This window comes from Eublepharis macularius, chromosome 16 (genome assembly GCF_028583425.1).
Source record: "Eublepharis macularius isolate TG4126 chromosome 16, MPM_Emac_v1.0, whole genome shotgun sequence".
NCBI classification, from domain to species: Eukaryota; Metazoa; Chordata; class Lepidosauria; order Squamata; family Eublepharidae; genus Eublepharis; species Eublepharis macularius.
In genome coordinates this window covers 23,128,345-23,272,523 of record NC_072805.1, presented here as the reverse complement: position 1 = coordinate 23,272,523, position 144,179 = coordinate 23,128,345, and the positions used below count along the sequence as shown (strand labels likewise).

Here is a 144,179-nt window from a genome sequence, read left to right as displayed (position 1 = left end):
TGTTCTGTGAGAAGAATTTCTTTATTTTGTCTGTCTTGAAGGTCCAGGAGAAATGCTTCCTCCCCGAAAACAAATCTGCCTACTCACTTAGTTCAGGGTGCCCCAACTTTAAGGAGCCTGTGGGTACTTTTGCAATATTGAGAGTGAGTAGTGGGCATCATCAGAAAATGGCTGCCACAGTCATGGGGCCAATCACAAAATGGCCACCAACCATAAAATGTTAAATCTTTATCAGATACAACAGTCTGTGTGACCCAGAATTACTTCAGTACACCATCTCTGAGACTCATTCCAAAGACAAATATCTGCTTGGTGCCTGTGCCTCTTTTATTTAGGTGATGTGTGAGGACAGTTTTATTTCTTTGCCTTTTGCTAAATCTTTATTTTGCTCGCTTAAATCACTGCTGGCTTTGCTGCTGCTGTTTTCAGCTTCTGTTGCTGGATTGCCACATCTTGATTGTTATGTGATTTTTTAAAAAATGATCTGTTATAAAAGTTGTCTTATAATTCTCCCTGAGCAGAAATTGTGAAATGTGAAGTGGAGGTAAAATGAATTAATCAAACCCATAAAATACATTCCTTATTCAAAAGAACACTATCACAAATAGAAAGAGTGAAAATTCAGAAAAGTAATCACAAACTAACACAAGAGTCCTTCTCACTCATTCTTTGCTTCACTGACAGCTGAAAAAAAGCCCTGCATTTAGCTATCACTGCCAGAATATAAAATCCCAGAGTTTTAAAGAGCTGTGGGCCAACCTGATGGCCACTGAGCAGGATTCCATTTTAATCAGTCTCTGTAGTAGAGATGGTCACGAACAGCAATACGAACTAAAAACAGCCACAAACAGCCCAATCTACTGTCCGTGAACAAGCTGTTCGTGAGGCCCCATTCTAAACAAACAGGTGGTCGTTGCATGCCTTGTTCGTTGCTGTTCATTGCTGTTTGACAAGCCAGACAGCCTGGCACCTGCAATCAATTCCCTTGGCAACTTAGGCTGGGATTGTCTGAACTCTGTCTGAACTCCTGCTGTTGCCCTGGAAACCCCAACCTAAGCCCAATTTAGCTTAATAGGCAGGTCTTTCTTTCAAGTATGGAGCTCCAAATTTGTTACAACATGGGAGCAAAGAGCAGGGGGGAGGGGGGCTCCCAGCTCTGGCTTAGTTTGCAGACAGTGGAGAGGGAGAGAGTTGCTGTTGGCATTTTGATAGAGAGAGTGCATTGGAGCTTGAATTTTCTTTGTGTGTGGTGGGATAGGGATCTACCCCTTCAAGTTCCACGGCTGCTGCCAGGCTCTGGGCCAAGCTATTATTTATTATTGGTACCTTTCCTGGTGCCTGCTCAGGTCGGGTTTCTGAGAGTGGTGCAATAGGGATCTTGACTTGGATGATGGCTGGAGGAGAGTCTGCTGGCCCCCACGAACAGCCAACCATGAACATGTTTGTGAACAGGACCATATTCATGGTTGTTTGTGAGTCCCTGTTCGTGGATGACAATGAACAATGAACATCTTGTTCGGGTTTTTTTTTGTTTGTGCCCATCTCTACTCTGTAGGTCAACTAAAAACATACCAATCTCTACCAGCAGGGTGGGCATGCCCATTGAGAACAGGTAGGTGGTTGCAGCGAGCACTGGGGCGCCAAAGGGGATGCGGGAAGAGGTGCTGGGGCAGAGGTGTGCGCCACAGAGCTGTTGGCAGCAGTGCTGATGGCTGAGCAGGAGGGATGGGAAGCCGCAACTGCTGCAGCCTCCCAGCCCTCCCACCCCACGCTGCCACCACCACCACCAGCACACGCCCCCAGCTGGGCACAGCAGTCATGGGCCAGGCATGGCAGGAGTCTGGGGTGATGCAGGGCAACTGAGCAGGAGAGCTGGGAGGCCACCCACACACCATCCCAGCTGCCCGCTGCAGCAATGGGGCCGGCTCACAGCGCACGTTTGCGTGATGATGTCACACGTGACATCATCATGCAGTGTGGTGTGCGCATGCCCGGCCGCAGGCTCCGGAAACCCTGGTGCCGCCCCTCTCTACCAGTATAGTAATTCCTGATCCCGACACATTCCTCCTGTAACACTGGAGGTCAGGGGCACCCAATTAAGTTGATGGGGGAAAGGAAGAACTTGTTCAGTCAGAGAGTAAATTGCCAGTGGATATAATAATGGCCACAAATATAGATGGCTTTAAGAGAAAATTATACAGATTCATGGAGGAGAGAGCCATCAATGGGCACTAGCTTGATGGCTAAAGGGAACTTCCACATTTAGACACAGTGAACCTCTGAATACTAGCTCAAGGAGGCAACGTCAGAGGAAGGCTTTGGCCTCTATGCTTCATTTGATGGCCCTCCATGGATGCTGTATGAAACAAGATACTGGACTAGAGGGTCCACTGGTCTGATCCAGCAGGGCTCTTATCTTCTAAAGAGACTGAATTTTAGTTCTTCCAGGGCCTCAAGAAGAGGAAAGTCATTCGCAGCACCTGAGATGCTTTTAATTGATGGCTCTCATAGTGCCATCTCTCTTAATTAGCAAACTCCATCTGCTTTGGGACTCAAGCAGAATGACATAATGGGTATGGATGGAACTCAAAATATACAAGTCTTGCAGCTTCCGCTACTCATATCATAGAGGGGTCGTAGCTTAATGGAAAAGCATCTGTTTGGCATGCAAAAATTCCCAGGTTCATATCCAGTAAGAAGGATCAGGTAATATGAGAGACCTCTGGCTCAAACCCGGAAGAGCTGCTGCCAGTCTGAGTAGACAATACTGACTTAGAGAGGCCAACGCTCTGATTCAATGTAAGGCACCTTCATGTGTTCACTCCAAGAAGATCAAGACAAATATACCACTTCCTGAGTCCACCTAAATGGTTAACTTATCATGACTTATTTGAATTTTCTCAAAGTCAAGTTAGAATTAAATCAAGAGAGGATTTAGCAGTAGAAGGGTATGCTTGCCAGTGGTTTCCCTATATGCAAATTTTGGAGAGATTTAAACTAGACAAGAGTCAATATGACTTTGTGCAATCTAAACCTGAATTTGAAATTGCCCTTTGTACAAATGATGAACATGTTATTTCTAAAATGTATAATTTTTTGTTGAGGTTTTAAATGGAAGAAGAGCAGGTAAAAGAATGTGTGATAAAATGGGCAAAAAAATGGACGTGACATATTAGTGGAGCAATGGGAAAATATGTGGTCAAGGGGGTTGAAATTTACACTATGTTCTAGCATCAAAGAAAATTTTTACAAGATGATGTATCGTTGGTATATGACTTCTGAAAAATTGGCTAGAATGTATGTTGGAAATGTGCTAAACAAGAAGGGACATTTTATCATATGTAGTGGACAAGTAAGAAAGCAAAGAGTTTCTGGTTGCAGATACAATCATTGATTCAGAAGATTTTGAAGACTAGAATCCAGTTGAAACCAGAGATTTTTTTGTTGGGAATAATGGACAGCCAGTTGGAAAAAAGCTTTGGAACTTTGTTTTTATATTTTATCCCAGCAGCAAGAGTACTTTATGCACAAAAGTGGAAAACTCCAATATTGCCTACAGTGGAAGAATGGTGGACAAAAGTTTTGGAGTTTGTGTCAATGGCAAAACTTACTTCATTGATTAGAGAAAGGACATTAGTTAATTTTTTGACTGAATGGAAACTGTTTATAAACTTTTTACATGAAATGGATAATAAGGATGATATCTGGATTTATGGATTAAGAATTAAGAACAATGGGAAAAGAGGGCTGTTATGTTTAACTTATAATAAGTGAGACGTTAGTAATGATACATATTTGTTGCGGAGAAATCGGAACTCAACCTGTAGTTTTGTTTTTAGGGTCTTTTTGTTACAGTTTATGTATTGTTAACGTGTCTTCCTTTTAGAATGTTGTGTTTTTCTTATCTTCTATGTTTATTGTTTATAACTTTTATTGTTTATAGTGTATAGTTTAAATAAAGAATATGAAACCATAAAAAGATAAATATACCACTTCCCTTTCTTCTTTGATTTTTTCTTGTCTAGTAAACAGATGGGGGAGGGAAAGGAACAGCAATGGTGCAGTATTTGCAGTCCAGGCCTAATGAACACTGAGGTAGCCAACATGCATTTGCAACCCAGACTTAATAAACGTTGAACCTTCCTGTATAAATGTCAAGATTACAATACAGATAAGCCACATAGCTCCCACCCTGCCACACATATAATAAAGGTGGACAGAGATAGGGAAAGCAGTGTAAAAATGCATGTACAGAATATTTTCCATCCAATCAAACTATTTTTGTTGTCTAGGCTCAAGAATCTTAGCAACCATTTGCAAGCCATGATCCAAACAGAGTGGTGATCAAGCAACCTGGCATTAAACTACAATTCCCAGGATTCTTTGGGGGAGGAAAACATGATGCTTAAACTGGTGCAAAACTGATAAAGGTTTAGATCAAAGGTGTGTGCTCAAAGCTTATGACTCATTGATCTTTTTACAATCAGCTAAAAGGGCCACCAGCCATGCAACTATTGCAAGCTCATTTCATAAAGATAGAAAAAGGTATTACCCAAGATAATCTAACAGGTTGGAAACTGCTGGTTCCCAGAGCACCTTCAAATAATGAAGTAATTGTTTTTGTTTGAGCTGGGGTTTAATGGGAATGCTTAATATATTTTTATTAGGGCTACAAGCTTTAATTAATATAATCAGTACAATCAATTCACATGTTACTTGTTTAATCGGCAAAGAGCAATTTTAATAAATGAGGTCATAATATAATTGGTGGGTTGGTGAGTTAAGGGCACATGGCTACTTCTGAAGCTATTTTGGTATTCGTGTGTTATTGTGCTATGAAACAAAAATGACTAAGAGTGGCCTTTTCTTGTAACCATGAATAGCAGAGCTAAATAATACTCCACAGGGGGTTTTCTGTTTTCACTTGACATATTTATTGATTTCTAAAGGGATCTGTAATTGTATTTCAAAATATGGGCTTCATATGCAGCTCCCATTAGAAAGTTGGCAATTATTTGCGGGATAAAGGAGGTCCACTACAACCTGTATATGCTCATTTTCAGTGGCAGCATCCACGTGTTGGAACAGCCTGCTGCATATGGTCCAAAAAACTCCTACACTGTCTCTCTCTTCCATAAAAAGTGCAAAACTGAATTATTTTGATGCACCTTTGGCAAAAGTGAGGTTGCCAATCCCCTTATGGGGGGAGGGGATGTCTTGCCTCTTGCTTAAAATAATGTTTTAAGTGGCCATGGGACCAATGCTGTAATGTTACTTCTGGGGGAAATCTGGAAGAGATGTCACGCCTCTGTAAAAATTACCAGAGATGCTTTAGTAAAACCATAGAGTTTTCAATTATTCCATGTGAGGACTGATATCACTGCTGGGGAAAATTCAAAAGTAGCATCAGTCATCTCAAGGAATCTGAATCTCTATGGTTTTACAATTGAGTTTCTGGAGATTCCTAGAGATTCCTAGATTATATGTTAGTAAATAATGAATATCATTAGTTAGTAACTTATGAATGGCAGCTGGTAGTGATTCTTGTTGCAGAAGTTTAACTCGATGCACAATAGCTTATGTGTTTCAAGTTCAACTATGTTTTTAACTATGTATGTTTACATTTCGTAAGCCACCTTAGGCATTATGGAAAGGCTGGATAGGATATAAATATTTTAAATTAATATGGGCTCTTCAGAGCTCTGAGTGGAGAGACAGATTTTTTTAAAAAAAATATTATTTTTAACTTTTTCAATAACAACAAAAGGGAAGATATTCAATAGCAAAATAAGATATTGTACAAAGATTTTTAGCATTACATTATCACAAGGATTTTACATCTAAAAGCGATTACAGTTAGAGGTATGAAAAATAATAATTTGGAAAATTTTACCAACATGCCTTAACATTTACGTAAACAGTTGTCTACCCTCCCTCCTGCAGAAATTGCCTACCCCTCCCTCCATCCTTAACAAACCTTACTTCCCTGACCTCCCCCAACCCCTACCCCTACAAAGAGAGATACAAATTGCAAGATTCACTAATCAAGTGTTATGCACTAACCAAAAAAAAAGAAGAATTACAGTTAAACTTAAATCACTTGATCATGTTATTTAAACAGCTCTCTATACCTTGTGGGTATATACCCCACTCAGGTACTTGGTATCACTTACCAAGGTAGAAGAAATAACATAATGCTTAACTTTTCCCACCCCTGAACCTTAATTAGTAAACTAGAACACTGTATGTGTTAGATTACATACAGCTGCTTCTATGGAGAGACGGATTGTGATAGAAACTTTTTAAAAAAAATCCTTCACAGTGCACAATGCATATTATCATTTGCAATAGTCAACACTCCTGGCTGGTATGCATGCCAGAGACATCACATCACCAACCAGGAACGTGGTAAGTATATCATTTAGTCTAGCGTGCAGGTTTCTGTTGATCAGTGTTAAATCATCTCATACTTCTTGTTTTAAAACTAGGCACCCTTGTTGGCAGTTTAGTAATTAATTAATAATAAACTTTTTTTTTCCTCAGAAAAGGAATTTTCAGCTCTGAATACGAGTGTCTGCTTAGCCAAGCTTTTATTTGGCTTTTTAGGGTGGATTTGGGGTCAGTTTAGGAAAGAATGTTTGGGTGAGGTAAATGAGCATCCTGTTTAGGGCCCGACATTCCAGTCTTACGTGAAGTGGCGAGTGGAGAGTTAGTTTTACTTTGTGTACTTAAGTATTCCACACAAAACCTTTACTCTGTTAAACACCTTATTTTCTGTTAAATAAAAAATCGTTGCTTATATCCATCTGTGTCTTATCTGTCCCCGGAAGAGGGGATTTATTTATAAGTAGAAGCTTCCACGTACATTTCATAAAGATAGAAAGATAGACAAGCTTCCATGGCAGAGTAGGGGTTCAAACCTGGGTCTCCCAAATCCTAGTCTGAGGGCCAAGCTACAAGTGATGAATGACACAGGTTGGACACTTGTCAGCTTCCCTCAAGTTTTGATGGGAAATGTAGGCATCCTGGTCTTGCAGCTTCGCTCTCCGACTGCTGTCCAACAGACTTTTCAACTGTCACTTGTCCAACATTCCGCCAAGCTGCCTACATTTCCCATCAAAACTTGAGGGAAGCTGACAAGTGTCCAACTAGTGTCAGGCGTCACTTGTAGTTTGGCCCTGACATTCTAACCACTGTAGCACTAAGTTCTTCTTAGGCTTGCCAGGATTCCTACCAGCTAGACCCATTGACTGCCTCTGCTCTAAGCAGTGGTAGGAGAAAAATAAAATAAAATAACAGCAAATTTATCAACATCACTGTTGTCACTCTGGGTACAATCTAGAAATGACAAGAGGTAACCAGGAATTGACAGAAACCAGTGCCAGGAGGCAGTGGATGTGGGCTAATAAACTGAAGAATAAGTCCAACAAGATGGAAGTGCTCCTGGTGAGCAGGTCTAAGCCAGGTGTAATGCATCTAATGTATTTAATTTGGATTTTATTTCTGCGTGCTCATGTGGGGTTTAAGTGCAGTCCCCTGAGGAAAGAAGGAGGGGGACTCTATGGGTAAATGGAGTGTCCTCCATTTGGATGGCAGCTGTACCTTAGGAGGCGGAGTGAACTGCAGTTTTTAGTCAGTGTGCTGAGAGAAAGTGTTCATTCTGGTTGAGTCAGTCAATCTGTGTGGAGCCTGAGAGAGTCTGTGTGAAGTCATGAGAAATTTTGTCTGTCAGGCAAAATGTGTGAGCGCCTGGGTCAGTTAGTATATATCTGAGAGAGAAATTAATCTTTCTAAGTTAGGCAAACTATATGGAAAGGCCAAAATGAATCTATGTCTGTGTGAATGAGAAGATAGTTTATTCTGTTAGTGTAGAACATTGCTCTGTGTGACTGAGAGCCAAGCTACACATGACGAATGACACTTGAACGGCAAGTGTATTTCTCCCTGTTCACTTGCCCTCCACTCAATCCACTTGCCGTTCAAGTGTCATTCGTCATGTGTAGCTTGGCCCTGAGTCTGTGAATATACCTTTAAGAAGATATAATTATTTTTGAAAGCACTAAGCTGAAGAACTATTCTGAAACTAATATGTTTATCAAAACTCTGCAACCATCATGCTTAAGTTCTTATAAATAAATTCTACTTTTGTTTAAGCAAGAAAAACCTCTTTTTTTCCCTCACAACTACCCTCACGAATTGACTGTTCTGTTGAACTACCATCTATAACAAGCCTATGTAACCAGTTAAACTGAGGAGGTCTAAGGCAAAAGTCTTGGGTGGCAGGGAAAAAACTGTCAAAGACAGCTGTATCCACCAGCTGCCCTGAGTGGGAGGTGCAAAGAAAAACACTCAAAACTGGGAGTGAGTTGTTACTTCCAGGGTAACAGTTTATTACCACTATCCCCTCTGAGAGGCAAGTTTCCAGCCCTACCAGGTTTTAACCAAGAAGTCAGCCAAGCAGAATTGGACACCTGCAGACTGAGAGCGGGACCACAAGTGACGCCTGACACACGTTGGACACTTGTCAGCTTCCCTCAAGTTTTGGCGGGAAATGTAGGCAGCTTGGCGGAATGTTGGACAAGTGACAGTTGAAAAGTCTGTTGGACAGCAGTCGGAGAGCCAAGCTGCAAGACTAGGATGCCTACATTTCCCATCAAAACTTGAGGGAAGCTGACAAGTGTCCAACCTGTGTCAGGCATCACTTGTGGTCCCGCTCTGAGTTCCAAAATGATTATTTAGGTAGTTATAGCCAAAATGGCCAAAGTACTGGATTAAGATTGAAGTTTTCAAATCCCACCCCCACAAACACACAAAGATTTACGCAAAGGAGATTATTAACAGAAGTGCAAAAGAGTACAGACATAGAAATGTGCAAGCAAAGAGGAAAACAGCAGCAGCACCTAGTCTACCCTAGCACAATTAAACATAATTTCAGTCTCCCAGCCTAAAGTTACCTTTCAGGCTAAAACAAAAGATTCCAAAGTCTCAACATCCAGAGACAGAAAACCTGGGCTGGCATCCGTCCTGGTGGTCAGATGCAGAGCACAAAAGCAAATAAAAGAACATCCTTCAGCATCTACACAATATCAAGAGGAGATCAGGGTGCAACCTAACCAACTCTGCGTAGCTTCAAAGACCTGACAAGATCGGGCTAGCCATTTATGATACAGTGAAATAAATCTTCAGAACATCTTAGCTGCTAACCGAAAGTAGTGCTATGAACAATGGGCACATGGGCACTAGTGCATCTGCACCCGGAGTAGGCAACACTGTTCTTGATACGCCATTTGTCAGACTAAAGTAGCCATTTTACTCAGTGGCGAGAAAAATGTTCATTCATTTAGAGAAGGGCTCAGTGGAAATGTATCTTCTTTGTATGCATAGGATACCAGGTTCGAGCTCTAAAAGAATCAGGTAATAAGTGAGGTGATGTGGAAGACCTCTCTGTGTGTGAGACCCCAGAGAGCCACTTCCAGTCAGAGCAGATGATACTCACCACCCAGAGCCCCTGAGGATGGGCGGTTTATAAATCAAAATAATAAATAAATAATAAATACTGAACATGATAACTTAATGCTCTGACTCAGAGCGGAACTACAAGTGACAAAAGGCACAGGTTGGACACTTGTCAGCTTCCCTCAAGTTTTGATGGGAAATGTAGGCATCCTGGTCTTGCAGCTTGGCTCTCTGTCTGCTGTCCAATGGACTTTTCAACTGTCACTTGTCCAACATTCCGCCAAGCTGCCTACATTTCCCATCCAAACTTGAGGGAAGCTGGCAAGTGTCCAACCTGTGCCTTTTGTCACTTGTGGTTCCACTCTCAGTGCAGCTATACCTTGGATTGAAACAAAGTCCTTGAATTGAATCAAGGTCCTTTGTCATACCAAGCATGTATTTTACCACTGAGCTATCGCCCCTTAAGGCCATATTGAAAGTGCATTATCCTTGACGGACGGCAAGTTTCAATTTGCACAATTCAGTGTCTCATGAGGGAAGGGACCATGGCTCAGTGACATCTGCTTGGCATGCAGGTGGTCCACGGTTCAGTCTCCAGCATCTCCAGTTAAAAGGACCAGGCAGTAGGTGATGCAAAAGATCCCTCCCTGAGACCATGGAGAACAGCTGCTGGTCTGAGTAGACGATACTGAATGGACAGATGGACGGACAGAGATCTACAGGAATTACGACTGATCTCCAGCCCACGGTGTTCAGTTCACTTGGAGAAAATGGCTGCTTTGGAGGTGGACTGTATGGAATTATTCCCTACTGAAGTCCTTTCCCTCCCCACACCTCACCTTCTCCAAGATCCATCTCTCAAATCTCCAGGAATTGCCTGACTTGGAGCTGGCAACCTACTGCACCTGAACATAATCGCTCCATTTAGCCAGGACTTTTTTTCTGGGAAAAGAGGTGGTGGAACTCAGTGGGTTGCCCTCGGAGAAAATGGTCACATGGCTGGTGACCCCGCCCCCGATCTCCAGACAGGGGGGAGTTTAGATTGCCCTTTGCAATCTAAACTCCCCTCTGTCTGGAGATCAGGGGGCGGGGCCACCAGCCATGTGACCATTTTCAAGAGGTTTTGGAACTCCGTTCCACCACATTCCAGCTGAAAAAAAGCCCTGCATTTAGCTATCATAATTAATAGCTGAACCTATCCTCCATGAAGTTGCTAGTCTCCTTTTAAAGCCAACTGAGCTAGTGGTCATTCTCTAATTTAGGTGGCTTTAAGGGGGGATTAGATACGGGTACAAACACGACAAGGTGAAGATGGAAAGACACGGGTAGGGTGGTTGGCGGTGATTGCAGCTGTTTGGATTTCCTGCAGTGGCACAAATGTGGCTCAGAATCTATTGGGCGTGGATTAAGTTGAGAGCAGTTTTTCCCACTGCCAATGCAAACAAAAAAACCCTCTTGGCAACAGTCAGCAGATCATTGCTCCCAGCTTCTAGATAAAGAGTACACTTATCCATTTCCAGTCTACAAATAATAAATATTTTCAGTCCCCCATTACAATACTTGGCAGTGCTTCTTTTTCCATTAATTTGAAGAATGCAACATGCACATTTTCCCTGTTGTAAAGCCAGCTGAAGGGAAATGCACACCAAGCTTGCTTTCTCAAATGGCAAGCTGATTGCAAGTAGTAGTAGTAGATTTGAAAATTACCTTGAAATACAGGCAACCCAAACTGATTGCTACATCATGGGACTATTGTTTTGGAAAAGGCTGTTTTCCATTTGGGACAAAAACACGGGCCTCGAAACACTGCGAGAAATTGCAGCTATCTCTGCAATAATGCTGTGAGGCATTATTATCACTGGAGCAAGTGTTTAATTAAGATTCAGCGGAGTTTATGATACCAATGACCTCGGGTATGATAATTTCATGGAAGTGTTTTCCTTTGGCTCAAAGGAACCTAAGGATCACTCCTAAGAAGGTCTGCTCAGAGGTAAGTCCCATGTTAGCCTATGGGGCTTACTCCCAGAAAAATGTCCTTTGGATTGCAGCACCAGGGACTGAAAGATCAGGTAGACGTGATGAATATCATCTGCATCCATCTGTAGGATGCAAAATGTATGCTTGTGTAGCCTTAATTTGCCTCAGGGTCATGCAAGGAAGGGAGAGGGGATTTAACACTCCAATTTATTTATTTATTTGAGACTTTTGACTAGAGATGGGCACGATCCAAAAAAAATTAACGATCCAGCTGATTGTGGATCGGCGCCGGTGACGATCCTGAATTAACAATCCGCACCGATCATCTCCCGTTCCCGAGCCGTGGATCGTGGAGGCCAAAGTGGGGCGCGCTGCTATTCCCAGCTATGTGGGAAGGTGGGTGTTGGCGGCGGCCGCCAGGCCCGGCGGGCACGGGGAGACGGCGACGATCCCATTCAGCAACACAGGAGGTCTGTGTTTGGCCATCAGAGCTGCCTATCAGGGTTTGCAGGGATGAGATTGGAGTGCCCATGGCTACAGAACACCCCCTTCCCCCTCCCTCCCCTGGCTGTCTTCTCCCAACTTGTGACTGCTTTGCTGCTCCGTGGTTGGAAGGAAGCCCTGCTGATCAAGGAAAGCTGGGCTTCCATTCGGGTTTCCAGGGCGACAGAAGGAGGGCAAACAGAGCTCAGGCATTCCCCTGGCTCCATTGCCAGGGGAATAGATTGCTGGCGCCTGAGTGTCTGGATCCCCGAACCGAGCCCAATCGCCCCGATGCAGGCCTCTCCTGATCGCTGGATCGTTGGCCGTGGACGATCACAATCCACCGGGTCATGATCATGCGATCGCCATTATCGTGGGTTTTTTTCGATTGTAATGCAGATCGTGCCCATCTCTACTTTTGACCCACACCTCTTCTCCTCTCAGACACTAGCCAGGGTATCGTGTTATTTAAAGTACATATCAATTAAACAATACAAACACACACACATTAAAAAGTAATTTAGGCAATTGAAAATCATACAACTTGCCTACAAAAAAAATCTGCCAAGTCTCTCCTAAATACTTCTTTCAGTCCCTTCTCTCATTTTCACCATTTGAAACCTTTTCAGCGATTCTGATGCAATGCTTTCTCCCCAAAGGTCCATTTTTGTACCATTACTTTCAGCTGAAGGTGCTCTGGATACAAACATAGGGTCAAACCACATTCAATGCTGGAAAAGCCATGAATGGACTTTATTATTATTATTAAGTAACATTTTGGGAAGATCAATTATGATCAGCATAGAGGGAGGAGTTAAGTCTTTTCTTTTGGCCGCTTTTTTTCTTCTAGAGCTGCTCCTTGCTTCATTGGGGGAAACATGCAGGCAACCTTGAGTCTCCCCCAGAGTCACTTTTGCAGCTCAAGGAGAGGGGCATATGAGGCCAGAAAAACAGCAGGTGGAAAAAGCAATGAATTATCCTCCCCCTCCCCCCCCCCCGCACTGCAGCCATGATCTGTCACCCCTTCTCCCTGTGATTGTTATTTAGCAACTAAAATGTGCGGTTCATTTGATTCGCTGCAATTCTTCAGCTCCTTTGAACTGGAGATATCAGGGATCGAACCCGGGATTTTAAGATGACAAGCACATTCTCTGTCCTTGAGTTCCGGAGGTCAGTGAAGCCTCTCAGTTTGGATCTCGATGTGAAACAAACTGCTTTTGAATATCTTGCATTTGTTCATTTTGCTTCTTGAAATTTTAAATCAGTGCAGGGGGGAAATCAAGATTACTTTAGGTCTTGCATGAAAATGTTGATATAAATCATCAAAGCCATGTCATTTTACAATCACTGTTCTTCAGGAAGTAAAGAAGAAGCACTTTTCTTCCGGGTGCCTCTACTCCTCTTCCCCAAGCCATAATCAGGTGGCAAGAATGAGTCAGCATAGTTATTTCCAGTGATTCAGAACTGATAGCAAGACAATATTGGCAAGACAGTCTGCCCTCTAAACTACTTTTCCCTTGCACATTCAGGTTAGTGGAATGAAAAGTCTATTCTGGGAATTCTGAAAGGAAATTCCAGAGCCATGTTGCTATAACTTGTCCCCAAGGCAGGCTGAGTATATGTGGTCATAGTATCAACCTTCCTGTATAGTCATGGGATTCTATTCTGATGATCTTGCTATAGAAACCTCTATGACAGTTTTTTTAAAAAAATGGGTTCTGGGTATTAGGTTTACCATGTGCCACTTACAGCGAGGTCAGTGAGTCTGTCTGTTGCCCACCAGCAGTGGGGTAAAAATAAAAGGGGAGGGGAGCTCTGGCCTCTGTGCTGGCATATCACTTCCAGGTACAATCCAGAAGTGACAATGGGCAACTCTAGGAATCTCCAGAAACTCTGTGGCTGTACCAGGATATGATGTCAGCATCACTACATCACACACACACACCCCACATCCTGCCTCCCAACCCTCCTGCAAGGCTTGTGTGGGCTACCCTATGGACTAGCTCTTGCCCCAAAGTAATAATTTGTGATGTAGGTACCATGGTTTTTAAATTCCTGATATGCGGGCAGGTTGTGATTACTTGGTAATGAGGAAACTACTCTTTGAACATATTGAGAGTAAAACAGAAATTAACAGAGAAATCCTACAAACATTTTCTTGGGAGTAAGCCCCAATGAGTAGACTTGAATAGGTTTCAGAGTAAACCTACTTAGGCAGCACAACACATCCAATCAGGACACATATACAAGAGCACCAGTCAAGAATCAGGAGCCATAATTTTGAGGCACCACTAGCTCTTCACTTTTTTGAAAAACATAAGAACAAAAGGGAATTCCATTTCTCCATCTTGCATGTGGCCAAGACTGCACATAAGAAAAACATCCAGAAAGACTTATTGCAACATGAAGCCCACTGGATTTTCAGATTGGGCACTTTAATACCTAAAGATCTGAACAATGACATGGATGTATCCTGTTACTTTTAAGGCTCAACGGACCATTCCTGACCCTATAGTTCTCTGTGCTTTTAAGATTCTCTAGACCGGCGTTCAGTCAGTATATTTATTGTTAATTGGTATCATTAATAAGCATTACAGATGGCCATGAACAGGTACTACATTTGACTGGTTTAGGAAAACTTTTGAAAGGCAGGATTTTTATTTAGATTTAATTCAATACTACATAAAATGTTTGTTGGAGAAGGTATTGGTATACTTTTATGGTACTTTAACAGGTAACTTGTACTGATTTTTTTTGCTCTTGAGAAAATGGACCTAAACGAGCAAATTCTCTGCTGCAGCTCATTGGGCTGGAGGGGAGGTTGGACCAAGTTCCGTCTCCCAGGACTGTAGGTCTGTTGTCACCTGTGAAGAAAGACAAGATGTACATTCAGTAGTATACAGGCTGTACTTACCTTTGTAACTGGAATGGGACTTTCAGTTTCGTCATATATGTTCACTCACCTGCAACATCAGACAGGAAGGATTCAGCAGACAGCCTCCACACACATTAGCTGCATTATCCTTCATCTACTTCATTTGCAGCTTGTGACATTATAACATAAATATCACAATGTTATAACGTTGGTATTGTGAATCTTACTTTAAAAGGTAGGTTTTTATTCATAGATTGTATTTATTGTACCCTTATATTTATTACATCCTCATATTTATTGTGTTACATAGGAACTATATGATTTGGCATTTTGAAATAGATAGTTAGTATCCCGACAGGGGAATATTTAGACATTCTATGACTATATATGGTTATTACCCTGTAAATAAACACTAGAACACTTTACAATATTGCTCATGCTTTACATTTCATATTATAATGGTTGATATCTTTCAAGAGATCATGTTGATTGTTCATTCATGAGTATTTTCCCGGTGATGTGGTCTCGCTCTAATTTTTGCCAAGTCTGACCAGGATTGCCTCTTTTTTGTTGGTCAGTTTCTAACTTATGGCTATCCTGTGTATTAATGACCTCCAAAACATCCTATCATTGACATCTTTGCTCAGGTCTTGCAAACTGAAGGCTGTGGCTTCCTTCAGTGAGTCGAGGCAGAGCTATAGTCTTCTAAGTCCACTGATATCAACAGTCTCAGAGGCATTTAATGTTGCTTAGGATTGTACTACAGATGTTATGCAAATCAGGAGGGACTGGCCCAGTGGCAAAGCATCTACTTGGCATGCAGAAAGTCTCAGGTTCAATCCCTAGGAACTCAAGTTAAAAGGATAAAGTAAGAGGTGATATGAAAGACCTTGACCTGAAACCCTGGAAAGCCTCTGCCAGTCTGAGCAGACAATACTGACTTTGATGGACCAAGGGTCTGATTCAATATAAAGCAGCTTCAAATTTCAAATCTGTCAAAATTTGGGTCTGTTATTGGATTATCACAAGGCTCTCTAATTTTGTGTGTGTGAGAGAGAGACAGCGACAGAGAACTTAAATTCAGCAATGACTAACCACCGTTACTCCTTGATTATCTTTGATGTTCTACAGTTTAACCTGGTATTTTGAAATACATGATAGAAGATATCTTTATGTCTGTGTTGAATTTCATTCCCTTACTACTGCCCCCAGTCTAAGATTAGCAGAGAGTTCTCAACACAGAAGTTACCAATTCCAACAAGTCCCAGCATTTTCATTTTAGAAACTAAGCTCTGCTTATCATTCTTGGGCCTGTGACATTTCCCCCAAAGCACTGCCAAGTTTTCCCTGTTCCCATGCTACTATTTACTAACACCTTTTTAAAGATATCCTTTTAATGTTTGTTTTTTTTAAATTGTTTTGTACTGTTTTTACATGGTTACCTATCTTAGGTTCTGGAATGCCTAGGAGAAAGATTAAGTATATAAATCTTTTAAATAAATAAATAAATAAATAAAACGGTTTCCACCAATTAAAGAGTCACAAACACATGAACCTGCTTTATACTGAGGTAGACCATTGGCTTATCAGAATCAGCATTATCTACTCTGACTGGTAGTGGAACTTCAGGGTCTCCAGAAGAGGTCTTTCACAATGGCTACTGTTAGGACAGAATATGGAGAACAGAATGGTTTCCAATTAGCAAAAGTGTCAGACAAGAATGCATATTATCTCCCTACCTGTTCAACCACTATGCAGCACATATAATAAGGAAAGATGGATTAGATTCAGAAGAAGGTGGAGTGAAAATTGATGGAAGGAACATTAACAATTTAAGATATGCAGATGACACCATGTTACTGGCAAAAATAGTGAAAACTTGAAACAACTACTGATAAAGGTTAAAGGAGAAAATGCCAAAGCAGGATTACAGCTGAACATCAAGAAGACAAAAGTAATGACTACTGAGGAATTACACAATTTTAAAGTTGAAATTGTTCAAGATTTCTATTCCTTGACTCAATCATCATCCAAAAGGGAGATTGCAATGAAGAAATCAGAAGATTGAGACTTGGAAAAGCAGCTGTGAGGGAGCTAGAAAAGATCCTTAAAGATGTCTCTCTGGGAACCAAGATCAAGATAATCCAAACTGTGGTAATCCCCATTACTATGTATGGATCTGAAAACTGGACAATGAAGAAAGCTAACAGGAAGAAAATTGATTCATTTCAAATATGATGGTGGAGGAGAATTTTGCAGATGGATCGCCAAAAAGAGAAATAAGTGGGTTCTCAATCAAACCAAGCCTAAACTCTCCCTAGAAGCTAAAATGACAAAACTGAGGCTATCGCACTTTGGTCACATCATGAGAAGACAAAATTCTCTGGAAAAGTCAATAAAGCTTTAAAAAGTGGAAGGCAGTAGGAAAAGAGAAAGACCTAAAACGAGATGCCTTAACTCAATAAAAGAAGCCACATCCTCCAGTTTGCAAGATCTGAGCAAAGTCTGTTAATGATAGGATGTTTGGGAGGTCGCCGCCATAGGTAAGAAGCAACTCGATGGCATGTAACGCACACTCTATCATCTTACACATTACCTACTACTTTAATGGGAGATGCCAGGGATTGAACCAGAGACCTTCTGCATACAAAGCATATGCTGTACCACTGTGCCATGGTCCCTCCATCTGCCAAGATGCAGGTAAAGTTTCTGTGTTTTTTGCATATGGATGAAGAATATATGTGGAAATAATAATCTATCTAAAGATAAGTTCAAATCCAAATATAGCTAAGATTCCCATTCAACTCTATCAATAGCCATTTTTTCATCAATGTAATAAAGATGTTGATTATTCTCCAATAGAGATGGGCATGAACCGGAAAAAAAATAAACTATGTGGTTTGTGGTTCATCGCATTTCACGAACCGTGAACTTTCACGAACCTGCCTTGGTTCACGAACTGGTTCATTTGGTTCGTGAGAATATCACATCCAGGTCAGCAAATCACCACTTCTTGGTCAGGAGAAGATCACTTCCAGCCAACAGAAGGCCACTTCTGGGCCAGCAGAAGGTCTTCTGGAAGTCCATCCCCTGCTGCCTAGGAAACTGATTGATCGGCACCAGGCTGTCTGCAGTGACGAACCAAAAAACAAACCAAACAAACCAGCCTAAAGTTCATGGCGGTTTGCCAAAAATGGGCTCTAACAGACCATGAACCAGCCTGGTTCGTCATGAACTTTGGTTTGTATTCCAGTTCATGCCTATCTCTGTTCTCCAGGTATTGTGATCTAGTTTCCTATTACAAATGTAACATCGTCAATGAGACTAGCTTCTTTGAAAATACTCTTGCCTTGATTTTTAAAAAAGCTGTTTTAATGTAGTCAACTACTATCAGTGAACTAATGTTCACTAATTTTTTTCATAGTTGTTTCTGCTTTTGTCAGTTGTTTGGAATTTTTTTTGCTATTGAATTTGCAGATTTGCTTGTGCACATTGTATGGGTTTTTAATAACACTGTATACAATATATATATTTCCACTTTACATCCTTATTAAATATAAGCCTGGATCCACAAGAGCAGTTCCATGGGGCTGCAACAGGAGTAGGTGAGAAAATTATACTCCAGAATTGGAAATCCTTCCATCCATGGAAAAACTCCAGTGGGTCCAAGCTATAATATAATAAAAACACAATGCTGATTTATTAACAAACAATGTTCAAAGTGTAAGATATTTACATGAAAATAAACAGTGATGTGAAAATAAAGACTCATGAACTTGATTCATATAAGGGAAAAGCAAAACTGAAAATAGAATTTCAGCAAAGATGAGAAATCTTAAGTAATTCCTTTCTTCATCATTATTTCAAATACCTTATTCTTTTGATGCTCTGAGGGATTTTTACCCTGAATAATTTTTTAAAATCATGTTTGATTTCCTTGAATTATCAGTAGTTGACAAATCTGTTTCTAAGACACAACCATGGAAACAGAGAAGGCATTTATCCACTTAGCCAAACCCTCTAGTATATGCATAAGCTGCTCCAGTATGCTTGGGGTTAGTCAAAGTTGCATCACATGTGAACAAAATCCTTTTTTCCAAGATTAAATCTATGAGAGCCTGCCAACCAGGCACATCGGGAGAGCATGCTACCCAAGATCCTTCCAATATGCATGATCATCATGTCTGAACAGGGGCAAAACATGAATTTTGAATGTGCACACGGCTTTGGTATGAGACAACCAGATTCCAGAAAAATCCAGCAGTCAGTTCACTTGAACAGAAGCTACACACACATGCAATATATGTACATTGCCCCTGTTCAGGCAATATGGTGACGGTGTGTATCAGGACACAGCCATGAGGATTCTGGTATGCATGAAAAGGATTAAAAATTCAAATGCTCCACTATTGTACTTTCTGTTTTTTTTAATAAATTTTATTTAAAAGAAGAGAAAAATACATTTGAAAGTGCATAGATAATTTTGAACAGAGTAAAAAATAAAAAATTTAAGCTACAACAGAAAATATAAACAAGATATATAACAGCTAAATTTCATATTACTCCTCTGCCTCAATTGGTCTGTTATACAGGGGGGAAAATTAATTTAGCCATAGATGCATATTCATACTAGTAGCAACAGAGCTTGTTGTGAAAGAATACAATGGGCTGTAGCAGCGGTTCATCAGACAGGACTGCAGATCAGCTAGGCAGGGAGAAAGCCTTCTCCCTGCCCAGCTGAGCGGTGGGCAGGCAGGATCTGCCACTGCCCCCCTTGCCCACGGATCACCTGGGTAAGGAGAAAGTGGGATCACCCTGCCCAGCTGAGTGGCGGGCAGGCAGGCATGCTCCACCGCCACCCTCCTTACCTGCCGATCAGCTGGGCAGGGAGAAAGCGGTAGTTTGCCTGCCTTCTCCCTGCCCAACTGAGAAGCCTCGGGGCAGTGGGAAGGCCCTGCCATGTTGAGCCTTTCCAGGGCTCTGGATACCCCATTTGCCCCCACTCACTTCTTACACCCGTGTTCTGCACATGTGCAACGATAAGAAGAGAGTCATCGGCAACACCGTTTGTCTTTTATGTCTTAGGATAATACTTCTTCTAAGTAGAATATCTAATAACATATTTTTAGGGATCAACACAAGTCTCGCCTTGTACTTTATATGTTTTAAATATGGGTTTGGAAGCTGCCTTGAACCAGAAAGAAAAAGTGGGGTATGTTTTAATTAAGTGCACTCTGGCTTTCAGTTGTCCTTCAGACAGTCATGCTGGGTAGTTCTTCGTGTGACTAATACTATTTTCTCAAACTCCCCCAGCATAAATCAATAGATAGTGAAATATAATAGTGAAATCTAATTGTTATTCATAGTGCAAACAGCAGTGGGGGCGTGTTTAAGGCCAAGAAAATTACATGGACAGAAAATTTTAATTTCAAACCCTCACACTTACTAGCCCCAATCTGAATTGGGGGCCTCTTACTTAGTAATTTCAAAGTGCTGTTTAGCAACTTTAAAAACACGGTGGAGAACTATTAGCAGATATCCTGTCTAGTTTGTTCTTCATTATAAAATGGGTGAGGCCTACAATAGTTGAAGGCAATAGGAAAAGAGGAAGACCATACATAAGTTTGCTTGACTTAATAAAAGAAGCCATGGCAAGGTAGTCAATGATAGGATAGTTTGGAGGTTGTTCATTCATAGGGTTGCCGTAAGTCGGAAGTGAATTGACAGCACATAACACACATATCTACAATAGGCCTTCAATCAGGCCTGCATAATTTGTGACCACTAAAACCAACTGCAAACCATCAACACAATAATATTACTGACAACCTCCCTGTTTTGCAGTTACAGACTGCCAGCAAAATTGAGGACTTCTTCAAGCATCAGTTAGGATCACTGTTCACAGCTGATAAGCTCTGTTCTGCTCCCTGCATCAAAAGTGGTGTATTAAACTTAGGTAGGGGAAATGTAAATGTTTAGATCATCAAACCTTCCAATGTTTCATAGATGAAAGTGCGGGCATTCTTGAAATGTCCTTGAGCTAAATTACACGAGACGAATTACACAAGGACGCTCAACTGAAGGGAGACACAATGTTAGCCAGGAAGTGTAGTTTGAATTTCACCTCTCTCTACAGAGCCAGCAAAGATCGCTCCTCAGAGAGTTAGTTAATTTACTCTTTGCCTCCCCGAAGGCTCTGTCAATTATTAACAAACCCTCTGAGAACCAATCTTTGCTGGCTCTGTAGAGAGGTGAAATTTAAAAACTCTCTGATGAATGATCTTTGCTGGCTCTGTAGAGAGGTGAAATTAACAAACCCTCTGAGGAGCGATCTTTGCTAGCTCTATAGAGAGAGGTGAAATTCAAACTATGCTTCCTGGCAAACATTGCGTCTCTCTTCCTTGTGTAATTCGTCTCATGTAGTTTAGCTCCTTGTCCCAATACCCAATCCAACCCCAGCCTGCCTTTCCTCTATGAGAACATGAAATAAAGAGCCCTGCCAGATTAGACTAGTTCCATCTAGTCCTCCAAACCCAACCTAATGTTTGCATAAAGCCTACAGAGGCTAGATCTTTTTGTTGATGTTGCCCCGTTCAAAAAATCGAGTATTCCGAGGGACATTGTCTTGCAACATGGAGTTTCCATTTAGCCATTGCAGTTGCCACTGATATACCTTATCCTCCATGAATCTGTCAGATACCTTTATGAGATTCTTCTCTCCTTCATCCTGTATTCATTTATCCTGGTCTGTAATATCCTATTTTCCATTGACTTGAAAGTCAAAATGGTCTTTGTTTGGTGAAACATATACGAAAAGAATATGATATTATGCTATCAAGGTTCAAAAGATAGCTGAACACCTGAAGAGTGCAGTAGGTGAACTGTAAGGCTGTTGAACTGTGTGTCATTTTATGCATATGCATTTATACACATGCATCCTAGAGCTAAGGTGCATCCAGCACCCCCCCCCACACACACACACATACACTCAGTTAGAGAGCCTGAAGAGGGAGGGAAACCCTAAAGAATAACAACCATATTGATTCACAGTAATACAAATTGTAATGAGTCTTCCCCAATGGGAAGTGGTGGTTGTATTGTTCATATGCAGCATCTTTGCCCGAAGATACAGATGTTTCATAGTAAGGTCCCGTTGTTTGGTTTTGCTGATTCTTTGCATATTAACATACTTTACCTCATTGTCATCATGTGGGATGATAAAAATGAACCACTCTATAGCCACCATCCAACAAAGTGCTATGTGCACACTGGAAGAAAATTGCACACGGCAGTGGTCTTCTTTGGCGTTGCCCTGCAACAGCTGAAGAAGTTGTGCAGCGGAAGAGGAAAGATACATTATGAAACATGGTTTGTCTCTTTATCATGTGGTGGGAGCACCAAAAGAACTTCCTGTTCTTCTAAATTTTTCTGCTGTTATGTATTCATTGTGGCTTGTCTCCAATATGTGGTAGAAGCACAAAAGGAGCATCCAGTTCTTCTAGATTTGTGGCTTTAGGATTACCCAAGTGTGCATCTAGGATCACAGTTTAAGAACTATTCAAATATTTCTTTCAAATCTATTCTCACCAAACACTGGAAAAATCAAGATATCCCTAGTTAAAGTTTTAGCCAAAATATTGCTCATCGCTGTAATGATGGCCGATCTTTTTATGTTCAGGTTACAGCAGCGAGACAATCTGCAGATGGGTTTTATGAGAAATGTGCTCCATTCATTTTCCACCGCGAGGCTTAGAATGAAGAGTATGTTACCAGCAATGTTCTATAGCATAATTTATCTTTTGGTTTTAGTTTGCTTCTCCTTTCTTATGTGTAATCGAAACCTGAAAAATAAAGGAAAACTATATTGAACCGAGCTAACTGCCACTGATTCCCAGCAGTGATGCATATTCTTAAACACATTCTAACACATTTCCAAATTTGATTTCTCAGATATGTCCTGGATTAATTTAGTGGCCTGTGGTTCCAGCAACAGCAAGGATAAAATAGCTATCGAACCATAGTTTTATGATTAAATAAATAAAAGGCATACTGTAATGGAACACAGCAATAAGAATTAAAGGTGTTTGCTCAGCTTTTTGCAGTAAAATAAACTCTGTATTTTTTTTAAGCGGCACATACAAGACGCCTGGTAAATTCTGTTCCTCTGGCCCAATAATTTGAAAGATGTTAGGCTTTGGGGGCAGCCTGAGCTTAGGCCAAGGGAGAATACTCTGCTGATGGGGATATACAGTGTTTATATATTTTTTAAAAATGTTTTCATATGTTTTGTTTTAATGTTTATCAAATTGTTCTTACGTTGCCGTTATGTGCCGTAGATACTGAGATGCTCAGGAAAGAGGATGACATATAAATATTTTAAATAAACAGACACACTTTAAAAGAAAAATGTAGAACTGTTTACATTACTGCACTGTTATAAAATAAAGGGATTCTTTTTTTAAAGTCTGCAGCATTAGTGTGGAATGGGGGGAGAAAGTCTTATAGACATGAAGTAATTGCTAGACAGTTTCTCCCTTCCTGGAGGGGAGAAACCAAGCCTGGAAGATTCCTAAGAATGGTGGCTGAGCGCGCAATTCTGCAGTCTTGCAAATTCACACTCTTACATCTCGGAATAGAGTGGAGAAAGACAGCTGAGCGTGTGCTTATAATTCTGTTTGTTTGTTGCTGGCTGGGGTCCCAAAGGCTTCTTGCATGAATGAAAGACAAGTTTACTTGTACAAGGCGGTGATCCCTGATTGTTTACAGATCCCACCCCTGCAGCCACAGTTCTTTATGCTACATCTCACTTCATTCTGGAGGATCCCAAAAGCCTTCAGGCATGGCTGTTTTGCAGGGCTGTCATGGACTCTGTCCATGCTACTTCCGAAGTAGAAAGTTTCAGGGTAGACATTTTAGTCTGCAGTCGTAGATCTAAATACAACTGGACTTGAATTTGGGGAGGAGGAGGAGGAGGAGGAGGAGGAGGAATCCTTTAGTCATCCTGACATAAGCACACATTCTTCACCATTTTCTCCCCTCCCTCTGTTATTTGCCTGATGTCATATTTTGAACTATTGACTCATCAAGGCAGGACTACCATCTTGTGCTCCTTGATGTGCCATCCACATTCATGGTACTATATAAAATCATACATTAATAATACACTAGGGCAGTGTCTGTAGCGGTTAGGGTGTCCCATTAGGATTGGGGAGACATGAGCTAAAATCCATGCTCTGTTGTAAAATCCACTGAGGGATCTGGGGCTAGTCTCCCTCTCCTTATCTGTCTCTCTCAGCCTAATCTAATTCGCGAAGTTGACATATCAGTGGGCGCCATGGTCTCACACTCCCAAACATCCTGTTGGAGATGGCTGATCTAATCTAAGCAGTCTTGAGAATGTCGAGCTTTCTGAAGAACTGTACAGCTAATATGAGTCAGCAGATCTGTCAGCGTTAGCAGCCCATGTTGCTGACCCACAGGGCATGGCTACAAAAGTAGTACTATTTCTTGGGAATTAAGAAGTGTTTGTTGTAATTACTCACTGTGTCCTAGGCATGGATGGTTGATTCATCCAGGCCCCCATTTTTGCTCCATAAATACCACGTGGAATCAAGTGTTGTTGGTGAGAGAACAGTTCAAAGACAGCTGGCTTCCAGTTACCATTCTAGCCAAACAATGATGTTTTATACAAGCCGGCAAGCTTTGTTCCTCGACATTTTAAACTGCACCTTCCTATTAACAAACAGGCCACAGGAATTTTCGCTGCCATGAAAAAACAAACCAGCCCTCAGCGCAAGTTTTTTACTGTTCACACAACTAATGCTAAATTGGTTAGCTGGTAACTTTATAGCTGATTTGGTAGGGCTGTAATATATAACAGGTGGGGGCTTGTGAAAAATCTCTTGGAGGAAGAGTAAATGATATGGAAATTTACTCCTGATCCAAATCTCATCTAGGATAATGTGAGTTCTTAGGGGCTCAAATAGGGCAATTTCTTCTATCCATTGCACTGTCCTTTTTCTTCCACTGGGATTACCCATTAATGGCTTACTGGAGTAACTCTGTATAGGATTGCCTCAATAATAAGGATGGTACAGAAAAGAGGCCACACTGCTGTTCTTCATGTATTTTTTTCTAGACTTGGGCTATCCCAGCATGACTCCAAAACCTCAAGCTTTTGGGGTGATGAGTTAATTCCAGATTTTCCATTCTATGATTCTAATTCCCACCTGGAAATGTGGAGGCCACTTCATTCATTCATTCATTCATTCATTCATTCATTCATTCATTCATTCATTCATTCATTCTGCTTTTTATAGTCCACCTTTCTCACTGAGACTTAAGGCGGATTACAGAGTGTGAAATTAGTACCATCAGTTTCAAGGACATTTTCATATAGTGTCAAGGACATGGGATGCCCTCCTTCCTTTTTCCCCAGCCAAAAACATGGTTGGATTCAGCCCCATAGCTTACACTAAGGACATAAAGGCGAACTCTGATTTGGGGTAAACCATAGATTCTTCCTTTTCTGAGCCATGTGTGAGGACAGAAGGGAGGAGGAAGAGGTAAGAGTCCATGGACTTCCAAGATTCATTCTCATGGTGTGTACTTCTGAATGCAGCTTATAACAATGGTGGTGTCTGATTCACAGACTCATAAATGTCAGTATAGTGTCTCTCTTATCCCTTGGAGACCCTCCAGATAAGTATGTGAACTGCCTTCCATTGGCTAGTATGGCATCAGATATGGTATCAGATAGAGTACAAGGTTACCCTCTTTGAGATACACAGGGAGAGCAAATTGATAGGAACATTGCTGCCAACTCTAACTCCTAAACTCTGCTTTCATTTGCTCTTCCTGACTCCAGGAGTAAAGTTTGGGTGTGACCAAAGGCACAGGGCCTTGGGCGCAAACCCATAGCTTGTGCCCTGTGACCTTGGGTGAGATGGCTAAGATGGATTCCACCAAATTCCAGTGACACCTTAAAGACTAGCAACATTTATTTTAACATGAACTTTTGTGAGTCACAGCTTACTTCTTCAGATATGTGAAGGGGAGATCATACCAGGAATTCTTTTTAGGGGGAAGATTATAATGATAGATTACATTGGATTCTTGACTGGCCTAAGACATATCTTGTTTGTTTGTTTTATTTAAATTGTTCTACCATTTTATCATTTTTAATTGTTGCATACCTTGCACATTCATTGTTGAATAAATTGCTCGTTCACACAGGCAACTAATCACTATGCAGCATTGCAACCACCCTGCCTATGGATCAGAGAAGTCACCATAATCTCTATCACATTTCGGTGCAATATTTCTAAGGATGAGAAATACCCCCTTCTCGTTGCTGATGTTAAGAGAGCTGCTAAGGAAAGCCACCCATCAGATTATCAGAGAAATGTTGAACTCATTGACTACTAATAGAATCCAAACGCAAACATGGAATTGCCTCCTCTGATTCCTTGGACATCAAGTGCCTTTCAAGCATCCGCAAGAGCTTGTGCGTGCCCCACAGATGGTTTGAAGGCAGCCCTTGGGGTTGCAAAACACTTTTTAACCCTTAGCTGTGTTTCAAAAGTGGCAGTCTGGGAGGCCGTTATATATGGTCTGTACACACTTTTTGTGTAGTTGTTTAGGTATCTGGACTCCAGCTTTTGCTTCCAAAGCCCAGTTTCCATTGACATATAACTGTTGCTCTTTCTTAAGATAAACTCACAGGGTTGGATCCCACCAAGTTTTTCTGTTCAGTTTCACCCAATTCCACCTCCTCATTGCAATCCCTGCCACAAGTGGCTGCCTGCAGGTGTTCCACAGTTCATAGTACAGTTGGTGTTATGTATTTGGACAGTTGGAGCCAGCGTAGTTTTTGTGGGGAGGAGCCACTAGTTCTCCTCAGAACTGAGGGCCAAGCTACAAGTGATGAATGACACTTGAATGGCAAGTGAACAGACTCATGTGTTTTCCTCCTTGTTCACTTGCGCTCCACTTGATCACAGTGCAAGTGGAGCTCAAGTGAACAGAGAGGAATACACGTGAGTCTGTTCACTTGCTGTTCAAGTGTCGTTCGTCACTTGTAGCTTGGCTCTGAGAGAGCTTGTGAAGAGTCAGTTACAGCCAGTTAGAGATGGCTGCAGTCCTTGTTCCCAGTTACTTGTATTGTTCAATAAATGTTGCTTGAAGTGCTGCAGTTGCCTTCCAGTCTCAATACATATTAGTTGGTGTTTACCTTTAAGGCCCTTAATGGACTGGAACCTGTGTATCTTCGAGACAGTCTCTCCTGGTATGTCCCCTGGAAGGTGTTATGCTCTGTAGCCCAACATCTGCTGATGGTCCCTGGTCCCAAGGATGTTCACCTGGCCTCAACCAGGGCTAGAACCTTTTCGGCTCTGGCTCCGGCCTGGTGGAACACTCTCCCAGTTGAGACCCAGGCCCTGCGGGACTTATTACAGTACTTACCAGCAGCCATCTGGCTATTTCAGGCCAAAACATTGCCCCAACTAATGTATGGGTCAATACTTGGGGCCCCTTCCTCTTGTTTCACTTCTTTAGAGCAAGTTCAATCAAAATTCTTGAGAGTGCTGCAACTGTTCCAAGTACCTAGCTGCATCTCCAATGCTAGTTTACACCTTGACACTGGTTTGCTTAAGGTGGAGGCCAGGGTAAGCCTAGCCTCTATCAATTTTGGCTAAAGCTAGCTAGGGGTCTGACACCCCTAGTTCTCCAACACAATTATCAATCTTCTTGGGTGAAGTCTATCCATTGCAAAATAGAGAGTTTGGAATTCTCTTTAGAAAATGCTCTAGAAATGAGATATGACCAAGTAAAAGCAATGATCAAAGGCTGTTTGATACTGAGCGACAAAAAGACAACAACATCCCACATTTTCTGGCCCCTGAGAATCTAAAATAAGTTGTTGCTCCGGCTTCCAATCTCTGCCTTTTGGAGGTATCTAGTCAAAGGAGAGTTTTTACATCGGCAAGATGGCAAGCTCTCCCCAATGCAGTTTTGGAGGGGAGATATAAAAAGGTCCCCATGAAGGAGAGAATCTGTCCTTGTGGCATTGACGAGGTAGAATCAGTGGAGCATGTCCTGTTTTATTGCCATTTTTACCATGGTATTTGTTCAAATACAATTGCCCCATTGCTTTAAAGCTTTTCGGGCTTATCCAATATTGATGTTTCAAAGAAACTTCTAATGGGTATTATAGGGTTGCCGGGCCCCCTCAATCTCCCAGCGGGGGGCTGGGGCCTGGCTCTTACCTCCTTGTTGAGGGGTGTGTGTGCGCGTCCCAAAACGGGCTCGATCCATGCCAAAATGGGCCCAATCCGCGGCTGTTTTGGCATGGATCAGGCCCGTTTTGGTGTGCTGCGGCACGCAGGAGCGCTCCTGTGCTCCGCAGCGCCTCAAAACGGGCCCGATCCATGGAGGGTGCTCGCCCCCCGCTGGCCAGGTAAGTGGGGACAGGGTGTGGGGCCGAGGGCAGGGGATCTCCTGCCCCCACCGGGGGTCTGGCACCCCTAGGGTATTAATCAGCAGATTACTATTCGCTGTGCAAAAAAAAATTCTGCAGCTTGCAAAACCCATTGGGATTTTAAATTTTAGTAAATTTTGACCGCTGCGTAGCAGGATTGACCTTCTGTATTTTTAACTTGCTCTAATGTCAATTTTTCTGATCTTTCAATTTGTACTGGTCATAGACCGAATAAATCTGAATCTACTTGTAAAGAGGAACAAAGCTCCAAAGAATCATGGAAAAGTTTTGTCGGGCCTATAAAACAGAGAAGTTCCGCCATGTCTATGAAAATGGCCGAGAGACTGGTTGAGGTGCTGGCGAACTATCCTGCTGGTCCCTTGCCTGTTTTGTTCCACTCCACTGTCTAATGAGATCTGCCCACCCAGAATATGTATTGATATTTTATTGTTTTATACGATTTTAAACTAATTTATTGTACTTATTGTATATATATCTTCTTGAAATTGTGGTTTTATGATGTTGTGACCTGCCCTGAGCCTGCTTGTGGGACGGGCGGGATATAAATCCAACAAATAAATCAATAAAGCCTTTTTTGGTGATCAAAAGTGATTTCTCTCACCCCTCTTTTGCCAGCTGGTAAAGAGCCAATCCAGTCTTTATTCATAATAGCAATAATGAATAAGGAAGGCCTCTCTAGTTCTTTTAAGTTGACTGACATCAGGAAAGGGTGAGAAATGAGTTGTCCTGGAAATATTTCTTGATCAAACATTTGATAACACTGGCCTGTGTTTCTTCAGGCTTGAATATGCACCAGTCATTTCTCAATCAAAATTTGCTGTTTTCTCCTGCAACTTGAACAAGGACAAGTCATTTCTGGTTTTGATGTGACTATTTCCCAAGGCCTGAATATGGACCAGTCATTTTTCACCCACTACTGGTATGAAATCAGTGTAACAAATCCATTGTGCTTATCTTGAATTCATCTGTGTTTTACTTTTACTTACTATTTTACTGTGGACATTTCTTTTTTCTCTATAACTGCCTATGTATACATATTATATGCAGATGTCAACTCAGCTCCAATGTATGCAACTGATGAAGTGGGCTCATATCCAGAAAAGCATACACTACCACAAGACTCTTCGTAAATTCGTGTTGCAATGGACTAACACGGCTGATTCTTTAAAAATTTGTCTTAGAATTCTTTGCTGAATTTGATTTCCTTGTTTTCTTTGATTTCCTTGTCTTAGGTATAATTCTTTGCTGAATTTGATTTCCTTGTTTTCTTTGATTCATTGATACTCTGCACATTTTAGCCTGGCCTCTAAAGGTGTTACACTTCCTCCTATTTTTTGGTGTCAACCATTTGTTTCGTAAAGATATTGCCACTTCTTCCATCAATGATGCTAAATAACACTGGACTCACCCTTGGATTATCACACAAGATACTATTCTCCAGTTTAATGCTAATTTCTTAATTAGCATCTTCCTGAGTGCATTCTTCCAATTATTTATTTAATGTCTTCCGGTCCACATTCCCCATCTGCCTTTCAATATTATGTTTTTTGGAAAAAGAACAAAATGTAATCAATAAACTCAAGGATTCTCAGACTACCAGTCTTTTATCTGATTATTATGGCCTACGCAAACTTGTTTTCCACTTGATGGTTACAACGCGCAATAAATAATTGCATGTTGTCTAACTATGAATTATATTCTAATATATGTTAACAGCACCTCACCAGAAAGCAAAGCTGCTTTTGAATGAAGAAGACAAAGATGGTGTTGAACCCTGTCATGCTTGTTTTTTTCCAGTCCTCTCTTCCATGGCTTCTTCTCCATGCAGTTTCAAAATTCAAGGTTGCTTTTATGTGTTTTGACCCTTAAAGAGGTTGGGACTACTTGAGATCCATTAAAAATGGAGAAGCCAAGGCGGGAAAAGGATTGTGTATCCCTTTTTCTCCCTGCTCTGTTTCTCTGTTCTCAATTCACCCCTCTCAATGCGAGCACGGTGTCACCCATTACACAAACACAGGGCTTTTTTTCAGCAGGAACACGGTGGAACGGAGTTCCGGCACCTCTTGAAAATGGTCCCATGGCCGGTGGCCCTGCCTCCTGATCTCCAGACAGGGGGGAGTTTAGATTGCCCTCCATGCAGCGGCACAGAGGGCAATCTAAACTCCCCTCTGTCTGGAGATCAGGGGGCGGGGCCACCAGCCATGGGACCATTTTCACCAAGGGCAATTTAAACTTTTAAAAATTCCCTCCTTGTTCCAGCTGACCCAAAGTGATGTCATTGTGCCGTCCTGAGTTCCATCACTGAGTTCCACCACCTCTTTTCCCAGAAAAAAAGCCCTGCACAAACATAATGTGTAGCTTGCCCCTGCTGTGCGTGAATGAGCTATTGCAGATCTTCTATCGAGATAGGACTTGTATATCTCTTCACATCATCACAACACTTTTCACTGGAGCTAGATCATAATTTTAGCTGCCAGATGTTACTGAATGTACTATAAACCCATGTAATCGTTTAGCAGGCATGGACGAATCAGGCCCAAGGCCACAGAGAATCTGACGAAGGTAGAGAGGGAAAAAAATGGGATGAACCTGCCATACAAGTTTTTAAAATATTAGTGAGTAGAACACACAAGTGTGTAATTGTTGAAGGAAGATACTTCTGTTTAGATCAGGAGTCCCCAATCTTGTTGGTTCTATTGGACACGTTGGGAATTTTGAGAATAAGGAGCGGTCACTACCACTAAATGGCTGCCATGTGGAGAGGGGGAGAAAGCCAATCAAAAAATGGTTGCCATGGGGAGAGGGGGAGAAAGCCAATAAAAATGGCTGCCATGGGGAGAAGGGGAGAAAGCCAATCAAAAAATGGCTGCCACGGAGCAGTGGGGCCAATCACAGAATATTTGGCGATTGCAAGCCATACTTCCTCCACTGACTGTGGTAGCCGATTCTGCAGACATAAAGATCTTTGGGGGTCTTCTGAAGCACCACCTGTTTCATTGATGCAGAAGCGTCAGGACTGGCCATACTTTAGAGAAGCAGCTTGGGGACACCAGGAAATACATTGATGTATTTCCCACCATACATTGATGTGACACCCACCATATTGGGTATTATTGATTTATACAACAAATCACACACACACACACACACAAAAGCTGCTGAAATGAGCCATTACTTGAAATAGAAAACACAAATCAATGACCTGACATCCAAAGTCCATGTCAATTTTTAATCAATGGGTGGGAACGTATTAAGACTCTGGTGGTCATAGTATTGTTCCATTGATTAAGATTTCCCTTTGGTGTACCACGTTTCAAAGATTTTCTTACAGAAAATATGGAAGTGAATGTTAACATCTTTCAGGATGATTAAAAGGGTGTCCAGAAAGGAACAATTATTCATATACGCTGTATCCAAGTGAAGTAGCTGCTGGATACATCACTCAACTCTTGTGTTTCTCACATGCATGTTTCAACAGGTTCAATGCCTAGCATTTCCAGTGAAGGAGAGGATCATGTAGGAGGTGATGTGAAAGACCTCTGCCCGAGACCCTGGAAAGCTGCTGCCAGTCAGAGAAGGCAATACTGACAGGCCAGTAGCTTGACTCAGTATAAAGCAGTTCAATGTGCTCCTGCATGTTTCGAATGAACTTCGAATGAAGATAATCCAAATGAGAGATGAACATATATGTGCAAACTGGCTCTTGTTTATTCCACATTTAACAGCTTGCAGATAAATGTATGAATGGGCTCCGCTAAAGTGCAGAAGGCTTTGGCCGTTTCCACATGGCTTACCTTGTTCCGGAAAACAGCGAAATCTCATGTGAAATCTCGCGAGAAGATGCTGGGTCCCTACACAGCTGCCATTTTGTTGCTGTCTTTCGGAAGGACCTAATGCACAAGGGCGCCATGTTTCCTGCCTCTTTTTACAGGCATACTGAGAAAAGCAGCCAGGGCGCTGCAATGAGCTAACTAATTGGTGGCAAGGGGTCTCCCATGGCTCTTGGCTTGATCCTCACAGCACCGCACCACACCTCCCGGTGCTTAGTTTGCACTTGCTGGTTCCCACTTCTCTCAGTCTACTGCCCACAGTCCCAGCCTTAACCTGGCAAGGTTCTATCTCCGGCTCCTCCTCTTCCTGTCACATGACTCTGATGTCATATGCCTACAGTACAGAGTCCCAGGTCTGGACAGCTAGACAACCAGAAGCCTGGAGAACAGATGTGGCTTCTGAGATGGGAGGGTGTGTGTGGATTTTGACAGAAAATGTTTATACCTTGCAGCCAAAGGCCATCACAATTGAGCAATTAAAACCCACAAGAAAAACATGCCGAGGCAAGCAATAACAAACGATACTGCTAAAAGCACATACAAGTATAGTAAAATGCATGGCACCTTAGGGTTGAATTCTGGAGACCAGGCTGACATCTGCCCCCAAAGAGGACATCCCTGGTCCTCTGCTAGACCCCCCCCCCCACTCCAAGAGAGCGTTGCCTCTTAAAGCTTCTCCCCTGGAAATCCTGTTGGTCCCTAAAGTGCCACTGGACCCAAGTCCTGCTGTTCTACCGCAGACCCACCTGAACCTGCCCCCAACTCAAGATTCCAGAACACCGCCCTCCTCCTCGGGCGCATTTGGACGGCAGGACCCGAGCCCAACAGGCAGCCCTGACTTGCCCCTTGCGAGGGGAGGCTCAGCGGAGGGGGGGCCCTGCCCGGCCTCCTTTTGGACCCCCCCCCCCACTTGGGACGGGGGGAGGCGCCCGCAGGCAGAGGCGCCACACGCGCGCAGAGGCACACACGCAGAGGCGCGCACGCAGGCGGGCAGGCGGGCGGGCAGCAGGCTCTCCGCGGCTGGCACGCATCCCCGAGCAGCGCTGCTCTCTGCTCCAGAGCCGCCGCCGCCGCCGCTGGTTACGCCAGCCCCGCCGCCCGCCCGCCGTCTCCCTTCGCCTCGGATTCTGCGCACACGGGCAGCCCCGGAGCCTGTCATTCCGCACAGGCACTCTTGGCTGGCTGTTTTTTTTTCCTCCTCTTTCCTCCCCGCGCTCGAGCCGGAGAGCGAGCGGGGGGGAGAGGGAGGGGAGGGGGGAGCCGCGGCCGCCGCCAGCCGGGAGAGGCGAGAAGGCGCACCGGAGCCAAGTCCCGCAGCCCCAGCATGGCTTCGGGGGACCTTTACGAGGTACGCCCCAGCCCGGACGCCCGGACACGGGGCAGCCGGCCAGGGGAGAGGGGCCGGGGAGGGGGATGCCCCTTGGCTTGCGGGGAGCCCTTTCCCCCCGCGTTCGGGCTCCGCTCCCCGCGCTCCGCTTTCTTGTTTAGTTCCTGAAGATCGGGGAGGAAATGGCCAAGGCGAGGGCTGGGGGGAGGCGGAGGCGAGAGGGGAAGGCGAGGAGGCAGAACCGCGGCTGCCGAGGGCTTGGGCTGGCCGGGGATGGAGCGCGCCCCCTCCTCGCTCGCCTTTCTCTCCCGACTTTCTGTGGGGGGGGGGCGGTTGGAGATCAGCAGGCCTCGGGAGGGGAGAGGAGGGGAGAGCCGGGCGAGGCGCCCCCGGCGCGGAAAGTCCCGGGGAAGAAGTCCTCAGGCGCGTGGGACGCCCCCTCCTGGCCCCCCGCCGAGGATTGCGCCCGGGCGCACGGCAGCGCGAGGTCCGCGCGAAGGGGAGGAGCCTCGGGAGCCCCCCCTGCAGAGAGGGGCTGGTGCAACGAGGGGCTGAGCGGAGGGAGGAGCCTAACCCGTCACAGATGCATGCTGGGGATTGGGGGCGGTCCTTCGAGGAGGAGGAGCTGTCAAAGTTTGGCAGGGTCTTTCTGGGAGGTCTTGGGCAGAGGGAGAGAGGAGGTGGAGCTGCCTGGGTTGGATCCTGTGGGAGTGCCTGCAAACCTGCTTGCTTTGAGATGTCTTTAGTGGTGGAGGGCAGGGCTGCAGAGGAGATTCTACTGACCACCCATGTGATGCTTGAGTGGTGGACTGCAAAGGGAGGAAATACTCTGGGCAAGGGTACCCAGTGGCACAAGTGGATGATACTCTGCTCCTGCATTGAGACTCCCATGCCCGTGTTGACCCCCATTATTCCTCTGGTCTGTGTGGATATCTGGGATTCGGGGCAGGAGTTCGCACAGTTGCAATGTGGCTTGTAGGAGATGTAATGTGCTACATCAGTGCATCCACAATTCAACAAAAGCCATCAGTGGCCATGTCTAGATGCTTCCATATTGCTGACTTCAGCATTTTACTGGATTGGCTGTGTTTGGTACCAAGCTTACCTCCAAACTCCACCCAACTCTTCTCACCCAACTCTTCTTCCTCCTTTCTCCAAGTGGACTCCATCAAGTATATCTAAATTCTGTCTGGGTCCAGTGCCCATTACAAATTTCTAAAATGTGGATCTGACAGTGAGATGTCAACAGAACCTTGGTGATGTATCTTTAATCCCATAATCCAAATTCAATGTTGTCTATTTGTGAAAGCATAACTATAGAGCAAGTCTTGACAATACTAAATCCCATGTTTTACAGGATAATGCAGAAAAAATTATTACCATTCAGATTGTTTCAGATGTTGGATTGACATGCGGAAAGTCTAAACCCCATGTTCTGACGTTGCAATAGATCCTCTGTCGTTCAGTGGCTTTCTGATTGCTTAGTGGTGTAGGATCACCTAGAAGACTTCCTTGTTTTAAGAATGTGTAAAGATTTTTCACTTAAAAGCCTCATTTGTAGGCAATTGATTGATTGATTGATGGGTTCAAGTCAGGGTCAAAGTCTTAATGGCGATTAATCTCATATTTTACCGGTTGGAATGTTGGGCTGTGTTTGGTTATATGGTTTTGTTTGTAAAATATATGATACATCAATAGACTTGATCTTTTGAAGGTATTTTGGCAATGATTACATTTTCATGGTTTGTAAGACAAATGAATGATCTTTACCTCGAAGTACGATCTGTGACAAAGACGACTGTAATCATAATAGTAACCATGGTGGCGGTAAGATCTTTGTACTGGCCAAGAAGGGCAAAGAACAATCAGGACAGATGATTGCCTAGTTGACATACTGGGCTATTCAATGGATCCCAATTACTTGGTGAATCAAAAGAAAAACGAGCAGATATTCTACGACACTGCCATCAACTTCATCATCATTTCATGAAGAACAATGTTGATTAAAATCCAGTTTGACCCCAAATTTTAAGTAACAATGATCCAATTAATACATTATTGGCATCAATAAGCCAACTTATGCTTTCGAGACCTCATTCTAATGTGCTCATAGGGTCAAATTTTAGTTGGATCTTTGCATTAGTCAACAGATTTATGCTTATCCAAGCTCTGTGTCCTCCTTAGCTTCCATGGGTTCTTATCAGGAGTACTTTGAGCTCCTTGAAGGAAAGATGGGCTAGAAAATATACATAATGAATTTGCAGCATGGGTTTTGCGCTTTGTTTTCTCCGCTGAGCAGAGCAATTTCTTTTTTCAATAGTGTAGAAGGAGCTAGGAGGATTGTGTTGATGATCTGCGGTGAATTAAAAAGCAAAGAAGTCAAGATGTGGAAGAACACTCAAGATCCACCTTGTGTGGTTTATTGTTACACCCCAGTAGAGCAATTAATGTTGGTGGTGCGATTCTAGTTTTCTTCTGGAGCAAACAGAACATCTTGCAGTGACATAAAATGTCCAGAAGTTTGTTCTGATCAAGATCAGCTTCAGCTTCACTTGAGACTTGCTGCTTAACTGGCATGTGTAAATTTGAGTTTGTAATTAGTCATGGAGTTATCTTTGTCTCTTCTCCAACTCCACTGGACTCATTTTCTTCATTGATAATTCAGTGGCTGCTATGGTGATGTGTTTGGTTGGGTATGTCTTTTGCAGCGTATCAGATAATTTTCTTTCTGTTTAAATGTGGAAATTTACATTGTTTCATGGTGTAGAAGAAAATTCAGCATGTATGCCTGGATGGGTTCTAAACTAATATATGCCTCCTTCTGCATGGAGTTATTATGTTCGTATGAGATGCCACCAAGAAATACATTCTCAAATGTGGGTTTTTCAGGATTGTGGCTGAGGAGGTAGAAGAATTACAATTTGATCTTAGGTTGTGTTGAATTTCTGGTGAGTATCAAGTGGAATTTCTATGAGTAAACACCATGTCAAAGGCAAGAATAATCTTTAAAACCATCTTCCTCTACACAGGCCACCTCTAGAAGAATTATAGAGGAATTTTAGACAAACATTATAGGGTTAGATCAAAATTGTGGTGTTGGATCCAAAGAGACGCATACAGTTACAGAAAGAGTTCTTCCACTCATTGAAAACATTCTTCCACACTTCTTCCCAGATAAGGACTTCTTCAATGGGTGGAAGGACCCCTTCAGAGTCAACCCTATGAGATTTTGGCCTTCCAAGCAGTTTTAAGTAATATGCCAAGTAGAAAACGTTTGCATCCATTAGAGTAAGGAAGATGAAAATGTGTTTCTCTTAGACTTATCAGCAAACATGACTGAAGCATACCTTCTGAACTATTACCTGGCGGTTGTCCATCACTTTGACACCCCAAACTAGGCATCGTTTTTATTTACAGGTTCTGGTTAATAACCAAAAGGAACCTCTGTGTTGTAAGGAGAGGAACCTTTGGTTATGAGGTTCAATACAGTTTTTTGATGTGATACCTTTGGTTACAAGGTTCAAAACATTGTGATGTGTCCTATTTTCTACCCAATTAATGGGATTCTAATCAGCCTGCATCATTAAAACCAACTAAGACCTCAAACAGCAAAAATACAAGCGAAAAGAAACAGGTGACAACCTCCATTCAAGAGCTGTCAAATACATGCTGAGAAAGATCCATTTTTAAAGAACCTCAAAATCATTGCAAGATTGGGGCCTTCCTCTCATCTTCAGGAAGCCTGTCCGATAGCACAAGAGTGGCCACCAAGAAACCCTGAGCAGAAACTTCTCAATTACTTGATTGTAGGAACTGTTAATATTCCCTGGTCTGATGACTGGAGGTGGCTTGTGGGCCCATATGAATAGAAACATTCCTGCAGATATAAGGATCCCAGAAAAATCTACAAAGCACCAATATGGTGCAGTGATAAGGACTGTGTGGAGACATGAGTTCATATCCTCACTCATCCATGAAGCTCACTAGGTGATACTGGATTTGTTACAGTCCCAGATTAAACAGAAATACAAGGAGGATAACATGGAAGAAGAGAAATGGCAGAGGGGAAATCATGTACACCAACCAAGGCTCCTTGGAGGAAAGTTGGATAGAAATGGAACAGCTGTTGTATCTTACTTGGACATGTCATGTTTTACTCTCTTCCCTTTTGGGACGTTGAAAACACTCTGAAGACATCAACCTTAATACCATTAAGTAGGTGAAGATTTTATTTTAATAATGATGCACGAGAGAATGTATTAATAATATCCTCACATTAGCTTGCTTAATGTTGGAGATGGTGCTCACAGAATTTGCTGAGATGATAATGGTGATTACTTTTGCCATGACAGTAATTGGTGATGGTTGCAAAGTACTGTTATGGTCATAGTGATCAATAGTTCAGCCTAAACGGGGTATTTTGGGCATTGGAATTACAAAGCTCCATCTTAACCTTTCCCCTGCTTCTATATGAGAGAGAAAAAGAACCTTAGACCAATTTGTACACCAGGATTTTATCTTGGCGTAGCTAAGACTGGTTTACGGTTAGCCCAACATAGTGTTTTTTTTCTGTTAACTGTTTTCCAGCAGTGCATATTCTTTATCTAGTTGGCAAAGATACTGCAAGATGACAGTTACGGTGGATTGATGTTGCACAGTAGTAGCCTTTCTCTTATGGAACACATTTGTGAATAGAAATGGCACGTTGGATCAACTCCATCTTAAATATGTGGATGTACCAATTTTAGTTGTGATTCTGCCAAACTCTGTTCATTTAAATGGTGGTGAAACATCACACATGTCCTTCCACTGAAATTGTAATTCTTAATGTTGGTAGATTGTGTCCTGTGTGTTCAATCTTTGTAACACAGAGGAACTGTGTTTACGTCTTTTAAATTTGGTATCATATTAATATGAAATTAAGGTAGAGCCAAAAAAAATATGCCGATATGTTCAAAGAAGTCAAGTGACAATCAAACTAGTCACCATGTTTTATGTTTTCCCGATGTGTGTTTCAGTATAAAAATGTCTCCCAGTGATGCAGGCTTGAAATATGGTCTGCCGTACTTTTTGAAAGGTGGTGAGTTATTTGTCATTTACACTACAGAAGGAGCTTAGAAGAACTCGAAGGAACCAGATATATGTCTTTACATCTTAGAAATCAGCCAGCAACCTTTTGGAAAGATGAGAAGGTGTAAATTATGAGAAGAGCAGAAAAATGTAATGTCAGTGCTTAATTAAGATCTCAATTAACAAACTGCCAAAGTTATTAACTTAAGAGTCCTTGTCACAAATGATTAAAAAAAAAAAACATGGCTAGCTTTTTCTGGATCCAAAGCGACTCACGGATAATTTTGGGAAACGTTTTTGATAGTGTTAATAAATGGCCTCCTCACTCTACTGTTTTTAATCTTTTTAACTTCATCACATAGATACATCTGATCAGATAATGCCCTTCACTGTATGAAACTTGATTGGTTAGGATCACCCGTCTGACAGATATAGAAAGTATTGCTCTCACTCTCAATTGGCTTTGTTTTCATTCACTGTGTCATCAAGATACATCCAAATTTGATTGGCTACCATCTTCAATGCTGATTATTATTGTTGTAAAAGGTATATTCATTCCAATTGTACATTCTCAGCCTTAGAATGAAGACTAGGAGGTTGAGCGAAAAACTTCATGGGAAAGTTGTATTTTCACAGGAGGAGAGAGGTGACATCATACAAGTGTAAAGGGCAAAGCGGGGGGAAGGGTAGGGCCTTATTCATAAGGCTGACTAGGCCGAAGCCTAGGGGCCCCTCAGGGTCTAGGGGCCCGTCAAATTTTTTTCCTGAGGAACACCCCCACATAAATTATAATTAATTGATCCTCTTATATAACCTCTATTAATAAGATAATTAACTACTTCCATATTGAAGTGAAACAAATTGTCTCATATTAAAACAATTATCCATAAATTATATATTTTAATAAATAATAAAAAAATATTCACTTCAAAATATTAGCGTTGAACAATTATGCCCACAAAATGTGCTTTCCTGAAAAGTTCTACTTGCGCAGTAAAAATATTTTTAAAGTTGTGAATAGAATTCTTCAGGAGACCCTCAAAATGGATCTATGTACTGCGGTCTAGTACCCACCATACCAGGGTCAGGCTGTCAGCTGTAGTGGGGTGAAAGATTGAAGTGCCAGAGGGGGCCCAAAATACCTGAAAGCCAAGGGGCCCGGCCTTGGGTTAATACGGCCCTGGGGGAGGGAGGGAATAGATGGACGGAACAGGAGACCTTTGGATGGCTGATGGTGGTGGAGTCGAAGAGTAACGGGGCAGGTTGTGAGAGCAAAGAGATGATGAGGCACAAGGTCATGGAGGGTTTTATTTATTTAAAATATTTGAATACCTGCCTTTCTAAATAGCATCTGATGACCCAAGCAGGTGGCAACAATACAAAAACACACTAAAATCATTGGATAACCAACTTCAAAACCTATACAAAATAGAATGTATTTGAACAGAGTTCTGAACAGAGTTCTGAACAGAGCTTCCATGTATGTCAATGGGGGAAGAAACAGAGGAGAGCTTGCAACAGGCAATGAGAGCAGGGCACATTTTGAGGGGGAACATGCAGGAACGCAGTTCCGATAGTTCTCCAAAGAGGTCACATGTCAGGTGGCCCCACCCATCTTTTTGGCCATTTGGGGCCCGTTTTGAACTGGATTGGTCCCAAAACGGCCAGGATCGGGTCTCTGACAGGTGGTGGATCACTCTCCCACTCAGCAGCTGTCCAATTCTGACCATGTTAGGCCCCTTTTCGGCCATTTTCAGCTCCTTTATGCCATTTTGGGCCTAATTTTGGCCCTGAAGGGCCAGGATTGGGTCCAAAACAGCCAGGATAGGTGAGGTCAGGGGGTGTGGCATATGCAAATCAGTTATGCTATGACACACTTCCAGTGATGACAATGGGTGTTGCATATGCTAATGAGTTGTGCTAATGAGTTCCTGCAGCTCAGTCCACACTGCCTCAGCAAATGCTGGGAGATTTGGGTTTGGTGTCTAGGGAGGGCAGAGTTTAGTGAAGTGGTGATGTCACTTCCAGATGATGCTCTAGGATTCTTCCCCTAGTTTCTATGATCTACAGGAAATTCCTAAAGCACTGCTGTGTGGAAGTCAGTTTTTCTTCTGCTCCTCAGTTTCTCAGGGATGGGAAATTGAGGCTGGTCATTCTCTGTCCCAGGGCACGCCTAGATACTGATTGAATGTTCCAATCTGAAATACATGCTGCTTATTCGTTTTTCATGGTGGGGATGCTTATATTGCCTAGTAGCTAGAACAATGGCTTCTATTCCTCTGTTATGAAATGGGATGAATAAAGAGTTGCCATTTTCTGAGATATGGGAGAATGAAAAGAACCATTCCAGGAAATTCACACACACAACTCTTGGGAAGACAGAGCACAGTCAAACAAAAGGAAAGGATATGAATTAAATTTTAACAATGAAAAGATCCCTACACTGTATATTTAGCAAAACTGCTTGATTTTTCCCATATATACGATAAAGTGGTGGCAACCGTTTGATCAAATATCCAACTTTATTTCAAGGATTGTTATTTTTAGTTGGAAGCAGTAAGTCTTTCAAGGAATATGAGAAAGTGATGCTACAGTTTCTCCACACGATGATCAAGCGTTAAAGAACTGTTTCAAAAATGTGTTTCTTGCCTAGTAGCAGGGCCGGTGCCTGGGTTTCTGGAGCTTGAGGCGAGATACCTACTTGCACCCTTTCCCCCCGCCCCAAACAATTTTAAAAAACAGAAGAAATATAGGAAAAATGAAGAGCACAAAACTTGAAATTTTTACATTTTTAATTTAATTTTTATTTCTTAATTTAAATTTTAATTTTTTTAATAAGTGTGAGAATAACAACAATCTTTGTTTTTCTTATTGTGAGCCAAAAATCTATTTTGTGAGCAGAAACAGCAACTTGCATTGAAGATTTGAGCACACCTCCTTTTGTGTGTGTGTGTAAAAAAGTTTCCCTCTTTCTTTCCACCTCTCTCTGAACCCAGAGACTCTTGGCAGTAGAAGGCAGGGCTTCTCTTACAGGGCCTGCTTGGAGGAGAGATATTTGGAAGGGGGAGACTGAGCTAAAGCCTTCTCTTTTTCTCTGACCCTCTCCGAGCCTTAAAATATTGATCACCTTTGTCAGAGATCCCTTTTGGGAACTACCCTCCGTGCTCATCCTTCTCCTCCCCCCCTTGGGTTTGAAGTGAACGGCAGCTGACAGCTAAGCATGTGGTGTATAAATATTGAAATAAACTATTGGGGGAGAGGGGGAAGGTGGGGTGATATATGTAAACTAGCGAATGAGAGAAGGAAGGTGATAAAGAGGGGGCACAGTGTGGGGCGCTGCTCTGCTGGAGTGAAGGGGGAGCAGCATTGAGATCAGAGAATAGCAAGAGGGAGGGAGAATGAAAGGGAGAAGGGGGTGGGGAAGTAATAGAATTTAAAACCACAACTTTAAACCCAACAACAGTGATTTGCTCCTACCTGTCGCACAGGAACGGAAAGGGAATTGTGTGTGTCTCACCTCACTTCCTCTGTGGTGGCGCACACACAACCAGCCACTCTTTCCACCAAAAGCAGCCCCCCCCCCAAAAGCCTGAGGAAAGGTGAGAAGGTAGAATTGATGCCAGCCGGGGAGGGGGAAAGGGATGTACTAAAAGGAATGACAGGATTGCCCATTGGAAATAATGGGAGAGGCTTGAAGGCTCATTGGAGAAAATGGGAGCCAGGAATGCCAATTTACTTGCATGGGCTCCATTGAAAAGCATTACAACACAAAAAAAGAGCAAGAGTCCAGTAGTGAAGAAGTGAGCTGTGGCTCATGAAAGCTTATACCCTACCACAAATTTTGTTAGTCTTATAGGTGCTACTGGACTCTCACTTTTTTCTACTGCTACAGACAAATACGGCTGACCATTTTGATCTAGCAACACAGACCCCAGAGTGGAATGACAGTCCCTGGGAGAAGAATCAGTGGCCTGGGACTGGAATGGCAGTGGGTGTGGAATGACAGGGGGTGTCATTCCAGTCCCAGAGCCCTGAACCTATTCCCAGGAGCAGTCGTTCCACTCTTCGACCTGTCATTCCAGTCCCTGAGCACAGATTCTATTCCTAGGGGCTGTCATTCCACTCCGGGGCTGTCATTCCAGTCCATTAACACTTCTGCTACTCCCAGGGACTGTCCTTCCATTATGGTGCCTGTAATTCCACTCCAAGAATGCTTCTCTATTATCAGGGGCTGTCATTCCACTGTGCAACCTGTCATTCCTTCCCAGAGCACAGATTCTGCTCTGAGGGGCTGTCATTGCACTCTGGGAGTTGTCATTCCAGTCCCAGAACACTTCTGCTCCTCTCAGGGTCTGTCATTCCAGTCTGGTGCCTGTAATTCCAGTCCCAGAATGCTGCTTCTACTCCCAGGGGCTGTCATTGCACTGCACTGTGTGGGCTATCCTTCCAGTCCCAGAGCACTGAGCCTGTTCCAAGGACTGTCATTCCACTCTGAAACCTGTCCTTCTGGTCCTGGAGCACAAACTCTATAGCTACTTGAGAGAGCTGCAAACTGCATACTGAACCTCATGTTACCTTAGAAATGTGTATTAATCGTTGCCAATCTGAACCACAGGGAAAAAATGAAAAATGAAATTAAAAAACAGGTTATATAGTAAAGAAAATAATTGTTTTATTTGAATTTATGCAGTCACAATAGTTAGTACTATCTGTATAAACTTTATAACATTGAAAGCATTGAACTCACTAATAATTTCCCATCAAACACATTATAAGCATATTAATTGTTGCCAAAATTATTCACATTTGAATAATAACCATATCCTGTTTTAATGTTTGCTGCCTTGGGGATCTTGAGTTAGATTGAAAGGCAGCATTAAAATATTTTAAATAAAATAAATCCTTAATGATATGTTGTGTATGGCAAGAGCATACATAGGAATTATCATTACCTAAACCTGTCTTACATACTTTTTCATGGTGTACATTTTGAGTGAGTAAAACCTTGTGCTAAAGAACATCTCACTCATTCCAAAACAAAAAGGGAGGGTGTTTTTTTCAATGTTTCCCAACATTTCTCATTTTTTCTATCAGAAAAGTTTTTTCCTGAATTTCTCTGCTTCCTCCTTCCCCAGGTCTTCACATCTCTAAGTGTTAGAGAGCCCATTCCCTTGGTGGGCATCCCCTACTTTCACTTTCCCCTCCCCACCACTGCTTACCTGGCCAGTGAGGGAAAGATGGGGAACAGGCCTCCCAGGCACACTTCCAGGCACGCGCAATGACGTCACCGAGCTGTCCTGAGAGCACCCCCATGCTTTGCTGTTGGCCAATTTGGGCCCCAAACGGGCTGAATTGGGCCCGTTTGGGGCCCAAATCACCCTACTGAGAAGCACATATGTGTTCCCTCACCTTGCATGATGACATCACTTCCTGGAAGTGATATTGTGCTGGTGTGGGGCTGCACACACAAAGAACATGCCACAAACAACAATAAAGTAAGCTCCAGGTCCCCCCTCCACTGGGAGGGTAGGGGTACCTGGCAACCCTAATAAATGTTAGTGTAAACTCTCTAAACTCCCGTGAGTCTAATAGGACTCAAACCTAAATAAATATGTCTAGAAGGATTGCAGCCGAAGTGAAGCATAACAGGGGTGATTGTTGTGGGGATAATAATATCATGCTTTGAAAACATTTTCCCCAGAAAGTCCACAAACATATCGGACTGTCCAGGTGAAACCCAGATACCTGGCAACGCTACCTTCTGGTGGTGTCTGGGAAGAAGAAGCTATGGTTGTTGTTGTTAAGATGGCTGCTGAAGTTGTTGCAGTTAAGACCTTTAGGCCCAGGTTATATATATGTAAATAAAATCTGTTGAATTCCTTTACAGGTGGCTGGGATTGGTTCCTGGGGATTTTCCTAAGGTCTCATTATAACAATCAGGGTGATAAATAAAGTACCATGTACATATTGAAAAAAGAGAGGAGAAATAGGTAATGAATGAATAAGTGCAACTGATATTCAAATGAATGCCAGGGGGTAGGGATTCCCCTTATCTAAAAGCTATGAACCATTGTAGCTCAAGTTTCATTTTACAGTTCTGGCAACCGTTAAGGATGTTGACACAAAGTCCTTCGTGGCTTTAATGACAAACAGAATTAGTAATATGCTCCTCAGTAGTAAATTTTTAGCACTATTTATTGACACTCATTATAGCTCTTGCTGTTGACTGGGGATCTGTTCAGTTCTAGCACATACCAATAATGAACAGCTCAGCCCTAAAAGCCCTTCTTTAACAAAAGTCCTATTAAAGTTAATAGGACCTCAGTGAATAGAGGTGCTTTAAGATCTAACTGGCATGCTTTAAACAGGAATGAAGGATTTTGAAAAAATGTATTGCTGTGATACCGGAAGTTAGAGCTCTCAGTTTTAATTTAAGGCATGATCACAGGGATGTGCCAAATCAGCTGAAGGAGACACATTTTACAAGGAGCAGCTTTCTGGGACTGCAGTCCGAGTAAATCAGTCACCTGTCGAAAGACTAAGAGCCAAACTACACGAGACACATTACATGAGGACACTCAAGTGAAGAGAGACGCAATGTTGGCTGGGAAGTGTAGTTTAAGTTTCACCTCGAGAGTTTGTTAATAATTGACAGAACATTTGGGGGGCAAAGGTGAAATTAACAAACCCTCTGAAGTGTCTCTTCACTTGAGCATCCTCATGTAATTCGTCTGGAGGGGGCCCGCTGGAGATCCGGGCCCTGTGGGACCTGTTACAGTTTTGCAGGGCCTGTAAAATGGAGATGTTCTGCCAGGCCTTTGGCTGAGTGCCAGCGGGTGTCCTTCCATCTAAGACCACCACTTCTTCTGGCACTGCCCCCAGCCATCTGCTATGCCTGTATACGGACAGGGCATGAAGGCAATGACCCTCTTCTTCTGTGACCCCCTCTAGAAAATGATATTAATGGCATACTGCAAATGGAGGTGAAATTTAGCCATTCTGGCAAATCGCCATGGATAGACTAATTTATTTATGTATCAAATTTATATTCCACCTCTCCAGAGACTTGTTTGTGGCAGCTTACAAAATCTCTCAAGACCTGCTCTCTGTGCCTCTGTCTTCAGAGATGAGATGGGTGATTACTAGATAGAGGGCATTTTCTGTGGTGGCACCTTGCCTTTGGAATGTGCTTCCCTTTGAGGCTTGCCTGGCCCCTACTTTACAGTCTTTAGGCACCAGGTCAGGACACATCTTTTTAGCTGACGAAGGGAGCTCTGACTCTTGAAAACTCACACTCTGAAAAACTATTTGTTTTTTTAAGGTACTACTGAACCCAAAACTTGATCTTTTCACCCAGGATTTTAATTAGGAATTTTATCTTCCCAGATTCTTTAAACAGTCTGCTTCTAGTCTGAGGCCTTTTTATGGATAGTTTGTGTTCTGTATTGGCTTAGCTTCAGGCTGAGCTAAGGCTCCTGAAGCCTTCGTTACTATTGGTCGTTTAATGCTAGCAGCGGCCAATCAGATCTCTATAATAAAGATCAATCACCATACTGGAAATAAGTTACTCTGTATATGGTTTATGCAAACAAAGGATTCTAACTACTTGCTTTGTATTGGTTGTTGCTAAAAAGGGGTGTGGTTTTCCTATGTATAAATTAGCTCCTGTTGAGCCTGGTTCCACCTGTCTGCTTCCAGTCTTCAAGAAAGTTGTTTTTATGAGCTGTTAATCACAATACTCAATAGTTTGTATGCTGTTTATGTCCAATGGTTTGTTTTTAATGGCTTGATGTTTTACATTACTACATGATTTAAATTATTTATTATTTTATTATTTTATTTTAATGGTAAGCCACTTCAAACAGGACTAGGATGCTAGCTCCAGGTTGGAAAATACGTGGAGATTTGGGGGAGAGGCCAGGAGAAGATGGGGCTTGGGGAAAGGAGGGACCTCAATAGAATATGCCATAGAATCCACTCTACAAAGCAGCCATTTTCTCCTGGGGAAATGAACTTTGTGGCCTGGCGATCAGTTGTAATTCCAGGAGATCTCCAGCCACCACTTGGAGTCTGGCAACCCAAAGCAGAACTCAGAAGAGGCAGGCTAGAAGTATTCTAAATAAATAAATAAAACATGAAAAAATCAAATACAGCATAAAATCATTAAAACTGACCTTCATGTATCAATTTAAGCCATTTATGCTAGCAGCCATCTTGTGGAAGAGAATTCCATGGATTGATTGTGAGTTTTGTGAAGAATGGCTTCCATTGGTCTGCCCTGCATCGATTGCCCATTAACCACAGCTCTTAACTCTTGGAAGTGTTTCTTTTTTAAAAAATGTGCCATTTGAATATAAATATATGTGATGTCACACAAAACAATCACTGAGACAATAGATAAGGGACGAATATATAATTAGCTAATGCTCAGGCATGTCCTGCTACAAACAATTGTAAAATTCAGATGTGATCAAAATCAGCTATTTTCTTTAATCAAAGGAGTGATTGTGATGACTAACCATGCTTGGGGAAAATAGTTCTTTTGTCCATTCATTAGCCTCTCAGTGCTGTGGCATATTCCTGGTTCTATATGTTGTATCAGTCTCTTACCCTCTTGCTTCATTACATTTGTGCGTGTCAGAGGGAATATTTCATGGTCTTTCACATTAACACCTTGGTAGCATCAACCGTTATGACTCGAGAATGGGTTGTCCTTCATTGTGAAAAGTACAAAAAATTATCTGAATATCTAGCCATTTGAATGCATAAAACCCTTTGTGGAACAGTAGAATTGTTCCCAACTGTGTGTATTTGACATACATTAAAATAGGAGCCTACTTCAAGTTTTCTAGAGGAAGAAAGCAGTGATTAATAACCATTTTGGGATAACATTTTGTTTTTGTATTACAGAAGCCTTATTCGATAGAGACTGGTACATTTTCCTCTTGTTTCTGACATTCCACCCAACTTGTAATGTTGCCATCATTAAAGAACGGTGCCAGATTAATTCCTCTATACTTAGCCATCATAATTGGGGAATAGCAATCTGCTAGCAATATATTTACTGTGCTTCATGTCTCCTTCTGCTCAGCAGATTCTGCTAACATTCATTATTACCAAACAGTTATCTGGCTGGCCCTTGTGTAGATGATGTAAGCAAAGTGCTGGTTCTTACATTAAAGCCTGAAACAGCTTGTGGCTTTAAGGATCACCTCCTCCCATACTTTCTGTTCCATTAGTTAAGATCCTCCTCACAAGCTTTGGTCTCCGTGGCTTGCAGGGGAGGGAGACCATGGACAGAGGGGGAACGGCATTCCGGCACCTCTTGAAAATGGTCACATGGTCAGTGCCGAGCAGCGCGGAGGGCAATCTAAACTCCCCTCTGTCTGGAGATCAGGGGGCGGAGCCACCGGCCATGTGACCATTTTCTCTGAGGGCAACCCACTGAGTTCCACCACCTCTTTTCCCAGAAAAAAACCCTGGTAGTGGCACATCACCTGTGGAATGCCCTCCTTTTTTCAATGCAATATATTTTATTTTGAAATGCAAAGTAGTAATAAAAAGTTACGAAAAGAAAATAAAGAATTATGTAACATAGTTATATAAATCCGAGATAACTATATGTAACAGAATATAAAAACTACGGAGTGTTTCTCACCTCCATCCACTTACTTACTTAAAATACATTATATTCAACATTTAAAATTACCGATTTAATACTGGTAATTGTTCTTAGTTTCTCTTAATTTTCAGCTACATAATCAAAAAAACTTTCCGTTTTTTCTGAAATTCTGGGATTGGCTTGAAGGCAGCTGGGTGACTTTGGGTCAGTCACAGCCCTCCCAGAGCTCTCTCAGCCCCACCCACCTCACAGGGTGATTGTTGTGGGGATAATAACATACTTTGTAAACCACTCTGAGTGAGCGTTAAGTTGTCCTGAAGGGTGGTGTATAAATCTGTTGTTGTTGTTGTTAATTTTGCCATTGATGCATATTCATATAGTTTTTTCATCCATTCTGTCAAATCTGGCCAGAATTCTGCCTTCCATTTTGTTTCATATACTACTCTCCCCACCGTCACCATATATTTAAATAGTTCATTATGTATTTTTGTAATAATATTTGGTAAGATATTTAATAACATTTGTAGGGTTCCATACAAAGCGAAACTTTAGTAACTTTTGCCTCTCTTCACATATTTTTATCCAATATTTCCTCACTTTCTTACATGTCCTCCACATGTGATAGAACGTTGCATCTGTGTATTGACATTTCCAGCACTTTCTGCTGTAATCCTTATTAGCTTTTGCAATGTCCTTGGGACTAATTTACCATCTAAAGAATATTTTATACCAATTCACTCATAATATTTAACAGTTTTTAAATTTGATTTCTTTAATCCATAAGTTTTTCCCATTGATTCATAGATACATTTTCTCCAAAGTTTTGCATTCATTTTATCATACAGTTTTTTAATTGTTCTGATTCTGTGGCATATTACAATAAGATTTTATATACTTTTCCTAATAGATGTTTTGAATCTCCAGTCATTAGTTGTTCCAACACTGTTTTCTTTCTTACCATTTATTCCCAAATATCTATTTCTGCATTGAAATCATATTCTTAATAGTCCGTCTCTCAAAATATGAATACCATCTTGTCTTTGAATAGTTTTTCTTGATCCATAAATAATTATGAATTCCTTCTTTAGTGTCAATTATCTCCAATTTTATATTTCTTCCATTTGGGTTTATAATCCATTCTGATATCCAAACCAGTGCTGCTGCTTGATGGTACAGTTTAACATTTGGTGATGCCAGCCCACCTCAACGTTTTTCATCGGCTGTTTCCACACACTGTTAAAGAGACGGGCCACTTACTGAACGCTGGCTTTTTTTTCACAAATTCCAGAAGCCTCCAATTTCAAAGCAGAAGCAGGCAGTTTGGTTTCCGTGTGTTCAGCATCTTTTCTGAGAATGGGATTTCCCACTATTTACTGTTCCTGCTAAAAGACGCTGAACAAATGGAAGTCAAACTGCCTGCTTCCGCTTTGAAATCGGAGGCTTCTGGAATTTGTGGGGGGGAAAGCCAGCATTCAGTAAGTGGCCCATCTCTTTAACAGCATGTGGAAATGGCCATCTTGTAATATTTTACATCTTATTCTTGGTTTCTTCCCATTCCATACCAAATCATTTATCCTTTTCAACAATTTTTTTTAAATCCATCTATATGGATTGGTAATATTTGGAACAAAAAGTTCAATTTTGGTAATATGTTCATTTTAACAGTACAGATTCTTCCTAGCCATGGCATATTCAGTTTTTCCTATCTTGCAGATCTTCAGTAATGCTTGTTCAAACTTTTTGATAGTTGTCTTTATATATATTATCATTTTGTCCCGTTACATTTATTCCCAAATATCTGACTGGTTTTCTGGTGACAGCGCAATCTGTTATTTTCTCTCTCTCTTCTTGTTCCATTCTGGTTGTTGCTAACATTATCTTAGTTTTCTTTTTCAGTTTATATGCAGAATACAATCCAAATCTAAATATTTGTTCCATTACATATTCCACAGAAATATTTTGTTTTGTCACTGATATAACAACATCATCCGTGTAACTTTTCATTTTGTATTCTTCTTTGCCTTCTTTTATTCCAATAATTCTAGTGTCTTGCTTAATTTTCATTGCTAATATTTCCAGTGCCTTAATAAACAATAGTGGTGATATTGGACACCCCTGTCAAGTTCCTTTTGCTATTTCTGTTAGGGAACCATTTACTAACATTCTAGCTTGCTAGTCAATATAAATTCTTTGCATTATTTTAAAAATTTAGTTCATTTTTGTAATGCTTTCATCAAAAAAATGCCATGACACTTTATCAAAAGCTTTCTCTGAATCCAAAAACATAAATGCCATTTTTTCTCCTTTCCTCCTAGAATACTCTACTGCAGTAAGCTAATATCTGGTATTTTCATTATCTGTCTTCTGTGCAGTCCCACATGGGACTGCACATATGCAGGCCTGCCGACCGGAATTCTTTTCCTAGTAAAACATCCACTAGGGGGCGCTCGCCCGTCGAATGCGCATGCACGGCTCTTCCCACCGATCACGACATCCGGCGGCCGCACCCCCTCATCCTCAGTTTCTTCTTTGCCGCTGACTGGTGAAGACCTAGCGTCCGCTGTTGAGGAAAGAAATAAGTGCGTCAGTGGTGAGAGATCGCTTTTCAAAATGTCGGATAAGGCCTTGTTTAAATTCTGTTCCACCAGTTTGACTAAGATGACCAAAACTGATGGTCATTCAGTCGTCCTAGAATGCCTGGATGAAACTCATAATGTGCAGAAATGTGAGCACTGTCAGCGTTTCACACCGAAGGCTAGGGTCGAGAGGGCAATCAGGCTGCAAGCCTTATTGTGGAAGAGAGCTATGCGAGCTACTGGCATTGTTAAAGCCCCTTCCAAACCACCACCTATGGGCGACAGATCAGCTCGTAGTGTGGCTTCAACTTCTAAGTCTCGCTCCCTGGATCGGATCTGACAATCTTCTACCACCACCTCAAATTTGAAGGGGACCATTAATACACCATCTGGCCTTAAAGCTCATCCTCTCGAAATCCCGGAGTCGGGACCAAGTCGCAAACTTCGATCCAAGTCACCTTCGAATTTGGAACCATCAGCTACCCCAACTCCAAAGGTTAAGAGAGCAGCGTAGGATCCGACACTACCATCTAGATCGGACCCAAAACCGTCGGATTCAAAGGTATAGGATCCGAAAATGTCGGATCCTAAGCCTGCAGGTCAACCATGAGCTGAGAGTGATGTATTGGATCTGAGGCGCTCGGAACTGATTGTGTCTGACAGGAGATCGAATCCAAAGGATCGGAAGCGTGGCAGTGATCTCCCTGAGATGGCCCAAACTGCTAAAAAAGCCAAGAAAAAGTCGAAGCTCAGGCACTCTGCGGCTGAGCAAATTTTATGGGAGAGACCCAAAACCCCATCTCCGCATACTAGATCACCTTTGTGCCATTCTTCTATCGATGAGGGTGAATTATTCGATGCCCCATCCTCTGGTTCTCGTAGACGGGCTTCCCGCGATCATGCTTATGGAGAGGGCTTGTCTCCATTTATTGCATCAAGGTTATAGCGATCATGGATCCAATTATTCCAGGTCAAATCGCTCTTATTCCCCGACTTCTGGAAGAGATGAATGGGAAGGTATCAGAAGTTAATACTCCTGGTATGATTCTCCTGATTGGGATCTTGTATATCATTCACCTGAACAGTGTCGGGATCAGACCCCTAGTCCTCCATCAGATCCTTCCCATGAGGAATTTATCATTGGAATGGGACAAATTTCACTGAATGAGGATTATCGTCTCTGCACTGAGCAGATGCTTTGGATGGCTCGCTTCCTGGAGATTGAGGTTTCGGCAGTCAACCCAAAACCTAAAGACAAAATATTGCAGTATATTTACTCTGGAAATCCTGCTACTATCACCTTTCTGATTACTGAGGGCCTCGTTGGAGTTATTACTGCTGTATGTGAGAAACCAGCCTCTACTCACCCTACTTCTCGCAAGCTGGAAGTTCTCTATAAAACAAGGGATAATGTGTGTACTTACCTGTTTTCACACCCACCACCATCCTCCTTGGTCACCAAGGAGATGCAGGCTCGCCAACGGCAGGGTTCCCATGCTGTTCCTACAGATAAAGAGAGCAGAAAGTTAAATTATTTTGGCAAGAAATTGTATTCATCTGCAGCCCTAAACCTGAAGATAGCCAATTATTCAGCTATCATGGGAGCTTACCAGATTTTTCTCTGGAACCGCATTGTGATCTTCATAGACAAGCTTCCTGATGATCAGAAGATTCTTGCTAAAGTCATCGTGGAAGAAGCTTTATGATAGTCATGGTAACAGATCAACGCTGGTCATGATTCAGTAGATACGTCTGCGAGAGCTCTGGCTTCATCTGTTGTGCTCCATAGGCATGCCTGGCTCTGCACTACAGCGCTACCCGTAACAAGGTGGAAGATCTGCCATTTGAGTAAGACAGACGAGTATTTATTGCAGACAAGTATTTATTGCAGAAGCGTAAGGATCGGCTCACAGCATTTTCTTATGGGGTTCTGCCTTCCAAACAACCCTCTGATTGACGCTACCAGTATCGATCTTTTCAGAATTATAGGAACAAGTACCAGAGATACCAGCCATATCCTCATTATGGGTCCTACATGCAATTTCAGCTTTCTTCTGGCTCTTATCAGCATAGAAGGTCTAACTCCTGACCCTGCCGCAACCAGCAGAGCCCTGGTACCAAGGAGCCTGCCACTCAATCAAAGCAGTTTTGACTATCTGAAGAACAGTCTGTTGTGTTTGGGGACAGACTAGCTAGTATTGCTCAGGCAGGGGCTGAAATTACAGTTGATAGTTGGGTTCTGAATATCATAAGAGTTGGTTATAAAATTCAGTTTGAAACTTACCCAGAGTTGTCTATTCCTGATTTCTCCCAGCAGGTGTCCTCTGACAAGTTACAAGCAGAGTTGGACAGCAAGAAGAGGCTGTACAGGAAGTGCCCTCACAGGAGTCTCCTTGGGAGGTTTACTCTAGGATGTTCTTGGTAGATAAAAAGGGTGGAGGAGTTCGTCCTATCCTAGATTTGAGGGGATTAAATAAATTCATTACGGTCAAGAAATTTAGAATGCTCACACTGAACATGGTGCTTCAATTGATGCCCGATGATATGTGGTTTGCCATCCTAGATCTTAAGGATGCGTACTTTCATATTGCCATACACTGTGATCATAGGAAGTTCCTCAGGTTTGTCTATAAGGGTTGGATGTTCCAGTACCAGATATTACCCTTTGGACTATCTACAGCCCCCCAGGTATTTCCAAAATGTATGGCTGTGGTGGTGGCTTATCTTAGAAGGCTGAGATGTTCAATCTATCCTTACTTAGACAGTTGGTTATTATCGGCCCCTTCAGCAGAGGTTCTTCAGGAACAAGTAAACATAGTAGTGTCTACTTGTGTTCGGTTGGGACTCTTGGTAAATTTTAAGAAATCAACCTTTACTCCTTCGAGGAGGATCCTTTTTATAGGTATGTTACTGGATGGGATTTTAAATAGAGGGTTCCTGCCTCATGAGCGAGCTCAGAGGATGAGCAGAATGCTAGCCCATTTTACCAGATGCAGATTCCAATTGGCATTGGCTATTCAGAGGCTTTTGGGGCTCATGGCTTCTTCTACGGCTGTTACCCCCATGGCTTACTTGCATATGCACGCCCTCCAATTGTGGTTTTTATCAGTACATGATTGTGAGGGCACATCCCAGAACAGAAAATACTCATTTCCTCGGGGTGTCATTCACTCAGTGGGATGGTGGCTTAGTGAAGCGAATCTAATTAAGGGAATAGCATTTGGTCCTATTCAGTGTGAGATCTCTGTTTCTACGGATGCTTCCACTATAAGGTGGGGTGCCCAGTGTGGATCCCTTAGAGCACATGGGACCTAGTCAGATCAGGAGAGAGAATATCATATCAACCTCCTAGAGTTATCACTTTCACAGATACCCTGCAGCAGAGGTCCGTTCAGATTCTCACAGACAACTGTATGGCAATGTTTTATTTGAACAAGCAAGGAGACACCACTTCCAGGGCTCTTTGCAATGAAGCAATTCAGATTTGGAAGTGGGCTCTGGACAGACACATCTATTTACAGGCTGTACACATTCCCAGCACCGCAAACGTAGTAGCGGACAAACTGAGCTGCATGGTTTACAACAACTACGAGTGGACCATAGCAGACACTTACCTGAACAATGTGTTTGCAGAGTGGGGGTTTCCCAAGATAGACCTTTTTGCAACAGAGAGCAACAGGAAAGCCCTGTGGTTTTGCTTCGGGGGGGGGGGGGGGTCCTTAGGTCCCAAGTCCTTAGGGGATGCATTTCAAATGATGTGGACAGGACATCTGTTTTATGCATTCCCTCCATTTCCGCTGATTTCCAGAACGATCAGCAAGATTCGGAGGGACAGAACCCACGTAATCCTAGTGACACCTTTTTGGCCCAGACAGCCGTGGCTCCACCATGTCATGCAGCTTTTGCAGGGGTCATCCAGACCTTCTTTCCGACAATGGGATTTGGTATCATGACCTACCCAGACTGAATCTAATGACTTGGCACATTCTGGGTCAGGAGAAATGTTGGAAAGAGTAACTGAGATCCTGCTTAATGCTAGAAGGGATACCACTTGTAAACTGTACTCTGCTAAATGAAGACATTCCGAGTCCTGGGCGATTCAGAGAGGGGTGGATATCTGGGACTGCCAGTTGGCATCTATTTTTGAGTTCCTATTGTCATTAAAGGACGATGGCCTTTCTAATTCATCCATTAAGGTGTACTTAGCAGCCATTTCGGCATTCCACCCCAAGATAGATGGGAAGACTGTTTTTTTACATAGTTTATCTAAAATGTTTCTTAAGGGGTTGCAGAATACGTTTCCCTGGGTCAGGGAAATTGTACCACAATGATCACTTAAGTTGGTTTTGACTGAACTCATGAAGGCACCATTGGAACCATTAGCTACTTGTGCCTTGAAGTTTTTATTCTTTAAAGTTTCGTTCCTAGTTGCTATTACCTCTGCCCGCAGAGTTAGTAAGCTAGCAGCTCTTAGATCGGACCCTCCCTTTTTGAAGGTCCATCAGAATAAGGTGGTGTTGAGACCTGATTTCAAGTTTAGATCTAAGGTTTCCACACAATTTCATACATCACAAGATACTGTACTTCCTGTTTTTTTTCCCATCTCCGTCAGATAATTCTGAGAGGGCTTTGCATTCTTTGGATGTACGTAGAGCTATATTGTATTGTCGAAGGCTTTCACGGCCGGAGAACGATGGTTGTTGTGGGTTTTCCGGGCTGTATTGCTGTGGTCTTGGCATTGTAGTTCCTGACGTCAGGAACTACAATGCCAAGACCACGGCAATACAGCCCGGAAAACCCACAACAACCATCGTAGAGCTATATTGTTTTACCTTCAACGTACCGCTCAATTTAGAAAGGATAAACAATTATTTGTTTGTTATTATGGCCCTAGGAGGGGTAAGGCTGCTACTCCTCAGTCAATATCCAGATGGATTACTTTAGCAATTAAGACTTGTTATTTGCATGCTAACCTACCTTGCCCCCTGGAGATCAAGGCTCATTCCACAAAGGCCCAAGCATCTTCCGCTGCATTCCTGAGGGGGATTCCACCACATGACATCTGCAGACCCGCTACGTGGTCTTCTTTGGAGACATTTGCCAAGCATTGTGCTCTGGATGTTTTGGAGAAAAAAGAGGCTTTGGTTGGCCAAGCCGTGCTCCAATCGCTTTTTCAATGAGGAACAGACCCACCTCCAAGGTAAGCGGCTTGTGAGTCTGCCATGTGGGACTGCACAGAAGACGGACAATGAAAACAGAGTTGCACTTACCGTAACTGCTGTTCATTGACGTCTTCTGTGCAGGCATACAAACCCTCCCTCCTGCCCTGCTGTGTTCTTACACATTGGGAGATTCGGTGGCACAGGAGAAACTGAAGGTGAGGGGGCACTGCCGGTGGATGTCATGATTGGCAGGAAGAGCTGTGCATGCGCATTCGATGGGCGAGCGCCCCCTAGTGGACTTTTTGCTAGGAAAAGAATTCCAGTCGGCAGGCCTGCGCGTGCGCAGTCCTATGTGTGCCTGCACAGAAAACGTCAATGAACAGCAGTTACGGTAAGTGCAACTCTGTTATCTCTCACATATCTCTTTGGAACAAATCGTGTTTAATCTTCATGTATTAAACCTGGAATACATTTTCTTAATCTGTCTATTATTGTAAAAATGTTATAGTCCACATTCGATAATGAAATTGGTCTATATGATTGTGATAATAGTGGATCATTCCCTTCTTTATATATTAAAGTTATATTCGCCTCTTGCCACGCTAATGGTGTATACTTTTTATCTTGTATTTCATTCATTACTCTTTATAACGGTATTGCTAATATGTCTTCAAAGAATTTATATAATATGTTGCCGTCAATCCATCAGGGCCAAGCGCTTTGCCTATTTTTAGATTTTTGATGGCAGAGTTGATCTCTTGTTATCGGTTGATTCATGATTCTTCTTTGTTTGGATGTAAATTCTTGAATTGGTACCTCAGATAAATATTTCTCCATCTCTACTTCATCTATAGATTCTTCTTTATAAAGATTTGAAGAGGTTTTTTTTTTAATTTAGCCCTTCATTTTTTTGTTCTGCATAAGCTATTTAGCTTCCTTTCCTGATTCCCAGTATACTTTTTCCTGTCTCTTTTCTTAAACAATATGCTAAATACCTTCCAAGCTTGTTTACAGCTTCAAAATGCCTTTGTTTTAAATATTGCAGTTTTTTTCTGCACTTCTTCTACTTCCAATAAACACTTCTTCTACTTCCAATAAGTCTAATTGGTTTCTCAATTGTTTCATTTCAATTTTTTCTTATCGCCAGTAATCTTGTGCTCTTGTTCCAATATCTTCCATTTTTTGTTATATTCTTTATAATCCCCTGCTTCTCTTTTTTCTGTCATGCAGCTACTGCCAATAAAGTTCCTCTGATATAGGCTTTACTAGCTTCCCACATTGTTGTTGGGTTAATATCAGTTGTGTTGTTCAGCCTGAAATATTCCATCAAATCTTTCTTACATTTTTGTACTACTTCTTGCAACAGTCGTGTGTCATTTAATCTCCATCTTCTTTCTTTGTTACTTCGCTTCTTCCAAGTGTCCTCCTTCTTACGGCTTGTTTGACATCTACCTTATTTTCTTTTAGATGCCAGGCCAAATCTTTCCTTTTTAGCAGGTTTTTAACTATGAGTTTGGTCATTTTAATTAAGAAGTTTTGTCATGTGTGTTGTTTGTGGATTTGCATTATTTTCTCCTGCTTCTTTAATATAGTCATATTGCTTTAAGCCTGCTAAAATACAGTATAATTTTAATTAATCAATTCATTAAATAAACAAAGTAAGAGTTCTGTGAGATGTCAGCATATGCTTTGTGCAGAAAATTCTGAGCATGCATTATTAAAGCTTCTCTTTGGATTGAAAATACATCCAAATGAATAATAATTCCAAAGTACAGATGCTGAAGTTGTCAAGACTAACACCAAAAAACATCAGTTAATTCATTCGTCTGCCCCCAAAAAGCTATGTATTTGAAAGATGACTACTTGGGAAGAATTCTGCATTCTGAAATGTCAAGGACACCACAGTACAGAAGAAAAAATGTTAGTAATGTGCAGTAATAATTCAGGTGGAAACAAAAAAACACAAATAGGATTGTGTTTGGAGAACTATTTTATGAACTGGAAGCTTGGAATGTTACTTAATGGACTTGCTTTTGCAAAATTAATTGGCAGTTTCTACGCTCACAGCTCTATGGCGAAAGGCAGGTGTTTCAGTTCTAAAGGTCCAAGTATGTCATAGTCAAGTGACTTCCCTACTAGTTGCTGATTGGTTCCACAATCTGTATCCATACTGCCTGTCTTACCTCTTATGTCTTGGCAACTTCTGACTAAGCTAAATGTATCTTAAACTTCCAGGTCCCTTACCCTTGCCTTGTAAACTTTTGACTGTCCTTCGTTGCTTTCTGTTACTTGCTTTACCTTCAGTCAACCCAAGGCAAAGTCAGATGGGGTCAGTTGACGATGAATTGGAAGAAGGTGCACATCATACAATTATTCTTTGTAGCAAACCGGAATATTTTAAAAAGAAATATTTTGAAAAGTAATAGAAACCCATACAGCTGAGAAGACAAAGAAAAAGTCTAGGACTCATCCAGCACTCATTAAGCAAGGCATTATATTTGTTACTGACTCACCAACATCACTTCCATATTTGCAAGTGTGGGGTATTGGAACAGGGTTGGATTTCTCACTGAACCCATTCAATGAGCAGCCTCAGTCCACTTGTTATGAAAATAGAAGAGGGAAGGATAAACATGGTAAAATATAAGCAGAGGGCTGTAAAGAATTTGATCATGAATTATAATCCACATGTTGGTGGCACCTCACTCTAGATCCCCAGACAATCTCTCCTAGTGGGGAGCCAGATAGATCATTGTGGGACCCAGTTGGTGGGGGATTGAGCAGCAACACCAGCTTTTTGGAGCTGGACAGCCAAGTAAGAGTGAATCCACCAATGTACAGTGTCATCCCCCACTTCCAAGCCAGTATCTCCATAAGGATACTGTGGCTGATGGTTTCAAAAGCCGTTAAGATGCAGTTGATTTTATTTTTCCACAGCAGAATCTGATTAGAAGAAGGTAACGGCAGCCTATTCAGAGGTTTGGTAATCTAGATTAGAGATGGGCACGAACCATAAAAAATCCGAACCATACAGTTCATGGTTCGTCAAATTTCACGAACCACGAACTTTCATGAACCTACCCTTGGTTCGCGAACCGGTTCATTTGGTTCATGAAAACGTCACATCCAGGTCAGAAAATAATCACTTCTGGGTCAGCAGAAGGTCACTTCCGGGCCAGCAGAAGGCCACTTCCGGGTCAGCAGAAGGTCTGCAGGAAGTCCATCTCCTGTTGCCTAGGAAACTGATTGATTGGCACCAGGCTGTCTGCAGTCACAAACCAAAAGAAGAACCAAATGAACCCCCTAAAGCTTGTGACGGTTCGTCAGAAATGGGATCTGACAAACCGCTGGTTCACGAACCACAAACCAGCCAGGTTCATGCTTAATTTTGGTTTGTATTTCGGTTCGTGCCCATCTCTAATCTAGATGTTCTTTTCACAGGGAGTAATTAAATGATCCAGCCACTCTTGATGAAAAGAGACAGCAGAATCACCTTTTCTCAGCAGATTCTGCTTGGAAGGAGACAAGTCTAGAGCAGGAGATCATGCAGAGATGCTGCGGGCATCTTCTTCCATTGGTGTACATGATGAGCTCAATGCATATTTTAATTATTTAACTTCTCTCCAACAGCTCGTTAATCATTCCTTCGCACCCAACACTTTGTGAATTACTTTATTAGGCAGCTTTCTAAATAAATGATTATTGTAAAGTGTGTAGTCGTCTTGACTGAAACTCTTAAATTTTCCTTATGAGTTTTTATAGAATAATTAGTCCATGAATTGCTTGACAAGTGCAGGAAGAAAATTTAGAAACTGGGTGACCTATTCATCCCTTCGAAATATCTTTTCTTTTTTCTTCTCTTCCTCTTGTTAGCTGCTGTTTTCCAAAAAGTGACCTTGCAATGTTGCAGAGAACTATGTTCTGCATAGCTTAAATAATGCCTAAAAAGCCAGTGGAAACATAACATTGATGCTGTGTGGCTTGTGCTGAGGAAGCATCCATGGGCTTCCAAGTAAATAGATATGGAAAGTTCCAAATGTAATGTCAGATGTGACTCAGTAGAGAGTCCTATCCATTTAATCTCCCAGGCATCTATAAAAATAAATAAATCAGAATAATAATGTTTCTCTCTCAAGTCCTCTTCTATTCTGTCCCTTCCTTGGGGGTGGAGGTTTGGAGAGGGCAAAGTTTTGGGATGAAAGGGACCTCAGCAGGGTATGATACCATAAAGCCCACCCTCCAAAGTAGCTATTTTCTCTAGGATAACTGATCTCTGTAGTCTGGAGAGAAGTTGTAATTTCGAGAGATCTCAAAGCCACACCTGGAGGTTGTTAGCCCTATTTCAGGAGGAATTAAATGTACATATTTTAAAGGACAAACATTCAACACTATGGCATACATAATCCATTCCACACTTTAGATGGGGTTTCAAAAAATGGTAGAACAAAGAGATAATATCTCTGCTCCTTGAATAAAAGGAACCAAACTATTCCAGCAGTTGGCGCATGAAGCAATTTTATGGAACACCAGCAGAGAACTGAAACCTAGGAAGCAGCTATTTTGTGATATGGTTCAATAAGAGTTGCCAAATGTTAAGTGAACTTTGTTCAACACTTCCGTCTTCTGTGGCAGTTTAAAACAGCAGCAGATAAAACAAGTAAGTATGACAGCTTGAGATCTTAAAATATCTTTTAAAGCAGTTGAATAACAATAAGAAAAGTCATTATAAAATCAGTAGAAAAATATATCTATACAACAACAAAAATTTAACTATGAGTAAGCCTGGGGAAACAATACGTTTTGACCTAGTGCCCAACATGTAAAAAAAAGGCCTTGAAAAGACATTCCATAGCTCCCCCCCCCCCAGTGAAAAATGCTTGTCCCTGCCTACCTCGCTTCTGACTAGAGATATCAGACTTCATGGACAAACATGTTCAACAGGCGAACATACTGTTTTCAACAGCCGCAGCCACTCATGAAACCTGCCTCGGTTCTCTCCATCTTGCTGCCATCTGACTGAAGCAGGTGTCCAACAGCTTTTCAGCTGCGCAGTAACTGGTTATGGAGGCTGATTCCATAATTGGATAATGCACTTCCAACGCACTTTATCAATCATTTAAGGTGGATTTTTTGTTCTGCACACAAAAAAATCCGTTCCAAATGATCTATAAAGAGAATTGGAAGTGCATTATCCAACGTGTGCGGAATCACTCTATGTTGCATTTCCTTCTGCCTTGTAGCTGCCTTGACATCTACGCAAAAGGTAAAATCAGCTGTCCTCCAGGAGTCTAAGATGGTGAAGTCAGTTAATTAAATGATACCAGGGAAGGGGTGCTATGGCTCTCATAAGGCGTGCCAAATAACCTTGATAGCACAGACTTAAATGAACACCCAATGGGAAACCTTTTTTAAAAAAACAGTGTTTATTTATAATCTCTTTCTGGTTGTTTGGTTTTCTCACTCTTTATTTAAGAAACTGCTTGCTGAAAAGCATGCAGCACCAACTTGTCTAAGCGGGAGACTAGGGGCCAAGCTACAAGTGACGAATGACACTTGAACGGCAAGTGAACAGACTCACATGTACAGGGAACAGGGAGGAATACATATGAGTCTGTTCACTTGCCGTTCAAGTGTCATTCATCACTTGTAGCTTGGCCCTAGGACTTCCTTTGGAATGTGTGAGAACATGCGTGCGTGAAATGCTACTGGTTTCACTTTATTGTCTAAATGTGTGGGAAGTATCCCAGTGAAAAGGATCAGGCTACCTATGAACAGCCAAAATGCTCAATGAAGAATTGTCTCCCTGCTGACAACCAACAAGCAGAACATGAGCTGAACCTGTGGGTGTTTGAGCATGGCTACTTCTGATAGTCGTTACACATCCACCAAATCCCATGAGTTGTCTCAGTCATTAGCTTGTTGTTTTTATAGGACAGAACCAATTATTTTCTCACCCAACCTTGATATCAACCTCCTTGGTAAAAGAAAATGTACTGGGGATTTTTTTTGTCCCTTGCAACAGTAGCAAAAAATTCCAAGGGAACAGAGTTTACGTACTATCATTGGGGCACAATTTATGTCACTTTCATAAGATATTGTATACTTCTTTCTATATAGTTTTCATGGCTTCTTGCTATACCTTCAGTGTGTACATTAGCGTTGCTAGTTCACTTGCTGCTTTCACCCCATTTGCAGCTCTTTGGTAGAAAAGTACACGCTGATACGAGATCATACATTCCACACATAATTGCAGAGTCATCTCGTCTGAAAGCATTCTTCTTCTCAGTGAAGGAAGTATTTATTTATCACTTGAACCTGCTGCAGTCACCTCACATTCTCGGTCCAGCGTCCTGAGAATGTCAATACTAGCTAGCTTTAAAAGGAGATATTTGCATGACATACTACATATAGCACAAAAGCTTCACAGTCTCCATCTCTGGTTTCCTCACAATATGATCTGGTTTGATTACTAATCCTAACTCTGTAAATAGGGACTTGAGATCTTAGGGTTGCCAACCTGCAGGTGAGGCCTGGTGATCTCCAGGAATTATAAGTCATCTCCAGACTACAGAGGTCAGTTCCCCTAGAAAAAATGGCTGTTTTGGAGACCTGAATTTCTACTCTATTATGAAAATGGTCAGGTGACCTTGTGCAAGTTGACACTCTCAGTTTAGCCTATGTCATGGGGTTATTGGGAGCATAAAACCGGGAAGGGATCACCATGTATGCCACTGGGAGCTCCTAAAGGGAAGGGAAGAGTGAATATGGACTAGACTAGACAGATCGATTTTGATATGAATAGGATATTGCTGAAAACGTGAGACTTGCTTTGGCATACAGAAAGCTAAATTTGTACCATATGACCACGTACCAGGGATCATTTCGTAGAAAAAGAGCTGGAGGAACTCATTAGCATAACTCATTGGCATAACTCATTAGCATATGCCACACCTCTTGCCATCACCAGCAGTGTGCTATTAGTATGGCTGATCTGCATATGCCACACCCCCTGACATCACCTATTATGGCTGTTTTGGACCCAATCCTGGCCATTCAGGGCTGAAATTGGGCCCAAAATGTCAAAAGGGGCCAAAAATGGCTGAAAGGGGGCCCAAAATGGTCAGGATCGGGCCGCTGATGAGCGGGAGAGTGATCCACCACCCATCAGAAGCCTGATCCAGACTGTTTCAGCCCCAATCCAGGCCAAAACGGGCCCAAAATGGGTGAGAGTCAGGTGGACGGGGCCACCTGATATGTGACCTCTTTGGGGAACTGCCGGAACTGCGTTCCTGTGCATTCCCCCTCGAAATGAGCCCTGCCATGTACCATATGACTGGCTCTCCCTGATCAAAAGTTGCCACCCTCAAGCTTTTCAAATGGCTATGATTGGTTGTCATGGAAGTAGGTCTTTTGGGCTCATCCAATGTACAGTCCTCCAACCAGCTTTTCTTGAAACCTTCAGATTATTTTTCCATAAGAGAAAATGAAAGAGAATAGCTGAGGCTCACAGCATGACTTGAAGGTCAGAACAATGTCCGAACAATGGAGGAATGAGAGCTGCATGCGGGAAATCTCCTGCAAGCAGCTTCCTCATCCTGGGTCATGAGAAAGAGGTCTGCGGGCCTGACAGTTCATCCTCAGAAAGCTGAAACTTCAGCCATTCCAAGCAGCCTGTGGCTCTTTTGAAAACACTTTAGCAGAGTGGCAGACAATGCATTTAGCACTGAGGTTGACATATCTGTACTTCCATTGCATGTAGTGAGTATGGCAGTCCTCAAATTACATGTGACGGATGGGTTTAGGCACTGCAGTTCTTTCCAAACGAATTACCGCTGTGCGAAAATGTTCTGGCAGCTCTGATCAGTCTTGAATTGGAAATCATAAGGAATTAACAAACTCGGAGTCCTTTTACTACTGGCTTTGATGCTTTAAATCATCTCCAGTGGCAGGGTGTGCAAGGGTGTGGAGCTGTGGGTGAGTGTGTGTGTGTACCACCTGGGCTATACCACCAAGAGGGGAGAGATTCATTGATGTGCTAGAGAGATTATTACAAAATAAATGGATTCATTTCCCCTGCTATATTTCATCAAATTGCTCATGTCACCTTGATAATACTTTGTGGTTACAACTTGAGTTTGTTATATTTGTCATTGCCTTTGTAATATATGATTCATATATTCAATTTTGTAATGCATTGAAATACATACCCAATTGGGTTTTTTTTTTAATATAGTGGATACTCTGCTCTATTTGTTTGTTTGTTTTAAAAGGTGTCTTCAGCAGTGTATAGTAGGAAGAAACTCAGCTGATCCTTCTTGGTGTAAGAGTAGATTTTTTTTTATTTATACCCACCTTATCTGTACAAAATCTACCATGGCTCAGTGGTAGAGCATCTACTTGGCATGCAGAAGGTCCCAGGTTCAATTCCTGGTAGTTAAAAGGACTGGGAGTAGGTGATGTGAAAGACCTCCACCTGAGACCCTGGAGAGCCATTGCCAAAGTGAACTTCATGGGCGAATGGTCTGATTCTGTACAAGGCAGTTTCATATGTTCAGGTGACATTCTGATTTTCTCCCATGGCACTGTGAAGGTTTGAATTCTATTGACCACATGTGTCTGCTGGAGCAATCCGTGCAGGCGCCAGAGTGTCAACAAATGGAGATATCTAGCTTTCTTTATTTCTACAATACTAGAGAGTCCAGTAGTACCTTTAAGACTAACCAACTTTATTGTAGCATAAGTTTTCGAGACCCACAGCTCTCTTTGTCAGATGCATCTGACAAAGAGATCTGTGGTTCTCAAAAGCTTATGCTACAATAAAGTTGGTTAGTCTTAAAGGTGCTACTGGACTCTCTACTATTTTGCAACTATAGACTAACACGGCAAACTCCTCTGGATTTATTTCTACAGTTGGGCTTGAAAATGCTGCCACAAAGATACCTTTGATTCTTTGGTCTCTTCACAGACCAAACAGACTTCTTTTTTTGTGCCAGACTTGTCTGTTAAATCTGATCTAAAGGTTCTGATCGTATGGGACAAGTGCCATCTTGGGTAAGGGCAAAAGAGCTGGGAACAGCTTCATCAACCTCTGTAGGAATGCTCATGGGATAGGATTCCACAGTGTCATGAGATAACGGGGGGGGGGGGGGTTAAGACTAACCATGCAATATATTCAATTAGAATATTTATTCTACTAATCTACTAATTCTTTCCAAGGCAGTGTGTGTGTTACATGGCATCAAGTCAATTTCGACTTATGGTAACACTATGAATTAATGACCTTCAAAACATAAGAGTTATTGACCACCTTGCTTAGGTCTTGCAAACTGAACGCCATAGCTCTCTTTATTGATTCAATCCATCTTTTTTCCTACTGCCTTCAACTTTTCCTAGCATTGTTGTCTTTTCCAGTGAGTCTTGCCTTCTCATAATGAGACCAAAGTACAATAGCCTCAGTTTAATCACTTTAGCTTCTAGGGAGAATTCAGGCTTAGTTTGATCTAAAACCCACTTATTTGTCTTTTTGGTGGTCCATGGTAGCAGTGTGCATCTGAAAAAATTGCTTCAATCCAGATCTGGGTATCAGGAATAACATAAATATTCGGTATCCCTGATATCCCTAATCCTGGCCAGTAAAATTAGAGAATCCAGCCATTATTCCCTATGGGGAAAACTATCCAGAGGGCTGAAGAGGCATTTTTTAAGCAAACTCCACCAAATTTGCAAAGAACCTATTTGTTTCTGTCCAGTAAAGACCCCCCAAGGAAGATTGGACTCCAGGGTCCAGTTCTATGGGCCCCTGAATAAGCTGCCCCATCCACTCTACATGTTTCCTAAGGGGGAAAACATTCCAAGGCTTTTCCAGGCAAAGGGAAACCTTAAGCAAAGGCAACCCCTGGCCCAAAGTCAGTCCCAATGCAAGTCCCACACCCCATGCCAGCTGAACCAACACAGCCCAACAGAACTAAACCAAAGCAAGGGGATCCCATCAGAATCAATGTCAGACCAGAGAATCCCACCAAAACCAAATTGTAGCAAGGGATTTCCTTTCTAACTGAAGTTAGTGTGGTGTCATTAAGCTGCCATCCATTCTACCAGACGTAAACACAGCCAAGCCAGAGGAGGTGATGAGATACTGCCTGGGGTAGAGGGTTAGTGGTGAAGTTTAAAAGGTGACCGGTGGCTTGAAGGGCTCTTTTGGAGCTCGGAGGTTGGAGGCAGGAATTCATGGGCCTCGCAGAGAAAAGCAGAAGCAGAGCATCAATGAGAGGGCGGAGCAATGTGGAGGCTCTATACACAGAGGCAAACTCCACAGCAGGAGAGTAGTGCAAGGCCAGAAGGGGACAGGAAGCAGCAGACAGAGAGGCTGGGGAGGAGTCAGCTGGGAGCATGGGGGGCCACTACATGTAAGGACAACAGGCCAAGGGAGAGAAACTTGCCTTCCCCTCATTCCTGGAAACAAAAGGAGGAGAAAAAAGCTTAGGGCCAAGCTACACATGACGAATGACACTTGAACGGCAAGTGGATTGAGTGGAGGGCAAGTGAACAGGGAGAAATACACTTGCCGTTCAAGTGTCATTCGTCATGTGTAGCTTGGCCCTTAGAGAAGCCTGCCACATAAAAAAAAGTGTTATCCAGCCAATTGGAATCCAGCATCCCAATCAGACTCTGGTTTAGCAGGATTATGCAGATTAGGTATATATCTGTTTTTTTTATTTGGTGTATGGATATCAAACCTCTAGTCCATGGTATCCCTACAACTCTCCTCCAACACCACATTTCAAATGATCAAGGCAGTGTACAATTATTAAAAATGTAAAAATATAAAACACTGCCTGGATTTTGCACTCGAATCTCCACTTATAGGAGACCTTTGCTTCCATGGAATAGGACTTCCTCAACCTCCCCTATCCTGCTGCAGCCCAAAGAGTTCCCTGAAATGGCGCTCCTGGAGGACAGGAGACCCTTGAGAACATGAGGGATGAATTAAGGAAATCTGCCGTGGGATATGGAAAAATCCTCTTCCACTTCCATTTACTCTAGGATCCAAGCCAATATAAAACTAAAACAAAAAAGCACTAATAAACCAAAACTGCAGATTGAACCCAGTCGATCGTAAAACCATGTTTAATAAGACCATAAATACATGAAATAAAACCATGTTAGCCATAAAGCAGGAAACGAAAAAGAGGGAAAGTTTCATTCAAAACTGTTTGAAACAACAAAAAATCTTCTCTTTGTTGCCAAAAGATGTCCAAAGATGACACCGGATGAAGGGAAAGAGGAGAGGACATTCCAAAGCTTTGCAAGGACTCCTAATCTCAGAACCAGGCCGCAATAATGACAATGGCCTAGATACAGCTATGGTCCACCAAGAGCAGCCCTTGCAAGTTAAAGGGACAGGCTGTCTCAAGCCACAAAACTGGGACTGTGACACCAATCATAACCGAGAATACATAATATTTGTGGCCACCATCTTCTCTGCATTTTCCCCTGCTGCCTCTAAAGGGTTTTTTAAAATCAGTAGTTGCTATAGCTCTGTTGTTATAGTGTTATAGCCATTTCCAGTTTTAAAACTGATGCCCTCTAGATGTGCAGCTAGAAGAATGGTAGTCACAAGGAACTGACAGCAGGAAAAATACCGGGATGGGCAGGACCTTTGAAAATGTGCACATTCCCATCAAGATGGCATCATAATGTACTTGAACCACACTCGTCCCTAAAAGATCAGAATTAAGCAGCTTTGAGGGAAAGTGCACTGTGCCCAAGATAGCAGTGGTAGAAGCACGACTTTCTACGGATGCTACAAAAAGCAAAAACTGCAGTCTGGGCACCATGGAAAACTTCCATTTGGAAGCAGCCATTGTCTGTTCTGCATGTGGTAACTACTGTTTCAACTTGTCATGCTGGGGAAAAAAAGAAGCAACAGCTAGCAGGGTTACCCTCCTGTCTTTCTTTTTCCTCTTCTCTCAGCTTTGGTGTGAGCCAACTACAAATACATTTGGATTCTTTTCAGTGGCTCAAGAGATGCAAATATGGAGTAGCCCAACCAGCTGAGAATTGTTTACCAATGAACTCACGATCAAACGTAGCCCTCTGGCAGCAGCAATAAAAGGGTTGGGGGGAATAAAAGTGCACCCATAATGCTGTGTTAAATAAAAATCTTAACCTTTCATGCCTTAGTAGCTTTCTTTCAACAAGGACTCTGAAAAGAGCTTTACACATTTAAGCCTCATTAATAAATGAAGTCTCTTTATTCCCATAAGGTGAGCAAAGAGTAAATAAGTGAGATTTCCAGAATATTAATTCTTCCAAAATGGCTCAGTATTAGTTTTGTCAGCTTTCTTTACTTAAATAGCTGTGTGATAAAGGCTGTATTAACAGGAACCAGTGAAGCTTATTCTTTGAAGAGAAATTTCAACTCCTTGATCACATATTTTGTAAAAGATATCTGATAGGCCACTGTAAAGGAGGAATCCCACCATGGACATAAATGGAATTCAAAAATCTTAAAGCTCTGTCTCGGAAAGAATTTATTACGGGAAAAATCACCACAAGATGATATTCCCCCCCACATAGTATTACAAGGAACTCAGTTCAAACACAGTGGACAGACTATTATGAGACTGAACCTCAGAATTCCTTGGGGTCTTGTAGTCTGTTCAATTCCCCCGTCCCTCTTTCCCCAACTCATATGGCACTCAGATACTAAGGATTTATTTTTTATATAAAAATATTTATATAGCTACCTTTCTCCCAAACAACTGGGACTAAAGGCCAGTAATAAAAAAGAAACCATTTAGACTAGAAAAATACAGTGAACATCAAAACTGGAAAAACAAGCAAGAAAACCTAATAAATAACATTATTTACTACTAGACCTCCAAGTTCCAACAAACTACAAAACCATGAAGAGGCTAAGATCTGTCTTTCAGCACATACAGAAGTGCAATAAAGATGAGGCATTTCTTAGTTCCTCTGGCTTGATGATAAAAAAAAAAGAGGGATAGAGGGAGAGAGAAAGAAAGAGTCTATCAGGCTATCTGAATTCATTGAGATGATACAATGGCTTGTTCTCTTACCTTCAAATTAGAATTCCTAACTAGATTAAACTATAGTTTGCAATCCTGGTGTGTAGGCAAGGGAATAAACCCCAGTTTATCATTTCATGCCATTTGAACATCATGACAAACTGATTTCTTGGGAAGAAAGAAGTCTTCAATATCCAAGCCATTCAAGAGAAGGAGGGGAAGGGAGAGCCTGAGAACTTTAAAGACTCATTCTTGCAGTTCTTGGTACATCGTAGTTTGTTTGCTGTGTCTTAATGAAGCCATGGTGAAATTTGCTTTGAGAAATTTCTTATGTATCCACTTATACATACTATTATGTATGTGTGAGATATGGAAGGGCTCAGCATTCAGGTTAATGTCCAGAGATATTACAAGGTGCTGTCACAAAGGAGGCCCAACTGAGGACTAGCAACCGAGTCAGCTACAGAAACAGTTCAGTAAATGGTCTTATTGGAAAAGTGTTTTGGATAACAGCTTTCCAGTGTAGTAAAGAGTAGAGATGGGCACGATCTGCATTACGATCGAAAAAAACCCATGATAATGGTGATAGCGCGATCGTGACCCGGCGGATCGTGATCGTCCACGGCCAACGATCCAGCGATTGGGAGGGGCCTGGATTGGGGTGATCGGGCTCGGATCGGGGATCCAGACACTCAGGCGCTTGCAATCTATTCCCCTGGCAACGGAGCCAGGGGGATGCCTGAGCTGTGTTTGCCCTCCTGTCGCCCTGGAAACCCGAATGGAAGCCCAGTTTTCCTTGATCAGCAGGGCTTCCTTCCAACCATGGAGCAGCAAAGCAGTCACCAGTTGGGAGAAGACACCCAGGGGAGGGAGGGGGAAGGGGGTGTTCTGTAGCCATGGGCACTCCAATCTCATCCCTGCAAACCCTGATAGGCAGCTCTGATGGCCAAACACAGATGGCCAAACACAAACACAGATGCCACCGGTATCACCCACCGTTCCTGTGTCGCTGGGAACAGCGGGGCGCCCCTCCGCTTTGGCCTCCACGATCCATGATCCATTATCCATGGATTGGGAACAGGAGATGATCGGTGTGGATCGTTTATTTGGGATCGTTGCCTCGATCCACGATCAGCTTGATCGTTAATTTTTTTTTGGATCGTGCCCATCTCTAGTAAAGAGTCTTTCCCCTCTCTCTTCCTGACACTAGATATCTCAACTGCAAAACAAACAAATTAACCAACCAAACACTTCATGTTACCAAGTTGATTACAAAGTTTTCCATTTTCCTCAAAATTAAAGCATTTGCCTTCTATTAGTTTTGGTACATTACTATCCAGAAGGTAATTAACCTAATTCAGTAATTGTTCGTTTTTACCTCATTTCTTTTGTAGGATTAATTTTTGCCTTGTGTTTTGTTTTGATCCGTTGTTTTAAAACTGTGATAAGTAAAACTGGCAAGTTGAGCAAAGAGACTATTTAATTACCTTATTTTATTAAATTTATAACCCGCTCTCCCCATGAATGGGCTCAGAGCGGGTAACAACATCGGTCATACATATAAAAGCAACAATATAAATAAAATCCATTGTCAGTGTAAATACAAATACAATAAAATCATTACTTGATGCGGTGCTCAGTATTGCACACTTCTTTCATTCAGACCCTGTAAGCATCGTGCACTTCTAAGCAGGTTTACGCCCTTCTAAGTAGAGCAGCAAGATTTGAGTCCAGTAGCATCTTAAAGACCAACAAGAGTTCTATGATGTAAGCTTTCAAGAGTCAAAGCTCCCTTTATTCAATACCTAACAAAAGGAGCTTTAACCATCAAAAGCTTACACCCCAAAAATATTGTTGGTCTTTACACAACTGCCCACATGAAACAGCCTTCTAAGTAAGCACAGTTGCACCCTTCCAAGTCCGTGTACTTCAATTTCCAGCGCATTTCCAGTTAAATTCCTTATGCTTAAAAGGACATTATTTTGTATAGGATTGCAGTGTAAATTGGAAAATGAAATAGGGAAACATGTATCTTCCACATTATTCAAATACAGTTGCATTTGTGGGTGCCATTGAAACTGGCAAGTGTTTGTTTTCTCATTGAACATACTTTATCAGCTATATTCACACGTTTAGAAATACTACCAGCTGTATGTTTTTCACATTGCTTAGAAACCACTTTCGTTCCAGTGGAATTGAAAGAGAAAGTCCATTGTATTCATTCACCAATTTAAATGAGCAAAGCTTGAGGATATAATCATGATTAGGTTTGTTATCCGTGAGTTCTAATTAAAGAGTGAATGGATGGGAGAAAGGAAATCTCAAGAATTGGCTTCTTATTGGGGGGAAATGATCCTTTTGATTAATCTCTAGCATCTGATAATTTTCCCCCATTTTAAACCGAAGCTCCATTATTTTGAGAAGATGTAGAATATAATAGTTTATTCCCTTTTGAGTAGTAAAATATTTGGAGCATTTCCAAGTTGAAATAAGCAAAGTCAAAATCATCTGTACGAAGTTAAATTATGGACTTCCCACTAGTGTGCAATGAAGAAAAGGGTGAACTTGAACTCTGGGTGGTGTCTTGTCCTCAGACTGCAGAATTTGTATATTCCCACTGAACCTTAATAATAAAATGGACTCAAATGTGCATACATACAACCTTACTGAGATAACCCGAGTTGTTAGTAAACATGTGGCAACTTTCAGCCACAGTGGGCTGAGCTGCGTGGCTCTCTCACATAACATTATACCTAAATCAGCTTTTAGCACTGTGTGCTACACCCAGTTTGGCATAATGGTTAAGAGCGTGGGACTCTAATCTGGAGAACCGGGTTTGATTCCCCACTCCTCTGCTTGAAGCCAGTTGGGTGACCTTGAGTGAGTCACAGCTTCTTGGGGCTCTCTCAGCCCCACCCAGCACACAGGGTGTCTGTTGTGGGGATAATAATAACATACTTCGTAAACCGCTCTGAGTGGGTGTTAAGTCATCCAGAAAGGTGGTATATAAATCAAATATTATTATTATTATTATTATTATTATTATTATTATTATTATTATTATTAGTTGCAAGCATTCCTAAAGCAGCAAAATTCAATGCATGCAGTGTTTTGCAGCAATCCCATGATGGTCGCAGTTTGCGGCAGCATAGAAAAATTAGCACTAGCTACAAAAAATAGCTGGCATGGTATGAGATGAGCTTGGATTATGTTGTTATATATCAGAGGTATGCAGGCAGGAACAGATGTGATGACATGGGGGCAGAACTCTGGTTCAGAGTTCTCTGGTTCCTTCATATGGAGAAGGAGTAGATGGTAATATGTGAGACAGGTGCCACTTTGACATGAACGTCTCCACCTTTTGGGGGGAAGAACTGTGCCATGTGCCCATGCTAATAGACATTCACTTTGAGCACCCATGTCACCAACTGGCATGGGTACGTGAAGCCTGAAAGCCACAGAGTAATTGAATTGTTTCATTTTAAGTGCTGTTTACTTCTTCACTTGCTGTATTTTTTCAGTAGCAGCATGACACATTTTTATTTTTGAAAAGCACACAATGTTTTCTTTGTCTCAGTTGTTTTACAGCTAAGCCCACGAAATAAATATGATGATATCAAACTACAAAATCAAACCAAGCTTCAACTCTAGTTTTAGTTCAAAGTCAACCAGGCCAAAATGGTTTTAGCAGATTGAGTATATTTGTGCTGGCAGATTGACAGTGAACAGAGCAGAGAAGTTTGCCGGTAGAAGCACTTGTAGACCGTCTCAGCGCCAAGTTGCGATGTAAACCGTTTTCTTCAAAGGGCTCAAATGCATTCATGCAGCATTAAAAATATAGTCCTGTGTACATAAAGTTTTATTTTTCACATTTGTGATCTTGATCTTATAAGAGATCTTATAAAAGAGTTTCCAAGATGGCATAGCTGGAAATCCACCTGTTATAATTGGTTAATCATTGAATCGTATCTGTAGCAGCCAGTTCTTAACTTTCTGATGTTTAGAGACAATCTCCTCCAGTCAGAAGGGATGGAACGCATTAGCATCTATACCCCTCAATGAGGCTGTCAGATGTTTTGCAATCAAACTGCTGATACAACTCTTAAGACAAAGGAGCACTTCCCTCGTCCACTCAGCATGTCTGTCCTGCTCTCTGATTTCTGGAATCCACACAGAGAAAACCTTCTAGTAAGCTTCACATACACATACAGTCCAGTGTGCATAGGCCCAGGTCATGTAGTCGATTCCAAGATTTTACCCAGGAATATATATCATGCAATGTAGCCATTATCTATTTCAAAGATAGCATCTACTTTTGTATTCAACTGGAGATATTTTGTGTTAACTGATCTACTTATTCTGTGTGGACATTCTCGTAACGGGGCTGAAGAATTTATACCTGTAATTCTGTAAGAATACAGGTAAAAGTGTAGAATGTGATTCCTACCATAGCTGTGGATTCAGATGTACTGATCTCATGCAAGGACAACAGGAGAATCCATTTCCTACTTACTTTGAATTTATTGTATATGACCATAGGCCTTCACAATCCAAAACCATTAAAAAACAGAGAAATACAAGAATACAAATATAATTACATGCATGTAAATAAGATTGCTATAAAATGCATTTTACCTAAAATGTAAAAGTTAACAACATTAAAACCAGATGGTTTCTAGCAGCTTATAACAATCTATGTCAAGTGTTTACTCTCCTGGCTGCCACATTTGCCCTTATTTTCCTAGCAGCCAGGGCGTAGAAGGCCATCCTGTTCGAAATAAAGGGTCTGTATCTGAAAGTATAAAATTTAGTTTCTCAGAATCAGACAGAAGATGAAAAATCAAAGAGTCCAGTAGCACCTTTAAGACTAACCAAGTCTTAAAGGTGCTATTGGACTCTTTGATTTTGCTACTACAGACTAACATGGCTAACTCGTCTGGATCTATGAGACAGAAGATGGAAATCAGATAAAATACTCATGAGAAATTTCCCCCTTGGTTCCTGGTATAAAGGACAGTTTAAAACATAGTGTGGTAAATCCTCAATTGAGGTTCCACAGATACATATACGCTGATCGATGGTTTTTTTTGGAATCGCTCGAGTAGCATCTCAGTTGGCATAGACTGGAAGCGTAATAATGATGAAAATGCTACCCTGAGCTTATAGACTGTGATATCAGTCAGATAATGCACTCTAGTATGGTCTTTTTTGATGGTCTTATACCATGGAGCAAATTTTGTCTTTCTGATCAAAAATTTATCAATTAGGGCATCCTCTTTGTAAACGCATTCCTTTCAGTCAACATTGCTTCCCGAAGGCTGGAGTAATTCATCTGGGATGGTATATCAAGATGCAATGCCATTAAGGAAGGCTGACCAGGTTTTATCCTTATTTTGCAGCTGGTGATAGTTCAAATAACTCAAATTACTGAAGGAACCAGGATCCGTAAGTTGGTATTTTTTCTGCAATTTGAGAATCCCTAAATGGGCACGTGCTCTGTTCGAAGGGAGACCAAGTTCATTTCCTTACAACAATTAAATTCCTAATCAAGCATTAAGAAACCTCCGATTCTGTACCATTTTTTTTCCTCCAAGAACATGGCAAAGTGCTGGTGCCAGCTATAGAAAAATTCTTAGCTTAGCAGTGGAGCGCTTGCTTTGTGTGCTGAAAGTCCCAAATTCAATCTCCAGTTAAAAAATTCTCAGATAGGTTAGCTGGAAGAGACGTTTCTGTGCTTTAGACCCTGAAGAACTACTGCCATGTAGGGCAAGGTCTGTAAGAAGGAGAGGAATTAGCTAAGATAGAGTAAAAAAGGTGACTGGACCCAGCCGAGTATTTGCCAGCTTTGTATGTATGCACTTTCACAACCCCCTCAAACAGCAACCTACTTGATGCCCATTGGCTCCAGAGCAAGGATGACCTACAGCTGTGTGTGCTATGGACCAGGGTGCAAGGATGTTGCGCTTATTACATTGGATTGATGCAAAAATAGAACATTGCTTCCTTTGTAGTTTCACAGCCATTGTTACCTTTCCCTTTGCTCCTTCCTTCTTCCTAGTTGCATGCATACAACAGAAGTAATCAGCACATAATTCAGTCTTGGAGATGGGACAGAATGTGATCCATTAAAAATATTTTTACATACTTGGTTTAGCTTCTCTGCGGAGTCTTGGCTGCTGGGATAGATGACAATGCGGTCTTATTTTAAACGTTCTTGTTCAAAACTGTTTCCATCTTGCTCTTTTGTCTTGCATTCTCCTCAGAGATCCCTCTGTACAAGTTTCTAAGATTAGATTCAGTCACACAGACAGCAAAGCCGTATATTCCAATAGCATTGTTTTCATGGTTGAAAATAGTCATCTGTCTATAGTGGTGGGAGCACATTGCAATCAACATACAAATAGGGTCGCAATCAGCGTACAAAATTAACCTGGCAAGGGCCATCTCTTTTATCCATTTAAATTAACTGTAGCATTCTTCGACAAACAGCATCATTCATTATGATGTGATGCCAAAGTGGAACCCGCACCAAAAAAGTCAGGTGGGTCTTCTGCATCGGTCAGCCAATGGAAAATCTAGAAGGTCAGGTGGTCCATGGAGTTATCACATTTAATCCTCTTGACAGTCCTGGGAGCTACCTAAGAATGTAAGGGAAGCCCTGCAGGAACTGGCCAGTGTCCATACAGTCCAGAACCACGCTTCCGACAGTAGCCACTCTCGTACCCCCGGAAGGCTTGCAAGCAAGGGCATAGAGGCAAGCCTTCTTCTCTAGTAGACCTCTGAGCAATGGACATTCAGAGTAGGGTTGCCAGCCTCCAGGTGGAGCCTGGAGACCTCTCATAATTACAACCAATCTGCAGAGTACAGAGATCAGATCACCTGGAGAAAATGATTCCTTTGGAAAGTGGACTTTATGGCATTTTAGCCCACTGTGGTTCCTCCAACCCTCAATTCCTGCCCTTCCTAGGCTTTACCCCCCAAATCTCCAGGAATTTCCCAACCCAGAATTTGCAACCATAATTCAGAGATATGCTGACTTTGAACATGGAGATGCCATGTAGACATCGTGAGCAGCTGTTGATGGACCCACCTTCCATGAATATGTCTTATTCCCCTTTAAAGCCATCTAAGGTAAGTGCCAGGATGTGGAGTGGTATAGCATAGCCCAATCTCAGCTGATCTTGGAAGCTAAGCTGGGTCAGTACGTGGGCAGGGGACCACCAAGCAAGACTCTGCAGAGGAAGGAAGTAGCAAACCAGCTCTGCTGCTCACTTGCCTAAAAAGCCCCCTGCTGGGGTCACCGTAAGTTGATTGCAACTTGACGGCACACACACACACACACACACACACACACACACACACACACACACATACATACATACATACATACATACATACATACATACATACATACATACATACATACATACATACATAAAGAAGTTAACTGCCACTGCTACATGGTGTCACAGAGTTTTAAATCTCTTTTGACTGAAGAAGTACTTTCTTTAGTCTGTCCTAAATCGACTCCCCATCAGTTTCATGGGGGGAGGGGGCACTTCGATATTCCAGTAGTATGAGAGAGGGAGAAAAGATTCTCACTGGCCACTTTCACTTACCACGTTTCTTTTATTTGCTGTTAATTTCATGTTGTCTGGATGACCAGAAATTGCTTTTATTGCTGACATTTCTTTAGGCAATTTTTACTGTTTTACTGAATTGGTTGGTTTTATTGCTGGATCTAGTTTATTGTGTTTTTATATGTTTAGTATATTTTTATCCTGTTCTTCCGCCAAGGAGCTTAGAATGCCATTTTCCCTTCATTCATTTTATACTTACTTTATACCTGTAGCAATTTAGGCTGAGAAAGCGATTGGTTCCAGATCATCAAGAGAGTTTTATAATTCCTGGGTCTCTAACCCCTTTGTTGCCCTACACTCTGATTATTTTATTTCATTTGCTGTTCTTGCAGATAGGTAGACAGACAGACAGACAGACAGACAGACAGACAGACAGACAACTAACAAAATTTGTGATGGGGTAGGAGTTTTTGTAAGTCACGAAAGCTACGCTACCACAAATTTTGTCTGTCTTATAGGTGCTACTGGACTCTTGCTCTTTTCTGCAGCTGCAGACAGACTAACACGGCCACCCATCTTGATCTGTGGACATGGTGGTTTGTTCCTTAACAGCATCTTAAGTGCAAAGCCAGATGAGTCGGTATAGGGGAGGTGGGGAAAAGAGAGAAAGTGCTGAAACCAGCATTTGTCATAGCCAAACCCTAGTTTCCCAGCCTGACTGTAATTAAGGTAAACTATGGATTCACATTATATCTGAACTCAACCCATGTGTGTTCCCATCATGCTGAATTATTTCTTCCTATGGCAACTTAACAGTGGTGTTTCTTCTTTTGGTTTTGGCTTCCCTGCTCATTCTTAGGTTGAAAGGATCGTAGACAAAAGGAAGAACAAAAAAGGGAAATGGGAGTATCTGATACGATGGAAAGGTTACGGAAGCAATGAGGACACTTGGGAACCGGAACATCATTTGCTGCACTGTGAGGAATTTATTGACGAATTCAACGGCCTGCACATCACGAGAGAAAAGAGAGCAAAGCACGGGAAGCAAGCTGTCACGCCAAAATTTTTACGAGAGAGCCGAGGCTCATCTTTGGACAAAATCTCACACAGACCGACTGACACTGGGAAGGGCAAAGGTTTGTCTCATAAAAAGAAGCGAATGGCCTCGGCCTTTCCAAAGCCAAAAAAGAGTTACACAGCAAAACCGGCCTCTTCAGGGGACAGAGCGGCTAAAACGGTGTCTTACCGGACTACTCCAAGTGGCTTACAGATTATGCCCTTGAAAAAAACCCACAACGGCCTACAGAATGGAGATGCCAGTTATGAGAAGGACTCTAGACATTTTGGGAATGGCTCCCAAAAGCCAAACATGGATTTAAACGAACACGAAGGGGAACATGACCTGTCCACTGTTCTGGATGTTAATAGCGAGTCACCCGTCATGAATGGAATCGGTATGTGATTTTAACTGCTCTTTTTATTGTTATTATTTTAGCAAATGAGAGTGGCAAGAACAATATTTTTGGTACCTTATTTCTTTCCTTCACAGAATTATGCTGTGAGGTCTTGAGCAGCTCAGCACATGTTAATAGTGGTTGCTAATGGGAAGCTTTTGTACCTGAGTGGTCTTTTGGCAGGTGGGGAGATCACAATAGTTTTCCCAATTGCTTCCCTCATTCCCCTTCTTACTACAACCCCTGTTCTCACATGGCTTCTCTCTGTGCTGGTCCCGTGATCCCCAGCATAGCCTTTTTGGTAGTCAAAGGGGATCCCGCTCTTCTCTTTTTCAGCTGTGAAAAAAACCAATTGGGTCCAACCCATGGTATATAAATATGTTTAAAAGGTAAAGGTAGTCCCCTGTGCAAGCACCAACTCATTACTGACCCATGAGAGGGACATTGCATCACGATGTTTTCTTGGCAGACTTTTTTTGTGACGGGGTGGTTTGCCATTGCCTTCCCCAGTCATCTACACTTTACTCCCAGGAAACTGGGTGCTCATTTTACCAACCTCAGAAGGATGGAAGGCTGAGTCAACCTTGAGCCAGCTACTTGAACCCAGCTTCCACCAGGACTGAACTCAGATCATGAGCATAGCTTGGGCTGCATTTTGGAGATTATTTTTCTAATTATAGCTTTTCTGCTTGAAAATGACGATTGAAACAGAGCTTACCACTCTGAGCCACGAGGCTCTTAAATATATTAAATAAAATTAAAATTAAATAATATATATAGCATAACAATATAACAATATATATAACAATATATATAGCATAACAATAGGAGCATCTATAGCCGAAGTCCAGCTGCTTCTAAAAGCTTCAAGAGCCGCACAAGCCAGTCTGTGCTTAATGAGAACTAAAAGGGGGACAGTTGTGTCTCTCGAAGCTCAGAGTCTAAGGGTCTCATGAGCAGAGATCTGAGGTTTCGTTCAGAAAAACTCTCTGGAAATGGTCCCCCCATCCAGTTCCATCACTGTATCATTTTATACATTTGTTTTATTTTGCTTCATAATCTGACATAATTCCAGTTCCAGAACTGGAATTTTCCAACTGCATCATTTTAGAGATTATTTTTCTAATTATAGCTTTTCTGCTTGAAAATGACGATTGAAACATACCATATTCCCTTGACTATTCCAAGTTCCAGACAAATAGCTCTGTTTGTCTCTGGTAACACCCCCCACCCCGCCAAAAAAAACCACAAAGAAAAATGTGGTCCCTGAAGACTGCCATCGCTTGCTTATTGATTTAAAACATCTATAGCTCACCTTTTCATTATAAAACAGACGTCCCCGTCTCCAGATGGGTTACGAGAAATTTAAAATGATGTAAAACAATATAAATAGGCAATATTTATAAATAAATATAAATAGATATTTATAAATAGGCTATCTATTTAAAACACAACCCTGGTGAAAAGAAAACCGCCATTTCCCATAACAACTATCACATGAAAAACATTAAGCAGTTTTATAATTTACCTGAAGCAAAGAACTCCACTTCTGCAGGTACTCCAGAAAACCTGCGCACTAAAGTTGCTCTTGAATAAAATTTCTTCAGCCATCGATATGTCCATAAAGGTGGAGCCAGATTAACTCCCTCGGGACGAACTCCCATGGGAGAGCCTGCCAAAGGAGAATCGCTACACTTAACCAATGAAGATTTCTTGTATCCGCAGACTAGACCGGGTCAGCTGAGACTCCCTGACTCATTAAGAAAGCCTCTGAGTTATGCCTCCTCCCCAATCATAGCACGAAGCAGACCTGCTCTGGTTATCTGCTGGCTCACATTCATCTTGCTCTCCTGTTGACAAGAGCTACCTCTGACGATATCACCGGAGGGCTTCAGCCTCTCGAGCTACCTCAGACGATATCACTGGTGGGCTTCAGCCTCTCAGAAATAAAATATATCAATGCAGCATTAGTTAGGTCATGTTGGAATGGGCTTGGGAAAACAGTGTGGTATAGTGGTCAGAGTGTCAGACTAGAATCTGGAAGAACCAAGTTCAAATCCCCACTCTGCCCTGGAAGCTTTCTGCGTGACCTGGGGTCAGCCAGACCCTCTCAGCCTGATGTACCTCACAGGATTGTTGTGGAAATAAAATGAAGGAGAGGGGAATTATGTAAGCAACCTTGGGGTCCCCACTGAGAAGAAAAATGGGGTTTAAATGAAGTAAACAAACAAATAAATAAATAAATAAATAAATAATAAAACATAGCCTGTTGTGAGAAAATGTAGGTCCAATCCGAACAAGACTAGGGATCAACCACCTTTCATAATCAAAGAGCCAAATGACTTCAGCATTCAGAAAGAGAAATCAACAAAAAGGCAGTATAAGAGAACCCATTTGCATAACTGAAAATATGCAGTTTAATATTACTGGTAAAGGACATGCGGATTAATAATCCATACATTTTCTATAGCCCTAACACTGGTTGTTGTGAGTCCTTCATTAGGAAGGGGCACAGTAAGTAGTAAATATACACAGGCGCACTCTGTTGGACTGTTTTAGTGCACTTGTGTAAACAGTTCATGTTGGGATTCCTGGAAACTGTTCACTTTTATTATTTCCCCTTCTGTATTGCATCTTTAAGAAGCCCTTTAATCCCCTAAAAATCGTTTGCCTGCCATTCCCTTCCCATCCTTGTTATTCTAGCCTCCCACCTAGCCCTCTACTAAGCCGTCACCTAAATACCTGGTTTTCTTTTTTAATGAGCCGTGTTTAGGTTCATACTGAGCCCCATTTAGCTGTAAGTCCGTAGATTGCAGACCTCGGAACTTATTCCAGTTAATGGAATGAATGACTTAAATTTAAGCCTCGAGCAAGTTCCATGATCACTAACCAAAGATTGAGGTCACAACGATCTGGCCACCCAGATTCTTGCCACAGTAACATTGAGGCTAGACTACTGTAATGCACTTTACATTGGTCTTCCCTCAAAATCAACTCAGAGACTCCAGTTGCTGCTGAACTCCATGGCTTGGTTATTTTCAGGAATAGATTGAGCATCGTATTACTCTTATTCTCTCCACTGGCTGCCCATCAGTTATCAGGCTCAATTTAAGGTGTTGTCTATCACATGAAAAGCCCTTCATGGCCTTGGTCATTCATTACCTGGGAAAAGGACTGTTTCCCTCCCTATGCCCCACCATGGCAGCTACCTGTACAGATGCATTCTCCATTGTAGCCCCCACCTTATCGAACGGTCTGCCTGTTTAGGTTAGGAAGGCCCCTCCTTTCCTGGTTTCCTGCAAACTATGCAAAGCTCAAGAGAGCTTTTCTATACAGATGATAAGGCTATACTGCAACAAAATGGTTCAGAAAGATATTTGGGTAAAGAGTTAAGAGACCGCAGTCTGTACTGCTGTGCATAGTTTGTAATAATGATAATATCATTCAATTTGTATACCGCCCTTCAAAACAACTTAATGCCACACTCAGAGTGGTTTGCAAAGTGCGTTATTATTATTCTCACAACAATCACTTTGTGAGGTGGGTGGGGCTGAGAGAGCTCCGAGAGAGCTGTGACTGACCTAAGGTCACCCAGCTGGCTTCAAAGGGAGGAGTGAGGAATCAAACCCGGTTCTCCAGATTAGAGTCCTGCCACTCTTAGGCTGCTTCCACACACGTTGGATAATGCACTTTCAATGCTCTTTAGTGATCATTTGGAACTGGGTTTTCATGTGTGAAACACAAAATCCACTTCTAAAGGATAACTAAAGTGCATTGAAAGTGCATTATCCAACGTGCGTGGAAACAGCCTATGTCTCTACTCTTAACCACTCTCTTATACTGTCTGTTGTTGCAAGTAGAATCCTATCATGTAATTTTTGCATCATTTAAAGTGTCATGTTAATACTTATGTTTTGCTTCAGTTCTGTTTAGATTTCTGATTAGTTCCAGTTTTCTACAATTGCATTGTCTATTGGATGTCCCATCAAGTTAATTGCATTGACTTACTCTGTGTAATCTGCCTTGAGTCTAAGTAGGAAGGGTGGGCTATAAATAATGTAAATAGATAAATAAAATGCTGGGAGTTCCAATCATACAAACAGCAAAAAGCTATGAAAACCACAGAGATGAAACATTGTGGTCAACCATACAGTTGTCCATACAATCAACTGCAAGCAATAGAATCTACAGAATAAAACAGATTCAAGGAGGAAAAACACCACATGCTCTCCAAAAAGATATAATTTTTTTCACAGGTTCCTAGAAGGGCAAAATGGAAGAGGTCTTCCTCCCCATCTGAAAACCAGCTGGAGACCCAATCAGGTCCAGCCCTCTTACAATTAGAAAAAAAAATCCTGTTAAGTGCTAAAGTAGTGTTTCTTATGAATTATTAGCTCTTTATTTTCTTCCAGGTAGTTTTGTCCCCCCGTGGGGAGGGGCCGTGGCTCAGGGGGAGACCATCTGCTCTGCACACAGAAGGTCCTAGGTTTAACCATCGGCATTTCCAATTAGAAGGATCAGGTAGCAGGTGATAGGAAAGTTGCTCATCTGCAGAACTGTGGTACATGAACTGGCGGTTCGTCAGAGCTTTTAGGCTAGTTTGTTTGGTTCGTTTTTTGGTTCGTCACTGCAGACAGCCTGGTGCCGATCAATCAGTTTCCTAGACAACAGGGGGGATGGGCTTTCTGCAGCCCCGGAAGTGACCTTCTACTGCCCCAGAAGTGATGTATTCACGTACCAAACAAACCAGTTCACCAACTGGGATAAGTTCGTAAATGTTTGTTACCATGTGGAACCACAAACTGCATGGTTCAATTTTCCTGGTTTGTGACCATCTCTAGTCTCTCAAACAGTAAGAATTCTGCTCAGTTTTGGTGACTTTTAAACATGATATGCAGTTAGATTTGTTATTGGGGTTCACTGATGGCCACTTTTCTCTCCCACGTTCAGATCTCCTTGGTGAATCCATAAGTATACCAAAAAAAGACCCTTAGTAAATACCTTGGAGGTTGTCATGCAGAAATTCATGGAATGTGTATAGGGAGGTGCAATTTTTTTAAATTTTTAAATTAGTTTCTGAGTTATGTTTATAATTTTTTGTTCTTGTATTGCACATAGAGGTGACAAGGAATATTCATAACTCCTAAATCCCATTCATCTCTTCTCAAAGCCAAGCAATCCCAGCATCTTCATGTTCTCCTAATAAGGAAGTCTATGCCAATTTCCAGATATTTTTGCTGATCTTTCTTCAATCCTTTCTTTTCCCATTATATCCTTTCAGTGATTATGAGATCAGGATTGAGCACACTATTGCAGGAAAGGATATCATAGTGATGCGTTCTTCTCAGTGTTGCAGGCTCTCATTTTCTACAGTCTTCATGGGTTTTTTTTTAAGTCTTTTATCACTCACACAAAGCAGAAGTCTTCAGATGTCCACTGCAACTCTCAGTTCTCTTCCCTTTTTCAGATTAACCATTTCAGTTTCAGCCATTTAATACTCTGATCTATTTTCATGTTGCCTTGCCTTTCTATGGATTAGTTAACAGAGTCAACATGTAATCCTAAACAAAGTTACACCCTTCTAGGCCCATTGACTTTGATGAGTTTAGAAGGATGTAACTATGTTTAGAGCTGCACTGTTAACTAGTTTGGGCTATGTTTTCCCCTGAAAAATGCATCAGAAAGATCTTTTTGGAAAACTTTCTTGTGGCATACTTCTGGATGTACCACAAGCCACCCGGGCTCTAGCTTCATTGCCAAAACTGTGCTTTTTAAAAAACTTCTTATCACTGTTCAAGAAATCACCTCTTGCACTGAATCCACACATCACTAGATATTATATATATTTACTTTTTACTAATATCTGTTTACTAGTTACTACTGTAATTTGCCTCCTGGATTTTCCTGCCTGGATGGGACAGTATCATGTCCAGAGATATACGGATTCTCCCTATTTTGCCTTCTAGGTGGGTTGAGGCTGTGGCTCTGTGACAGAGCATCTGTTTTCATTAAGAAGGTTTAAGGTTCAAAGGATCAAAGGTTCAAATTTGAAAAGATCAGGTAGAAGGTGATGTGAAAGACCTCAGCCTGAGACCTGGAGAGCTGCTGCCAGTCCGGGTAGACCAGACTGACCTTGACAGCCCAGTGGTGTATAAGGCACCCTCATGTGTTCATATGTGTCCTTAGTAAGGTTTTCAAACAAGCAGCCATCACCTAACTCCAGGTATACCTGGGGTTTAGCAGATTTCTTGAAGTGTAGCAATTGAGTTTCCAGGCCCTTATTGAGCTTTTCCTAGAAATTCAAAAGGAAAAAAATATACTTTACCAGTTGCTCATAAGGTGTCAGTAATGCACAAAAGACACCTCAAAGCCTACTCAAGTCATTCCAGTTGTACATAATAGGTAAATCTCAAAGGAAAATCAGGAGTGATTTTTTTTCACTGTTGGATCAGGATTTTCTGTTTGTTTAATGCTGCTGATTGAGAAAGAAATTTGGAGAGGTGCTATCAGCATGCAAAGAATACCCAGTGCATTCTCTCACTGCCTCTCTTTCTCTCTCTGTATTTCATTTCTGTGGGCTTTATTCAGTCTCAATAGGGACAAATATGGGCGAGCTCAGTGAATCTGGATTATGAAAAACTGCATTTGGGAACGTGATCCATGAACACACAGATTGGTGGTTCCAACAGTAAATATCTGTCTCCTGCATCGTATGGAAACAAAAGTGTATAAAATTCAGAATGCAAACTAGGAATGTTAGAATTCTTCCTCAAGGGAGGAAAAATCTTTAGATATACTGAACTAGCCTGTCAGGAAAACTTCTAGGCTAGAACCTCTTCTCTGATATCCTGGTTTTCTATACTCTGGGAGTTTGATAAGAGAGAGCATTCAGTCTTGCAGTCTCCAATCTGTTGTCTGTATGATGAGTTGACTCCATACTTGGTTCATTTCCCCTATTAAACTTGAACTGTGGGGAGCTACTGTCTCATAAAATCCAACACAGTGTAATGGAAAGTTCCATCCATTACTACTAAAGGAGGCAAGTGATTGCTCTCTTTTCCAAGAGCCTTCAAAGGTCTTGAATCCAGTTCTGTTGAACTATGGAAATCTGGGTGCGAATCCTTGGGAAACTAGATTCCTGGATTCGCGGGAACCACATGGGCTAATAACCATGCAGGTCAGGGGGCTTCCCTTGGGAGAGTAAATGGGGCAAAATCACCCTCTCAGCTCTCTTCCATTAATGGTCTTCTGAGGGAAGAAGGAGGAGTCACCCATGTGATTCTTAGTCCATGTAGGGCCATGTAGGGCCCATGACCTCAGGAATCTAGTTTCCCAGAATTGGGAAGGATGGATAGGCAGAAAGGGAACAAGAGAAGATAGCTTCCACTGGCAGATCACTGGATCCAATCCATTATTTTGTTGTAATCCTAGCAAAAGCTCAGAATGATATTAATATCCCTTTATTACTCAAAAGGCCCTGACCTGGATGGCCCAGGCTAGCTTACTCTCATTGGATCTTGGGCTCTACGCAGGGTCAGCCATGGTTAGTACTTGGAAGGGAGACCACCCAGAAAGTCCAGGGTCACTTCACAGAGGCAGGCAATGGCAAACCACCCCTGCTCATCTCTTGCCTTGAAACCCCCGTGATGGGGTCACCCTATGTTGGCTGCAACTTGATGGCACCTTACGCACATATTACATAGGAAGACTGAGACTGAGACACAGTAGCTTGCCTAAGGCCACATAGTGAATCTGCAACCAAAGTCAGATCTGAGCCAGGGACCATCTAGACCACAGCACATTTCTCTTAGCTCCTGCACTACAGCAGCTCCAGCGGGGCTCCTTTCCTTGAACAAATGTTAAGATTATTTGCATTGCTACGGGGATGCTGGAACAATGCATCAAAGTAGCAGAGTATTTCTGGATGGCTCTGAACAAACAGACAAAACCCTGAGAATTTTCTTTAGGAGAAACGTACTCTGCTATTCACACTCCCACTCCATTCGCTTCCCTCCTGTTTTGTTTTCTTGCCTCACCGCTTTCGCTCTGGTCTCTTTCACCCGAGCCAGCAGCAGCAAAGCCGATCTGAGTTTTGATGCCTGCATTCTTCATCCCTGGGCTCGCTTCCTCAGCAAGTTCATGGCTCGCCAGGTCAGGATTCCAGCTGGTATTGCTTTGCAGTGTCCAAGACACACAAATGCCGCAGCCAAGCCGGTGAAGAGAGATGAGGCAACCAGCTTGAAATAGGGGAAGGAGAGAAGCAGCAAAAAGGAAGAACCTGTGGCCTAGCCAGAAAAGAGCTGGTTAGACCACAGGTTAAATGCCATGTCGATGGACCTTTCGACTGGAGGGGTCTGACAAACCCAAGACCTTGCCAGAAGGGAAACGTAGGGCACCACAGCTCTTGCAGTGGGTCTTATACAGTGTATGTGGCCTTTACTTCGAATAAGGACTAAGACTGCCATATAGAAAATAAGGAGTATCTTATCTGGGATGTAAGGAGGTGGTGGCAGCTACCCTTTGTTGCTTCCAGGTTGTACCCAGAAATGACATAGCAATGTTACTGATGTCACCTCCACCTCCCATATCCCTGCCCACAGCACTCCCACAAGTTACCATAGGAAACCTAGGCTGATTAGCCTGGCAACCCTAGACACATTCACCCCAGAAGGGTCATCACACCATCGCTCTGATGGTGCCTCCAGTCTCCTATTAGGTTACAGCCAAGGCTTTTTTTCAGCCAGAATGCAGCAGAACACTGTTCCGGCACCTCTAGAAAATGGTAGTGTGACCATTAAACTTTAAAATCCCCCCCTTGCTCCAACTGACTGCCAAGTCAGCTGGAGCAAGGGGGGCGGTATTTAGGGTTTAAAGTTTAAACTTTAAAATCTCCCTCCCCCTTACTCCAACTGACTACTGACAGTCAGCTGGACCAAGGGAGGGAATTTAAAGTTTAAACTTTAAAATCCCTCCTCTTGCTCCAACTGACTGCTAACAGTCAGCTGGAGCAAGGGAGAGAGTTTAGAGTTTAAAGTTTAAAGTTTAAAATCAAACCTTCTGACAGTCATCTGGAGCAAGGGAGAGAGTTTACAGTTTAATGTTTAAACTTTAAAATCCCCCCCTTGTTCCAGCTGACACAGTGGTTTAAATGCTCCTTTCCATGCCGCTGGCCAGCAGAAGAGAGAAGGGGAGGGGGCATAATGGGGGGACAAGACTGAATTGGTTGGGATCAGGGAGGAAAAGAGATGGAGAATGGGTGTGTGGATTAAAACCAGGAGGAGTAATTGGAGGGGGAAGAGAGAGAATGGATTGGGAGCAACGAGGTAAAAAGATGGAAAATGGGTTAAGAGGGGAAGACTGAAGGGGGGTAACAGGGGAAAGAGACAACGGATTTGGCGCAAGGAAGCAAAGAGCAGGTAAGGAATCAGAAAGAGTGGGTGGATTGATCAAGAAAAAAAGAGTGACAGGAGGGGTGGAGAGGGGGAAAGAGTGAAGGGGTGGAGGAAAGAGAGAAGGGGTGTTAAAGGGGAAAAGAGACAGAAGGGGTTGGGAGGAGGGAAGCTCCCAACCCATTCTGTCTCTTTCCTCCTTTAACACCCCTTCTCTCTCCTCCACCCCTTCACTCTTTCCCCCTCTCTTTCCCCCCCTCACTTCCTGCCACTCTTCCCCTCTTAACCCACCCACTAATTCTCCATCTCTGTACCTTCCCACCTCAGACCCATTCTGTCTCTTAATTCCTTTAAACCCCTTTATCTCTTCACTACTCTTTCCCCCTGTCCACCACCCCCTGTCACTCTTACCTTCTTAACCCACACACTCATTTTCCATATTTTTACCTCTCTATTCTCAGCCCATTCTGTCTCCTTCCCTCATGAACCCACCCTTGTCCCCTTCCCTTCTTCTCTCTGTCCCTTCACTCTTCTCCCTCTCCGCCACCTCCTCTCACTCTCCCTCTTAATCCACCCACCCATTCTCCATCTCTTTTCCTCCCTCTCCTCAATCCATTCTGTCTCCTTCCTCCTCGTCTCTTCCCTTCACCCTTTCACTCTTTCTCCCTTTTCTCCACCTCCTGTCACACTTCCCCTCTTAACCTACCCACCCATTCTCCATCTCTTTACCTCCCTGCTCCCAGCCCATTCAGTCTCTTTTCCCCATTATGCCCCCTCCCCTTGTCTCTTCCCTCCACCCCTTCAGTATTTCTCCCTCTCTGCTCCCATTTAAACCCAGCTGGCTCGCTTCAGGTGCTTGGTGGGGAAGTCCCCACCAGGCAGCTGAAGCCGGGGTTTAAATGCCCCTTTCCATGTTGCTGCACAGTGGCACAGAAAGGGACATTTAAACCCAGCCAGCTTGCTTCGCCCTGCGTGATGATGTCACTTCTTGGAAGTGACATCATCACGTGGTCCCAGGAGCACGCACATGCTTTGAACATGCACATATGGTGCATGTGAGTTTCACCACCTCTTTTCCCAGAAAAAAATTTCCTGGTTACAGCCACTGAATAGTAATCCCAATTTTTATCCTATCTTTCCTCCAGTGACTTCAAGGTGGCAGACGTGATTCTCCTTCCATTTATTGTCATGACAACCCTGTGAAATAGGTCATGTTAAAAGAGATTGGTCCAAAGTCACCCAGCAAATTTCATGACAAAGCGAGTAATTCGACCTGGATCTCCCCGGACTTAGTACAACAGTCTAACCAGACAGTCACACTCCCCAGGCTTAGTCCAACAGTTTAACTACTATACCAGGCTTTGGCCTGTTTCAGCAAGGTGTTTCTTAAAATTTCTGCCAAGAACATCAAGAGTCTCCCTTGCAAAACTACTCTTACTAGGGTTTCTTGGGGAGAGGCAAACTGAGAGCCAGTTTGGTGTAGTGGTTAAGAGCACCAGGACTCTAATCAGGAGAACCAGGTTTGATTCCCCACTTCTCCACTTGGAGCCAGCTGAGTGACCTTGGGTCAGTCACAGCTCTTTCAGCCCCACCTACCTCACAAGGTGATTGTTGGAGGGATAATAATAACATGTTTTGTAAACCGCTCTGAGTGGGTGTTGTCCTGAAGGGAGGTATATAAATCCAATGTTGTTATATTTAAATATGAAACCAGCATTCCCATGATCCTCTGCAGCCAGGGGTGGCCATCCGATCCAGTCAAACTGGAAATTGTCCTTTAATTTGAGCTGCTGCCCTGAACACACCAAATTTAGTCCTCTCAGCCAACAGCCAGCAGATGTCAAAAAGTTCCCTTCGCTGTTGCCCAGCCCATGTTGGCCCAACCCTTGATAACATACAGAGCATCTGTTGAGGTTTCTCTGGCTCACAGCGATATTCTGTCGCCTTCTGATGGCATTGGCGGTCTGTTATCACATTGCTGTCTGCTCCTTTCATGATACTGTCATCGAGAGTGATCATTGTGTCAACTTCCTCGACAACACTTTTTAAAAAAATCCCTTCAATTGTCCTCTTTCTCTCTCTCTCTGTGCTACCTGCTAAAGAATACCAGTTTCGTGTTTTGTAGCACACTGTTCCTTTCTTTTACTTTTCTATTCCAGGGGCAATCTTTAATCACAATGCTAGTTTCAGTCCCAAGTAAGTTCATATTTGTTTCTATTGCTTTGGGGAATACAGTGGATACGTTTCTGCCACAAATATTCCCTTTGCTAGATCATACTTTGAGGCTGAACAAATTATTGTGTGTTTTTTTCAGTATCCCACAGAGAGTTTAAGATTCAGGGCAAGGACTGCAAGCACAGAACTGTTTTGTAGCTAGACTTTGCTAGTATTTTGAGTCACCTCGTTTTTGAAGTCTAGGGCAGCCATTACAGGATCAAGTTTGTCACAAAAGCGTTCTGAGAGACCCGGGGCAATTTTGTCACATCTTTTTATTTCAATATGTTTATTTTAAAATGCCTGTTCCGCTGTCTCCTGCTCACAACGTAAGTGACTGCTTGCCAAAAATGTTGAAAAGCATTTTTAAAAATGAAAGACTGAACAGCCATTAAGGGTTCTCTTGAAGTAATAAAACCATCAATCACAAAAAAAGGTTCTAGGAAAATAGGAAAATACAAGACCTCCAGAAAGCTGCTGCTGAAGGTAACCTACAGACCCTTCAGCTGTCCATTCCAGAGGACTACTGCAATGACACAAAATGCACGTGATCTCGCCAGTATAGTTACCACAAAGTCTTGTCAAGCAGTAGGAGAGCAAGCAGGCCCTGAGACGCCGAGACAACTTTCCAAAGCAGCAGCGGTTCCCCCAAATCAAGAGCATATCCTTGAAAATCTCCAAGGCATATTCTTCGCAGTGACCAATATTCCATTTATCGGCTGGCCACATCCTAAAAGTGCCTCTCTTTCCACCCTCTGCTCACAGAACCAGGCCAAATATCAGTCTCTAATCCCACTCTGACGTAATCTTCATTTATTTACATATTTAAAACATTTTATTAGCCACCTTTCTACCTTACAGCACTCATGGTGGCTTACAAAGTAAACAACACAACAAATATAAAAATACATTAAAAGACCATGATTTAAAATCACAATTTAGAACTACCCAAAAATAAACTACTCAAATGCCGCCCTGAGTAAAAATATCTTTAGCAGCCTCCTGAAGATTGAAGGGGGAGGGGGCAGGCACACTTCCTTGAGGAGATGGTTCCAGATGGTTCCATAATTGTAGGGCTTCCACCAAAAATGCCTTCTCTCTTGTACCTACCAGATGAGCTTCTAGGTTAATAGGACAGTCAGGAGAGCCTCTCCTGTGACCCTTGATGAGGTACCTTGCCCACCGATCAGCTTTTTTGTTGGCATCCAAGCTGTCAAACAAAACTGTATGTGGTCCATAACTGTATGTAACTAGCAACCTGCTTATCAGAATTATTTGGTAGAAGACTGAGAACGCTTCATGTTACCAGTTGTAAGGTAGAGTGGCCACTTTATTTTCAGAACAGCATCTTTGTGCTTTTCATCATAGCTGCTTTTACTCAACAAACTAGACATGTTAAAGGGTAATTTGTGAATTTATTTATTAAATGTATTCATTAGAATATTTATGTCCTACCTTTCTTCTTGCTTCAAGGCAGCCAGTAGGTCTTCTGCTGTTTTAGAAACTGCAAAATAGTAGCTGTGGAAGAGATATTTGTATTGCAGCCATTGCATGGGTGGGAAGGGAGTAAACTGTTTCTTCCATGCCATTTTTCAATCTGTCACACATACCCCAGGCTTACTGTTTAACCAATAGGGGGAACATATAGGTATCCATATGTTACCTATATATTTTTCCTCAGGGTGCGGTATAAACCATCAGGTCTTATTGGGGAGGGACGAATGATATCTCAAAAATGGCATAGAGAGAAAGGATGTAGTCCTCTGTGTCATAGTTTTTATTTGAATCTCCCTGTTTTTCATTTTTAAAGGAGATCCGTTTATGGAAACTCCTGTCATCAAATCTAGTTTAACACTATTATACAGGCAGTTTAACCCATGCAGCTTTCCCCTTCCCTTGTGCCCCAAACCAGGAAAGTCTGTACCTGTTGAATTTTGAGATATTCTGAACAGCTGTTAAAGGGTCAGAGAAAACAGCAAATGTACTGTGAGACGATTTCAGCAGCATCAGATTATTTTCCCTCCATTTTCCCTCCATCCGATGCATAAAGCTGTCCAATTCTTGAAGGGCATAACCTGATGAATCTCATTTGTTTGCTTCTGTTGATCATTTTGGGAGATCGAGGCAGGCTGTGCCATTGCACAGATTAGGCAGATTATCCTGAATGCATAAAATAGCCAATTGTGCACTGCCTAATTGTCCATCACACATCACCTTGTGGAGTCTCTTCTGCTTTCGCTTTTCTTAAGATCCCCTGCGGGTTTGGCATTAGCTTAATCTCTTTCCTCCTACGCATCTCCTTTCACTTTTGCTCAGCAGACTGCTGTGTGGTGAAGATCCTCTGCTATCACCCCTCCAACCTGCCTGCGAGGTCCACTTCTTGAACAAACAAAGAAAAAACAATGAAGGAGGGTAGCCTGAGAGCCAAGCTACAAGTGACGCCTGACACAGGTTGGACACTTGTCAGCTTCCCTCAAATTTTGATGGGAAATGTAGGCATCCTGGTCTTGCAGCTGTAATGGAGAGCCAAGCTGTAAAACCAGGACGCCTACATTTCCCATCAAAACTTGAGGTAAGCTGACAAGTGTCCAACCTGTGTAAGGCGTCACTTGTAGCTTGGCTCTGATTGCCACGGGTGTTGTGTTAGAGTCCCCTTAAGGATTAATCCCTCTACCGTCTTCTCTTACTATCTGTGCTTCCAACAGCCACTGCTTCTCCCTAGTAGTATCTTGGTTGCCAGTGTGGTATCCTCAATTCAGCCTTCATCTGTTATCTTGTTTCTGATGTTCTGGAGTTCTTCAAACGTTGCTGTATATGAGCTACTTGTACTTCCTTAGACCTCATAGGATGCTAGGAAAGATGCCAGAACTGGACCAGTAGACTCTACCACTCTCTGAATTTTAAGGCCAAGCTACAAATGACGAATGAGACTTGAACGGCAAGTGGACCAAGTGGAGAGCAAGTGGTGGGCAAGTGAACAGGGAGAAATACACTTGCTGTTCAAGTGTCATTCGTCACGTGTAGCTTGGCCCTTATTTCTGTGCTTACTATGGTGCCCTCATGATCTTCGTATTATGAAATAGGGTTAGAACAAGGAAGACCACACCCCTTGGTGCCCTAATGATCTTCCTGTTGTGAAATACATCCTCTGGTTAAAGCAAGGAAATTTCTAATTGCACCACAGAGGGTGGAGCCCATAAACCCCTGACATTCAAAAATGCTTTGTTGTGAAGTGAAAACTTTCTTGGCCAGTGGAGGGGGTCTGTGGTGTTTTCCATTTTGCTCTGACCTCTCTAACTTTCTGGCAGGAACTTGAGGTTAAAGAATTAACGGGAAAGTTCCCTCATAAGAAAGAGGGGGCTGCTATCTAGGAACTCTCAGCAAGGATAATAGGAGCAGGGAGCTCAGAAGGAAGAAGAGCGTTGCTCCTTCCCTTTCCAGTGCTTGCAAGTGCCAATTCAGTCCCTGGCAGGAAACTCAGGTATTCGATTAGGAAAAGGCTTCTGTTTTGGATCCTGGATTGCTGCCACCTGTCAGAGTAGACAGGTCTAAGTTACATGAGCTATGGCACAAGGCCATGCGCTAAGTTGATATATTTCTGTGGGCCATGGTCGCTCCTCTTGTTCTCTTCCTCCACCTCCGCTCTTTATTTAGGAGTTCTTGATGTGTACCGAAATGCCTAATGATTCATATTTGTGGGGCATCTCTCGCTTATCAATTCCATTAACAAAATTGTAGTTGATTAATCATGAAAGCTTTTGTTGCTCAGCTTTCCATATGAGTCAAGCAATAGTGCTGAAGAAAGGTGCATCGTTTCTTTGCTTTTAGGTGACAGCGTGCATATGTGTCACAGCAAGAACTCCATCTCAGAGAAGGAGGAACGCTGCTTCTAAGATGGTGCCTCCCTCCCACTCTTACTTCATCCAGGGTTGCTAACCTCCAGGTGGTAGCTGGAGATCTCCCAGAATTGCAGCTGATCTCCAGGTCACAGAGATCAGTTCTCCCGGAGAAAATGGCTTGTTTGGAGGGTAGAGTCTATCGCATTATATACCCTGTTGAGGTCTCTCCTCTCCCCAAATGCCACCTTCTCCAAGCTCCAACCCCCAAATCTCCAGGAATTTCCCAATCTGGAGCAGGCAGCCCTGATTCTATTAGCTCTGTAATAACAAAAAGGATTCTCCTCACACTGAGACACATAAGACCTTACTCGCAGCATATTTGTGTACGAGCAGCAGGAGAGAGTATTGCAGTGATAACTAGCAACAACTTCAAACCACGAAATCTTATTAAGTAATATTAATAACATCAATAATAAACAACAATGTAAAACAGTGTCTTATTTGTACTTGTAACAACAAATTATGTACTTCTATATGGTCATACGCAATCAATTCAGCTACAGAATGTATACTCAGTACACACAAGGAGAAAACCTTTTAAAGTGGCATGTACCTATATGAACCGTTTCTACAGAGGTAGCTCATATCTGTATTATAAAATGCTAGTGCTTCAAAGTTTCCTCCAATACAAAATCCATTTATAGCATATTGCACAGAAATCCATAAAGTGCATCTGTATAGAAAGCGCCATTATACTACGCATCTCAACAAGTCAAAATATTGTATAATTCATGTCTATTCCTTCCTTGTGGTAGCTAAGGATCCATGAATGAAAGTTCAACTATACAGTTCCATAGATCTTTATATTTCATGTGCATAGAAGTAACATTTCTCTTACCAGTCCAACGTTGCACTGGAAAAAGAAATGTTACTTCTATGCACATGAATGAGACTTGGATACCTGACTGTGATTCTTTGACAAAGAATTCTCTTGAAACGGGATATTGGATCTAGACGCTCCGTCAGAATCTTCAATCACATCTTCAATCACAGCCATCTATAGAATCATCAATCACAGCCATCTATGGAACTTTATATTACTGTGCTTATAGATGCCCAGGCTGTACACAGATATGTGTGTGCCCACAAGTGGTGAACATGCCTAGGAGAGCAATAAGAGCGGCACAGTCAGTCACAAGCAGGGTGCAGGACAAACAAGCTCCTTCCTGCTCCCTCTCTTCACAAGTTGGCCTGGTAAACAGGTATGTCATGACTATAGGGCAATATACTTTTGGCATTATAGTATGGATCAGCCCCGCAGGGTTGTTAAGAGGTTAAAGTGGAGAAAGGAGAACTGTATGCGCTGCGCTAAGTTCCTTGGTGAAAGGGCAGGATTAAAATACATGACACAGATAGGTAATTCAGTATTTTTCAAAGTGTGTTTCCTGTAAATACAGTTTCCAGGAAAAATATCAAGGGTTTCTAAGTGATAAGGTCCAAAAGCATCTGTTTGATCACTGGGAGGAAATGGTATGGGTGTCTCCCACGTTTATAGGTTTTAAAAACCCCTAACAATAGCTAGCTGTTCTACTTGATAAGGGAGTGCATTCTTGGCTAACTATCTTATAACTTCAAACGCCTTACAAGGTTATCTATGCTTGAAATGTCTTCTTAAAAGACATTAAAAACTGTTGAGTTCATTCTTGCTACTGTTTATCTTAACACAGTCTGCTTAAAAATAGAGATTACGAGTTTCTCACACGTAGGAATGTCTTTTGGGCCTCCATCAATACACCCCATCTTTGACTTATATCTTCACTTTTGTGAAGTTAGACATTCATATCATTCTGAGATGATCCTGCACCCAGGCCTCAGCTCATAATATCTATTGCTATGGGTTAGATGGTTTCTAACCTACAAAAGGCCATAAAATTGTGTTACTTCTTTTTGTCTTGCCCCTCTCCAAGGTTATTCTATTCTGGGTCTCTAAACTCCCTTTTTGTCACGTTGAGCTGAAAAGCCAGGTTAGCTCTTTTTGTGTGCAGAGAGATCTTCCATGATCTTTTTGGTCAAGTCTAACAACTGTTCTCCAATATTTCTGGCCAGATCCATCCTACTGTGGTCCAGCCCACTGTTCCTCAACCTTTCCAGACCTGAGATCTACTGATCATGGGACCTACTGAGCTTCAAGACCATTACAGGAAGTCACAAGACATCACAATGTCAGGAGCCAGACTCCAGTTTAGACTGGAATGACTTTGCACGGGATTAGAGCAAGGGTAGCCACATTAGTCTGTATGTAGCAGTAGAAAAGAGCTAGGGTCCAGTAGCACCTATAAGACTAAAATTTGTGGTAGGGTATGAGCTTTCATGAGTCACAACTCACTTCTTCTTTATCTGAAATTCTTTATCTGAAGAAGTGAGCTGTGAGGAAAGCTCAGACCCTACCACAAATTTTGTTAGTCTTATAGGTGGTACTGGACTCGTAATCTTTTCTTCTGCATAGGACTGAAATGCACTGCGGGAGAGCTAGGGAGAGTAAACACAAGGAGGTGTGCTTTAGCAAGGAACAAGTCGAGAGTCAAAGCCCTGGAGGAACCCTCTCCATTTTTGAGTAACCTCGCTTTACAGGCCTGATGTTCTCAGCAGGCATGCAAACATAGGCAGGAGATGGTGGCCCCCTATTCCCAATCTATGCTCAGTTAGAATCAGTTCCTTCTAAAAAAGGCAACTCTGTATAGCTTCCAGTCCAGCAGAGTCCTGGTTCTCTTTTTATTTGACTTATACCCTGCCCTTCTAGTTCGCAGGAAGGGAAAGGGTATAAGTCAAGTCAAATAAATAAATTCTAGAGTGCACTTGTATTATCATACATGGCAACAATAAAGCCCAACAAGACAGTGTGATTTGTGCGTGCACCCTAGAGCATGTCGTCATAATCTTCTGTTCTGCCTTGGAGTCTCCTGGCACACATGTCAAGGTCAAAAATGTCCCCTAACAGTCAAAAATCTATTCTCTTGCATTTCAAGAAAGGCTTTAAGAAACGAAGTATCTTGGGGAAGGGGAAGAAATTATCGAAGTGTTGCTTTATTACGAAGTTGGTTTTAAGCGTGGAGGTAGTTCGTTGTTCTCAACTGGTTGCGCGTCAGTGTGCATAAATGATGTTGTATGAGCCAATAAATCACATGTTACTCTTCTTCCACTTGTGGGGTGGCGAAATAATGAAATTCATTAAGAGTTTCAAAATGGGATCCTGTAAACTGAAGACTAATTTAAGGGCTTTTGTGCAGGATTCATAATGACCATCCATAATCATTATTTCACATACTACATCTAGTCAAACTGCATTAAACGTGTTGCAGATGTGACTCATGAGAAAAATTAATTAAAGACTGCTTGGGAAAAATGGTAATAAAAATACAAATATATAAAACCTGTCAGTCTGGGCACGATTAAGTATTTAAAATAGCTCCTTAATGTATTTATAAACAGAAGCACCAAAAAGGCAATGGGAGTCATACAGATTTCTGGAGATTCTTTAATAAGCAGTTGTATTAGGGGTCCACTCACAAGCAGTATTGAATTCTTCCTTCTATTTGTCTCACAAGCATGTTATCCAGAACTCCCTAAGGTAATTGAAAGACTTCTGTGGGTCTTTGTTTACTCCCAGAGAGACTAATTTGCTTTTAAATCCCATGGTAGTCCACCACCGATTTTAACTAAGATAAGATAGAAGTGGTATACAAAATACGTCTTTTGCTTATTCATTTATTTAATGTTTATTTCTATTTATATCATGCTTTTCTCCCCAATGGGAAACCAAAGGCAGCTTAGCACGTCATTCTTCCCTCTTCTACTTTATCCCCTCAACAACAACCCTGTGAGGTAAGTTAGCCTGAAGGCTAGGTCCAAGGTCATCCAGTGAACTTTCATGAGTCTCAGTGAGAAAAGCAGGCTATAAATGAAGTAAAATAAAATAAAGGGCAGAACAGGGATTTGAACCCAGGTCCTAGTCTGACACTCTAACCATTGCACCATTCTGGATTTCCTGTTGCTTCCGGTTGGAATTCTGGTAGGCCATCCAAAGTAAAAATCAGAATTTTTTTTCTTCTTTCTCCTATCAATGTAAAAAATCATCAATGAACTTCCAGTTACTACACGCAGCTTTCTTTCATTCTCTCTATCTTTGGAGTGTTTAGTCTAATAAGAAGGAAAACAAGCTCAGGTCATGAGGAGGTCTTTTCCTCAAAGATTTCGTAATGGATTCTTGCTACTTTATTATGATTCATGTCAGATTTTAGGATGGGAGTTGCCAGTTTGAAGAAACTGATAAAACCAAAATTATTTGTTTTCATTTCTAATCAACAAAGGAGATACAGGAAAGGGGGGCAAAGAAATACCCATTATACTAAGGGAAGATTAAGATACTCATTACACAAATTATCTAGAGCACAATCACCCTACATCATTTGAATATCATGATCAAGCCCACAACAACCATTCTCAGAGATTTGATAAACCCAAAATTAAAAAGATAAAATCTAACCAGACTGAAGCACTTTGAAATCCACTTGACTTCATAGAAGACTCAGAGTCTCTCTACATGAGATGCGTCGGTGCATATTCATCAAGTGTAGGGAGAAGCAATGTTATCCAGGAAGCATAGTTTAAAAAGACAGAGCCAGTGGAGATCGCTTCTCAGAGGGTTTGTTAATTTCATCTTCGCCTCCCTGAAGGCTCTGTCAGTTTCACTTATTCAGTCTAAAACTGTGGGATTGCAACCAGAGGGCAGCAAGGAATGGAAATGGGCTGGAGCTGCCTTCTAGAACTGGACTTGGACCTGAAAAGAGTATAATGGGCTGAAGTTTCCCTTCTGTCATTTCATAGCCCCTTCACACAATATCAGTGTATAGCAAAGCCTTTGCCCTCCTGCTGGCTCTGTCTTTTTTAAACTACCCTTCCCAGTGACCATTGCATCTCCCAACAAGTTCTTCATGAGTCAGATGTCTTGTGTAGAGAGATTCTCAAAAGCACATGCTAAATTCCTCCTTTGTAATCAGCAGGTGTTAATAGCAGAGCAGGCCCAGCATAAATATTGTAACTAGTGAAGTGCCAGTCACAATTAGAGGGTAGGTTTAGGGGTTCTTTCTGTACAGTTGGGTTTCACTTGATTTCAAAATGTATGAATGTACAAAGCTGACTTACACTGAGTCAGACCATAGTTTCATCCGTCTCGACATTTCAAATCCAGAGGTTCCCAGCCTTGTTGAATCTGTGGGCAGTTTTGGAATTTTGAAAAGAAGTAGTAGGCACCAGAACACTATGGCTGATTCCGCACACGTTGGATAATGCACATTCAATGCACTTTAGCTATCATTTGGAAGTGGATTTTTTGTTTCACTCTCGAAAAATTCAGTTCCAAATGATCTCTAAAGAGGATTGGAAGTGCATTATCCAACGTGTGCGGAATCAGCCAATGGCTACCATGAGGGTGGTGGTGAAGCAATGACAAAATGGCTGCCATGGGGTCTGCGTCCAATCATGAAATGTTAGGAGATTCCACAAAATGTTAGGTGATTCCAAGTCAATTATCCTCCTACAATGGAGGCAACTTGTTTCCCAATGGGTGCTTTTTTCACACACAGACATGCCTCCTGGGGACTTGTGAAGCATTTTATGCCCCACTGAAGGGGCAGACAGCCAGGATTAGCTCTTTGCTTTAGGTAAGAAGCAGGCGGTTGCCAGGATACCCATTAGTGGGTGCCATGGCCCCTATGGAAATCACGATCTACTCTGACCTGCTGGCCTTTTCTGCTACCTGAACTTACCAGAGAGTAAAGTTGACTCTTCCTGCATACAGCACATATACATTACCATGGAGCCATGGCCCCTCCACAAATGAAAGAGGTTGCAATCCCTAACACAGTCTGAATGACTGCATCCTATAAGGTGGTGTGAGTGCAGTCTCCACGCCCTGGAGACATTGACTAGATCTGCACTTGATCAAAAAATTTCTCTACATGAGACATCTTATAAAAGGATACTCAAGTGTAGGCAGACACAATATTAGCCAGGAAGCATAGTTTAAATTTCATCTCTCCACACAGAGTGGGCAGAGATCGCTCCTCAGAGGGTTTGTCAATTTCATCTTCGCCTTCCCTAAGGGGAGGTGAAATTGACAGAGCCTTAGGGGAGGCAAAGATGAAATTTAACAAACCTCTGAGGAGCGATCTCTGCTGGCTCTGTGTAGAGAGGTGACTACGCTTCCCGGCTAACATTGTGTCTTCCTACACTTCCTACACTTGAGCAACCTCATGTAAAATGTCTCAGGTAGAGAGACTCAAAGACGCCAATGCTTGTCTCTTTTGGGGGGATTGTTAGCCATAATGACATTTGTCCCTTTTGGCTCTTTGCATTTGAAAGGTTCTTCTCTGGCTAATGGAGGCCTGAATCTTCATAGCACTGTGAAAAGGAAACTGGAAGGAGAGAAGGATTACGTCTTTGATAAGAGGCTAAGGTACAGCGTGCGTCAAAACGAGAGCAACTGTCGGTTCAGAGACATTGTAGTGCGCAAAGAAGACGGATTCACGCACATCCTCCTGTCCAGTCAGACCTCAGATAACAATGCACTGACTCCAGAGGTATGCAGGTGAACCTCAAAGCAAAGGGGAAACACCCTGAAAAATGGGGCTTGATGATCATGAGAAAGTTAAGGCCGATCTTAATCTGTGTTTGTTCCCTTGGTGCCAGCGAAGAAGCTCCCTCAACATTCTTTGTCATTAACAACATTTTCCGTGGAAAATTAGAACGAAAGCCTGCAGATCTGGAATCCTTTAACAAGGGTATTTCTGTTTCCTAGGGCTCGAACAAGGAATCTGGGTAATTCTCACATTAGGAGGAGGTTACTTTTTCCTGCCGTATTCAAATGGCAGCCTTTTCCCCCCCTTTAGGGCTTACAAGTGGTTTGATCTTGAGATATATTACACCCTGGAATATTTTAACTTGCCGATGTTCTCCAGGATATGGTAAATCTCACAGTTTTACATTCTGGAAAGCAACTGGAAGAGGTTATCACAATTTTCTGGTTTCATGTGCATGTGATTGCTCCATGGGGTCCACATTGCTTAGTGCTACCCACCTGCCTGGGGTCGTGTCTGCATGGTTGGTTGGTTTTTCTGGAATGGAGTAAATTCTCAAGATGAGGGGCCAGAATCAAGGAGGGAGGTTCTTTTTTGCTTAGCTTCCCATCTTCACTTGAGGTCCCACGTGCAGCCGGAGCCTTCTCCATTTGGTTGTGTTCCCCCCACACACACACACGCACAAAGCTTCTCAGAAGGGCGGTATATCAGCACACTGTTGTTATTGCTGTTATTGTTGTTGTTGAGCTCCATCCCTGATCTCCCCTCCCATTTTGTCCATGATACAAGGGCCCCATGTGCACAGACCTTAGACATGTACACCCTAATGCATGCACAGTCCATGTCCTCCATTTATCCAGGGTGCACAAATGAGAATCTGTGAATTTGGGCATATATATCTAGATATTGTACAAACGGAGCCCCTTGAACACATGGAAATTGGAGGAGGAGCCATGGAGCTGTGACGCTGACTCCACCCTACCCACTGATACAGGCAGTGAATGTCTGTGCAGGGTTAATGTGTCATTAAAGCATGGGTTTCCCATTGACACAAGTCTTGGCGATCAAAGTGCCAGATTGGTCATCGTAAAAGTTTCTGTGCAAGATCCCACAACTGGGGCAATGCTGGCACTGTGCGTTCTGTAGACTGGAACACCCCCCCAAATGTGCCTCCTTTGATGATTCCATGTTTGAGGAGGCTAGAGTTGTGTACTGGCACTTTTGTAAAGCATTGCTGTTTGAAACAATGTGATAAAAACTATGATGGGCCATTCGCTCGTACATATCACTATTTGATGTTACAGTTGTCAGCAACTGAATATTTGTGCGCAAGCAAGCCCTACCTCCTTCTTGAATCAGATAGTCTGTGAGGCTGCTTTATCCAAGTCAAATTATTGGTTCACCAAACCCAGTACTGGCTACAGTTTGACTCCTGACCTTTTCAATGCTTTCTGAGATTCTTTAGGAGGAGATGCCAGAGGTTGGATCTGAGACCTTCTGCATGCAAACTCCTTGCTAAACAGTAAGCTATGGCCCTGTTTCCACAAAGCCACGCACACAGAAGATCGCGCAAAACTCACGACATAAAAGCGTCTTCCTAGCACGATTTCCCAGCACGATCCCGTTTAATGGCCTTTTTTCTGACGTCATCGGGCCATGAAAGGGGATCGTGCCGGGAGATCGTGTTAGGAAGACGCTTCATGCCGTGAGTTTGCGCGATCTCCTGGGGTGCATGTGAAAATGGCCAGAGTGCTGCTACATAATTCCAATGGAGTCACAAATGCAGCCTTAGACCAAGACTGGTGCAGTGAAATGTTCAGTAGTTTTAAAAATCAGAAATCTGCAATGGTTTTAGAATGCCATTGATTCAACCGTGGTAGGGTCTCTTGCTACTTTGCATGCTCGTTTGCAGGGCAGTTTATTGATAAAAAGAACAGCCCAGGAAGGGTCATTTTCTGAAACCTCCTTGAATCTTCTCTGCACCTTCTCAACAGCTCCGCAGTAGCACCAGGTGTTCTGGGCTTTGTTTTCTCAAGGCAGTGGCTTACGCCACTTTATCCTCAGTTAATTAAAGCTGCCTCCAAACCTGGTGATTGCATTCCCGTTCCCTGCATGTATCAAAAGAGCCGAGCCAGCATTTGCCTGGCAGAAGGCACTCTCTTCAGCAGCAATGTGCTAACCGAAAGTTTTGATCTTGGCTTCCCGAACTCAGGAATTAAAGTGAAGCAGTGTGAGATTTTCAGGGCACAGTTTAGGAAGGTGGTTTGATCATTAAGGGGGGTCCCTTTTTGTTTCTTCTGAGGTCTTTTCCTTGCAACTTTGACTTGACTGCGTCCTTTGAATCATAAGCCACTTTTCTATCTCACAGACATTCAAGAGCAAAAAGAAAAAGTCTTATTAAATCTGTTAGTCTTTAAGGTTTTTTGTTGGTGCTCCAAAAGATAACACTACACCCCGTTGCCGTTCACAGCTTTGCCAAACATTCCAGCAGGCTCACCACATCGATCAAGGCAATTAAAACAGCAATACAGAGGAAAAGCTCCAGGAGACAATGGCATCAAACCAGCAAAAAAATATATAGGCGGCTCTCATTTGAAAAGTTGCAATGGTCCAAAGCGGAGGGGCAGATGTTGTATCTGTGTTCACTTGACAGTTCCTCAACATCTTCTTGCCACAGCTGCTCTGAGCAAATAACAACAACAACATTTGATTTATATACTGCCCTTCAGGATGACTTAACACCCACTCAGAGCGGTTTACAAAGGATGTTATTATTATCCCCACAACAAAACACCCTGTGAGGTGGGTGGGGCTGAGAGAGCTCCAAGAAGCTGCGACTGACCCAAAGTCACCCAGCTGGCTCCAACTGGAGGAGTGGGGAATCAAACCCAGTTCTCCAGATTAGAGTCCCATGCTCTTAACCGCCCACTACACCAAACTGGCTCTCAAATAGTAGAGTTGGATCTGATCACAGAGGAGGTGTGCTTGCCAATTGCCTCCCTTTCCTCTGATGCCTGAGCAGCGGCAGTTGCAAGCTACAGAGAGAGGGTGCTGGAGCCAGGCACAGTCCTCTGCAGTCCCTAACTCTCCAGCACAGAAACATGCCGAAGGAAAACCTGAGTGCACGTGCACTAATGCTCATGCGCACATTGTTCATGCCACTGATCTCGGCTAGCAGCGAGGACATTTTCAAGGTTCATTGCATTGTATAATAAATGGACGGCTCAGGCTAGCTTAATCTCATCAGGTTTTGCAAGCTAAGCAGGGTAGGTCCTGGTTAGTACTTGGATGGGAGACCACTGTGGAAGTGCAGGGCTGTTACACACAGGAAGAGGATAGCAAACCACCTCTGTTTGCCCCTTGCCTTGAAAACCCCAGCAGGGGATTTCCATAAATCGGCTAGGACTTCACAGCACTTCACACCCACATCATGAATTATAAGACCTGCTGCATTTAAAACTTAATGGTGGGGATGTATCTCCCGTACAGTTTTTGAACGTACTCAGCCGGGTTTTGCTGCCGTTTGGAAATATAAAAGGCTTGCAACAAACAGCAAGCATCTTCCATTTTTATGGGAAGGAGCAGGGTAATGTCAGCATGGTTCTCCCATGCAGTGAATTGTAATGGAGACCACACAGCAATAAAACTTGGAGGAATTGCTTCCAAAGTGGGGAAGAGGGAGTGCAAAGCTCTTGTCTTGCATGTAGAAGATCCCAGGTTCAGCTGCAGGCAATTGCAGAGATCTTAAAGGACCTAGCAGGCATTAATAATAATAATAACATTCAATTTATATACCGCCCTTCAGGATGACTTAAAACCCACTCAGAGTGGTTTATAAAGTATGCTGTTGTTATCCCCACAACAAAACACCCTGTGAAATAGGTGGGGCTGAGAGAGCTCCTAGAAGCTGTGACTGACCCAAGGTCACCCAGCTGGCTTCAAGTGGAGGAGTGGGGAATCGAACCCAGTTCTCCAGATTAGAGTCCCGTGCTCTTAACCACTACACTTCTGCCCACAATATTATAATGTTAATGTTAATATCGATGATGATGATGATGATATAACATTTGATTTATACACCGCCCTTCAGGACAACTTAATGCCCACTCAGAGCGGTGTTGTTATGATGTTTTTATTACTGAAGAACTGCTGCCAATCAGAATAGTCAATCCAATGTTTGACGGGCCAATAGTCTGCTTTGGTATAATGCAGCTTCATATGTTCAAACTTCATAAAGGTGACCATATGCTGAAATCAGTAAGTGTAAAAAGCAAGGCAGCTGAAATCCTCACCAATCATCTAATAGATTTGCTTATGTGCCTAAATGTGCACATCTGCTACAACCCCCCATAAAGAAAGGAAGCTACAAAAAAGTTCAGACGTATCATCTCCCCTTGTGAGCAAAAGTATGATTCAGAGAATGGTTAGTGCCAGGGATGAGAGGATGATTATTTTTATAATACCAGTAGGGTAAGGCCTTTTAAAATACTTTATGAGTGTTTTATGAATAATTTCAAAGTTGTAGTAAATTGAGATGTAAATTATTCCATCTTCCCAGTGGCTTTTATTGCTCCCTTCTTTCTAGAATTTAAAGCGTCACCAACCACCCAGCTATACATAATAAATAAATGTGCTCTGTGTCTGGCGCATGGGAAGCAATGAATTCCCAGCTCCCTTTGATTTCAGATCGCACCAAATGAAAGAGCAGAGAAGCCATTTCATTACCCGGGATTTATTGATTTCATGGACACCAGGCAGCCGTTAATCTGTTAAATCAGTTCATTCAGAGTGTTGCTGATTTGTAAGTCTTTGGACATGAAAGAATCACACCTCTGTGCTAAATACATGTACTCAGATTAGAGGCACAGGATTGTTTTGAAGTGAGTTGAAAGTGGCCCTGCACCTTAATCGACAGCAAGATTTCTTTTGCTGTGACTGGTCGAACAGGTCTAGGAGGATTTTGAAACACTGCAGAAACCTGCCAAGGCTGTTAGTCTAATAGTGAAAATGTACGTCATTGGTTTTCTGTTTCTCTGGAAACCTCCATGCTTTGTTCTTTTTAGCTTAGATAGGCTTGTAAAGAAAAGGAAAGGCTGCATCCACACAGTATTGGCTATTGTGCTCTTGTTGTATTAGAGCAGTCATTCACTTCCACGATTGTCTCATCCACACATTAGAATCCAGTTGTGAATGGCTGCTGATATGATAGGGCAATCTCTGGATCCACCCAAGGGCAGAACAAAATGTAAGCGAAAGACAGAAGAGTGCACCTGGCTGCAAAAAAGAAAAGTAATTCCCATACTGTTCATCACTGGACAGAAAAAGGGGGTTCCAACAGGGATGGGGGCTGTGGCTCTAGGTTAAACTCCACAATACAGTTTTCCTCAGGACATTCCTGGCTCTAGTCAGTCAATGTGAACTGGGACAAGATGGGTAGCCATGGCAGGCTGTCTGTAGCAGTAGAAAAAAGCAAGAGTCTAGTAGCACCTGTAAGACTAACACAATTTGTGGTAGGGCATGAGCTTTCGTGAGTCACAGTTCACTTCTTCAGGTACTGAAGTGTATCTGAAGTATTTGAAGAAGTGAGTTGTGAGTGGCTCACGAAAGCGCATACCCTACCCCAAATTTTGTTAGTCTTGTAGGTGCTACTGGACTCGTACTCTTTTCTAATGTGGTCTGGGAATTCCTTGCTATTTGGCTTCAATATCTCTAAAAACCACTTCTGTTTAAGATTGCAGTAAAATGGGGATTTGCATACATTTACATACATGGAATTTATATTTCATTCATCAATCTATACAGATTGGTTAAAAGACAGGAGATGAATCAACTCAAATACTCAGAAAGTGGTTAACAGCCCTTGTGACACAGGTACAATCCTGGCCTACCTTGAAGGATTGGTTATAAAGATTTCAGTCAATGCCACTACACCCGTAAAGCATTTGAAGACTTTAGGAGAAAGATTGTTATCAAAATCTTGCCAATTCTCTTCCTCTGCCCATACAGCCCCACAATGCCATCAAGTGGCCACCAAACACAAACCATCAAAAAAATGCAAATTTGAAAGTAGATAACTGCTTCAAGGGCAGCCACGGGAAGGTACAGCCTACTGACCTTAATTTGCCTATTTCCATGGAAACCACTGTCGCTTTTAACATCGGAAATCATCCCATTAAATAAGGCATATATTTGAAATAAACAAAATGCTGGTTTGAGAACTGTTTCATGGACACAGAGATACCAAGGTCATAAACATGGGTATGAAAATTATATGGGCCAAACTGACACATGAGAAAAAGCAGGTGGCTACTGTTTGTGACCTGGCTGAGCGGCACAGGTCAGTCAAAGCCCCGTTCACCTTTCTTGTTCTCTGCAGATCATGAAGGAAGTCCGGCGAGCGCTGTGCAACGCATCGGCGGACGACAGCAAACTCCTGCTCCTTAGCGCAGTGGGTAGTGTCTTCTGCAGCGGCCTCGATTACTCCTATTTAATTGGCAGGTTGTCAAGTGACAGAAGAAAGGAAAGCACCAGAATTGCAGAAGCAATAAGGTGACCTTGGTGTGCTGGAGTCACTCGATTATGAAATGCAAAGTAGTTTTTTTTTAATAAAAAACAAAAGAGAGAGAGAGGTTTTCTTGGAGGACAGAATTGGGTTCAAAAAAAGAGGAAACGCTGTATGTTTATATGTGGATTAGATGCCACCAAACTAACTATAACCATGCTCAGGGCTCATTTCGAGGGGGAATGCACAGGAACGCACTTCCCGCAGTGCCCCAAAGAGGTCACATGTCAGGTGGCCTTGCCCACCTGACTCTCAGCCATTTTGGGCCCGTTGCGGCCTGGATTGGGTCTAAAATGGCCTGGATCGGGCCTCTGACGGGTGGTGGATCACTCTCCTGCTCATCAGCGGCCTGATCTTGACCATTTTGGGCCCCTTTTCAGCCATTTTCAGCCCTTTTTTGCCATTTTGGACCCAATTTCAGCCCTGAATGGCCAGGATTGGGTCCAAAACAGCCAGAATAGGTGATGTCAGGGGGTGCGGCATATGCAAATCAGTTATACTAATGACACACGTCCAGTGATGGCAAGAGGCATGGCATATGCTAATGAGTTATGCTAATGAGTTCCTCCAGCTCTTTTTCTACGAAATGACCCCTAACCATGCTTAGCAATAAAAGAAAGATTATGCTGTAGGACACCCTCTGATTCTCACATGGATCTTTGGACCTGGGGTCTCACGTGCAAAACTTCCTGTAAATTTAAACTAAATTAAGGAGGAGCATTCTAGCCTTTATGAGCTGGGTCCAGTAGGGCCTAACCCTGGGACCAGAGAAGTGTGGTGTTACTCCACTTTCTCCATTCTTTCCAGCCAAAGGAAGGTTACCTCCCAATTCCTGCCAATATCTTTTCTGAAAACTGTGATTAACATCTTCCTGAAATATATGGAGATGCAGCTAAAATGTGACCGATTGGTCTTTCCCTGTCCAGGAGAACATAGCTTCTCACTGGGTGTGATCCTCAACAAGGACACTGTAGTGTTCACCAGTGTATTTCCTGGTGCCTACTTCCTTCTCCCCCAAAATAAAGAGCCAGTACTGTTATACTGGAGCAGGACATGCTTCAGAGGATGCTTGGAGGCATCACCTTTATGGCTTCAAGGAGCACCCATTTGGAAACAACTGGCCCTCAACATAAGAGGACACATGGAGTGATTCTGCGCACATTGGATAATGCACTTTCAATGCACTTTACCAATCGTTTGAGGTGGATTTTTTGTTCCACACATGAAAAAATACGTTCCAAATGATCTATAAAGAGTATTGGAAGTGCATTATCTAACGTGCAGAATCACTCATGGCTTGGAACTTCTTGACATTTTCTGGTTGGCTCTGGCCCCATTTTCTGTGCTACTGATGGCAGCCATTTTATGGTAGATCCTGGTTGCTGTTTTCAAAATTCCAGAAGGGCTCCCAGGTTCAACAAAGTTGAGGACTGCTGACCTTGAAGAACCATTGCTTAGGGCTGATTCATATATCATATGGCAGAAGGACAAGGTTTCCTATTCAGCGTCTCTCAGCAGGGAGACACGGCCAAATCCTGGCTCGCACATATTTGCAGATGTGGGTTTGTCTCATTCACCTTGTTTAAGTACATGCTTTAAAACATCTCTGGTGTGCATTTGAATAATTGCTTATGTCATATGCAGGAAATATGTTTGAAAAGGAGAGCTTATGCTTGTATAGTTTGGTTGTATCAGGGCAAACAGAAGGGTGTCAGAAGGGGGGTGCACACTGACCTATACCACAAAACGTTATGCATACAGGTCTATTGTGAAATACGAAGAGACCACTACAGTCAATGTGATATCGACAGAATTCTTTTCCAGGGCTGGGGCTAGACTTTGAAACTTGAATCTCTCAATATCATTTATTAACTGGGGTTGTTTTTTAATCTCTGCCCTGGTTGCTTAACTGGAGAGAAAAGTGCGTATTGGCATAAATGCTTGCAGCCTTGTAGAGGAGCCAGATCTGACTTTCCTTTCTCCCTCCCTTCCTTGGATACCAGATATTTCTTTCAAGAGTTCAGCATGTTCATAAATTCCATTACTTACAATGAACCTATGGTGCCATTCATTTTTTTAAAAGCAGGAGATGACTATATTTCTGAGCCTTACTACAGAGGAGTTTGGACATTTTGTCTTGAAGTTAAATTACTTCGTTTATATATAAATATACTCGGAGTTAAAAATGTGGCCTTCCTCTAATAGAAAGCCACACAGAATGAAGTGCTGTCACCAAATGCGCCTCTCTCCTGTTTGAAACTTGATCCAAAACAGTGCAAATTGGTGCACAATTGTGTTTCAGGGTATGACATCTCCTCCTCCTCTTTCACTCTTCTTTGTTCTTAAACAGCAGAAATGGCACCAGAGGCAGATGCTTTTTTAAATTCAAAAGTAACTATTTTATTTATTTTAGAGAGGAAAGGTCAGGTGAAATCAGGGGTTGAAAACTTTTGAGCGAATTCAACATAGAAATCTCTGAGGTAAAATCTGTATATACGCAGACTTTAGTTCTTATGCTCTTCACAGATACTTAAGGTCTTATGTTTAGAACGTTTATTCCTGTGTTTTCCCCAAACACTCTAGTACAATTTCGTTTAGGATTTTCGTTCTTTTTTGGGTTTAAGAAGGCTGTTACCCACTTTCTAGTACCTCAAACCCCTTCTCTTCAAATACCATTGCTTTTCTTCAGTTTTTACCTGAATCTTAAGGTCTCCAAAAAGCAGTTTCCAACCACACCCAACCAGGGATCCATCTCCAGATCTACCTCCCTGTTTGACTGGGTAGGGAAAGTCTCCTCTCCTTAGAAGATCTATCCCCTTTTGGCCTGAATGGGAGTCTGCACCTACTTCCCAAACTTTCTTACCAAGCTTTCCCCAGTTCTCCTGTTGGTGTCAGACTGCTCTCAGTTAGGATTCTGTCTCCGAACTGTTCACGCTCGATTCCTCTCAGCTAGGGCTAAAAACAGACCCTCCTCTTTCCAGCTCATGCTACCCAATCAGATTGCTTGGAGTAGCCTGTCACTCAAAGCTCTTTGTGTCTGTGAGGGAACAATCCTTCAGCTGTTTGTACAACACTTTCAGGCTTTTAAAAAGTACAGTCAGCCACACAGGGCTACAGTTTTACTACAGGATATGCTCCCTTATAGATATGCAGCCATAAGCTGTTTTGTGAACAGCTCTGTTAGAAAATCAGACGATCTAAAAGATTTTCTCACAGCCCAGATTCCAAGGGGTTCAGCCTGGGGAGTTAAATGGCGGGGCCTTATAAACCAGGAATTGTGGGATGGCACTAAGTGGGTCAATGGGTGTGATGGGTTAGAGTGGTGGGTGATGCTAATATCAAAAAACCACCATCAGAGAGAAAGAATACACAGGCCAGTTAGACAACACGCACCCCTTCAACAACCTCATAAGAACCTCATAAAATGTATCAAGCCTAATTGGGCATCAGATTCACACACAAAATACCCTGCTTCTGTTGGTTCTGTTTATTTACTTGGGAAAGAAATTGTGTCCTCCTCCCCCCCGCCCCCATTAGTTCCCGGAGTATTTTTTCTCCAGTTGCCCTGATATGTTACTCCTTCCCCCAGAGAGGGAGGCTAAAATCCTGAAACTGTATGTCACTCTAAATGTGCAGTAGGAAAGAGCAAGAGTCCAGTAACACCTATAAGACTAACAAAATTTGAGGTAGGGTAAGAGTTTTTGTGAGTCACAGCTCACCTCTTCAGATACAGCTAGCATGTGAGTCCATCTGTCTTTATATCTTGGAAAGTGGAGTGGTTTCAGATGCCGAAAGACAATAGCAGGTAAATGACAATAGCTGGTGAATAACAATAACAGGTGTGATTGGATTAGGTGTGGAGAAATCAGCATTAGTAATGAGGCAAGAAGCCTAGGTCTCGATTCAATCCAGGTGGATGCATTGTCTTCAGCGTTGTTATCAGTTGCAATTCAGCAGTCTCTCTAAATGTGGGCTTTGGTAAAACTCAGGGAGAACAACGGTGTTCTTTGATGGAAATTCATGGAGGATCACTCATTGGTTAATAACTGGCGAGGGCAGCCAAAGAGAGCCGAGAGAAGATACCAGCAATTCTCCAGTTTGTAACCTGGTCACAACAACTTAGTCCATGGGTATACAGATAAACGACTGAAGGTGTTGAAATTAAAACACAACCCTTAACACCAAATAAAAGATAGAGCAAATTATAAAGCTTAAATGTGGGTAGAATGCAGTGATTAGGTAGCAATAATTGTAATAGCACTTCACAATCGGAGACAGCTGGAAGAAAATCCCCTTGGAGGAGATTCCATCAATGGCTATTAGCTAGGATAACTAAATGGACCCTCCATGTTCAGAGGCAGTAATCTGAATACGAGTGCCAGGGGCATCGGCAGCTACAGGAGGGCAGATCCTGCATGGGTCCTCTTATATTCTTCAATCAAATCTGATCCTTCTGACTTAATATTGTTTAATTTGACATAGCGCCAGATTGGATGGCCTAATCCAGCAAGGCAATCCTTACGTTCTACAGTCAAGTCTCTACATCTGAAATTGGATGACTGTTCTCAGACTCGAAGTGCCTGGAATTTAAAATGCTGTCTTTGTTTTCTGCTAGAATGTGTGAAATTTTAGAATGCTATTGATAACGTCTTCCTCTTTTATTCTCCACTTTAGGGATTTTGTCAAAGCTTTTATTCAGTTTAAGAAGCCAATTGTAGTTGCAATCAATGGCCCTGCACTCGGCTTGGGGGCTTCAATATTACCACTGTGCGATATTGTTTGGGCAAGCGAAAAGGCCTGGTTTCAGACACCGTATGCGACAATTCGGCTCACTCCAGCTGGCTGTTCGTCCTATACGTTTCCACAGATCCTAGGGGTAGCTCTGGTAAGGCTCCTTCCTGTACCATTTTTATGGGGTTCTTTGACCCAATTGTAGCCTCATGAAACAACACCTGCACAGCCAGAGACAGTGGTGTGAAGACATACATTCCAGTTGCAAATACAAAGCTGTGTCTTCATCCATGGCTGTTTGCAGACGGCTTACCTTCTGCCTCTCCATGCCGCAACGCCGTGGCTCGTGCTATGGCGAACGCGAAATATCGCGTTTTCTCGCGCGAGTTTTGCACGATGTTGCGCAAAACTCGCGTGAGAAAACGCGCTATTTAGCGTTTTCTCTGGCACGAGCCGCGACGTTGCGGCATGGAGCGGCAGAAGGTAAGCCGTCTGGAAACGGCCCATACCTCATCAAGCAAACATAGCTGCAACCTGATATCTCCCATGCTAATACACATACTTGCATCTTTGGGGGACTCTCTGCTCTCAGTTCCTCTCCTTCCTGAAGTTAGGGGGGGGTCATCCTGAGGAGTAGGACAAGACCTCCTAGGAAGACCCTTATGGCTCATTCACTTTCAGTGCAATCCTAAGCGGAGTTACTCCAGTCTAAGCCCATTCATTTCAATGGACTTAGACTGGAGTAAATCTTCTTAGGATTGAACTGTACATCCTAGTTTGAGGAAACTTTTACTGTTGGGCCAATTTGAGGCATGTGCTAGCTGAATTTTTATTCTCACTACTGCCTGTAAGTGTGTTCTGGCTTTATAACAGTTGCATAGCTAAGCTTTATTCTATATAGGGATCCCCAACATGGTGTCCATGGGCACGATGGTGCTCACCAACACCTTTCCTGGTGTCTGCCAAATGCTTTTAGAAAGTGAGCAGGGACAAGTGGAGCTTTTGCTCACCTGGGCTTCTGATTGGCCATTGGAGATCTGCCAGATGAATGTTTCTTAGTTTGTTCGATCTGTATATTTGTGAGTACACAAGAAAATATTTTTAAACAGTATGTTTATTTTTTAAAGAATCCTGTTAAACAGAGCTTCTGCCTGAAATGCTGAACAGTTACAATCAGAGTTGTGCATAACCTCACTCTCTGTCTTTATGTGGTTGGCCTCTCCCTCCTCTGGCAGCCATTTTGTGGTTGCCTCCACCTCCTATGGCAGCCATTTTGTGTTGCCTCCACCTCCTATGGCAGCCATTTTGTGGTTGCCTCCACCTTTTATGGCAGCCATTTTGTGTTGCCTCCACCTCCTGCAACAGCTGTTTTGTGGCTGCACCCTCCATCCTGTGCCAGATTTCCAAAGGTGCCCACTGCCTTAGAAAGGTTGGGGACCCTTATTTAAAAACTGACACCTAGTCTCCATTTTAAATTCCCAACGAACATTTGAAAGTGCTTTATTTTGAGTCAGCTCAGCATTGGTCCATGGGGCTCACTGTTGTCCAGTCTGACTGGCAATAGTTCTCCAGATGTCTGCCTCTAGACGGGACATGCAAGCAATTGAACCTGGAAACTTATGCATGCAAAGCACATGCTCTGCCCATGCCATAAGAGACAGAGCATGGGGATCCATCCACAGAAGCTGCTTCCATGCACAGCTGTTCCTGGCTGTGTCATATTATTTGACTGCCTTCTTGCAAAAGTAGCTCATGCTTAAAGTCCAACAAAGAAAGACATCAGTCTCATGCAGTTCTGTACCCACAAAATTTTGGCTCAATCCACCTGTTCCAGCATACATAAAGCAACAACAGTGCCCTCAAGAGCTACTCTATGAGTCAGGTATCCACTGTGCACGTAATGAACGATTTCTTTCCATCCCCAAATGTTGTAGTCAATTGACCCCTCCTCCAACTGCTGAGATTACTCATGCCTTACAGATTTAAATCTGTTTCCCTGGATGCATCCGAGAGCCAGCCTTTTAAACTTTGCTATGAAATTTGCTGCCTTCCCCAACATGTCATGAGTTGAATCCAAAACGTTGCCCTTTTCTGAGCTGATGCTTCCACAGATGTTCAGGCTGTGGGAAATCCATGTGCACCCAAGCCCTGCCAACAAGGGCTAGAAGGAAATGGCTCCATCTCATTTTCCTCCCCAACCAAACAGAGGCTGATTCCGCACAGGTTGGATAATGCACTTTCAATGCGCTTTATCAATCGTTTGAGGTGGATTTTTTGTTTCCCTGGATGCATCCGAGAGCCAGCCTTTTAAACTTTGCTATGAAATTTGCTGCCTTCCCCAACATGTCATGAGTTGAATCCAAAACGTTGCCCTTTTCTGAGCTGATGCTTCCACAGATGTTCAGGCTGTGGGAAATCCATGTGCACCCAAACCCCGCCTACAAGGGCTAGAAGGAAATGGCTCCATCTCATTTTCCTCCCCAACCAAGCAGAGGCTGATTCCGCACAGGTTGGATAATGCACTTTCAATGCGCTTTATCAATCATTTGAGGTGGATTTTTTGTTCCGCACACAACAAAATCCGTTCCAAACGATCTATAAAGAGGATTGGAAGTGCATTATCCAATGTGTGTGGAATCACTCAGAGTTCTCACGCTGGGGGATCCCATCTGCAGCTGGAGCCGAAAGCCCAGGATTTACTTCCAAGTTGCCCTGCCAGCTTTTGCAACCTGTCCTTCCATCCCGTATCTTGACTGAAGGTGTTTTGGTCTTTCCAGGCAAATGAAATGCTCTTTTGTGGGAGGAAGCTCACGGCACAAGAAGCCTGCAGCAGAGGACTCGTGTCCCAAGTCTTTTGGCCCACGACATTCAGTCAAGAAGTGATGTTGAGGGTGAAAGAAATGGCATCTTGCAGTGCCGTGGTAAGAAAAACACCAGCACCTAGATCTAGAACTCCCAGTCTCAGATCTTACTTGGTGGCCTTTGGTCACCCTCTTCTTCAGGCACCTATCTACAAAGTAAAGATAATATCAACCTCTCTTATGGGGTAATGATATTGATTACAGTGAAGTGATGTTTGTGAAACACTGTGAATGTTGTAAAAGGGCTGTGTGGTGTAGTGGTTGGATGGGGGCTGACAATGCCCAAGTTCATTTCCCTGTTTTCCACATAACGGGGATTTGGGGCCAGTCCCCCTCTCTTTCAGCCTACCTGAGTTCACAGAGTACTTGTGAGGATAAAATGAAGGAGGGGAAAGTCACTCACAGTGTCTTGATCTCTTTGGAGGAAGGGCAGAATATAAATGTTGTAACAAAGTCTTAATGTATTAAAATGTTTTATACAACTTCTCCATCACGAAGGATCCCCAAAGCAGCAAATGGCTATGTAAGCACATATAAAATAGACATTAAATCGTAAAAGAGACCTATCTTTAAAAAAGCCAAACCAAATAAGAACTGTTCAGTATGCTTGAATAATGAAAAAACGAATAACAACAAGTAAGCAGATGCCTCTAGTTTCATTCCTTTACCTGCTTGCTTTGGCAACCGGGTTTGGAGAGTTCAAGGAGAGGGGAAAAGAGTCAGAAGATATGAAACTTATATGGGAGCTCTCCAACCATCAAGCCAAACTAATCTTTCAGCAGAGGAGGGCCGATGATTGGCCCTTTCTTTTCACAGTGCTTTCACCAGCTATTGCTAGCCCATTGGTTGGAGGAGGAGAAGTTTTCTTCATTTTATATAAATAGGGGTCCCTCTCCCCAGTTCTCTCTTTGCCTGAGCCTCTGTACTCTTTGAGATAAGTATTTTCAGGATAATACTGGTGTATTGCTAATGCTTAACAAGTGTGTGTCTCCCTTTCCCTTAATGATGTTAATTTACATCTTTCTCTGTCAGTTGTCAGTTCTCCCCTCCCCCAACACCAAAACCGACACCACATGTTTCAGGCCTTTCACCCTTTTTTTATATAAGCATCTTATATTTCCATTCAGTTACATATTTAATCACAGCAGTCATTTCATAGAAAAAGAGCTTGAGGAACTCATTAGCATAACTCATTAGCATAACTCATTAGCATATGCCACGCCTCTTGCCATCACTGGAAGTGTGTCATTAGTATGACTGATTTACATAAGCCACGCCCCTGACATCACCTATTCTGGAGGTTTGGGGCCCAATCCTGGCCATTCAAGGCCAAAATTGGGCCCAGAATGGCAAAAAGGGGCTGAAAATGGCTGAAAAGGGGCCCAAAATGGTCAGGATCGGGCCTTTGATGAGCAAGAGAGTGATCCACCACCCGTCCGAGGCCCAATCTGGGCCATTTTGGCCCCAATCCAGGCCAAAACAGGCCCAAAATGGCCGAGAGTCAGGTGGGCCGGGCCACCTGACGTGACCTCTTTGGGGAACTGCCGGAACTGGGTTCCTGTGCGTTCCCCCTCAAAATGAGCCCTTTTATTCATTGCATTAAGTTTGATTTGGTTCTTAACACACACACTAGAGGAAGAAGCAACAGGAGTGTGTGACAGAAGGCAGTAGCCAGTCAGCACTGTGCAGACTCACAAAACCAGCTTTCCCCTGAGCTCAGCCCCGTTTCAAAACACAGCTGGGATCTTTACACAGCCAATGGCCATCTTTACGCATTTCCCCTCACTTGCTGAACACATCCACAGAAACGGTTTCATGAGCAGCCCTGTGCCTCAAATACACTTTTGTTTTCCCAAAAGCCACAAAAAAGAAGCTGAAGTTTTACTTTCACCTTTTTTAAATTAAAGATGGTAGTTTGGGCAAAGAAGTAGCAGCTCCCAATTCCGTTTAAAAGGTCTGCCAAGACAGTGGGGCACACACAATTTTTAATTAAGTGAATTGTAGATTACATCTCTTTAGAGACACTTGGAATGAGACACACAAGGGAAACACACACCGAAACGTATTGTGTAACCTTCTAGGGTTGTGCAAATATTCACTGTGTTGATCTGTCACCACTCCAGGTCTGATCCTGCTCTCATTTCCTATCATTATCTCCCAAAGTCTCCTATTTATCTTCTGCTTTTGTAAGATGCTGGCATGTACCTGTGGATTAGAAATCCCATAAAACTAGCAGCTTAAGAGGCATTCAGAAGAGATACTAAAAATTCTTTTTTTTTCTCTAATCCCTTTTGAAAAATAGATACGGGCATACAGTTAACACAGCATATAAAGTATACTAATCTCTTTTCGTTGTTTGAATGATAGCCCCTAGAAATGTGGCTATTTAGATTGAGGGCCTGCAAGGAATTGCAGGTGGGATGTAAATTTGCAGGAAATCCCCACTCCTAAATAATGAACATGCCATTGCTAACCTCCGGGGCTAGTAACTTGGAAAGTTTATTGCTGCAGTGCAACTGTCCTAACCTTTGAGGTTCCAGGTTAAGGGCTGGATGCATCACCAGTCTGTTGCTACGGGATCTTCGATCTTTCTCACATTCCTGTCTCTTCAGAAGCCTGTTCTGACTCCAGAAAAGTTGATTCCTTGGGTCTCTGGACCTGCGTGGACCATTTGGGTCTGGGAGGGCTGCAGTGAGATGACAGGATAGGGTAAAATCTCCCTCCTGTCCCACTTCTGCAAGCATCTGTTCTGCAACGGGCAAGAGAACAAACCACCCACCCGACCTCTGTGTCATTGCTGTCAAACAAGTTCAGAATAATACTCAGGGTTTCAGTCAGTGGTTTGGGGCATTTAGTGTGCTTCGTGTACATTATCCCGGTCATCTTTACAACAGCCTTGAGAAGGGGCAAGGAATAGCGTCAAGGGAATTGTAGGGCTTCCACCGAGAGACTTGAGAATCACATCTTAGTTCCCTCTTCCTCCTTCAAACTGCTGTGCAGAAGAACAGGGCTTAATATGGTGGGGGGGAGATGACTAGAACTCAAATAGAGCAATCTTTAGTAGAGCAACACCCTAGTCTAATAGTGCGACCATAGCAGAATTACACTCTTCTAAACCCATCAATAGACCATGGCCATTTCCACACGGCTTACCTTGTTCTGGAAAACAGCGAAATCTCACACGAAATCACGCGAGAAGACGCTGTTATCGCATCTTCTCAAGCGATAACAGCATCTTCTCGTTTGATTTCGCGCAATAACAGCGTCTTCTCGCGAGATTTCGTGCGAGATTTCGCTGTTTTCTGGAACGAGGTAAGCCATGTGGAAACAGCCCTAGAAGGATGTAACTCAGCTTAAAATAGCACTATAAGGCTATCAACTGCCATTACAGCTGAGGCGGGGCTTGAATGGGGACTGGGATCAAACTTCTGGGATCAAAGTGGACAGGGCATTGTTGAGTTGTGTGATTAAGCTGTCCACATTAAAAAATAAAACAAAATAAAAAGCATGCCTGCTTTAAAGATCAAGGAAGGATTAGTATGGGAAGGGTCATTTGAGCTGCTGTATCCTCTCCCCCAGAGGTACAATTAGCCCTACTGAAGAACTAACAGGCACAGCCCTTATCCCTGCAAATTGTTCTTTTTAAAGTAATTGTAATGCAGGGGTGGAGTGTGCTTTAAGACCTGGAAGGAAAGAGGTAAACATTTCCTGAGAGAAGTTTATCAAATTATGCATGGAGTGGAGAAAGTGGACACCCAATGACATTGATGGGTAATAGATTCAGGACAGGCAAAGAGTCTCTCTACACGAGACATCTGGCACATGGAGAACATATGTTGGGAGAAACAATGTCAGCCAAGAAGGGTAGTTTAAAAAGACGGAGCTGGCAGCAGGGCAAAGGCTTTGCTAGACACTGGAGCTGTGTGAAGGGTCTGTGAAATGCCAGAAGGGAAGCTTCAGCCCATTGTAACCTCTCCAGGTCCAAGCCCAGCTCTGGAAGGCAGCTCCAGCCCATTTCCATTCCTCGCTGCCCTCTGGTTGCGATCCCACACAGTTTTAGACTGGAGAGGTGAAATTGACAGAGCCTTTGGGGAGGCGAAGATGAAATTAACAAACCCTTTGAGGAGCGATCTCCACTGACTCTGTCTTTTTAAACTACGCTTTCCGGTTAACATTGCATCTCCCTACACTTGATAAACACACACCAAGGTGTCTCATGTAGAGAGACTCAAAAGGAAATACCTCTTTAATCCTTACTCAATGGGTCATTAAATTGTAGAATTCACTGCCCATCGACATAGTAATGGCCGCGAGCATTCAAAAGGCTTTCAAAAGGCTTTCAAAAGGGTTTAGATGGATTCATCAGGGAGAGCTCCTTCAGCGGCTACTAGCCATGTTCAAAGGCAGTAAGCTTCTGAATATATGTGCTAAGAGGCACAGGAGCTGCTTATTATTTTCCTTTCAAAATATGGGAAATCTTAATCTAGTTGCAGACTTTCTACTTCATGTCTAGTTTGAATCATTGCCAATATATCTCAAAAACATAAATTGGGTCTTCTGTCAAAGCAGTCTTGGTAACTAGATTATTACCTTCAATGTCGGAACTGGCAGCTGAGAGAGGTAAGGTTAGCCCAATCATCCTTTGCTTCAGTGAATCAATCTGATGTTTCTTGGAGCAGTATTATTCCCACACTAATAATTCCTTAATAGCTTTAATATATTCCGGCTATGAAACGGGGAATGTTATTCCTTTCATAGGTATTAGAAGAATCTAAATGCCTGGTTCGGAGCTTCCTGAAATCTGGACTTGAAGATGTCAATGAGAAAGAGTGCCAGATGTTAAAGCAGCTCTGGAGTTCTTCCAAAGGACTGGATTCGTTGTTCAGTTATTTGCAGGACAAAATTTATGAAGTCTGACCCTCCTTTCATGCGCCTCAAAAGAGAAGAGGTTCCAAGGGAAGAGGGGTTTCAAGTGTCACGCGGGTTTGGATAATAAAATTAAACATCAATTCCAGATCCAATCAGTTCTTCAGAGGAATATGTGTGACGATGTATCTAACATACCTATGGCTGTGTCAGTTTCCTTGTGAGTTACATAGAGAAGTTCAGCAGCTGTTCCTAACCAGGTTTCATTCTCGTTTGACAAACGGAAAGAGGACCAGGTTTACGCACACATACTTGACAGAGGACTGGATCATTTGCATGCGCGGCTAGAAAGAACCAGACATTCCGCCGGCTGAAAAGCACTAGTGTCTCCCTCCAAGGGACACCTTGAGTTTGTTTTTGTTTTGTTATTTTTAACTTATTCTTTGCAAGTGGTTTGACCCAAGAGCCTTAGTTTGGAATTTGGGTCAATACTTTTTAGAGCCTGCTTTAGAACTGTTTTAATACTTTTATTAATTTTTTTTCGGTTGGCTTTTGAGAAGTTAACAACGAGATGGATTTTTTTGTATAATTTATATGTATGATGTATAAAAAGATTAATTTTGCAAACTGAAACAGCAACAAAAACCCAAACAACCCTACTTGGAATTCTTGTCCTTCAGATGAATTTATTTAATTAATTTATTTGTACCTCTGCATCTGTATATAGTGGACTGTGTAAGATGTTATTGTTATAATTTTCATACTTCTGCAGACTGGATACATGTTTTGTACAAAAGTACAAGCTCTTCAGTTTACTTTAACGGAGTGAATTGGGCAGACCAGATTAAGAAGGAAGGCGAAACAGGTAATATAAGCAACATTACGGGGCATTAAAAGCAATGGCCATAGCGGAATTTCTGTAGGTGGGACACTGTACCAAAAGTTCTAAAACAGTCCATCATTTTATCGATTCCATAGGGGAAACCAGTGTGAAGTTGTGAGAGTTACTCAAGATCCCCTTTTCTTCCTGCCAATGCGAGGCACATTTTAGGGATTTTTGTATTTTTTTAAAAACGAAGACTAGTATGTTTACTCTTTTCTTCTTATTAGCTGGACATTAGTAACAGGGTGTACAGTGCCCCAACTGTGGTACTGATAAAGGGGTCAAACATCCCTTTGTATTGTGAAGCTGAGAATCCCCCCCCCCTCCCTCCATGGGCCTCTGGTCAATTCTGGTTTTCAAATGTGGGACAAATACCATTCAGACAGTTCTGAGAGATACTAGCACAAAAACGGCTAGATTATGAATTAGATCAGGAAAGATAATAGAATATAATAGTTTGTTCTTAGAATAATACCCTGGCATTTGGGTGGGGGAAGTGTAATATATGACAAGATTTTCCCTACTGAATTGGTCTAACACCTTATTTTGTGGAATTAAAGAATAGAGGTAGCATTGAAGCAGAAGATTTGCACGTATATTCTGGTAGCTTGTGCATTATCCGGTAGTCTCCACACTACTACAATAAGCTCTTACTTCTTTTCAAAAAAGGCAGAATGCTCTGTGCAAAAGACTGTTAGGAAGAGAGAGTCCACATTTTTTGCTGAAGTTCACAAATGTTGGAGAACATGAATATTACCATGATTTATTTTTTAAAGAACTTGATTTGGGGGAGGGGGTGTGCTTTTTTATCCATTCATTGCTAAAAGGAAAACGCCTTCCAATTATGTTCCATTTCTTTTTGCATTTTTGAGCTTCCAGATAAGGCTGTTTAAGGGTGTTTTATTTTTGTTTCGTATTTGACAGAACTCCACCTTCTAATTAGAACACTTCCCTAGAGAACATCTTGTTGAAAACCTGTGGCAAAGCAGGGCTTAAGGTTTACTTGATTGTTCTTGAATGCAATATTAAAGATGGTTTGTGGAGCTACCGTAACCATATATACCCCAAACTGATATTATGTTCTTCATTGAAGTGGGGTTCTGATGCTCCTCTTAATGGGTTGGATCCTACCAGCTTTTCCATGGGTGACAACAACAACTTTTGACAACAACAAAAGGGTATTCTATGGGATCCACATAGGCAAAAGCCCAGTGGGACACACTCGCAGTGAGGATAAAATTGAGCAGAAAAACTGGCAGGATCCAACTCAGGGCTTTTTTTCAGCTGGAACGTGGTGGAACAGAGTTCCGGAACATCTTGAAAATGGTCACATGGCTGGTGGCCCCACTCCCTGATCTCCAGACAGAGGGGAGTTTAGATTGCCTTCTGTCTGGAGATCAGGGGTGGGGCCACCAGCCATGTGACCATTTTCTCCAAGGGCAACCCACTGAGTTACACCAGAAAAAAAGCCCTGATCCAACTCATTCTTTGACCTCAACAAATTCATGGACCATGTGCTATTTTCCAATACTGTTGACTTCCTGGCGACTCATCGGACCTGCAACTGAAGTTCTTCTCTTACAAAATATTGGAGAAACACAATTCTCTTCTGCTAAATACGGACTCTTCCATTGGTAGAAGACTTCTTCAGTTAGAACTGAACTACTTTCTCCATGGAAGATTGCTCACTGAGTGTCTCTCTACTCAAGACATCTTACACAGGAATGCTCAAGTGAAATATCTTACACTTGTTCTCCTGTTGTGGATACACACGCACTGCTAGGGAGACAGAGTATACTTGAATATGAGACCACACAGAAAGTAAGTCACTTGAGTGTCCCCATGTAAGATGTCTTGTGTAGAAAGACTCTTAGGCCGATTCCAGACGGCCCTCCCCATTGCGAAACGTCACGTGTCGTCGCGCAGAAAATGCGAAATATCACGTTTTCTCGCGCGAGTTTTGCGCGACATCGCGCAAAACTCGTGCGAGAAAACACGATATTTCACGTTTTCTGCGCGACGACGCACGACGTTTCACAATGGGGAGGGCCGTCTGGAATCGGCCTTAGACAAAAAGAACAATTGGACCCAACCCCATGGAAAGGTAGATCTTTTCTTCCTTCCCCTTTCCCAGAAGTCTGTGTGGTTCCCCCTGACCTCTGACATCATCTTTTTAGCCCACAGGAGGGCAATTGGAAGAAGGAGAGGGTGGGAAAGATCCACCAATCCACCAAACTATGCTGGTGCTGTTTAGAACACCACCTTACGACAAATGGGGCAGGAGGAATAAAAGCATATTGTATGGTAAAACGCATTTTTCCCCTTCCCTCTGTCTTAAGAGATACTGGCTGATTCCGCACACGTTGGATAATGCACTTTCAATGCACTTTATCAATTGTTTGAGGTGGATTTTTTGTTCCGCACACAAAAAAATCCATTCCAAATGATCTATAAAGAGGATTGGAAGTGCATTATGCAACGTGTGCGGAATCACTCACAGTCTCAAATGATGCTTCCTACATATTAATTGAACTGGCAGAGAGTTGGTGTTGTGCCTTGCTTGCCACATATAATTACTGGGCATCTGGACTAGTGATTTTAGAACAAAGAATCCTCATAATACAATTCATTTTTCAGCATCATGTTTTCCAAATATTACCAATTTTTCTTTGGCAAATGAATGACTGAACCACACAGAATACAGTTTGTTTCATAAGAACTCCAAAAGTTTGCAACTTTTAAAAATAAATTTCATAAATAGTTAATCTGATTTTAGTTCAATCTTTTTTTTTAAAAGGACAGTCTTAATTTTTTAAAGCTTCCTTATTTAGTTTTATCTGTCTGCACTGGGTATTCCACTATATAGGTGTACTGTATATAAGATCCTGGGTACCTTTATGAATATTCACAGTATTTAAGAAAATAAATGCAAATTTGTTGTTAAGTATGTTGTATTATTTCATGTAAATTGTTTTGTACAAATCTTTAAGGATGGGCAGTTTTGCATTGTAGATATGGAAAAGTAAAGCAATTCATTTGTGTGTTTGTCATGCATGTATATTTTTTGCTGTACATAAACTGTGGCTTTGTTTATTAGCTGGGTACCCTTCTGTTTCAATGAATAAGCTTTCAGACTTTAATACAGTATATATTTTCAAAAAATATAAACTTTTATATTTCTGTGGTAGAGTAGGGTAAGCGTTTTAGGCAATCTTTTCCACTATGGTTAACCATTCTTTTAATCGCTACAATTTTGAGGTTTGTGCCAATTGTTTTCCCACTTAGAATAATACATTATTTTATTCTTATAAATATATGCAGGCAGGGGTTCTTCCTTCCTTCCTTCCTTCCTTCCTTCCCAGTCTTGAAGTAACCAACTTTAAACTATAATTTGTAATACTGCATTTGTGAATAAGCCTTACCACTAGGTGGAATCAAACAATGTTAACTGCAGAGGTAGTATTAATGGTCCAACTGGATGCGACACCGGAACCCATGCTTTAGAATGTGGGTTGTCACCAAACAAATATAAAGCAGGGGTTGGGTGGGGAGAAGAGATGGTATGTAAGGGAGGTGCTAAGCCCTGTCTCCACCAATGCCTTCCCCCCCCACACACACCAAAGTACCTTCCCTAAAATAATTTTTTCCCAGCCCTGAAACCAGAGGTGAGTCTCACAGGGAGAGAAGCGCCTTGAGGGAGGCAGTTTGGAGAGGAAGCATAAAGTGGAGGAAAGGTTGGGTAACCCCTCCCTCTGCCACTTCTCTGCTTGAAATGCCCCTTCAAGCATCGGTTTTTGTACTTGGTCAGTACAGCCTTCCACTAACCTAGGGTTGCCAAGCTCCAAGTGAGCCTGATGATCAAGAAAATGGCTACCTTTCTAGGCTACAACCTACAAAATGGCTATTTATAAAGTCAACCATCCAAAATATTATAATACTGCCGAGCTCCCTCCCATCTCCAAACCCCACCCTCCCCAGGCTCCACCCCCAAATCTCCAGAAATTTCCCAACTCGAAATTGGAAAACCTACTCTAACTTGTGGACCGTATCGTATCTAATTGGATGCTGAGGACTTTCACCAAATAGCTTTGTGAAGATGGCTTATGAATTCAGAATGCAAGGCCTTAAGTTATGTTTGTTTTGTTTTGTTTTGTTTTGTGTGACTGTGTGTGCATGAAATGGATAATACGGGTTGTGTCTTTCAAGCAACATTGTTAGGCTTGTCCGTATGGACTTTGTTCTCTATAAACTGTGCATATAGTCCACCCCAGTCGTATCAATCAATCTCAGGCTTGTTTTCTGTGGCTGGGCCTATGAAAGTCAAATTTGGCTAAAGCCAACTCTGTCAGAGATGCTGAAGAAGTTTACATAAGAGACTTAACGACAATCTTAATAGTAGTGCATTTAAATACTCCGTATCCGAGATGTGTTATTTACGTCTACCCAATTAACTGCATGTTTTTAAGCCATACTAAATCTCTTTGCCACTACTTTAAATACAACTTGGAAAGTCATTCACCAACTTACTGGCTTTGTCAACAGGATTTTGATTCTTAGGGAATAAAAATATATTATAGAAGAAAGGTGTATATGTGGAAAAATAAACCAGGACCAAAGAGTTCCATTAACCAAGCATCCTTTAGTTAGAAAAATAAACCAGTTTCTCCTGTAAAGCAAAGAGCAGCTGACAACTTCCTTCTTGTCAACATTTTGTTTCATTTCTGACTCATTTCAGGGAGAGTGAAAGAGAGAAGGGCAGGGGGGCCAGAGCATTTCTATCATCTAAAATCTAATTAGGAAACAAGAGATGACCAGTAAACGAAAGAGTGTCTATTGGTAAGGCTTATTACCAAACCTCAGAGATAAAGCAGATAACCAAAAAAAGTTAACAAAATTAGAAAAATTGTCTTGGACAACTTATTTGATTACTAATGAATCTCTTGCACAAAGTAATTAAAATGTTGACCTTTTCAGCATAGGCCCTTGAGTTATTTTGTTGTCTGAATGTCGTAGGCTAAGATGGAAATAGCATCTAATATTTGTAATGGATGATGAGTATACAGTATATGAAATACAAGGGTATGGGGCACCCCCTTAACCACAGTGTTGTAAATAATATTTCTGAAACTGGTACGGTGCTGAGGGACACGTATCTTCTGATATATCAAATATTGACTGTCTAGATCAAATTGTACACAATATATTTGTGGATGGTCTTGTAAACTAGTGTATGAACACATTTTTCTGGGTGCCTTAGAAGTTGTATTTTTCATGTGTGTTAATATGCAGTATTTATACATTGTGAGAAGCTGCTTTGAATAAAAACATTGAAACTTCCATTTGGTGACTTTTTACAAAGAGTTGTAGTGAAATTTGGTCAAAGAATATGTGTCTCCCATGGCCTTCCATCAGGTTAATCAGCATATACCTTTGTGCCTAACAAGTCATAGACTCATGTTGACCTAATAATTCAGCTCCTGCTAATGGCATACCCAGGGGTCGTTTCATAGAAAAAGAGCTGGAGGAACTCATTAGCATATGCCACGCCCCTTGACAGCACCGGAAGTGTGTCATTAGCATAACTGATTTGCATGTGCCACACCCCATGACATCATCTATCCTGGCTGTTTTGGACCCAATCCTGGCTATTCAGGGCTGAAAATTGGGCCCAAAATGGCAAAAAGGGGCTGAAAATGGCCAAAAAGGGGCCCAAAATGGTTAGGATTGGACTGCTGCTGAGTGGGAGAGTGATCCACCCCCTGTCAGAGGCCCAATCCGGGCCATTTCGGCCCCAATCTAGGCTGAAGGGCCCAAAATGGCTGAGGGTCAGGTGGGCTGGGCCACTTGACATGTGACCTCTTTGGGGAACTGCTGGAACTGCATTCCTGCACGTTCCCCTTTGAAATGAGCCCTGGGCATACCCTAGCAAAACTCTGTAGGTTCATTCAGGATTTCATACAACAGTACAGTCCTAACATACTCTTTGATTTTAATGGTGTCAAAAGGGGGTAACGCTGCTTAGGATACCACTGTAGTGCTATTAGAGAATATTTGGGTCCTTTATCAACTTAACACACAAAAACCAACAGTTTATTCTACATCAATATAAGATGCCCTGACCTGGATGGCCCAGGCTAACCCAGTCTCAGAAGCTAAGCAGAGTCAGCCCTGGTTAGTATTCGGATGGGAGACCATCAAGGGGGTCCAGGATTGCTACATGGAGGCAGAAAATGGCAAGCCATCTCTGAAATGTATCTTGCCTTGAACACTTTATGAGGTCACCGTAAGTCAACTCTACACACAAACATTTATAAGATAAAGAGGATTTTTTTGCCCATGACGAGCTTACTTATGCTCACAGATACATAGACAAGGGCTATTTCCTCACATCCTTATAGGGATGGACCACTCACAGAATGCTGGAAACTTTTCCCCAAGATTCCAGATGTCTCAGTTTGTAAAATCAATCAATATTTTGCGGGTAAAATCTTGTCCCTTCGCCGTGGCCTGCCACCCACTGTTGATACAGTAAGGGAACTGGAGACCCCTTGGCCGTCTTCTGGGTCCGTATTAGACCATTTCAGCCTGCTCTCTCAGGACGATGTTGACAGGATCCTGCAGGGGATGAGGCCAACCACCTGTCCTCTGGACCCCTGCCCATCCTGGCTGGTGAAGGCCAGCTCGGAGGGGCTACGGGACCATCTGGAGGCCATTGTTAACATCTCCCTGAGCTCTGGGGTTTTTCCAGGAGTGTTAAAGGAGGCGGTAGTGCGGCCCCTCCTGAAAAAACCATCTTTGGACCCCACCGACCCGTCCAGTTACCGCCCAGTGTCGAACCTCCCGTTCCTGGGCAAGGTGATTGAGCGGGCGGTGGCGGTACAACTGCAGGAATTCCTTAATGATGCTCTAGTCCTGGACCCATTCCAGTCTGGCTTCCGTCCTGGCCATGGGACGGAGACAGCCTTGGTTGCCCTCACAGACGACCTTCGCAGGCATCTGGATCGAGGCGGGTCAGCGCTGCTTGTGTTACTTGATCTCACAGCAGCGTTTGACACGGTTGACTATGATTTGTTGGCCAGCCACCTTGCCGACGTGGGGATTAGGCGGACAGTCTTACAGTGGCTGGTCTCCTTTCTCCAGGGTCGGGGACAGAGGGTGGCGCTCGGGGGAGATCTATCGGCCCGTCACCCTTTGGTGTGCGGGGTTCCCCAAGGGGTGATACTCTCCCCAATGTTATTTAACATCTATATGCGCCCCCTCGCACAGTTGGTGCGGAGGTTTGGGCTGGGTTGTCATCAATACGCGGATGACACCCAACTTTTTCTGTTGATGGACGGCCGGCCAGACACGGCCCCAGACAATCTGGCCAGAGCTTTGGAGGCTGTGACGGCATGGTTGAAACAGAGCAGACTGAAATTGAACCCAGTGAAGACGGAGGTCCTGCAGCTGGGACGGGGGCTGCCAGATGTTGGGATCCAGCTCCCTGCCCTGGATGGGACACCACTGGCAACTTTGCCAGTGGTAAAGAGTCTGGGTGTGTTCCTGGATGCCTCCCTATCGATGGAGGCCCCGGTCACGGCGGTTGCCAAGTCTGCATTTTTCCATCTTCGTCAGATCAGGCAACTTGCCCCCTACCTGACGCCCCAGGACCTGGCTACAGTGATCCATGCAACGGTCACCTCCAGGCTAGATTACTGTAACTCACTCTACGCTGGGCTACCCCTGGGCCTGATCCGGAAACTACAACTGGTCCAGAATGCGGCGGCACGGGTCCTGACTGGTATACCTTACCAGTCACACATCACACCTGTCCTGCGCCAGCTGCACTGGCTTCCAGTTGAATTCCGAATCAGGTTCAAAGTGTTGGTTCTTACCTTTAAAGCCCTGAATGGGTTGGGACCGGCATATCTTCGGGACCGCCTCTCCCTGTACGTTCCCCGGAGATCGCTCCGATCAGCAAATAAATATTTACTTGTGGTCCCCGGCCCTAAGGAAGCCCGCCTCGCTTCAACCAGGGCCAGGGCTTTTTCAGTCCTGGCCCCAGCCTGGTGGAACGCTCTGTCAATGGAAACCCGGGCCCAGCGGGACATATTATCGTTCCGCCGGGCCTGTAAGACAGAGCTGTTCCGCCAGGCGTTTGGTGATTGAAGGGGGCGGTGCCATGTCAGCCTCCCACCTTTGGGGTGGGGAAGGTTCTCCCCACTACTGCACCTTGTTAATTTGTTTTATTATTTGTATATTGATTTTAGTTTTTGTTTTTATCAATTTTAACTGTTCACCGCCCAGAGCCCCTGGGATGGGCGGTATATAAATTGAATAAATAAATAAATAAAATAAAATACCCCTGACCACTCAGAATTTGAGTATACCAGAATGCTGTTAATAGATGAAAACCCAAAGGTTACAGCATGTAGCATGAAGTTTTTCACGGCAGCTTAGAAAATCCGCCAGTTAAGGAAGATATAAAATATGTGATGAAATTCTTTTATTGTATTTTAATTTTGTGTAATATTTTTAGTAATGAGGGAGCTAATAATTTTTTACCTCTTTTTTTACCTTGAGAATAAGAACGCTGTTACATTTTATGCTGGGCTAGGACCGTTTTAATAAAGGTGGATTAGCAGTGGGAACATTTCTTTTCAATATGCGGCCCTTACAAAAACATTCACAGACACTTAAGAAACAATTTCCCAAGGCACTGGGAAGAAACGTGAGTTTTCAACAGCACACCCAGTAGCTAGGGTTGCCAATCCCTCCTGGAGACCTCTGGGACATCCAGACTACAAAGATCAGTTTACCTGGAGAAAATAGCAGGGCATTATACCCTGCTGAGGTCCCTTCTCTCCCCAAACCCCACCTCTCCAAGGTCCCTCCCCAAATCTCCAGGAATTCCCTAATCTTAGCCTATAGCCTTTCTCCAAAGCTGGCTTCTCCCCATTTAAGCTGAATCATTTTGAAAACTGACAGAAGTTGCTTTCCCAGAGCTTACGCCAGGAAAGAAAAAAAAATGTCCAGGGCAGCAAAGAATCCATGAAACCACTTCTTCCATTTGTAATATGGTATAGTTGCATTTTTGCTTTAACAAAGACAATATTCAAAGTTTACCAGGCAAGGCAGCCTCACTCTCAGGAGTTGTGTAGGGAGATAAATTCTTAATACTTAAATTAGCAGAGTTTAGTGGAAATTGCGGATTGGATGTAATGAGAACACATACACACTCCAGTTTAGCTCTATAAAATAGTTTTCTACATAAAGGATAAAAATAAGGTTACATTGGCAGAAAATAAGAAATAGCTAACTGATTACATCTTTGCTAGTAGAAGGTAGACTCAAGAGAGTCACACACAGTCTGAACAAAGAACAATAACACTTCAGTATATATCTTCACTTAATTGCCCCCTCCCAACAGGTTGCCCAATAGAGAAACCTAATTCTACTTCATTAAGAATAGTGACACCCAGGGCTTTTTTTCAGCAGGAACACGGTGGAACGGAGTTCCAGCACCTCTTGAAAATGATCACATGGCCGGTGGCCCCGCCCCCTGATCTCCAGACAGAGGGGAGTTTAGATCGCCCTCCACACTGTGCAGCAATCACAATGATGTCATTGTGCGGTCCTGAGTTCCACCACCTCTTTTCCCAGAAAAAAGTCCTGGTGACACCCTTTCTCTGGCGGGGATCATTACTCAAAGCCTAAGTGGTTAAATGCAAATAAGTTTCACTAACTGATTACCACAAACAGATTTACTCTTTCATGACTGAAATGTAAACACGTGCTAAATCCTAACAAGTTGTCCCCCTTGCCCAGTTGCAATTTCTGCTTTGGATAGCCCCCCCAAACCTGGCTGCCGTGTTTTAAAGTTAAATCCGGGTTTTCTTCTTTCTTAAGGAAACAGAAAACGCTGAACTGAGGTTTCCTAGGGAGGGCCATTGCCCAGCAGCACAGCATCTGCTCGGCATGCAGAAAGTGTCAGGTTTCGTCCCCAGAGGTTCCTGTTTAAAAGCATCAGGTGGAAGACACTTCAGATTCTGGAAAGCTGCTGCCAGACTGAGTAGATAATATTGGTTTCAATAAACCAATGGTCTGATTCAGTAGAAGGCAGCTTCAGCTGCTCAGAGAAGATCCTTGGACTTCAACAAGAGTAACACTTTGCATTTAGGGTTATTTTTTTAAATAAAGTTCTATTTGAAAGAAGAAATAGAAATGACAATAGAAAGTGCATAGAAACTTATAGTGAGCTACATTTGAGCTACAACAAAAAAATATCTTTCTATATAAAAGGGAAACCGTGTTCCCAATGACACCTGCACAGGAGCACAAAAAGTACATCCTGGCCAGAGGGAGCTGCCACCACAGGACAGCCAGGCGAGCCCGCCCACCCGTCTGGAGGGCGCCACCTCTGCAGGATGGCCTGGCGAGCACACCTGCCCCTCCGGAGGCAGCTGCGGCAGCAGGATGGCCAGGCAAGCCCACCTACTTTTCCAAAGGGTGCAGCTGCAGTGGGATGGCTGGGCAAGCCCATCCATCTCTCCAGAGGGAGCCGCCACCACAGGACAACCGGTGAGCCCACCCACCTCTCCAGAGGAAGCTGCCACTGCTTCCCTAGAGGGAACCTCTGCCACAGGATGGCCAGGGGAGCCTGCCTGTTTCTCTGGAAGGAGCCGCCACTGCGGGACAGCCAGGCAAGCCCACCCACCTCTCCAGAGAGAGCCGCCGCCACAGGAGACAGCCGCCACAGGAAGTCCAGCATTCCTGGGTTTTCTAGGGCCCTTTTTTTTAATACTAGCTCTGTTGCTAGTATTCAAAATATGTTACAATGCGACTAGTTAATGTGATAGTTCTCTTCTCCCTCTCCTTGATTGCTCATACCTAAACTTTAATATCAATAGTTTTAATTAGTCATCTCTTCCATATTTTATACTCAACATTTTTAAGGCCTCTATGTTATGATTACTCGATTTCCATGTTAACTACTAATCAAAGAAATCTTTCCACTTTTTCTGGAATTCCAATATTGGTCTATTTATGCACAATACTTCACATTTACGTAACAGTTTCTGTGTTTAAAAGGTTATCTTGTATTTTTTACAACCACTCTGTGGGGAAGGCCAGTATTATCATCACTATATAAAAGGACAAAACTAAGGCTATCGTACCTTGGTCACATCATGAGAAGGCAAGATTCTCTGGAAAAGTTAATAATGCTGGAAAATTGGCAGTAGGAAAAGAGGAAGACCTAAAACAAGATGACTTGACTCATTAAAGCCATGTCCTCCAGTTTGTCGGATCTGAGCAAGTCTGTTAATGATAGGACATTTTGGATGTCTTTCCCTCATAGGGTCACCATAGGTCAGAGGTGACTTGATGGCACATAACACACACTGCAAAAGGAAAAGAGCAGGTTGAGACAGAATGGCTTGTCAAAGGCTACCTCATAATCAGAGAGGTATGTCCCCCGAGCCCTCTTGAATCACATAATTGTAGCCAATGCACTACACAGCACTGGAAAAGCCACATCTGCAGTGTGAGCTCTTGGCTGTGATTTTATCTGGCCTTTCATCGCTGTTTCCTTTTCCCTGTTGCCAGTCAATAGGTCAGCCTAAATTAGCATGTATTTAAATTAATTAAAATAAGAAAGCCTGCAATAACATTGGGGAAGAACATTAGCATTCCAGCTGTGAAAGAGTGATAAAAATTCTCCCAGCCACCCAAATTCTATAACTCTCCAGGCAGAACTGACAAAAATTGTGTGGGGGGGGGGGAGTTTTTTTCTGGTGGGAAAGAGAGAGGAAATTAGGAGTTTCCCGTGTTTTGGCAGGTGCTTCATATTTCCTGCAGCAATAATGTCCTTTGCATCAACGTACAGGTATAATAATATTTTTACCTGTGTGCACTATTTACTCCCCAGCTGCAATAACTTCATTCTAAAGGAAAAGTTGAAATTGCTGAATTGTACTTGAGCAGGATTTTTTTTTTAAACCTTTAGTGTTGTTATTTTCTTGCGTGGTTGCAAAGATGTCAAAGCAATCTTTTTACACTAGTGCTTCCTTTCATTTAATCTATGGCTGAAGCTAAATTTAAATGAAAGAGCTATAAAACATTTATGTGCTATCATAAGGAAGCACTTGGCTTTACAATTGCAGAGACTTTTTTTCTTTTTGGAGGTCATGAGACGATAGCTGTTCAGCCTGACCAAGGGTGAAAAGAATGGAATCACTGGATCTTGCACTTAGATTATGGGATGGCGCTGATGGCACTAGAAGCAGGTGATGGAAATCTTTAAGAGCCAAATGACACCTTACTTTTTTGACATGTTGGGTCCAGTTCTCTGAACCTTATTCACTTTCCCTACAGTCACAAGGCAGCTGCAGGAAACTGCTCATGCTCTGCTTTTCCAAGCCCCCCAGGGAGAGTTACTGGCCTTATTTTGGAGCTATACATGCAGTATTCCTAGTGTTGCCAGTAGAAATGGGCACGAACAGCAATACGAAGGGAAAAAAAACACGAACAGCTCAATCAGCTGTTCATGAACAAGCTGTTCCTGAGGCCCCATTCTAAATGAACAGGTGGTCGTTGCAAGCCTCGTTCGTTGCTGTTCGTCAAACCAGACAGTCTGGCACCCGCAATCAATTCCCTTGGCAACCGGAGGCAGGGACTGCCTGAACTCTGTCTGAATTCCTGCTGTTGCCCTGGAAACCCCAATCTAAGCCCAATTTAGCTTGATAGGCAGGTCTTCCTTTCAAGTGTGGAGCTCCAGATTTGTTACAAGGAAGCAAAGAGCAGGGGGGAGGGGGGCTCCCAGCTCTGGGTTTGCAGACAGTGAGGGACAGACAGTTACTGTTGGCATTTTGAGAGAGAAACAGGGAGAATGCATTGGAGCTTGAATTTTCTTTGTGTGGTGGGATAGGGATCGACCTCTTCAAGTTCCAGGGCTGCTGCCGGGCTCTGGGCCAAGCTATTATTTATTATTGGTACATTTCCTGCTGTCTGCTCAGGTAGGACTTCTGGGAGTGGTGCGGTAGGGATCTTAATGGCTGGAGGGGAGCCTGCTGGCCCCCACGAACAATGAACATGTTCGTGAACAGGTCATGTTCGTTAGTGTTCATTGTTCGTTGTTTGTGGATGGCAACAAACAACAAGTTTGGGGTTTTTTTCTCTTCATGCCCATGTCTAGTTGCCACCTCCAGATTCGTTCGTTTGTTTTTTCATTCATTCATTCATTCATTCATTCGGCTTCTAGCCCACCCTCCTCGCAAGTGGGCTCAGCAGGTTACAACATTTTCCAATACATTTTAAAAGCATAATAAAACAGTTGGTAGGTTCCTGGAGATTTGGGAATGAAGTCTGGAGAGGGAGGGCTTTGGGATGAGGACGGATCTCACTGGAGTATAATGCCATTCAGTCCACCCTCCAAAGAAGCCGTTTTCTTCAGAGGACCTGATCTCTGTCGCCTGGAGATTAATTGAAATTCCAGAAGATCTCCAGGTCCCACCTGGAGGATGGCAACCTTAAGTATTCCACAGAAAAATGTAATGTTTATTTTGGCCTTCACTTAGCTTAATATTCTAGGGGTAGGGAGGCTGCTAGCATAACCAGGATTTTAAAAGAGTGGCAGGCAAAGGTTTTTATGGGACTAAAGGACTTCTTGCAGATACTTCACAGAAAGGGAAATGGTAGAAATGAACAGTTGCCAGGAATCCAAATGCGAACCGTACCTAGATTTATGCCACTGCACTAGAACACTTGCACAAGGTACATTTATTTCTTGTGAGAACTCCAGTGTGTCCCTTCTTTATTAAAAAAAAATACAACAACCAATTTGTAGACTGCAGAAATTTTATAGATTATCAATCCACATGTTAATTACCAACAAAGTGAAACGTATATTTTCAATGATGATCTTACAGTATTTGTTCATCGCTTGTTCCGATTTTTATCGTTTGTCTGTTTAATGATAAAAGGTTGCTGGCCCCTGAGTTAGATTAATGAATAATGCACTAACCCATTACACTCATTATTACCTGCCCTTTGTATACACCAAGGATGACCAACCAGTAGCACCCGTACCGTGGGTGGCTCAAGCAACAAGAGATTGGGGGACACCAAGTTAGGAACAAGGAGGTCCATAGACTTGTTGAGGATGAGGGTTAGGGCTATGGAACAGAAGATAGCGGGAACCACATCTCCTTCTGCTGTGGGCTTTTCAAAGAAAAATCTGCACCAAGCTAAATTTATTTATATACCGGGCAGGTAGAGACAATAGAGCATGTCCTTCTATATTGTAAGTTCTATTAGGAGATTCGAACCAAGTATATCTTACCAGTTATTGCTGCCTACCCAGGCAGACCAAGTCAGTCTTATTCTGCCCTCCTTCTAACTGATTCCTGCAAAGAAATTACTGCTAAGGCCGCAAGGTTCTGTGCTTTGGCTAATGTAATCAGACAGAACATTATTACTTCCTCTAGAAATTTTAATTAAGATTTTAACTATTTTACCCATTTTAGCACACTGATGTACTTAATTATATACGTTAATTCCTTAGTCTCAAGGCAGCTAACAAAACAACAAGTTGCTAACACATAACAACAAAGTATATGTCCATCACTGCAATAAAAAGAACACACCAGCTAAAAACACAGCCAGATCTGCCAAAACAGTTCACACTCCACCAAACATCTGCTGAAATATAACCCTCGTTCATGTGTGTGCTACATAGTGTTACCAATCTCAATGTGAGGCCTGACGTTCTCCCAGAATAACAACTGATCTCCAGGTTGCAGACTTCAGTTTCCCTGGAGAAAATGGAAGCTTTTGAAAAACAGTGACCTCTAACTATGTTGCAACAACACTGCTGAGTAAAACCATAATGTTTTATCATAGAGTTTCCAGTGATTCCTAGAGCTACCCTGTGTCGATTCTGCGTTTTCCAACCCCGGCCATCTTGTTGGTTGCTAGGCCGAGCCCACTCAGAGGGGCAGCAGGAAACAACAACAGGGAGCAAGGGATGATCTAAGTGGAATGGGCTAGATCCAGTGATTGGAAACTCCATTTAACCCTTTCCCTCTAAGCCATTCACCTGACCTCAAACAACCCTCAGTGGAGTTACATTTGCCCCATTGGGACAAACATCTATCCATTTTACATGTTGATTTTATCTTCACCCCAGTGAGGCAAATAGCAGTTCCCTGAGACCATTTCATATTGGGAAAATGTTGCAGAAGTATTAAATGTTTGGGAACTTTAAGTTAGAAACTCCCAGTATGACAACAGCCTGTCCCTGAACTTCTCAGAATATGAGAAGTTCTTGTTCAGAGTGGAGGAAAAGATCATTGAGAAACTACTTGTCAAGATGGCTTAAGCTTTAAGGGAGAAAAAAAAAAACCACGAGGTAGCCGTCAATGTTATTTTCTGAAGTTTGAGTCATCTTACTTGAAAGTCAATAAGCCGGCAATCGGCACACCGAGCCGGTTTCAAGCTAGCAGGGAAGCTGGAGATATAATCAGCCTGCAATGTCAGAGCTGAACTGGGAGAAAACACGTCCTTCATTTGTACTTCCTTTGGCTCTTGGTTTTAAGATTTGTTCATTAACATATATATGTAACTAATTGTAAACATTTCTGAATATCAAATATTGTGCCTCTCTAATCTGACATTGTAATTTTCACTTAGAACTGTCTCTTTTATTTAAAAAAAAAGATGTAAAGAAATATTGTCGAAGGCTTTCACGGCCGGAGAACGATGGTTGTTGGGGGTTTTCCGGGCTGTATTGCCGTGATCTTGCCAAGACCACGGCAATACAGCCCGGAAAACCCCCAACAACCATGTAAAGAAATAATTTGAAACATTCTGGAACAAGAATCCAGCTACCAAGGCGTAAAAGAAACAGTGCGATCTTGTGCAGAATTACTACAAGCTAAGCCAAGTGAAATCAATGTGCTTAGACAGGAGTACCACTGCATAGTATTGCAGTAAAAGTCTTCAGACTATAGAGGAAGAGATGACTACATGTAGTTTTGAATTTGTAGGCCGGAAAAGGAAATTAATAGCAATCATGAAGCATTTACGATGAAGCAAGTCTGAATAGCAGCATGTTAATAATGATAATAAACAGGGTTTGCACATACATGAGTCACAAAACTACATATACAACATCCTATAGGATGAAACAACCCTAACTATGTGACAAAAACCATTTTCATACCAGTTATTTGCCCCAGGTTTAATGCTTTTGGGAAGCGGCTTTTTTTCTGCTTCCCCACCATATTGTGGTGCGTTCCTGCACGTCCAGGGTTTCCTTAAGCTTGTCTCCAACTTTTCCTAAACTTGGCTACAAAGTTTTGGGAAAGATTGCTGCAAAGCATAGATGGTTGCCATGTAACTGGGATAGTAAAGATTTTCCCGGTTCTGCCCACAAGACAGCCATTTTCCCTATCTCTGTCCCTGTGATAGGCAGCCATCTCCACCACCACCAAGGGACTTTTTCAAGGATTTCTTTTCTGGTGAGTATCAGTGTACCAATAGAACGATATATCCAGGGCTTTTTTGTGATGGTGACCACCAGTACTGAGTACCCGATATCTGTGTGTTTGTCAAATGTAGGGAGGTGCAATGTTGGCTGGAAGCGTAGTTTTAAAAGACAGAGCCGGCGGAGATCGTTCCTCAGAGGGTTTGTTAATTTCATCTTCGCCTCCGGAAGGCTCTGTCAATTTCACTTCTCCAGTCTAAAACTGTGTGGAATCGAAACCAGAGGGTTGCGGGCAATGGAAATGGGCTGGAGCTGCCTTCCAGAGCTGGGCTTGGACCTGAAGAGGTTATAATGGGCTGAAGTTTCCCTTCTGGCATTTCACAGCCCCTTCACATAGCTCCAGTGTATAGCAAAGCCTTTGCCCTGCCGCCAGCTCTGTCTTTTTAAACTACCCTTCCTGGCTAACGTTGAATCTCCCAACACATGTTCTTCATGTGACAGACGTCTCGTGTAGAGAGACTCTGAGTCAATTACCTGGGGAAAGGTCATCAACAAATCCCCTTGGTGGCATGGGGTGGTGATAACGGCCACTGTGGGATCCAGGGTGGGGGAAATGTGGGGAGACCTGCCATTTAGAAGTCTTGCTGCTGTTTCGCTGTGTTAGCAGCCACAACAATATCAGGACTTTCAAAAGAACACGTTGCCATATGGCACAGCTTGATGACAGTTGCTGAAGTCCTGAAAATCCTTGGTTATATGGAATCATACAGTAACAGATAGATATCCCATATAGCAGGACTCACTGGATGGAGGGATGGATAGATGGATGGATGCCAAATAGTTCGAGGTCCCAAAATGAGAAAGGATATGGGAAAGGTTATATAACAATAACGATCAATGACCAAAATAATTCTAAATGTTTGAACATTGTTCATAATTGAGATAGTAGCAAGGCCAAAAGCTGTTAATGTGAATGAAAAGACCAAAAGTAGTTAAAATGATTAAAACGACCAATTTAGTGTGAATTCAGAATGGCACAGCTATACAGAATAATTTTATAATTAGTTCTTGTAGAAAGGTTAGCACTTTCACACACTGAGTAATACTGGAGGTTGTTTTAGAGATGAGTGTTGAGTGATTGGCTCGCATGCTCTCTAGCCCTTTTCATTAGCTCCCTGAAATGATTAAAAAACAAATTTCCTGTATTTCAATACATTTTGAAATGTATGACATTTTGAAACGTATGATTAAACTTTTTAAAGATGTTCTAGTTATTTTTAAAATAATAAATTCCTAGTAATAAAGAAATAAGAACTGGTAGTGCACCTCAGAGGTAGCTGAGGAAAAGCTGGCAGGCTTTTCCTCAGGCCAGCTTTTCCTCAGTTACCAAAGATCAGCCAACTCAAAAAAAATTGATGGCCAGTTTTAAATCAGGGGCCAATTTTCTCCCTTACTCTATTTACTGTCAACCTCCTGATAAATATGGTCATTTGAGCAGAACCAGTTCTAAAAAGTCTATGGTTCCTAGGACTTGTCTTCTGTGCAAATTTATCTTTATTTTATCTTGGCTTATCTGCCATGACATTCCCCAACGAATCTTCAGAATCAAAATCAGGTGAGAGTGTAGAGAATCCTGACAGATAGCTCTAGCTACATTTCCAGGCTTCAACAGCCAGTGGAATAATTCATTGCTTAGGTGTCATAAGACCCATTATTATATTAACAGAGTGTTATGGTTACCTCTGTGAATGATTATATCTGATATTGCTGTGGTAAAATTTGAAATGTGAAAAACATATGGGAGGAACATATGATGTGGTTACTGACTCACCTTGTATATAGGGCATTTACCCACCTTCCTTGCTCAGTTGAACTGAATTGAAAAAATGAGGAGTTTTCTCACAACCACCACCAACAAAAACCCCTCCTAGAACCAGGATGCCAAGCATTGAGAGTAAGTGTGACACAATGGTTAGTGCCAAACCAGGATCTGGGCGCCAGATTGGAAACTCCACAGTGCCATGGAAGCATGCCAGTTTGGTGTAATGAATAAGAGTGGCAGGACTCTAATCTGGAGAGCCGGGTTTGATTCCCCACTCCTCCACTTGAAGCCAGCTGGGTGACCTTGTGCTAGTCACAGTTCTCTGGAGCTCTCTCAGCCCCACCCACCTCACAGGGTGATTATTGTTGTGAGGATAATAATGACACACTTTGTAAACAGCTCTGAGCGGGTGTTAAGTTGTCCAGGGCCGATTCCAGATGGCCCTCCCCATGCCGAAACGTCACGCGTCGTTGCGCGGAAAACGCGAAATATCGCTTTTTCTCATGCGAGTTTTGTGTGACGTCGCATGACGTCGCGCGAGAAAACGCGATATTTCGCGTTTTCCGCTCGACGACACGCAACGTTTTGGCATGGGGAGGGCTGTCTGGAATCGGCCCTGAAGGGTGGTATATAAATGAAATATTATTATTGTTATTATTATTATGCTGGGTGACTTTGGGCCAGTCACACACACTCAGGCTAACCTACCTCTCTGGATTGTTCTGAGGATAAAATGAAAGAGAGGAGAATGACATTAATGATTTGAAACCCCTTTAAGACATCAGAGAGCCAGTTTGGTGTAGTGGTTAAGAGCACAGGACTCTAATTTGGAGAACTGGGTTTGATTCCCCACTCCTCTGCTTGAAGCCAGCTGGGTGACCCTGGGTCAGTCACAGCTTCTTGGAGCTCTCTCAGCCCCACCCACCTCACAGAGTGATTGTAATGAGGATAATAATTTTGTAAACCGCTCTGAGTGGGCATTAAGTTGTCCTGAAGGGCAGTATATAAATCGAATGGTATTATTATTATTTTAACACATTCACAACAATCAAGACAGTCCAAAATCCTAATAGCGTTTTACAATCCAAATAAGAAGCGTCACTTAGTCATGAATATCAGTGGGTAGGCCACTTCCTCTCAGGACCAAACTAGACATTACATTTTTTAAAGAGTCGAGTCCGGGTTCCCCAGACTGAGCTCTTTCTCCGAAGTGTGGCTACAGGGGCTGTCTGTTTAAAAATAAAGGAGAGCATGATTGAACTGGGAACTGTGCTGTGGAGGGAAGAAGGGCTCTTGCTTTCCCCTCTGCACCTTCCCAATCCAAAACAGGCCTGGGGGGAGTTATTTCCCCCTTTTTGGCTGCTCCATGAGCAGTATTCTGTGAACATGGATCAGCCAAAAAAGTGGTAATAGTTCTTCCCCTGTTCCCTGTGCTGTTCATGGTTGGGAAAAGGCTAGGGAACCTCGATTTAACTCAATTCTTTAAAAAAATGTAATGTCTAATTTCCCCCTCATTCTGTCTACTTTAGAGGGGTGTTGTGAATAAATTTGTACAGCATTGTGAGCTTCATGGAAGAAAGGAAATCAAAAGAAACAAAAATTCCAGTGAGCAATAAAGATCAGATGCACTGTGCGTTATGCGCACCAACAACCGGCACACATGTGCTAGGGATGATACTGTACCTATTAAACTGGGGCAACTTAGGGGAATTCTCTCCTGAAACTTGAAAAAAGTCTGTCCTGAAGCTCATCCGATCACTCAGCTCTACAAATAACAACTGCCCTGCCCATGGAAATAGTCTACTCCCATGGTTGGTGGAACATGGAAATATTATATTCATACAAGATAAGAGCCCCGTGGCGCAGAGTGGTAAGTTGCAGTACTGCAGCCCAAGCTCTGCTCACGACCTGAGTTCGATCCTGGTGGAAACAGGATTCAGGTAGCGTGCTCAAGGTTGACTCAGCCTTCCATCCTTCCGAGGTTGGTAAAATGAGTACCCAGTTTCCAGGGGGTAAAGTGTAGATGACTGGGGAAGGGAATGGCAAACCACCCCGTAAAAAGTCTGCCAAGAAAACGTCGTGATGTGACGTCCCCCCATGGGTCAGTAATGACTCGGTGCTTGCACCTTTACCTTTTACCTTTACAAGATAAGACACTTCCACTGTAGACAACAGATTCACTTCACAGAGAAGGAGGATCCACACTCATGTTTGTGGTTCTGATCAGTTGCATGGCTAAGGGAAGGCATGCGCTACAATTCTGGCTTCAACCATTGGAACTGATCAACTCAGACTGAAGAAGAAAATAATTAGAGAAATATGTCTCCAACGATAACACAACTATTTCATTTAAATCTCCTCCAAATCCTCTCTAAAAAAGCTTTCCCGTCAAGTCAGATTGTCGGAAGTTTAAATTTGTGTGTGTGTTTGTGTGTATGCACTTAAGCGCAACATCATTTATTCACTTCATATGTGCCAAAAATATGCATGAGATTCTAAGCAGCAGGACCAGGGCTTTGTGCCAATCAAATGATGAATCAGCATTTGGGTGAGGCCATTGGAAAAGGGAGGCCTCCAATGTCAGCTGTGAATTTTAATCCCCAAGCCTTTTGTTTAAAGCAGAAGAAACTCTCGGCAGCAAGTAATTAATTATTATAACAATAATAATAGGATGTGGGTTTTCCTTCTAAGTATTTGTGTCTTCTATGTTTTAATTTGGCAGGTACAGCCTATCGTCTGGAAATTTAATAAGGGAACCTTGTTTGGACAGAGAAATTGGTAAACAACACAGTCATATAAGAACAGTCATCATGCAGACCCTAGGCAAATAAAATAACTGGCTGGCTCCAGGGTGTAACTATGACCTCAGTTTGCTACAGCTCCTGCCGTCCTTAAGTACAAGCATCTTTTTAAACTACAATACAGCTGCCGTTCAAGATACAACATCTGTTTTAAAAGCTCCTCAGCTCTGATTCAGTTAGAATAGTGATCCCAATGAGGCAGCTGTGAGCACCACGGCGCCCTCCAATGGGTTTCCTGGTAACTGCTTGCTTCTTTGAGAAAGCAAAAAGGCAGCCTTGGTTTCTCTTTATCTCTTTGGAGCAGGTGGGTGTTTCTGACAAAATGAGGAGGCATGACCTTTGTGTCCCTGTTGGAAAATCGCCGCCTCCATCCTAGGAGGCTGCCTAGCTTGCAAGCTCCAAGCATTTTGCAATTAGCCCTTGTCCTCATTTTGTGGTTGGTCACACCCCATCTGGAACCTGTTTCATGTTGGGGCCCACACCCCAAAACTCTAGAAATGCTCACAGGTTTAACAAGATTTGGGACACCGGAGCTAAAGTAGTGTGTTGATATCAATACCATTAAGGGCTGCTTTCACACACCTTGGATAATGCACTTTCATAATCATTTGAAAGTGTATTTTCTTGTGTGAGGCCATTTCTGCATGTCCTTATAAGGATGGCCCACTCACCAAACACTGGTGATGTCTGCATTTGCAAAACAGTTGCAAGCTGTTTGGCTTCCAGTTTTTTTGGCGCCTTTTCAGGGAACCGCAGAAAGTGCGTTCCCAGAAAAGGAGCTGAAAAAACAGAAGCCAAACAGCCTTCAACCATTTTGAAAATGGCGATGTCTGGAGTCAAGGGGAAAAGCTGCCAATGTTCAGTGACTGGGCCGTCCCTTTAAGGATGTGTGGAAATGGCCGGAAACAGGAAAATTCTCTTGCAAACGATCACAAAAGTACATTGAAAGTGCATTATCCAATGTGTGTGAATGCAGCTTAGAGCAGGAACCCTGCAGTACAGACACTGGTTTCCTGCTCCACTGAAGTTGTTGGCTAGAAGGAATTACAGGAATCACACAGGATAAACAATGGAGAATTTCCTTCCACTGCTGTACAGTGACCGTACTCAGTCCCAACCCCATCAAGCTTGTTTGAAGAGGGATGTGGGAAAGCTTTCTTTTTTTAAGTTGCAGATCCTTTTTGTTCTACATCCCCCAAGCGTCCAAAGCCTCTGCCTTGTCTGAGGGTGACCCCATTTCTTTGCTCATTGCCATGAAGTTTGCTGTTAGAAAGAGGGATTATAATCTTCCTGACCAGGGAAATCAGGTGATCCTGGAAGGCCAGTCCATTGTCTCTCGCTTATATAAGAATCCTCCAACCTGCAGTTTTCCCTCAGTTTCAGAGCTAAGCAACAAGTGACACCAGACACGTGTTTTGTATCATGTCAGGGATGCAGTTTTACCTGGGAACTGTAGCTGAAAACAGTGAGCGGGACCACAAGTGACGCCTGACACAGGTTGGACACTAGTCAGCTTCCCTCAAGTTTTGATGGGAAATGTAGGCGTCCTGGTCTTGCAGCTTGACTCTCTGACTGCTGTCCAATGGACTTTTCAACTGTCACTTGTCCAACATTCCGCCAAGCTGCCTACATTTCCCATCAAAACTTGAGGGAAGCTGGCAAGTGTCCAGCCTGTGTCAGGCGTCACTTGTGGTCCCGCTCATAGTTATGTCCCTAGTGCAGGGAGGCAGAGGAGGGGAAGAGCTTTTCAAAGACAGTTTTCAAAGACAGAGCCACACAGGATCACTGGGGGAGAGGAACTTTAAAATTGTTTTCTTGCAATCTCAACAGAGTGAGGAATACAGGACCCTGTCCTCCTGACTCCCTAGTACAGGGAGGAAGAGGAAAGGAAGAGCTGGTGGTTCATTTCTACTGATCCAATGTCACCCAACACGTCAAAAAACACGTCTCTGGAGTCACTTGTAGTTTTGCTTTCAGAGCAACATTTTCTAAGGAAGACCTTTAACTAAGGTTGCCAGACATGGTACTGGTGAAAAGGCAGAGATGGGAGAGGACAGAGGCATGGCGGGCCACATCAGCAACATCAATCCTCTCTAGGTATCACAGGAAAAACTATGGAGCTTCTAACAATTCCTAGTGATGACAGGCATCACTTCTGGGTTTTCCCGGAAGTGACATCACACTCTTGGCCCAATTGCACTTTTTAAATATCTCCTGCTGCCCTAACTCCACTGGAGGCTTGGCAGTGTGACCTTCAGCGTCTCTCTTTCTATCATGAAACCACCAGTATTTAGTCTCCCTATTGTCCAAAATACTCACTTCTATCCATCATAAAAATAAAAAAATGATGCTACATGACGTGCATAAAAACTGTTTGCAAAACTTATCAAATAACAAACACCTTAGAAAGCATCTAAATGTGAGCTTGAGGTCCAGGCCAAGAGACCAACCCCCACCCCCACCCCTATTCACTCAACATATACCATGAAATTTTGAGGGCAGCTCCTGAGAATGGAAGAGTTTGGGGAATTATGGGACAACTTGCATGTGCTGGTTGGAGATCTCCAGGCCACAGAGATCAGTTCTCCTGGAGAAAATGGTTGTTTTGGAAGGTGGACTCTGTGGCTAGGGTTGCAAGGTCCCTTCACCACCACCACCACCCTTCCCGGTAGAAGATCTGGGGCCCAGCTCCTACCTTTGTGGTTTTCCTTTTCGCACTCCCAGCTTGCACAATGGTGTCACTTCCAGGAAGTGATGCCATCATGCGGGTCATGGGGTACTTTGGGAGCGCTCCTACTAGGGAGGCCATTTTTTCTTCTGCTCTTCAATTTCTCAAGGGTGAGGGAATAAAGCTGAGGGTCAAGGAGGATTTATCCACTATCCCCTTGGCTCCAACAGATGATCAGCACTGCCTGTCCAGTTTTCCACCACTACAGATACTGGTCAGACAATGTGGTGAGAGATTTTCTTCCCAGGCTTCTGTTGCAACTTCCTTAACTGACATTTAAGATCTCATGATGGTCATGAAGGAAATTCCTCCCTTCCCAAAGCTAGGAAACACTCTTATTTTGTCTCTAGGGAATGGATCTTTTCCCTTCTTCTAGGGTGGCAAGGCAAATGGAAAGACATGAGCCCTGGCTCTTTCTCAGTGAGGCAGAGACCAACAGAAA

General features: G+C 42.7%; 1 protein-coding gene across 1 annotated transcript; it reads left to right on the top strand.

Moving 5' to 3' along the window:
• Nucleotides 1-33,386: 33,386 nt before the first annotated feature.
• On the top strand, nt 33,387-121,226 carry CDYL2 (chromodomain Y like 2). Its single transcript, XM_055000553.1, has 7 exons — nt 33,387-33,467; nt 77,347-77,941; nt 99,804-100,021; nt 106,395-106,567; nt 111,255-111,465; nt 114,089-114,232; nt 118,931-121,226. The coding sequence occupies exons 1-7, from the start codon at nt 33,444-33,446 to the stop codon at nt 119,087-119,089; spliced, it is 1,524 nt and encodes a 507-aa protein (XP_054856528.1). The 5' UTR covers nt 33,387-33,443; the 3' UTR covers nt 119,090-121,226.
• The last annotated feature ends 22,953 nt before the right edge of the window (nt 121,227-144,179 follow it).

Coding starts and splice junctions, on each gene's coding strand:
- CDYL2 (XM_055000553.1), top strand. CDS start 33,444: ATGGCTTCGGGGGACCTTTACGAG. Junction 33,468..77,346: donor CTTCGGGGGACCTTTACGAG/GTACGCCCCAGC, acceptor GCTCATTCTTAG/GTTGAAAGGATCGTAGACAA. Junction 100,022..106,394: donor ACAATGCACTGACTCCAGAG/GTATGCAGGTGA, acceptor TGTTCTCTGCAG/ATCATGAAGGAAGTCCGGCG.